The sequence below is a fragment of the Barbus barbus genome (assembly GCF_936440315.1).
Source record: "Barbus barbus genome assembly, chromosome: 44".
Taxonomy (NCBI): domain Eukaryota; kingdom Metazoa; phylum Chordata; class Actinopteri; order Cypriniformes; family Cyprinidae; genus Barbus; species Barbus barbus.
The window spans coordinates 16,213,203-16,357,381 of NC_136722.1; the positions used below are offsets into that span (position 1 = coordinate 16,213,203).

General features: G+C 39.0%; 2 protein-coding genes across 2 annotated transcripts; one reads left to right on the forward strand and one right to left on the reverse strand.

Annotated features, from left to right (window-relative positions):
- Positions 1-16,006: 16,006 nt before the first annotated feature.
- Positions 16,007-16,960, forward strand: LOC306863301 (peroxisome biogenesis factor 2-like; the record flags this gene model as incomplete). Its single annotated transcript, XM_079406550.1, has 1 exon — positions 16,007-16,960. One exon carries the CDS (start codon positions 16,007-16,009, stop codon positions 16,958-16,960), a length of 954 nt encoding a protein of 317 aa, XP_079262676.1.
- Positions 16,961-32,653: 15,693 nt separating this feature from the next.
- Positions 32,654-107,977, reverse strand: LOC306863513 (zinc finger homeobox protein 4-like). Its single transcript, XM_079406890.1, has 10 exons — positions 107,613-107,977; positions 88,908-91,507; positions 87,351-87,853; positions 72,069-72,300; positions 47,679-47,795; positions 43,333-43,466; positions 42,620-42,820; positions 42,158-42,275; positions 36,782-42,010; positions 32,654-36,413 (listed from the first exon to the last, which is right to left on the reverse strand). Exons 2-10 carry the CDS (start codon positions 91,459-91,461, stop codon positions 34,924-34,926), a joined length of 10,578 nt encoding a protein of 3,525 aa, XP_079263016.1. The 5' UTR covers positions 91,462-91,507; positions 107,613-107,977; the 3' UTR covers positions 32,654-34,923.
- Positions 107,978-144,179: the final 36,202 nt, after the last annotated feature.

The following is a 144,179-nucleotide window of genomic DNA, read 5'->3' on the forward strand; positions in this document are numbered from 1 at the left end:
GGATCTTGTGCACTTAAAGAAAAAACACTCAGAAGGTATTACCAATTATGCAGCATTGCTACACAAGCAACAAATTTACCTCCACAAACAACCATGTTAAGGATTTCTCCACTATTCAATTTCATAAGGGAAAAAGATTAAGGTGAAACTAGCTTTGCTCAGTGCACCTTGCAATTGTAAGTAGATTAATGCTAACAACAAAATGGAAACTGAGGGGAAAATTAGGTGAGCTGTGTGTGTGTGTGTGTGTGTGTGTGTGTGTGTCATCATATTTTTTGCATCACCGAATGTGTGTGTGGTTGCATGTGAGGCTAATTAAGCAGAGAGACTGAGCCGTGGGACAGCTCGCTCATTGAAGGTGCACGCTTGATATTATTGTTGAGTAAAGCAGGATGGGGTGTCCACACCGGCATGCATTGAGGGGAATTAAACTGCGAGAGAGAAACAATAAAAGCAAGCTGGAGGAGCGAGGCATGAAACACTTGCTTAAAAGACTAAACGGAAGGGTGATCAGGAAGCTCAAGAGCCTCCCATTATGTGCTACGACTCAGACAGAAAATCTTACTGGCCACCGTGAAGAGACAATAACTGAAATTAAATTCCATACAGCCTCTCTCTTTGAGCCCCAGGAGGAATCGCTGCCTTATCGGTTGCTCGGAAAAGCCGGAGCTGCTTTTCACAAGCGTTCTTGTTTAATTGCGTTTAACTGTGCGATCTGACTAAGAAGATGCTTATCAAGCCCTTTTTATTTGCCATTATTGTTCTTCCTGTCATTGTTCTTCCAGACAGCAACACAATAAATGCAGTCAAAACAAGGATATTTGGAGATCGATTGCAATTATTAATTTCCCATTGACCCAGGACACAAGACGTATGACAATTTTTTTTAATTAACATCTTTACAGCTCCAAGCAGCAAATATTATTATTCTCATAAGTATATATGTCATGTGTTTGCGTCAGGTAGTAGAATTTACATTAGAGAGCAAGACAAACACAAAAATGATCAAATAAAAAAAATTACAATAACATTTTAAAATTTTTATTAATTTCAAGAATCAATTTAATACATATAAATGAATATAAATAAAACATTTAAATACATAGTGTTCAAATAAATTTGAATGATAATACTACTCAAATTCAGATAATAAATCAAATCAATTGCATTAATTACATTAAATAAATAGAAATGAAAATAAATTAGAATTAAATAAATGTACAGTAAATAAATAAATATATGAAATTGCATTATAAAATGATCTTAAATGTAAATATGAATAAATACTAAATAATGAAAATTAATTAAAAATGTTCAATTTAAATAATATTACAAAACCGAAATGAAAATAAAATATGTAAAATTTAAATAACAATAATAAATAAAAATAAACATTAAAAAATAAACCATTAATTAATAATTAATCAATTATACAAGTACACTTTAGATTTGAATAATAATAATAATAATAATAATATGATAAATCTATTTATTAATTTGTTACATTTAAATAATAATAAATAATACACTGAAAAAAATGAAAATATATACACTGAAATAAATGAATGAATAAAGTGTAAATAAATGAAATGTCATTTAATCTTTCTTTTAATAATAGTTATCTAAATTATAATAGTAATAATAATAATAAACTTTTATAAAGTGCTTTTAAAAGCAGCTTCTCAAAGCACTGAACACAATGTAATCAAATGCAATAAAAAGCTAATCAAAATCAACAAGCAAATGCAAGTTTAAAAAATATAATTGTTTAATATTTATTAATAATTTCAATTATTATTATTATTATTATTACTAAGAAGGTGCTTATCAATCTTCCTGTCATTGTTCTTCCAGACAGCAATACAATAAATGCAGTCAAAACAAGGATATTTGGAGATCGATTGCAATTATTAATTTCTCTTTGACCCAGGACATGAGAAGTATGACAGTTTTTTTTAGAATTACAGCAAATACTATTATTATAGTCGTATCGAAAGCAACCGCAGGCAAATAAATACAAAAGATGTGCTCTTTTCGTGAATACAAATAATGAAAAGCATCTTAATTACAACCAAGGTCTTCTTTTAACCTTAAATAAAAAAGACTATGAATAAACAGTCTTTTCACACTTAAGCGCAAAAGAATAGTAAAAATCAAAAGGATTTACAAAGGCAGCATGCCACAGACGTCATTTCCTGAACAAGCAACATACACACCGCATTTCCTAGACATGACAAAAAAAAACTAAATATAAATGTGTCTGTTTTAGTTATTCAGATAAATCAGAAGCAGCTGAAATTAAGAGAATAAAAAACATTAGCTGATTAAGAAACGCTGGGGGGGAAGCGGTGGGTCTAATTTAGCAGCAGGACTGAGTGTCCTGAGAAAGGTCCTATTTGCGATTCGTCAATGCAGCTCTCAGCCTTTATGAAAAGCCATGCAATTTATGGTAATGAGCTTTTTGAAGGTTATGACCACAGTAAACTAATTTGTTAGAGGAATGGCAAAAGCTGGCACAAACACTACTCAATCATTAAAGCCTGTGTGGGAAAAAAAAAAAACTATTAAAGTAATGGTCAACTACCCTGCAGAGAAAAAAAAAAAAAGTGCACAACACAAGCCCAATAAGTCCATACTGATATATAACAGGGCAAAACATGGATGTCGCATCACACAAATTACTTCTCAGGACCATTTTGAACATTAATACAGCTGAAATAAGGGCAGAAAGGAGCGGGAAAAGGCGTCAGATCCCAGACCAACGCCCAAAGCGGCGACGGAAAGAAAAATAACCAGGCTGACTGGCTCAAAATGGACCATCAAGGTTGCACCACTGACATCTTAGATTAATGCACGAATTTAGGTCAGCGGTGGCCCTTCCCATACACACTGGCTTGGCCTGCCTCTGTCAGAAATAGTCAGGATACATAATTCTCTACCTTCTTATTAGTGATTTCAGACTGTCGCACATGGGGTGGGGTGGAGGGGGATGTATCTGCCCTAAATGTGGCTTCCAAGAGCCAATAAAATTAAAATCCCATGGCGATCACAGAGGAAAACAGATAACTAATGAAAGAGCAATAAGCCGTCGCTCAGTCTGATGCAATCACAACATATTGTTTGTGACCTTGCTTCAAGAAGGTCTTTAATAATTGGCGACACGGCTGTCTCAATAAAGATCAAAGAACACCTTTATAATATGCCGTTATTTGAATCTCATTCAACGTAGTGTCTGTACTAGCGCAGCTAATCTCCGTGTGCAAAGATAGGCGATGCCATCCGACGCCGTTCTGACCTGATATATTAACAAAGGTTTACAAGGGCATTCAACTACATATGTAGGTTTGCCCTTATTGCTGACCTTACAATGCACTTAGTATCCTGTACTTGAATAATGCTGTCTTGGCTCCTCGGCGCAATTTATTCTGACTAATGACCATAAAGAGCCCATAAATCAGCATTAGGTTCCTTTAAACTGAGCTGGTGACTCGGGCAGAGCACAGATAGAGACCGCCGTCTGATGCCTAACCTTGTATTGGCACCTCTATTGATTTTAATTAGTCTAATTAGTTCATTATTTCAGAAATCAAACGGAGCATTCATTAGGCAGAGCTTTACCCTAGTGATATAGCATAACAGAGGAATATGGTAAAGAAGCTGATCAATTATCACTCAAAAGGAAGTCATTAACAACCGAATTAACATAACCTCCGATAGTGACCTGGGAGACCCTTCCCCGAGCAGCCAGTCATCACTCCTGCCGATGTTGCTCAACGGGCTCGGGTTTGCTGCGGCTGTTGCCTGAAGGAGCTTCAATTAGTGCACACACCAGGAAACTGCACCTTCTTCTGTACTGTGATTTCACAAACTCACCTCTTCGAGCCTGAGCTCCTCTGCCGGTCCTTTCTCCCCTGTGTTTATCATCCAGCAAAACACACTGACAAAAGGAAGCAGAGTGTTATTATAACACCACAATGAGGTTGCGCTGAAGTGGGCACACTGACTCTTGTTACGACCGATGACGCCCCATGGGCACAGCTGGCGCACAGGCCGACTTGTCATGGCTAAAGGTACAGCAGCAGGATCTTGGCACGGGCACGTTGTACACAGGAGACTATGGCGAACCTGTCAAGAGCAAACCCCACACAGCAAACGCATTTTAGATCAGCAGTTCCCAACTGTTTTTGTTTTTTTCTGGTAGCAGAATTTACATTGGACATCAAGAAAATTAAATAAATTGAATAATTAATATACGTTAATTAAATGATAAAATTATGAATACAATACTACTAATAATAAATAATACATTAAATAAATATAATTTATAATAAAATTGTGATTAATTAAATGTAAATTAATTAATTAATTAACAATGTCCTTAAATTTAAATATTGATTAAAAAATTAAATAATGAAAATAAATGTAAAAATGTTCAATTTAAATCAAACAAAAATAAACAATAATAGAATAAATGTTAAATATATTCATATATATTTAATATAATTTAAATACATGTAAATGAAAAAATTACAGTTAAATTTAAATAATAATAATAATAATACAATAAATAAATATAAATGTATTAATTTGTTAAATTGAAATAATAATAAATGTGACCCTGGACCACAAAATCAGTCATAAGGGTACTTTTTTTTTTTTATTGAGATTTATACATCAGTATTTATACTGAATAAATAAGCTTTCCATTGATGTATGGTTTGTCAGGATATGACACTATTTGGCCGAGATACAACTATTTGAAAATCTGGAATCTGAGCGTGCAAAAAAATCTAAATACTGAGAAAATTGCCTTTAAAGTTGTCCAAATTAAGTCCTTAGCAATACATATTACTAGTCAAAAATTAAGTTTTGATATTTTTAAGGTAGATCATGGAAGATGATCTTTACTTAATATCCTAATTATTTTTGGCATAAAACAAAAATAGAAAATTTTGATCCATATAATGTATTTTTGGCTATTGCTACAAATATACCCATGTGACTTATGACTGGTTTTGTGGTCCAGGGTCACAAATATTAGATTAAATAAATAAAAATAAATAAAAATATATACATTGAAATTAATTTCTAAAATGTAAAGAAATAAAAAAAATATATAAAATTACATTTCATTTTCTATTAATAATAATTTAGCTAAATTAGTAGTAGTAGTACTAGTAGTAGTATTAAATGAATTAATGAATTATATTATGGTTATATCATAATGTTTTTTTTTCTTTTATACTGTGTTAACATTACCAAGAACTGCAAGCTGTCTGTCAAGTATTACTGGACGCACAGCCTTAAAAACAATAAAACAATGTTTTGTCTGTCTGTTAAAAATAATATGCTAAATATGTACAAGCATCTGGTCAGTTGCATTTTGCTATTTGAATTATTATATTTTTTTATGTGTGTGCAATCTGCAATCAGAACAGACCTTCAACCGATTTTCACTAGACCTGCTGTATGTGAACATTTATACTAACCTTCAACCACATTTCACTGATGTTCTGCATTCACACATGATGTGATAAACGGAGAAGGGAGATGAAGAGGAGGAGGAGGCATATTATGCCGATCAAAGGCAGGGCTGCGGAGAGCAGAGCGGTTTGATTAGAACGAGGTATTGGAGGTGTTCAGGATGGAGAGGAGGAGGGAGCCGGGTCTCGTCGACTGTGGCCGGAGGGGCCCAGAGGAGCCGCGAGGTCAAGTCAAACCCACTGAGTCGCATCAGTGTGGCAGAGCTAGAAATGAGTCCCATGCCGGCGTGCTGGATCAAAGCCCGGCTCCGTTGATCCCTCATGCCCAAAGGCCACCAGTCAAGGTGAAGCCAGAATTAAAAATCTTGAGCTCAAGGGCGGAAAATGAGTTTTGAAAAATGAATGAGGGACCGTCCCATGACTTTGGGGTGAGGGAGAAAATGGAGAGTGAGTGAGCGAGAGAACGAGGCAAGGGAATATAGGCATGTGACTCACATCCAGGCCGAGCCTGTGTTGAGCGCGATGGATCATTTATGTGAGGGGTCTAATGCCGGTTTTCAGCTCCTGGATCTCAGCTCGCAGACATCTACTGTCCTCCTCCAGGCAAGTCCGCTGATGGTCCAAATCCTGCCGAAATCATAAAGCCAACATCTCCAACCCCTCCACACTGCTGCAAATCCAATCTGTCTAAATGAACACTTTAGCTTGAGCTTTGATATAAGCTTTGGAACATCTGCTCCAGGTGGGAGACCTTTTGGCCATAAGCTAAGCTTATCACAAGGTTGCTGGGGTTGATTAGGCTTATGTTGCATGCTGATTAAACACAACAACATGGCTATAAGTTCACATAATTACAAGTGAATATATTCAAAGCAATATTTTAAAAAAAAACAACGCACACTATGTGCGTTTCAAACTACGACTGTTTGGAACATTGCTTTTAATCATGTCTACGCATAAAGTGATAGCAATAAGCAGCCGTACTTTGAAAAGCCCATTATTTTAAAACAATTACAAACCTACGAAATGGGTTTATAAATCTGGTTATATATTGCAACCATTCAATCAGTGCATTTGGAGCTCATATTACCAGGTTCAAAGCATTCTTTACATTGCAAGAGGCAAATAAGTAGCTTTTAATGCTCTGAATCTATTCAATTGCCAATTATGTACATTAGAACAATGGTTACTGCAGTCAAGGGACAACAGCATAATATGCCTCTGGGACAGCAGAGATGCAGTCTTCAATCTAATTCTGCTGATTCTTGAAAACATAGACGAATAGAAATGGAGTTCATATGCTACTCCAGCATCAATATTGTGTGGTGTAGCTAATGAACTCCTCTGTAAACTGAGTGGCGTTTACTGTTCTCTGCATTTTAGGGGTCATTTGCAGTGATAAAAGCATATATTGACTTTAGTCTAAATATAAGCCAAATGCATGTTATTTGTTGCATGACAGACTTATAACCCACCTACATTTAACCTAAATGATCAATCTTACTTCTGTCAGGATGAATGGCTTTAAACTAGGTTAGGTTCAATGGCACCAATGACCATACAGGGAGGTGAATAATTTACAATACATACTGATGAATTATTAAAATATCTATTAGCGGCGCACATACTAAATAGCAGTTAGTGCATATTGAGGAAGGTAATGTGAATGTTCACCTAGAGAGCTACAGATCATGTTGTCCCTATTATCGCAGAAATTATTAATAATCTTAATGTGTCTCTTCTGGGAAAAGGCCAGCTGTCCTTATTTCCTACATACTGTACATATATAACATACGTGCAGAGATTAATTGTTGAATTCACATTCTTTAACATTCTTTCAGCAATAAACACAATATCCATAAATGGTGAAGAATCCATAAGAGGTTTCAAGTAATTATCTTCCTGAAACCTAAACCTTGAGGACTTTGACAAGGTCATATGAGAGTGTGAATACTGTCCTATACACAATATTCAACAATCTTGTGTACAAAAAAAAAAAAAACTTTTGAAAAGCTGATGAAAACAGTCTACATTTCCAGATGAACAGATAGTCTCTGTGTGTGCCAGACTATTGTAGTTCAAGTTCCTCTCTTGTAAACCCCAGTTTTGTTAACAAGGACATCATACAAAAGGGGAATTGAAAAAACTCTAACATTTAAAGCTGGGGACACACTACACAACTAGAGGAAACATTCTAAGACTGACCTCAACACACTTAAAGAACCTTACCATCGTCTGGAGCAGATTCTAGTCTTTGACAGTCAGAGAGGAGCACAAACCTAATGACTGAGTCACTCCACTACACAACACAATTAACGACTGCAGGTCACGATTGGACAAATTCTGCCGAACCAAAAAAAAGCACTCACAAAAACCACAGTGTCTACCCGTTTTCCCGCAGCCGCTCCCGCCCCACCACAGACAACTCTGCGGAAAACACCGGCGCTTTTCCCTATTGACATGTTAAGGTTTGTTTGACTTTTCTAAGTTTGTGCTCAATATAACAGAAAACATTAGCTTTCCTGCTATGTTGGTTTTCCAAATAAACGCCATAGCAATGTGTCTTGAATATATTTGCATTATAAGTCTGATGCCTCTTTCTTTTTGGAATTAGGCCTATTGCTTTGAGTAGACGCATTTGTCTTTTCAGTTCCCTTAATTATAACATATCTAGCGCTATTAGAATGAAATAAAAGGCTACTTAGGCTAATAAATTCATGGCAATGTAATTGCCTCATCCATTTGACAAAACTATTATATATAATTAATATATAATAATTTAATTTTGTCATATGGATTTTTAATGATTTTTTTTAATGAAAACTTCGTTTTGAAGAATAGAATAAATAGACAAGCCTATTCGTTGTTCCTACATTGGTTATGAAAAAAATTATCCTAGCATATTTGTTGATTTAAAAATCTTCATAACAAAATTTAAGAACTTCAAAGTTAAGAAAAAAAACTTTTATTGGACTGCAGATCGAAATAAAAGAATTCTTGATATTCTTTAAAATGAGAGAAATCACTGACATAATTTAGGCTACTTTCATCGACTGCAAAAGAAAAAAAAAAGAAACCATTTCATTTGCAGTGTTCACTTATGAATTAAAAGAAAGACAAGAAATAAATCACAATCAAATTTTGTTCTTGTAATCAAGAAAAAAAATTACAAAATGAATGCTGAATGATGTTTGACAGTGAACAACACATCTCCATTGCATACAATCGCAGGTGTCATCAAATATTAAACATGTTTAAAAAAATATTTGTAAAAATGACTGGTTCTTGAATTCTAAGATTATAATCTTTAGACACCACACACTATGTGATTTTTCTGCTGACTGCAAACAGCGACTGAGCCCAACTGGAACAGACCCGGTCCGACTGGGCACGATCAGCTGCCAGTAATAAATTCCATTCATAATCGGCCTCACAATCGTGTAGTGTGTTCTCGGCTTAAGGGATAGTTCACCCAAAAGTAAAAGTCTGTCATCATTTACTCACCGTCACGTTGTTCCAAACCGGTCTTTCTTTCTTCTGCGAAACACAAAAAGAAATACTAAAAAGAAACATTTCAAATGAAACTGTAAATGTGAAGGGTGATAAGGCCTGTCAGTGCATATCTGTGTCACAAAAATACAGCAGGTTGAAAGCAAATCTTCAAAGGCTATTGTTTGCTATAGCTATGAAGATCTTTATTAGATGAGTGTGCTGTTCCACAGGTATAGATAGGCTAAATTCGTTTACAGTACACGATACCACTATGACATTGCCAGTTTGTTGTACATGTACCTTATGCATTAAAAACAATGTATAATTTATACATTAAATAAGCTGTCACAGAGTATGAAATGAACACCCGCCAAACCAGTGTTAGCTCTGTGCAGCAGCGCGCGACCTGTTCCAGGAGGAATGCCTTTTTGCCTAGACACAATTATATTACAATATATAACAATATAACAATTAACAATTATAACAATATTTACGCATACAGAAATATACATTTGTTTACATTTTGCAGAACAGACGGAAGAAGATGTGCATTTGTTTCGTTATGTTCAAATGTTCTGTAGCGTTCATGTGAGTTTTCACTCTTCTCCGTGTCAGAGGTTATATAGGGCTACATATAGGCTATAATACATAATACACCGGTACTTTAATTCAGTGATGAAAATCTAAATGTTTATCAGCTGTTACTCCAGTTTTCAGAGTCATATGATCCTTCAGAAATCATTCTAATATATTGATTTATTACCAGTGTTGTTGAAAAAACCAGCATATAGGTATGTTTTGAAGCTGTGATGCTGGTTTGGGCTGGTTTATGCTGGTTTATGTTGGTCCAAACCAGCTTCCCATGCTTCAAAACATACCTAACCAGCATATGCTGGGTTTTTTTTCAAAAGGGAACAGTTTTGCTGCTTAATATTTTTTGGAACCTGTGACATTTTGTTCAGGATTCTTTTATGAATAGAAAGCTAAAAAGAACAGCATTGATAATAAATCAACATATTGGATGATTTCTGAAGGATTATGTGACACTGAAGACTGGCGTAAACGCTGATAAATAAATCATATATGCATCACTGAAATAAATTACATTAAAAATCATTTGAACGGCAGTGTGTGTATATATATATCTAAATATGTAAATAAAAATAGACTATAGATATTCAGTAGGCTATATGATCCAAAGTAACTAGTAACTAACTACTTGAGTAGTTTTTTTATCCAATACTTTTTTACTCTTACTCCAGTAACTATTCAGACTATCACTTTTACTTTTGTATATATTTCTACAAGTACTTTTACTTGAGTACAGTTTTGGGGTACTCTACCCACCTCTGGGAATAACATAATTTTGGGGTGAACGATTCCTTTAAAGTTCTATAATCTGCCTGATAATATAATTGATTTAAAAAAAATTAAAATTAAAAACCTGCTTTAGGCTATATGTGACTGAGAATATGCCACTGTCTTTACTGGGAGAAAGAAATAACCACTCATTATAACTACTATATAAATATAAACACACATACAAACAATAAATAAATATACACACAAAATATATAAAGTATTAATTTCACTAAAATGCAAAAAAAAAATGTCCTCTCTTAGCTGATGATATATTACGTAAACTCTGCAGGTGCGGAGAGCATTTAACAGAACAGTTGCTCATTCGACACGACGTTTACCAGGGAAAACTGAAGCAGATGCTTTACAAATTACATTTTAGTTAATGTTACTATGGCGTCTGAACGCTCACTTCTTTTCTCCCCTTATCCCTCTGTTACAAACAATCTCCGTGCATGAACGCATGCTGTTCATTAGAACCCGCCCCTGCTTGATAGCGATTGGTTAAAACATGCAGTAGAACAACGCTAAAGATTTTGATTGAGCGGTTTTATTGTCAGACGCCAGCGCATGAAGACTTGCATGAAGCAACGCCTCTCCCACATGCACAGCGCGATGCGATTCATGTTTGCCTCGCTCAATCAGATATTGCGATTGGATGCATGTGATCAAGGGTGCAGAGAAAATGCAATTTGCAATTGGCTCATCTGCGGAAAAAGAGGAAGAATAGTGTCTCAGTTCCGTGTCCGATCGAGGACTGTCAGTCTTATCATGGGGAATTATACTAAATTTATTTGCTCTTGTCAAATGTCAGTTAACCAGACATTGTGAGAAAACATTCTGTATCAAGTTGCATTTAGTTTTGTGCAGGACAGAGCATGGCTTCCTCACCAGTCAACCTAACATTCAATTTGTGCGTCTTATCAATGCATAATACACGAATTCAATGAACGTGGTCGACAAGAAACTATTTTCATATTTTGTTGTGTATTTTTATTGTTTATATTAACATTAGCAACCATGTTATTAACCAGGTTGCATTAGAACTCATCACGTTTATGTTTTACGTAAATAATAATATTAATATTTATAATATAATACAGTAACAATATTGAGTATATTTATTTTTAATCTATTTATTACCAACTGTGATTATAATATTATAATTGTCACCTTTATCATATATTATTAGGATATAATACCGGTCACCTTTTCAGATCAGATCAATAATTGTAATTATTAATAATTATTACACACTATTTGAATGCGATACATTTATAGGAATTATAGCAGCATTAGTAGATAATAGTAACTTTAACTAGAGTATATAACTGAAAATTATAGCGGTAGCAGTTTATTTTACAGTCCTGTTCCTCGTCTACATACTATGTACTTATTATAATAATTCAATAACTAGGTAATAAATAGCTACTAACCCTGAACCTAATCTTAACCCATGTAGTTACCCTATATTACCAGTACTTTCTTAGGTAAGTACACTGCAAATACACACAAGTGTATGTACTGTAAAATAAAGCGCAACCATTAAAGCACAAAACAGATAATGTCCTAGCAGAAATTTACTGGTTCAGTTTAAGTTTACAGGCATTTCCTTCAACCCTACTATGCAAAAACACCTGTGAAAAATCAATAAGGAAAGTTCACCCATATTAACACAGTAGTACATTATACGATGTGTTTTTACTGACTGCAAATTTTTGTATGAAGTTTTAGAGTGATCCGAAATGCCGTCATTGTACAGAATTAGGACAGCTGATTGCTGTGGATTTGATTGAGCTCTAAGTGGCGCATAGCACACTTAACATAATGAATGAAGTTAAAGTCAGACTGCAGTATGATCTCAGCCCAGGTCAAAAGGTTGCCTATAGATTTGTGCCAGTGTTGCATTTAAATGGATTAAAATTTAAAAAGCAGACTATATTGTTGGGTTGTTTTGCAGATGTGTTTGAAACTGAGTCTTTCTTCCATTTGTGGGTAAAATGTTTACCAAGCTGCTGCTTCCCTATAAACAGGGAGGCTTTTATTATTACATTACATGGCCTTGCTAAGCCAAATCTGGATGAGGGCGAGAAGAAAAACAATTCTCGTTCATAAACATGATTTTAAGGGCAGTGGTTTGTGATGTAGTGTCATGGAATAAGGATGGTGTGTTTCCTGTAGCTGCTTCTAATCTGCTTTTTTTTATAGAAAATGGTTAACGTAAAAAGATGAAATGCTGTTTTTATGCAAATACATCATCTCATAAAGGTGATGAAAATTTTAAAGACAAATGTATTGAAGCTGAGATCCTTTATGTGGACACAGCAAAGCCTGACTGCCCTCTGTACACCATAATATGCATCTTCACAATTTTCTCATTTATTAACTGTTCTCTTCAGTCGTTCCTGCTGCCTCAGCCTTTAAATGTTTCATGAGTCTTTAAGCTGTTTTTTCTGCCTAACTCTGTACTTAAGGCTTTAAATCTTCCACCTTCATACTCACAAAATCAATTAATTCTTTTAAATAATTTACATTTTGTGCAAACAAGATTTAGCAAAGCATATCTTTGTGTCAGACCTAGCTGCTATTTCTCAGACGTTAAGTTTTGTTAGACCGGGGCTCTTGCGAGTCATTGGTAATTAGAGAAATGGGGCAGTCTGATGAGACATTAGGACCAGACCTTGAACCCCAAGTGCTTTTGCAGACATTCATATTTTATGATACAGACGTAGAACAATTAGAACGGTCACAGGACGGGTATTTTAGCAGTCCTGTAATCCCATTTCAGGATGACATCACCTTTAAAACTGAGAAATTGACAGACCCATCAGTGTTCATAATAAAACAGATACTTCTGGGACGGAGTAAAAAAGTTGAATGCAAAACAAGGAGACTTGCTAATTCTTCTGCCGGCTGAAAATGGTGCTGAAGCTCTGAAACCTTAATCACTCAAATGATTAAAGCAAGCGAAGGTTTAAGACAGGATTTTTTGACTGAGTGACACCTCGCCTGCCTCTGGAAATACAAAGTGACACGTTTAAGCGAAGGATAATAAAACCCCTCTGCCATGTGATTTCATTTTTATAAAAGGCACTGAAATATTCTGCAAATACATATATTTTTATTTTAAATATTTGTATTCGTCAAATATAATGAAATATACACATTTCAAATGTTTTTTTTTTTTGTTTTTTTTTTCTTAATACTTTTAAGGTTGCATTAAATTGATCAAAATTGACAGAAAAGACATTTATAATTTTGTAATTTCAAATGTTGTTCTTTAGCTTTTTATTTACCAAAGAATTCAAAAACATTATGTACCATGGTTTCAATAAAAATATTAAGTGGCAAAACTATCAATTTTGATAATAACAATATTTTTGAGCTCCAAATCACAATATTAGATTGATTTCTGAAGAATCATGTGACATGGAAGACTGGAGTTATGGCTGCTGAAAATTCAGTGTTACCATCACAGGGTAATACTGTAATATTAATACTGTGAAATAATAATATTTCACAGTATTACTATTTACTGTATTTTGACTTCTTTCAAAACATTATTAAAATTCTTACTGACTCCAAACTTATAATGTAACACACATATATTTTATATATACTGTGTGTATATATATATATATATATATATATATATATATACACACACACACACACACACACATGTACTGTATATGTGTGTGTGTGTGTGTGTGTGTGTGTGTGTGTGTGTGTGTGTGTGTGTGTGTGTGAGTTCATTTGCAAAAGCTAACTCATAATTCTCAGAAATCATGTTTTTTCATTGTGCATTCAAATTAATCTCAATCAAACTGCAGTTTATTGTAATTTTGACTAGGTTAACAATAACAACAACAAAAAAGCTAACTGTTAAACAGTTATCTGTTTTTGCAAATAAACTTTTCATATATAAATATAATATAGCAAAAACAATGTAAAAATATGTTGTTGTTTAAATAAACAAATAAGGTCTTCTCCAACTTGCCCCAAAGATGCAAAGGCTGACAGAATGTCAAAAGCAAGGTCACGTAACCACAGGCTTCCTAAAAATCTCCTGATTCCAAATTGTCCAGTCGCTGCAGGAATATCATGGCCTGCCGCCTTGTAATGCTAAGCCCAAGGTGACTCTGTGACCCAGCTTATCAGTTGCAGAACTGCAGGCCTGAGCCTCCAGTGGGCTGCCTCAGGAGAACATGTTTTATAGCCCGTGCCGGTGTCAGGCATTTGTCATTTAAGGCTGCTTGTCAGGACCTTGACTTGGCTGATATAACCTTATATGCGTGTTCCCCATCCATTTTGCAGCCCGAAGATGGGCTCCATTTCCAAGAAAATTCAACTGTAAATTGAAGTAGGGTTATAAATAACAGAGCAGTCATATTGTTGAAATATATACTGTAGCTAATGAGAAAATCAGTTTACAAATATACTTATTGTGTCCAGTTGTTTATTCACACTACTATTGTTTTAGCTAGGCCACGGTTTCATTGGCTATTTGTTACTGTTTTTTTGGGGGGGTTTTTTAGTGCACTGTAAACGTGTATGAATCACTGCGCTCCATGTAGGCCAGGTCTTCTGATTACAATAGAGGTAAACACAGCCATTGATTACGAATTTGGCCGATTATATAAGACGCATGAATTTTCAGCTTTCCGGTTAAAGCCCTGTACATTCAAGTGCTTAATTTTTATAGGCAGTGCACATTGACAAAAGTGTCTAGTTGTTATATTTGGCAAGTACTTTGAGTCTGAGAGAACATGTCAATAGTAATCCTGATATTGATAGCAGTCCTATAAGAGATGTTACTTGCCCGAGCTAACATCTATGTGATCCTCTAAATCATAATTACATTACTATTGACAGGCCCTTGACAATAGTCACATTACTATTGATAGGTTGCTGCCAATATTATGTTCTCAAATAAAACATATTCATTCATAACTTGTAAACTGCTCAATAAAAACCTATGACGAGAACATGGAAAAACCGTATCCCCAGAGTGGCCTGCCGCAATGATTTGTCTCACCTGGCCAAGTCCTGCCGTGCAGTGATAAAGCCTAAAAGGGGATGTTTTGACTGATTATACAATGAGCGTAACTTCAGTTTCCAATGTGTTTAAAGCAGATAATTTTTCAACTGATTCATGAACAACTTGCATCCTTTTTTATTGTCCATTTAAGTTTTATTCTTAAATGGGTGAAGGTTTTAGGCACAGATGAACCTGAAGTATTGAAAAAATACTTCTTAAAGATTTGGAGATGCTTCCTGCAATTTTCATAAGCCAATTTATTTCAGATATTGTCCAAATCCAGTCCTGAGCTAAGAGGTGGTCACCGCAGCTTCTGGCTCTCATTTTTTAGCCATCACATTTAAAGAGATAAACTCAGCCCGATACAAACGCATTCCATGAAAAATTGCCAAACGTCACAGTTCTTAGATCCCTTATAAAAAGCCGTCAAAGTAAAGTAGTTCCGCATAGCGGATGTTTACTGCCTTTCCAAGCCTGTGCTGTTGGGATAATCTCCTGTGATGTGATTTGTCCTCAGACTGAATCTCGAGAGGGAACAGCGTAAGACCTCCTGTGCCTCTGCCCTGCACAGCTAAAAGGGAATTTAGGACGGGTTTTACATGTGAAAAGTGATTTCAACTCAAATGCAAAAATGCATAACCATTTGCTTCTTCTGCTTGTAGCTGGAGCTGGAGGTGACAAGCCGTTCGCCAAGGCCGGCCCAAGCCCTTTACCTCGGGTTTTGAGAATCAGTCAGCTGGATGCTTTTGAACTGGATGGTGCACTGGAACAGCTTGTTTGGTCACAGTTCGCCCACTGTTTCCAGCATTTCAAGACTGGGCTTTTAACCCCTTTGGAACCAGAACCCAAGGCTCTTCTCCAGCTCCTCCTGTGGAGGTTCACCATCTACTCTAACAGTGCCACAGTGGGCCAATCACTGCTCAGTATTCGGTACAAGAACGCTCTGATCCCAGGACAGAAGTACTGGCCCATGAGCCGGCCACAGAAGTTCTGGTTCGCTCTGCTGACTGTTGGTGAAAAGTGGCTAAGAGAACGCTCCCATAGCTTGTTCCTCAACCACCCTGCAGAATCCAACGGACGCAAGGCCCGCAAGGTACTCAGCATCTTGACAGGCCTTACCAAAGTCAATTTCCTACTGTTCCTCCAAAGAGGAACCTATCCAACACTAACCGAAAGGTTGCTGGGACTGCAGCCAGTCTTCAGTCGACCCCAGGGACCACGAGACATCAACTTCCAGTTCTTGAACCGGGAGCTGTTGTGGCACGGCTTTGCCGAGTTCCTCATCTTCCTGCTGCCTCTCATAAACGTGTGGAAGCTGAAGGCCAGTGTCGCCGCTCTGTTCTCCCCTCTGAAGAAACTGAGAGGAACGGAAGGCTCAGAGGAGACCCTCTGCACAGAGTGCGCCGTCTGCGGGGAGTGGCCCACAATGCCCCATTCAGCCGGCTGCAAACATGTGTTCTGCTACTACTGCCTCAAGAGTAACACGATCGCTGACATCTGCTTTACCTGCCCAAAATGTGGCATAGAGACTGGAACGATAGAGCCAGTCAGGCTTCATGTAGGAACAGAGTTGCATAAGAGTTGAGATTTTGCCTCAGATAGCCTTCTGATTGACTTGGGATACACATACGGCAGGAGAACTTGTTACATACACCAAGCTGAACAGGAGTCTATCACAGAGATTGGTTGATGAAAGCATGTGCCTTCTTCTGAAACGAGAGCATTTGTTGCCATTAAATATGTAGAATTTTGTACAAAGAGACAAAGTTAATGTAAAATTCTAAAACAACATCATTTGTGTCACTAATTTATTCAGCCTCATTAAAGTTTGATAGAAACTGTGTATCAGAGGTCCACTTTTCTGCATTCTTGGATTGAGCGCTGAGCAAATGAATAAACATCAAAACAAGCCTTTGCTCAACTGCCTGCACGATCCAATTCCCCTCATCCCCCATGAAGGGAGAAATTTGCACAAGATCAAGGAGAGGCCATGATAGCACCAGGGGGTAGTTGGGTTGGATGCAGATTGACAGACATCCCATCATCTCCATGGCCCTTCTTAATACACCAGTAAACCGTAACAAAACAGAACAGTACCGATGCAAGTTTCGGGCATATTATGCTCTAAGCCTAATAATGACTGCAAAGATGGGTATTTATTCTGCTGTTAACTCTCTCCAGTGAGCCATGCCTCAGGCCAAACACATCCAAATGGACTCAGACCTGCTGGAAACTCCCACTTCAGGTTTTTTTTTTTACCCCCAGACTACATTGCTTTAATTGCCCATTGTGAAGGCAATCAGTCGCCTCTCTGGGCATGAGGGTTCTAGTGGTTTGCAAGATTGTCATTTTTTGTAATCGTTGCTCTCAGGTTCACCATGACAAAGAACTGAAAACTGGGAACATGGCACATCGGTCTGCCCTCATGGGTTCATTGACGATATAATGCATATGGTCAAATAAAAGGGACCACCAAGAAGAGTTGCTCTCACTATATGCAGAACTATTCAAGTTTACTTGTGCACTATAGGGTAACAATGTTCAAAAGATATTTAATGTGCAACAGCATATGTTTATACTCTTTGTTTTGTTTCATAGGATTAAAGGAATTTGCCACCACTGTTCTGGAAATGTTGGGTAATGGTTGCCAATTTACAATATACACAACAAATGGTTCTGGTGTTTTTCACATAGATCAGGTCCAGGGAACATCTGTCCTTCAAAATACATTTGTTTAATGACTTGAAAGCGTCCAAATATAATCTTGTAAAACACTCTACCAGACACAATGGACTATTGTATTATATATTTATGTAGTTGCAACAAATACAAATAAGAATAGATTTTGACATTTGTTTTCTGTTAAACTATATTAATGTATTTTCTGAAAGTATTATTATTGTTATTATTAATTATCCATAATGTTGATACATTTTTTCATAGTTTATTCTTCTCCTACTGATTTATTGATAGTAACTTGTTTTAAGCTTTAATTTAAAGTTTTAAAATAAAAGGAAGATCTATATCTCTATATAGGCTCTATATTTTTGCATATAATATTTAACAAAGCTTCAAACACACGAACATCACAGTAAGTTACATGCAAAGAATTTTTATAATTTGTAACAGTTCATCTGAAGAGTTGGCAGTCATTTTGCTCTTCATCTTCTGCAATCAGCTATAAAATCTGCAGACTTTGACACCATTTACCTTGCCAATTGCCCACATGCCTTTTTTTTTTTTTTTTAAACATACATGCTGGGTGTTACAGTGGACAAAGCCAGATTCACACTTTGATAAGTGATCCTGCTCATTACAATCGACACATTCTTGATCCTTTGATGTCAGGCGTTGAGTTCTCTGATTAACAGGTTTGGAATTAAAGAGCTCTATTTTAGTCTACTAGTACTTACCCTTTGCAGCTATTCTTTGCTTAATTAAATAGCTTATAGCGTACTGAAAGACATACTCTATTTCATAAGATTTAATACAAGTGTCTGTTTGGGATTTTGTTTGTGTGTGTGCTTGTCTGAGCAAGGCAAAAGTCGTTAAAATCAAATAAGACTTCTGAGATAAAATATTTCAAGCAGACTCCTAACTAAATGTTCATGGTTAAAAAGCAAATCTAACACCACTACTGGACAAACTTGTCAACAGTGGCCAATTATCTGTGTTTCTTCACTGTTGCAAGGGCATTTGCACTCTAAACCGGGAATGTGGGGAATCAATGAGACCAAAAAAAAAAAGATACATTTCCTGACACCCGCTGATTTCCCAACATAAGTGGTTCACTTTTGACCAGCGGAACAAACATCCATCTGTATCTCTTGCCGTAATTGACCCAGTTTCTCACTTCAGTCAAACTTCCAAACATATTGCAGCATACCTCTGAAATACTTAATTGCGTTGATATATTCTAAAATTGCATAATTGCATTGATGTATTACCATAAATTCTGCACAATAAAGTGTTTTCTTCAACTATAGGCACTTTTGGGCTTATGGACTATGAAAAATTGATCTCCCTTAAAATATACTTTTAAACAATTAAACAACTAACAAAAACATGCTCTGAGAATGTTTTGCTAACAGTTTTTAAAACGTTTTATCTGGTTATATACAAACATTAAGGGGACATTCATTTTATAATTTTGCAACAAAATGCAAACATTAAGGGAATGTTATTTTCGAACACACACACACACACACACATCTCAAAATATTAGAATATTTACATTTGAGTTTCAATAAATGACCATCCATACAGTATAAATTCTGGGTATCTCTTGTTCTTTGAAACCACAATAATGGGTAATGCTGCTGACTTGGCAATGATCCAGACGACGATCATTGACACCCTCCACAAAGAGGGTGAGTCACAGAGGGTCATTACTGAAAGGGGTGGCTGTTCACAGAGTGCTGTATCAAAGCATATTAAATGCAAAGTTGACTGGACGGAAGAAATTGAGTAGGAAAATGTGCACAAGCAACAGGGATGACCACAAGCTTGAGAATACTGTCAAGCAAAGCTGATTCAAACACATGGAGGGCTTCACAAAGAGTGAACTGAAGCTGGAGTCAGTGCATCAAGAGTCACCAGCTCAGATGTCTTCAGGAAAAGGGCTACAAGCCACTTCTGAACCAGAGACAACGTCAGAAACATCTTACCTGGGCTAAGGAGAAAAAGAACTGGACTGTTGCTCAGTGCTCCAAAGTCCTCTTTTCAGAAGAAAGTAAATTTTGCATTTAATTTGTAAATCAAGGTCTGGAGTCTGGAGGAAGACTGGAGAGGCACAGAACCCAAGCTGCTTGAAGTCCAGTATGAAGTTTCCGAAGTCAGTGATGATTTGGGGTGCCGTGACGTCTGCTGGTGTTGGTCCATTTTAGCCGTCTACCAGGAGATTTTAAAGCACTGTATGCTTCCATCTGCTGACAAGCTTTATGGAGATGCTGATTTCCTTTTCCAGCAGGACTTTAGCACCTGCCCAAAATGCCAAAACCACTTCCAAGTGCTTTGCTGACCATGATATTACTGTGCTTGATTGGCCAGCCAACATGCCTGACCTGAACCCCATATGGAATCTATGGGATATTTCAATCCAACAATCCAGACGAGCTGAATGCTCAATAGTGCCGCAGAGCCACAGGCTGATCACTTCCATGCCATTACTCACTGATGCTGGAATTTATGCTAAAGGAGCCCCGGCCAAGTATTGAGTGCGTAAATGAACATACTTTAAAGAACTTGAACATTTCTGTTTTGAAAATCCTTTTTTTGATTCTAATATTTTGAGATACTGAATTTTTGACTTTCATGAGCTGTAAGCTCTAATCATCAACATTAAAACAAAAAAATGTTTTGAAGTGTTTTACTTTACATGTAATGAATCTAAAATACATGAAAGCTTCACATTTTGAAATAAGTTGCAAGAAAAAAATTAACTTTTTCACCATATTCTAATTTTCTGAGATGCACCTGTATATATGCGAACAATGCTGAAACTCCAGAAAAAAAGGGTAGGGCAATACAGTTTATACATAAAAGGCATTTGAAAACTAGTAAAAATAAATGAAGCATGGCATGGTTTCCAAGATAAAACTTTTTCATAAAAACCATTCCTTGGGACATTAAATTGCCTATAGTTGAAGAAACCCCCTTTTAACGGACAAGCTGAACGCCATGTCTTCCCGCTCTTTCTCCCAGGGCCTCTCAATTCCAGGCCGATGCTAATGAATGCAAGTCTAGCACTGACATTATCTGCTGGTAACGTCTGAGGTGCAGGGAATGAGTTTGGCACGGTAAGTGATAGCCTCGCTGACTCCTGTGGAGAACTACAAAGACAGACTGCATGCCTGGAAGGAAAAGCCAATACCTGTGTGCCTCCACAGGCCCTCCGTTCATTGGCTGTGCCAGACTAGAGTGGCTTGAAGAGAAAATGAACGACAACGAGGAATTAAGGGGGATTATGGGCCAGTCTGCGCTGTAATGAGCCCGAGGTGAGGTGGGTTCCAGCCAAAGTCTGAGCAGGCCTCTCATTGATGTCTACTACACACAAAATTGCAAATAATCTGCAGACATCCTTCCAGATGTCCCCTTGAATTTCCTGTGGCTTAAGACAAATCGAAAGTGCTTTGAAAGTTTTGATAATCAAATAGCAAGTTTGATTGAAACCTTGCACATTGAAGAATGTATCGTGCAGCCATCTAAAGAAGCTTAACTTGTGCCCTAATGACAGTCATCCCATCTCAAGGGAATTTTACAGGGATTCAGGAGAGAATGATACCTTCTCTTCTCAGAAAGTGTTATCTGGTGACATAAAGAGACTGAATTGCAGCATCTTAGATTTGAAATATTTTATATTTTTAATTTAAAAACTGTAACATTGTGAAATATTATTACAATAAAAAAACACTTCTATTATAATATCTTTTAGAATTTAAAATTTATTCATGTGATGGCAAAGCTGAATTTTCAACCACTATTACATCCTTCAGAATTCAGTCTAATATGCTAATATGGTGCTCAAGAAACGTTGTTGTTGTTGTTATTATTATTATTAATAATAATAAAGCAACTTTATGTATATAGCACATTTCATACACAATGGTAATTCAAAGTATTTTACTTAAAATTGAGTTAAAATAATTATAAAATAAAAACAACATCCATAAAAAATAAAATGTCAATTAACAGCAAAGAATAAAAAAATATTTAAAATGATTTAAAATGTATTAAAACAGTTCAGAATAAACTACATAAAATACAGTGCAATTATTATTATTATTGCTGAAAACAGTTGGACTGGTTTATATTTTAATAAAGTTTTTCATGAATCCTTTATCAATAGAAAGTTTGAAAGAAAAGCATTTATTTAAAATAGTTGTTTTTTTGTCTTTAATCTCACTTTTGATTGATTTTATGCCAATAAAATATTAATACAACTCAAAACTCATTCAAAAAAATAGTATACATTAATGTTTCAAATGTAATAGAATAATATTGACAACAAAAGGTTGAAAGGTTGTGGTTGTGTGTGTGTGTGTGTGTGTGTGTGTGTGTGTATATACACACAAAGAATAAAGCATATTCAAATAAAACATGACAGCGTTAGAGAAAAAAAGAAGGGCGAATTATAGTTTAGAAGATGCTTGCTGAAAATAAGCTGAAATCTCTGAAGTGCAAATCACCTGAGAGGTAATGACAACATACAGCATACAGATGTACATATCAATGCAGCTGGCCAAGAAAATCATTTCCTCCCGTTCCCATAGAAACCATACTGCAAAAGGTATCTGTCTGTGAACTTCAGCTGGAAATCACAGAACCAGACGTGTCTGTGAAGATTAACCTGAGCAACTGAATTTGTTCTGTTTGCAAATTCCCCACCAAACATGGAAATTTTGAGCATGAGAAGAAGGGAAATTGATATTCATGCATGCTATCTTTCATTTTTACAGTGGTACAGATAGGCGGTGTGAACTTTCTCCTTTTCACCTGTTGTCTCTGTATCCTGTTTGCCTCCATTATTTACTTTTTCTGAAAGAGGTACGAGGAAGTTGTGTGAAACAAAGCTTGTATGCGTGATCTGATGTTAGAAAATTCCTCTTATTTTGAGGCTGGGGACCAGGACACTTCTATTCACCAATGAAAGACATACCTTTGCTTTTACCTCCACCAAAGCCTGTTTTTCCAGAGGTCATTGTTAACACACCCAAATGAAAGTCAACTCTAAGATATCTTTCAATCTGAAAGCAGTGACTTGTCCTTAACAGACTGGTGGTACTGCACTTGTATGAGGACGGGCTGCCCTCTATATGCCCCAGCTGATTGCTTTGCATTCACAACAGCTGTGGCTCTGAAGCAATTTAGAATTGCGCATTATCTTTTCTGCTCAAACATTTGAAAAGGCAAAATTATTCCTGCTGAAATGCATTTTATTTTGTTAAAAACAGATGCTCCGCTTTTAGGCATCTGTGTGGGATTTGCTCAGTTTGAATAAACATCATACACAAATTTACAGCAGGACCATCTGTGAGCCGCACCATCTTGAACAAATTACAAATATGTAGATTTAAAATTATGGAAAATAGTAATATATAGCAATTTTCAAATGTTGTTGACACACACACACACCCACACACACACACACACAAATAATTTATTTCCCTTGTGAGGACCGGCCAAATGTCCTCACAAAGTCAAAAATCTCAGGCTTTACTATCCTTGTGGGGACATCTGGTCCTCACAAGTATAGCTAAACATGTACACACACCCACACACACACACACACACACACACACATACACATATACTGTGTATATATATATATATATATATATATGGGGTGAATTCAGGTTATCTGGGACAAAAATTAAAATAGTAAAAAGTGTCCCAATCAACCTGAATTCACTGTTTATGTGTGTGTGTGTAAACCAGCATTTAAAATTTACTTTGTATAAAACTTTTATTAATCCATCACAAAGCTGTACATGAACTAATTTACTAATTAATTTCTGTACACTAATTTGTAACTGAACCATTTGTTAATGCATACAAACATTTGCATAATTAAAAAAAATAACATTTTTGTAAGTTCTTATCTACTAAAGCTACGAATTTTATAGATGTGTTAAACTACATATATAAAAATAAATATACTATATATATATATATATAATGCTGCATGTAACTTTTTTATTTTAAATGATTTTAAATGGTATTTTAGTCACACACAAACATTCAAAATATTTACTTTATCGTTTATAAATATGTGAAATGAGGTTTCAGTCATCACAAAGCCTCTCAATATTATTTCCTTGATATCATACAGGGTTGATGGTAGCTCAAAAATCTAACCGTACTGAAACCTATTTTTGTGGATGCATTTCTATTTCACAGCGGTGTTTATGCCTAGTGTTGCATCGCTGCATGTATTTATGTATTTATCCATTGAGAGGCACACAGTATGACCTACAGCTCGGCTCAGAGCATCTTGGGGGCTGGTATTCCCCCCGGGCCTCTCATCTTTTACTGTGCTGTGACAGAAAATGGAGGCAGCGAGCGCAGAGTGCTGCATTAAAAACCCTTTACCCATTGGTGATTTATAAGCGTCCGCCCAGCCAAGCTCACAACGCCACACCATCTTTCCAGCGAGAGGCCATTTGTGAATTTCAGCTATGGGGGGTCGGGTGCTTCATCACAAAGACCAACTTCCCTATGAGAAGGTTGCACGTCTAGTAATTTTGCATTTTAATGGTTATTCTCACCTATTCAGTCGTGATGCAGTGTTGGTGAAGTAGTTGAGCAAGACGAAGTACTACAATTATATGATATCCTCTCGTTGACACCAGGTAGTCCTGACAATGAATATTTGAATATGGCATAAGCAGAGACGAGGAAAGAACCAGGCATGTTTTTTTATTGAATATCTGCGTCAGGCAAAGTCTCGGGTCACCAGAAATCAAAAATACCTCTCTAGAGACAGACTGGAATCTGTGTCCTTGAGATGAGCCAAAATATAAAGGAAAAATTCATTCATTCTAATTCTGAATTGTTTCTGCTTGTGTCTGTGCAAGTTACTACATGAATGATAAACGGACCTGGAAATGTTATAAAGCAAAAAGCACAACGTCATTTCATTTATATTCATTCATTTTAATGACTGAAAAGAATGAGTGAATGAATGAATCAGAAGATGAATAGGAAACTCACAGTGAATTTATGATTTAGGCTCATGACTAACAAACTACTTCAGAATCAGAATCAGAATGAGCTTTATTGGTCAGGTATGTTTACACATACAAGGAATTTGTTGTAGTGACAGAAGCTCCACAGTGCAACAGAAAGACAGCAACAGGACAGGACACAGATAATAAAAGAATAATATACAAATATCCAAACAGGCAATGCACAAAGCAGCAAAAACACAATATATAATATAGACAATTATGTGTGTACAGGTCTGATATGTGCAAATTTTAAATGAAAAAATTTGATAAATAAAAAAGTAAGCAAGTGTGGTGAATAAATAATAGAGTTGTGTGTTCTGCGTGTGTTCCAGACATAGAAACTGTTCCTGTGTCTGGTCGTTCTGGTGCTCAGGGCTCTGTAGCGTCGACCAGACGGTAACAGTTCAAAGAGGGAGTGTGCTGGATGTGAGGGGTCCAGAGTGATTTTACTTGCGGTTATAAAATACTTTTTTTTTAAAATCATTGTATTGAAATAACTGATTAACAGAAGTTAAGTTGTTAGTGTTTCACAAAGATTATGACAATAACCAAATATACATATTATTATTTTGCAAATACTCTCTGTATTTATGCTGGAAATGTTGTACAGCAGAAAGCACATCATTATATAGTCATTTCAAGGTAAAAAAAACAGAATAATAAAAAATATAAAATAAAAAATCAATAAATAAATATCAAAAGGTACATACAAGGACATTAATAATGTTACAAAATATTTTTTATTTCAAGTGAATGCTGTTCTTTTAAACTATTTTAAACTTTTTTTAACTCAATTCATCAAATATATTTATATTTTATATAAAAAATATGTTTTTAACATTCATCTACATCTTGGATTAGCACACAAACAGACACACACACACACACACACACACACACACATACATATACATATACATATATATATATATATATATATATATATATATATATATATATATATATATATATATATATATATATATATATATAAATAAACACAAGCAATGTGTTTTTTGTTTACTCTTTTTATGTAAGATTTTTTGTCATATCCAGAGCTGTAATGAAAGTCCTGACACACACACACAGAAAAATGAAAGCTGGAGATGACTTTAAGGTTTGCGAAGGGTTATTATGGCGATCAGTGGCAAATGTGCTGGCTTGATGTCTGCATGATCAGGTCGGGCCACAGACAGACTAACGAGTGTACGCATTACCCATGATTCCCTGAATTCCACAGCAAGCCCAGCAGAGGTGTTGACAAGCATCTGTTTTATCATGAATAAATGTCCATTTAATGATTAAGATGCGATTCAGGAGTAAAAATGTAGGAAATAAAGAGTTGTCACAGGACATGGACACGCACAGGAAGAACAAATGACCATGAAACTTCAGTTTATTCTAATGCTTTGCAGACAAAATAATGACTCATATACTGACACAGATCAAAGGTGACAAAAGGCTTAATATCATCACTTGAGCTCTGACCTGTGATTTCCCCATCTTACACATATGAGAGAAGCCTCTCAGAGCGGGACAGGTTAGAGGGGAAAATGCTTGTAATCCAAGTCCCATGTTTGGAAATGGTTGTGTAGCTCAGGCAAGTGTGATGCACTGCTTTGTAATTTACATATGGCTGTGCTCTTTGTAAATATGCAGGGAGGACTCAGACAGGCACTGCCAAAACCCACAAGCGCTCTCTGAGTATACAATGGCTGGCCTCTTGTTCAACATCTTTGCAATGAATAAATGAATAATGTTGCACCAGAAGAAGTCCGTAACAGGCATGTGGGACTGTGATATTCAGAGTCTGAATATGCATAACACGGAAATGTTTTGTGTTGTACAATGAATGGAGGAGATAGAATGTTGACCTCGGAACACCTACTGTGAACATATTTCACTAATTCATTTCAACTGTTAAAACAGCTGTAAACTGATGCACATCAACTGACACATACTATACGGTTAAGAAAATACAAAAATATTTTAAACCGGTGTGTGTGTGTGTGTGTGTATTATTAGATAATGTGTGATATTTTTTATATATACATTAGAAAAACAACAAAATTACTAAACTTTTTTTACAATGAAAACAGCCAATATGTGTAATTCTAATAAATTCTAATAAAATATATATAGAAAACAGAAATTGCAGGTAAAAAATACATTGTAAGACATTAGAATATATATATTCTAATTTCTTAAAATGTAATTTTACTTATAATTTCGGCTTTACAGAACAAAGCAAAAGTGTACAGAATCTACTCTCTTAGATTCGACAGCAGCGGGGCTACGGTTAAACCAGGACCCCTGATCACCTTTACATCATTCACTCATAATGCCAGCTCTATTTCTGAAAGCGTCCAAGCACTCGTAAAAATTCAGGCCTCTGCTTAAATGCTTTTCAAATGTGTTTAAAGAGTTATGAAACATGACATGTTTACTGCGGTTGCCATAGTGTTGTTTCCAGTGTAAGAAACAATTAAATACAAATATTGTATTATGCAGAGTCTCAACCTCAATTTGCGGCGGTCCCAGTGGAACGTGCGCTGGAAGTAAATTAAGAGAAGGATTTAGGTTTTGGCCTTGCTTCCCTCGAGTAGACATTGTGAAGAAAAGCAAATACAAACTGCTTTACATGAATATTTACAGTAATGCTCTTAGCAGACACTTTCTGACCAAAAAGACTTTCAAGAAGTTTCTCCTCTTCCCTAGAAGTAAAGACAGATTTCAAAAGTCAATAAATCAGTGGCAGAAGTGACATTTTAATGTCTTCAGAACTGCTCACTAGTACTTCACACTTGGTTTACTTACAAAAATAAATAAATAAATAAAAAAACTTCACATTTATTCATATTTATTTGCTTAAAGCACATATATATATACTGCTGTATTTTGGTGCATTTAAAGGAATAGCTCACCAAAAAAAACGAAAACTTACTGAAAATGTACTCACCCTCGGCCATCCAAGATGTAGATGAATTGGTTTCTTCATCAGAACAGATTTGGAGAAATTTAGCATTACATCACTTGCTCATTAATGGATCCTCTGCAGTGAATGGGCGCCGTCAAGATGGGAGTTCAAACAGCTGATAAAAACAGTACAATAATCCAAAAGTAAATGACTCCAGTCCATCAATTAACACCTTTTGAAGAAAAATCTGCAGTGTGTGTATTAAACAAAATCATTTGTTTTTAATGTCAAACCATTGCTATCGTATTACTATCGTAATATTGCTTTCTCAAGTGAAAAGGCGTCTTGTTTGAATCAGGAGAGAAATATGCACAGATCAGACACTATTTACAAGCAAAAACAATCCAGAACAGTTCTAAACTAATATATTGGTTGATTTTGATGTGAGAGGACAACAGGGACTTTTTCACTGGAGGAAGCTTTATTGTGAATTATGGACTCATATTTTTGCTAGAAGTGATGGTTTAAAATGAAAACGCCTTACTGATGGTTTAGTTTCTTACAAACATGCAACTTTTCACTCACGAGATGTCAATTGATGGACTGGAGTCGTGTGGATTACTTGTATATTATTGTGATGTTTTGAATTTTTGTTCTGACGGCACCCATTCACTCACATCGGTGAGCAATTGATGTAATGCTAAATTTCTCCAGATCTGTTTCGACAAAATAATTCACATTCTGGCCGGCCTTAGGGTGCGTATATTTTCAGCAAATTTTCATTTTTGGGTGAACTATTTCTTTAAACTTTGATCTGTCCATCTAAATAATGAAAGCAGAAAAAAGAGCAAATCTAAAAATCTGATTGTAATATTTTGCTTTAGTTACCATCCAGACCTTTATGACATCATAAACGTCACACGCAAGGTTTGTAAACAAAATGCTCAAAATAAGATTAGCAAGCACTCATCTGTTTACATTGCTATTGTTATGATTATATAAAAATGGACATTTGTTTTTGCATCTCACTGTCTCTGTATGCCAAGCAGATTTTGCTTAATTCAAACAGACTTTATGTTTGACGGCTTTGACAAAGCATCTGCTATTTCAGCCTGCCCTCCCTTACACAGCTGAAATATCACAGGAACATAAAAGCTGGAAGTTATAAAAGCCGCTTTCCTATTCAGCAATCTCAAGAGTTCAACTTTAAGTAAGAAAATACATGCAGTCTGAAGCATAACACAGGCATTTTATGTAACAAAACCTGGAACTTTATGCACAATTCAGAAAGCTAACAAAGATTTTTAGTTTTATTTTGTCTTATCAAATCTACAAAACATCTCACTGTGCTTTAAACGCCGTCAATGCCTCAGGTGTTCAAAAATTCACCACAGATGTATGGCCTCAACTAGAATTCATTGAACATCAGCAGAGAAGTATCGTTTTGTTTGGGAGAAAGAAATAAGACATTTCTCTGTGAGGGATGGTATCATACAACTAGTTTTATCTGTCTTAAGCAATAGTGTCTCCCAACCTTCATCTCAAGCCATTTGGGAGGTGTGGTTTCAGAAAACATAACAGAACAATCTGCTTGGGAAGTCCCAGCGGGTTCGAAACAGCATCTTTTTTGCAAGTATTTGTTTCAGAGGTGTAGCTCTCTGGCTTATTTAGATATCTCTCAGGTCTCCTTACTCTCCCATTCCTTAGATATTTGTGTTTGTTGAGCACATTGCCTACATGGATATTGGCAATATTAGGAGCTTATTTCACTCTCAGAATGGAATAATTCTTTTATCCCTTCAGTTTTCCTCCATATTTGTCTGCTGCAGGGAACATTATGTATCGTATTTAAGTTTAAGTCTCGATGAGGTCTCTTTTATCACCTGTAATCCTGTTTTTATCTGGCCTTTTTTGCATTAATGCAACAGGACAGTTTAGAGTGGTAAGAACGTATTGGGAGAGTGGAAGCGAATTGGATTCGGACGGACTCAAACCTGCAACCTTGTGAGAACTCGGTAACTCTATATTGTTGCAAACATGCTGCTTACCAGCAAACCATGCGGATAAGCTCCTTTGTGATGTATTATAATTAGAAGATACATATATTTTGAATTTAACGCTGCTTGAGTCAGAAAGATATGAAGTACTGATATATGCAAATAGGAATTAGAGAACTGATCTATGTCTGTGTCACAAATGCAGAAATGTTCTATTAATACAAGGCCTCTACAGTCAGGCCAGCATAAATTATTAGCAATTTTGTCTCGAACACATCTGGTGGAACTGCTCAGGTGCACAAGGTAAATGAAGCACAGGTGTGGGGAACAGAGCAAGTTTATGAATCAAAGAACAAACTAAAATAGCTCTTGTGATCACCGGTGAGAGGAGGAGATTAAAAAAAGAGGAAAGATTAAAGGAGGACATAAAATAGAAATCTATGGGGGGGGGGAAAGCAAGGAAATTAATAGTGGATAAAATAAATAAATGTATGTATGTATATGTATGTGTGTGTGTGTATATATATATATATATATATATATATATATATACATACATGGACTGATGCATTTTTGTTTGGGATAATATAATATTTGCCACAGTAAATTAGGGATCGTGCAGAAATGATATATTCCCATGTGCAGAATTTAATTAGAATTTAATCTGTTTAAAATGAAAGACCTGAGTTCAGGGACCAAATACAGGAATTAGTATTCTACACTTGGGATTTCAGTGGCAAGAGAGACAAAGATCCAATCACTTTTTATTCAGTTTACTGTCCCCAGATCCAACAAATGGCTTGAGAAAATATCAACCATAAATGTGTCAATAAACATTAGCATACGACACATCAGCTGTATCTCTTTGACTGTATAAGTACTGTCATTAAATGACAAGCATCCCATATGGACAGATTTACTTGATGCAATAATCAATTCCCAAGTATTTGAAGTCATTTCGATCATCTTCAAATATCTAAAAATACCGTATTTTAGAGACAATTATGTGCGCCAAATATCGAGGGCAGATGGACTCTTTAGTGTAAATCTGTGGATTAACATCAGTCCTCTCTCACTCCACAGCAAAACAATAGAACAATTCACCAAGATCACATGGCATAAGATACGTACAGAGCTACTGGGATCGGTCCCTGAATCTTAAATGTCAGCAAACAACTGTGGAAAGATAGAGAGAATGTGTGGGGAGAGGGCAGAACCGAAATGCCTTCTGCTATTGTTCTTCCAAAGGTCAAACCCTATCCAATCACAGAATAGTGTGACCCTCAAGATACAGGAAAAATAACAGGAATGACATCCAAGTGGAAGCTGCAGAACAGATTTGTGGGAAACATCTGTTAGAATAAAAGATATATGAACAAATATGCAAAAAGCTATTTGGATGTGCTGAGTAAAGTTTTTCAGCTGATCAAAGATGTCCAAACTGGGATAAATACCTCGGAGAATCATTTTCTAGTCACTAATGGGAATGGGAAAAGTTAGCCACAGATGGACCATAAAGAGGAACTGCTGTATGGGATGTGATAGACCTTACTGAGTTGCGTCTGGTTTGTTTTAAAAGCAAGCGATTTACCACAATTATGTACAGCCTTTAGTGTGCGAGTTTTAAAAAGGACAAGCGATTAGACGCAAAGTCCTTTTTTCTCTGCCGAATAGCAGTTAAAACTCGCGGCTGGATGATCTGCTTGGTAGATTGATGAATAATCCATTATCTCTTCCAGGGGAGAAGCTTAGACAAATACCTGCAGAAAGGCTCTTGAGATTGACACTTCTACAGATAATCCATTGCATCTGGATAAAGCCAGATTACAACCAAATAACATGTAAAGGCATACCATGTGAAATTAAAAATGTTCCCAGTGTGGATTTAGGGATAATGTGACCTCTTCTCTAGCTCATTGGCAGCATGAGCTCAGGGTAAGAATGGGCTCCTCCAATTTGTCTTTTCCTTGTGATTTTATTCAATAGCTGGCTAAAATGCACAAAGCATGTGAAAGCATAAAGAAACATAGACAGTGATGCCAGGCGCTGAAGTGGTTTGCAGATACAGTTTTTAATGTATCACAACAATGAGCAACAAACATACTTGATGAACTATTTCCAGAAGAAGTTGTTCAAATACCATCTACAATAAACGTCATTTCAACTATGACAACAGGTCTGTGACAAAATAAAAAAGTTTCAAAACCATGTTATTACCGTAATACGGTACAGCTGAGACCTCAAACATTACAGTAACAAAAACTAATGAGACTACTCTCTATATATAAAACATCAATAACATTTTTGGTTTAGTTTATTTAAAGTTTTCGCCATAGGGGCATCTTTTTTTATTAAAACCTTGGGGTGCATTTCCTATGTTACCCAGGCGTTGAAATTACGTATTGTGTAGAATATGATTACGCCTTGATCATCCCTTTGATATCCAGAAGAACAATCCTAATATCAACCTTTAGAAGGTTGTCCTCCTATGCGTGACACTATCCATCCGTAGAAAGGTTTTTTGGCTGCTGTGCAGTTGCAACATTTATGTACAATTACATTATTGGACCATCCTTTGTTTTTTGTATTTTTGTTTTTTAGTTTTTTTTTTTTGTTTTGTTTTTTTCTTTGCTTTACCAGTCCTTTGTGTGGGAAGCATTCTGGTCCAGGCTAACACCTTAGCGCACGGTGCTAGCTGACAGCTCAGTCTCTAAATGCTGTTCCACATTCAGGGAAAGGCAGAAGCCGAGTTCTAAAAGCCTTTGGAATCAGGACAGTCGCTCATGTTTTGGACAGAGGCAGGATTGCACCTTAGGAGGCAAAGATGTCTCTTGTGAAACACAATCAAAAAGTGTCTTCAGGATTAAAATAAGCGTTAAAATATTAAAATCCAAATAAGAACATTAAAAAGTCCACAAAAAAGAGAATTAAAAACTGTGACATTTTACCTTAAACAGAAAAAAACACCTGTACAGCAATATAAAGTAAAATGAAATGTTACTTAATTTCATCGTTTGAAACAATTTTTTAAGCATGATTTGATTTAACCTGTCAAACAGTTGCATTACATGCTACTTGTTCATCTCAGAATAGGAATACCAAAAGCAATACATTTTTGCATTTCTTCATATTAATAAATTTGTACCATGCACAGCCAACTACGAATATGTACAACAGCTTAGCTTTCTTTGTTCACGAGCCTTTTACTTTCATACATTAAGCCTTCTGTTACTTTGGAATGAATCACATTGTCCAACTGTATCAAAGCAGAAAGTGATTCATAAAAATTAAACACCCTTGACAGCGTTCACATTCTTTAAGTTACACAGACAAAAATGAAAGAAAATGAAATAAAACAATAAAGCAATGTAATTCGTGATGAATCTGTATTCTGTCTAGTAGGAAGCTGAAAATGTATGGCAAGCGATTTAGAAAAACCAAAACAAAAACAAAGTTCAAACAAAAACATTACACAGTAGCAGCATAACGTCATAAGATAATACTTTGTAATCCAAGTATCACTAAATATGATGGAAAATGGTCTATGTTCATGACATTAACAGAAGTGCCCAGAGTAGAATGGAAGAAACAGCCTATCCACTATATGGCAGTGTATAGGGGTAACACTGTGTTCAGTCCTACAGAAGTACAGAAAAAGAAAAAAAAAGAAAAAAAATATTTTTCTAAAACAAATGCTTTTGTCCCCCTTTTAAAAAGCAGCTTTCTTGTTTAAAAGAAGCAAATGTTCATACCATTTTTCAACACAATTTGTCCAACTTGCACTTTTTCAAGTATACAGTACTACTTTCATGGATGCACCAATTGTTAAATGTCTCTGGATTGTTAGGTGTGAAACGTCTAACAAATGTGGACCAATCTGCTGCTGAACTACACACAAATAATAATTCAAACAAATGAACAAACAAACAAACACCGAAAAATGATATCTATTAAATTAAGACATGGCCTACCTCAAATAATAATAATTAAAAGAAAGAAAGTAAAAAAAAAAAACTGAAATCAAATAAGTGCACTATAGTCCAGACACAAGCAAGTACTGTAACAGTATAGCAATTCACAAATGAAAAAAATGTCCTATTCACATAATGTTCAAGAGTCTATCAAAACTAGAATTATTACCTCTTCAGAAAAGGGTGTGATGATAGGTAAAAGAAAGAAGGTAAGAGTTGGCACAGATTATTAGTATATTCTACAAGAAAAAAGGGTGTTGTATATAAATACAGCTTGTGGCAATACAAACTGGCAAACACAGGGGCATACACATGACTTCACCATTCTAAATTCCCTCAGTGGTAAAAGCATACTCTCTTGTAGGGCAAACTAAAAGGATATGCGCGTTGTCCTGTAACAGTTATATTGTCTCTTGGTACACTACACACATCAAGGAAATGCCTCCAATAAAGCTTGACATGTTTTGGTAAAAGCCATTTATAAGCAGGCTTCGTTGCTGTTTCAACAAATGAGAAATGTTATGTTCTGACCTGAGAATTTAAAGCTACTGAATTACACCTAAACTAAACTAAGAGAAATTCTCTTTGAAAGTTCTGGATCATTATCCCATACAGTACATGCTAGCATTTGGAAATCAATCCAGCTGAGGTGCAATTTGCTATCGTGAGAATTTTTGGCTTGAATCAAGCTCCAAAAGAACTTGTGAGAGTTTTCCTATTCCATGTTTTTTTTTTTGTATACAATATAAGCTCAGTCAAGCATCTGCAACAGTTCTGTCCATAACAAAAATCAATCATTTTCTTGCCAGCATATCAATATGGGAAAAACAATCCTGAGTCAATCTTTTGGTACTGTAATTTTTTTGGGTTAGAGAAACTTTGGAACTGCAGTTAAAAGTCTTTTTTCGTTTAAGCAAGGGATCCGTTTTTCACACCTACACACTGAACATATCCATTCTGATACTACTGAAATTACCATCTAGGCCAGATGCCGCCTTAGCCTTGACTTCCAACGCGTTATCTAAGTCATCCAGCTTCTGGCTTAACTCACTGTCAGACTCGTCTGAACAACTTTCGGTGGGTAGTGAGGTTTGAACCCCTGAGGTGCTGCACGAAGTTGAGGTAACCGTTGAAGGCAAGGAAAGGGGAGGAGGAGAAGCAGATGGGCAGGAAGCAGCTTTCCTGGCTGAGGCCTGGAAAAGAACATTTGGCCAGGACTTCATGGACAAGTGAGAGAGATGAGGCAAGGTGTTATTAGAAGAAGCTGCAGACTGCGAGGTAGATGTGGTGTTAGGACAAGGGGAGCAGACTGAGTGAGGTAATAATCTAGCATGCTCTTTGGCATTTCTCATTGCTTGTTTGATTGTTTTCTCTTTGTGCAAGCTCGACTGAAGGTGTTGGCCAAGTGCTTCGTTCCCGCTGACGGATACGTTGCAGGCTATGCAATTGTACTTGCTCACAGCCTTGCGAAGCACTGTCTCTTGCGGATCAATAAACGGGTGACCAAAGTAACAGAAGGACTTCTGGTGGCGAGCTGCTGAGTCTTCATCAGCAAAAATCATCTGGCACTTTCTGCATATAAACTCGTGTTTGATGGACGGAACGATAAACGCATCTGGAAAGCTTGAAGTTTTGGTATTCGTTTGGGGTTCTTCATTTGTGCTTTCTGTTGAAGAGCCTTTATCATCCTTAGTTTCAATAGCCTCTTTTGGTTTGAGAGAGTTGCTCTGTGCACTCGTTGACTTCATAGGGGGCGCTTTCTGCTGTGGTTCACTTTGCTTCTGCTGCTGCTGATGCTGCTTCTGTAAGGAATCCTGGAGGGACTGCTGGTACTGTTGGTACTGCTGCAGCAGGGCAGTTGGAGAAAGTCCAGCGATAGCCTGCGGCATTGCAGGGCCGTAGGGGAACAGGCTCTCCATTCCACACAGAGGAGGGAAGTATCCCCCCTGCACTCCACCAGGAAGTTGGGGTGAGAAGCAAGATGCAAAGCCAGGGATGAAATAAGGCAAGAACTGTCCCCCTAGGAAGGAGCCTGGGTCACCAGCAATGGCATTCTGAAGTGCTTGCAGTTGTGCTGGGTCCATCTGTGCCTCACTTCCCAATTTTCCTAGCATTGAAAGTGGCGGCGAGGGCTTTTCCCTTTTCTTCACAATTGGGGTCTCGGGACGGGCAGTGTCGGCTTCTCTTTCTTTCACCTTGGGCTTCTCTAACTTCTTGTCTTTCTCAGATTCTTTTATGTGCTGCTCAGTCTGATTTGCTGCCAAAGGAGTGGGAGGAAGAGGAAGTGCGGTGGGTTGGGGTTGAGGAGGAGGAGGAGGAGGTGTCTGAAGAAGAGTCTTGGTTGGGGTACTGCTGAGAGACATGGCAGGAGAAGGGGTGGCTGGAGTAGGGAACCCAAGCATGCCAGCACCAGGAGACGCTAAAGCTGAAATACAGTGGTATAGATAATATTGAAATATTTGACTGCAAAATCACTCCTCAAACTTTGTAAGACATTATTTTGGGGCTATCCCTCTGTTATGGGTCCAAACTGTTACAAGCATTTATCAAAAGAAGGATACAACAAAAAGAAGAAAGATGAAACCATTAAAACAAGCACAGGCATGAAATCAACTGAACTTAAGAGGTCACAGTCAAACTCAAAGTATTCCACATTGTTAGTGAATGCATGCATTAAAAGTCTTTATGAAACAGTGAATGTCACAGTCCTTCAAAGGAAGCAAATGGGGCAGTAGTATTTAATGCATTAACTGTTCATTAAGCTACTGCACTGTTTGTGTCATACTAACTCACCAGGTGTATTTGGTGGAAAACCTGGAAGGGAGGATGGCCCATTGACTCCAGGAAGAAGCACTGGTGGGAGACCAGATATTCCTGGGTAGGCAGTTGGCAGACTAAGGCCATGAAGTGCATTATTGTCCACTGAAGGTTGCTGCTGGGCTGGCAAGTTGAGTACATCGGTTACCTTCTTCAAACGGTCAAGTTCTTGTTGAGCCATAAGCTGGCGGACAGTGGTAGGTGCAAGATAGTCTTTTTCTCGATCAACCTGGTTGCCCAGGGTTTCTTGCACTTTTGCAATGTGCTGCTTTGAGAAGATATGATCACGAATCGAAAGTCTGGCTGTATACTTCACGCCACATAATGTACATTCTGGCCTCGGCCCATCTGGGGAGCCCTGGCTTATCATGAATGGCTTTCCAATGTTTATTTTGAACTTCTTTTCTTTTGCGCGGGCATTTTGGAACCAGACTTGCACAACACGTTTTGGAAGTCCTATTTCATTGCCCAGCATTTCACACTCTTGCATAGTAGGTGTGCGGTAATCACTGAAGCAAGCCTTTAGGACTTTAAGCTGTTGGTTACTCATTTGGGTTCTAAAACGTTTGTGGCCTAGTCTCTCTCCACCAGCTTTTGCAGACTTGAAGGGATTAGTACCTCCAAATGGACTGGGTGAACTTGGATCAGCCAAACTTGAAGTCTCGCTCTGGTCTGCATTATCATCTAATTCATCATCTCTGGAATAGAAGTAGTCACTGTCTTTGCCAGATAAACTTAATGCTGGGCTAACCATGTTGAAAGGGGTTCTGTCCTCATTTATGTCAGAGATTTGTGCTTGGTTCATTTTGTTCTCAAACATTTTTTCACTTCCATTTAATGTGAGATTCTCAACTTCATTATTGGTCTCATCTCCAGTTGTAGCATCACTCACAGCTGTGTTAATTGAGGAGGTTTCATCAAAGTCAATTTTGTTGCCATCAAAAGAGGCCTCTGCAGAGCTCATGTTGAGCCCCTCAAGTTCATCAATATGTTCTGCTTTTATGAATGATAAGCTCAATAAATTTTTTAGTGGCATCTCGGGAGGTTTAACTGGAGTGGATGATGCAGTTGGAAGCTCACTGTCATTCATCTCTGTCTTTGTGTGCATCTGTAGGTAGTCAGCAAAATAATACTTATTGGGACTTTGACCTCCTTCATCTTGAGGCATCATTGGACTTGGGGGCAAACTAAAGCCTGCCTGTTTTGCCTCATGCCAGTGTCTTGAGCGAATGTGGCTATCAAGAGCTGATTTGGCCTTGAACAGTGCCCTGCAGAAGGGACACTTTTTGTGAGTTTGAGAGGGCCCAACTGTTCTAAACTGTCCCTTCCTCTCTCTGGCTCGGGTGTTCTGAAACCATACTTGGACAACTCTTTTCTTCAGGCCAACTTCACGAGCAATATGATCTAACATCTTTCTTGTTGGGTTTGAATCAAGTAAGTATTTATCATACAGGATCTCAAGTTGCTCTGGAGTAATGGTAGTCCTAAGACGTTTATCTCTGTGCTGATCTTCTGCACTGTTAGCACCATCTTTTTCATGAGATCCATCCTCTTTTTCATCTAATTTACGTTTCACAGAGGTACAGTTCACAGCAGGGCCAGAGTTGCTTGGAGTTGGCATCTGGGATAGGGCTCCAGACAGGAGTTGCCCAGTCATAAGAGGGTTATTTGGATCAAAGATCATATAGGGCATATCCAGTGGCCTTTCTAAAAACTGCGAGTGTAGGAATTGGTTCTGGGCAGCCAGAAAATGCATGTGCTGGTGCTCCTGCCACAGCTCTACTGTTGGGAAAGCAATTTTGCACTGATCGCAGTGATACTGTAACATTTGAGGTGGTAGGCTACTGTTAAGAGAGGACAGTGCAATTGAAAGAGGACTTGATGGGACAGTCGTAGACTGGGGCTGGGAATGGGAATGGGGTCTTGACATTTGTGGCTGAGGTACTTTTTGTGGTGGAGGCTGTGGGGTTGAAGCCTTGGAATATTTGAACTCATTTGGGTTCTTGGGGGTTTGTAAAGGGGCATTTTCTCCGAATTTAGTTTTTTCATGGAGGAGCTCAGGTTTGGGTGAGGTTTTCCCTAAATCAGGTCGAGGTGAAGGCATTAAGGGAGAGCTGGAGCCAGAGCTGCTTGCTGTTACAACAGGGTTTTTTGCTGACTCCGTTAGCTTTACTGAACTTTGCTCATTGTTCTCTGTGAATTCCTCTGAGTGGTTTTCATCTCCAGCTTCATCATCCTCATCTTTGTAGCACTGCTTCTTCTGGTGAGTAATGAGGTCAAAAATTCGGGGGAAAATGACACTGCATTTCTTACATTGGTACTGCATGTTGTTGGTCCTAATATATCGTTCATTTGTCAGTTCTTTCTTTTCACTGTCTTTTGTATCTGTTTGGTTCTCATAGCTCTTGCGGGCTTTCTGACGGGCATTTTGGAACCACACCACAATCACTCGCGTTGGCAGGTTGAGTACCGTTGAGAGCTGCTCAATTTCATCATCCTTGGGGTAAGCATTGGTATCAAAGAAATCTTGGAGTACTTGCAGTTGATAATCTGTGAAACGTGTTCTTGATGACCTTTTGTTTGTCGTAGCATCAGTTCTGTAGTACTCTAACATGTTCATTTGGGATTCAAGTCTAATATCTTCCAGTGTGGTCATGGGTGGAATGTTGAAATTGTAAGGGGAATCTTTGCTTCTTTGACGTTCTTTGAAGAGTGTATTGCGGAACCAGTGCTTTATGACTTTCTGTGGAAGGCCAGATTTTTCTGCCATTTCTTGAATCTGTTCTTCGTTGGGAGAGTTATTTATGTCAAAATGAGCACGGAGGATTTTTAGCTGATCGTCTGTGATTCTGGTGCGAGGACGCTTGAACTGAGACTGCTGCAGGAAGTTTGGATCCAGTCCCAGTTGTTGTTGACATAACTGTGTGAGGTCAGAAGATAAAGAGTCCATTGTTGGAAGTTGCAGCGCAAGCTGTGGGGGTAGCCCAGGGTGCTGCAATGATTGCATCATCAGTGGTGGGAAAATTGGCAGGTCAAGAGAAACAGGGAGCTGCACTTGAGGAGGTGCAGTGGGTGGTGGAGGTGGTGGTGGAGGAGGCGGTGGTGGTGGCGCTTGCTGAGGAGTTTGTAGAGGTGCAGGAGATGGTGTCTGCGATTTTCCTAAAGATGTAGGGGCAGGGAGAGCAGTCACTGGGGCTGGAGGAGGAGGTGGGGGTGGAGGTGGTGGGGGTGTTTCTGGAGATGCTGGATTTATGGGATACAACTTGTCATATGCCTCCCTGTACTGCTGTGCAAACTTTTCCAGCTCCACATATGGAAAGAACTGCCCATGCACATGTTCCTGATGACTTTTGAGAATAAGCATGTTGGAGAAGAACTTTCCACACAGCCCACACTCCAGTTTGTCAGTCAACTCTACCTCTCTATTCTTTTTCTGGGTTTTCTGTCTATTCTCATTGTACTGAATAACCAATTCAAAGCCAAAGTTCTCAAGTAATGCTTTAGCAGCATTACCTCTAGCTCCTGAGATGATGCGTGGTGGAGGAATTAGTGGTTCTGAAAATTTAGGCTTCCTTGAATCTTTAGTGTCTTTTGCACTGTCAATATCATTAGCTATATCCTGCTTCGCTTTGCTCTCCTGCTTTTCTAGGTGCTCTTCAGCATCTCTGGACATTTGAATCTCAGACAGAGCAATGTGGTTGGACTCAGTTTTTAGCTTGTGACTCTGCTGCTGTGTTTTCTGCTGCTGCATTTGAGACTGGGAGGCTTGCTGCTGAGCTTGCTGCTGAGAAAGTTGAAGCTGTTGCTGTTGGCCCAGCTGATGTTGTTGCTGCATCTGCTGCTTCAGATCTTCCAGGAATGATCCAGTCATACCAGGCATCCCAAATGCAGCTGAATGCAATGCAAGCTCAGGGCTAATATTAAATTCAGCACCAGGGATGTAGAATGGGAAGAGGAACTGGGGCTGCTGAAATTGCAGTAGGGCCTCTGGTGTCATTGGGAAGTGTGGGAAGAAAGCTGGATTCAGAAACTGTGGCTGAAAGAATGCAGCTTGCTGCTGGAGCTCGTGCTGCAGTTGCATCTGAAGCTGTGCTGGTGACTGGGTTGGTGGGTGGGTAGGCTGCACATGCATGTAATCAGTAGTTTGTTTCATGGTAACTTCTTTGGCATCTACAGTGTTTTCTTTGTTAGAGGGTATTGGTGCATTTGCAGAATCTGCATTTCCCTGATTGAGTGGAACAGGGCTTTTAGATGTAGTACTTCCACTGTTACCACCCCCAGTACTAGTACTACTCTCCATTTTGGCGGTTCGCGCTTTTGTCTGATGAAGTACAGACCTCATGTGAATCTCCAGGGTTGAGCTTTGGCTATAAGCAACGTTACATATATTGCATTTGTATGGTTTGTTGTCAACATTGTTGCTAGTCTCCTGGGGAACTGGGCTTGAGGCCTCTTGGATTACTTTCTTTAGTTTATGCAAATGTGAGACAGAATTGTAGTGAACAAGGAGAATGTTCTTTTGGGTGAATGACTCCTTGCATACTGTGCATTTGTATGGACGTGAGGGGTCTAAAAACTTTTCCATGGTGAAATTTGTACCTTTCCTAAAAGGCAAGGTGCGCTTTGGCTCTGAGCCCATGTCATCAAGCAAGGAGCTGCTGTCACTTCCAGTTGGACTGGCCTTCCCTTCTTGGTCAAGTTCCTCATCTTTGTCCAGCTCATGCTCAAAGGCTTGTGCCTCTTCCAGAGCCCGCATCTCACTTTCAGCAATGTCTCCGTTTAGGGGCAGGTTCCCACAGAGTTGCTGTACTTCTGCTTCAGTCAGCTCAGGGTGACCAGTCTCCAAATGCTTTCGAAGGGCAAGGAATGTCCTGAAGCTGCGCTGGCACAGACTGCACATAGTGGCTGCACGGATGGCATGGTACTGGGAATGTATCTCAAGCTTCTGCATAGTCTTGAAAGCCAGGCTGCAATGGTTGCAGCGGTATTTGTAGACGTGGCGATCAGAGACTGAGAGCTGCTGCCGCTTCTGCAGATCGCTTAGATGCTCCTGCAGGGAGTCTGGGCTCTTCCTGTCTTGACCACTTGCTTTCTTCCAGTCAGGGGCCTCAGCAGCCTCCTTTGGTGGTTTGAGTTCCTCATTGGTAAGTTCAACCTCACTTTTGTCTTGGCCTATGCTGTTTTTCAAATCCTTAGAGCTGTTTCCTGTTGAAATTCAGAAAAAGGAAAGATTTTAGAAGTCTTCCATAAACATTTCATTATAAAAGACTATTACTATGACTTTTCTAAAGAATCCTCTGAAATGCCATTCATACATTTCAGATGACACTGTGGCTGCACAAATGTGCTTACCCATGGGTTTTCCAGATCCCTCAGGGATAACAGTTGAAGAATCCATCAAAGATGGGACTTTGTCTTGTAATGATGTAGACAGCAAGGAATTGGGCACTGTAACATCTGGGCCCGCAACCTGAAGAAAAAAAATACATCAGTCCCTTGACAGATTCCAATGAACATAAGATAAATAATAAACACAAATATTTACCAAAATAACAGATTTGTTCAAAAAATTGTAAGCTTTAAATCAAATAGAGTTAGAAGGACTTTCTAAAGATATTTTTCAAAACTGCTCTTTTGTGATTTTATAGGAGGAGAACTTTCAAGTTTGTAACATATTCTTTGGAGAATATGCTAGGCCTGGGAAATGCTTATTCAAGTTATTCCCTGCCAGCCCTGGCAGAGTATAATCTAGATAGTAAGGCTGACATTTTAGGCATTTTTTTTGTATTTAAAGGAAATGAATGCTGCACATACTGTCATAATTAACTTCTCTACACAGTCTGGAGCCACGCTATGGAGGTGGGTGAGATGCAGCTGCAAGTGAATTTTGTTGCTGAGGACATCCTGACACAAGGGGCAGCTGATGACCGGCTGCATGGAATGCTGGGACATGATGTGCAGCTGTAAACGGTTTGCATCCTTGTTACTGTAATTACAGTATGGGCACTGCTGCACCTGAAAAAACAGAATTCATCATAGCATTGCCATGCAATACAGCACTGCTCCGACTGACTATATATGAATGACATTGCAACACGATGCCTTAAGGACATCAAATTCCAAACAAAACAAGACTACAAATGTCTATAAAATCGAATTTCCTCCAATTCACTTTAGTTTTCATTTCATATAACTTAATTAAAAAGCTAATGAAGTAAATAAGTAAATGAACTAACGTGAATGTCTGGAATTTCTAATCAGAAAATTACAAAGGATGTTGACATTAACCATTTCAGACTATGCCTGGTCCTCATTACATGAAGTACGTTTATAATACAACTTCTCACTGCCTGTTTTAATATTGCCCTTTCAGAAATGGTTCAGTAATTCCTATACCACTCAGACAATGCTTTTTATATAATTTTTAAAAAGTGAATGAATATAATCTAATCCAAGAATTTAATTTATACACAAATCTCAGTCTTGTTATTAAGTCCCATTTTTGCAAACAGATCAAAGTAACTAACCTGCTCATTGGACAGCGTCTTCTCTTCAGCTGATTTGGGCCTCTTGGGTGGAGTGTCATTTTCTTTCTCCTGCTGAAGCAACCGCTTCCCTGCTGTAGCAGTCCCCAGGGTTTCCTTAGCAAGAGTATTAATTCCTGTGAATAAACAGATAGGATATCTTCTGTCACAAGCTTATTCTGGACTTCTGATGCTGAAAATCTCCTGACAGAGGTACAATGACCCTCACTTTAATAAGATTGCACATTTGGGTAACATAAGCTTATTGTTAAGATCTGATAAAAGGTTATTGGGGCGACTCACATTATGCGAGACTGAGATTATGTAGCAAATGAAATGGACATCATATATTTAATAAAAAAAAAATCTTCAAAAAGCAGAAATTAAAGAAGAATTTAAATTGAATTACACCACAGACAAATTGTGTGTATTGATTTTCAGCATGAATACTAGAGGATCCAGCAAAAAAAAAAAAAAAAAAATCTATATTCACAAAAGCAACCAAATGAAGATATTCGCAAATAAATAGAGGTTTGAATTCATTGTTATTGCTTTGCAGGTCACGGTACCATTATGCAGTTCATTTGGGGGATATAGACAGCTAAATCACCATTCCCAGCATCCCCCTGAATATCCATGCCTCACACTCTGTATTAGAGGGGGTTGCCATGTTATTTCCATTTCAGCTGAGCTCAATTCAGCAAATCAGCCCCCAGTTGTATTTAGAGTATGCTGCACAGAGTGATAAATCTTTCATTACCCCTGTATCCTCAGATACAGAAAGTGTCCCAGCCTCCTCAGTCAATGTAATTTATCCTTTCACTGCATATGCAGTGCACAAAGAAAGCCCTGCTCGCTGTTCTTCGCTCTAATCTGGTCACTCTAGGCTAAATGTGTGTATTACTCTTATGAATCAAATCTTAGCAAAGCAGTCATCGAAAATGGATGGTGAAAATAAGTTTTTTTTCTGCTCTGTATTTATTTAAAGTATATTTCAATATCTGCTAGGTCTTCATGCATTTTAATTCTTGGCATTACAAGGCATTCTGCTTATTTTATTGTGGTCTTACATATCAGGAGCCTGACATATTAGCCTGCCAAAGAAAGTGACACAAGAAGGGGAAAAACCACAAGGGCACAATACAAATTTCCAAGAGTATCAAGAGTATGGTCTGCAGTCTCAAACAGCTAGGTAATCTTTTTTTCTCTTCTGGCCTTGATATCCCTGCTGTGTTGGGGGGGTGGGGAATGTCACATGCATTTCATGACAAACAGAAAACCTAATTTGCGAGGCTCCCCAATCTCATTGCTGTACCGCATCATCTGACCTTTTTTCTCCCCTCTCTGTTTATTACGAGGATTTCTAATTTTAACTTTCAATTTTCGCCATCTTCCAGTCAATCTGCAACTAAATTATTTCCCGGGTGAGGAGACGACTCCTGGACAGCCGGGTGCAAATACATTTCACAATGCAATGAGGTCCCTTCCATTGATTGCCATCATATTGAATGTAAATGTATGGTCTGGGGGTTAATCTACTCTACATGAGGATTCATCTATATGATTTATTTTCTTAATCAACACATTTTCTGCTGTGCACAAGGTTTGCTAAGTTGTCAACTAAATTAACTATTAAAAAATTATATATATATAAAATATCTAAACATAACAGTCTTTATATTCATGTTATATTGTGTCAAGACTCAATGGCTAGACTCTTTGTGTAGTCTGTACCTCACATTAAATGAGAATGCCCTTTTTCTTTGTCTACAGACACACACACAGTGCAATGAAGCAATAGAGAAAATAATTGTGACACCACAGCCCCCCTTCTCATCCAAATGACAAATGTCTTTGAGAAGCAGGACCTTGCTTGATTAGATAAATCAAACAGTGATTTATGACAGTCAATCTGTTTGCATTACAGGGACCAGAGCCGCAAACTGGCCACCCATCTTTATTTACAACTGTCAATGGGATTTTGAAAATCATGCATCCTATGCAAGGTTTCTTTAAACACCTCTGATAATTCAACCAAACAACAAAAACCTTGCTAATGTTATTTATCTGATGTTCCTCACTAAGAGAGGCCATTTTTAGTCCTGTTAATTTTCAATGATAGATTTTCTCCATTTTATGTCTCAAAGTGCAGTCTAACGCGACTAAAATTTCATATACACAAAAACAGCAGTAGCTCAGCCTACCTTCGAAAGATCTGCAAAATAGTACTGTGCTTGTATATGACAAGCTATTTTATTTAAAAATGTATTTCCCCTGCAAATGCCAATTACACAGGACTTGCTTGATAAAGGCGTCGTAAATTTACTATTCAATTTACTGGTCTTCAGTCCAGCCAGTCTGGTTGAGGTGACAGGGCAATAAATAAAGCAGGACCCTGGGACACTCCGAGAACTTTAATGATTTACAAGGACAAGAGGTTAAGGTTACGCATTAGTGTGACCTACAGTTCAGCAGATAACATTTGAATAACACACTCTAAATTCTCGGCTTGCACAGAGCAGCCCTGCTTTCTCTGTGTTCTCGCAAAAAATAAGGCATCAGAGTCCATCAGCTTTGCCAACGCACTTCAGACGAGGCGTAAACAGACGGATGTCATATTTGGCAAATCCTACAGGACTCTCTGAATTGATTAAGTCAGTAACATAAATCATAGCTTTAGGGCTTCAATGAAATATGCAAATACTTTTAATTTATTTTAATCAAATATCTAGAAAGACAAATAAATGCTCATTTCCAAGCTGGAAACATGCAAATGCTAATGGTAAATATGCAGAATTTGATCTGTCTTGCATTTTATTTCATTCAGAGGCATTATTTTAAATTTCATAAGGAGCTGATTTGAAAACAATATTTAATTTCTCTGCTAATTTACAGCAGGTATGCAGAAAATGTTCTTAGCTATAATGACAGCTAATTTTCATCTTTGCTTGTGTTTGCTGAATTATCCCTTTACCCTAAAGCCAACACACTGACATGCTTCCATGCTACATCTAAACAGAGCACAAAGTAATCTGGAGTTGATCCAGATTAAGACATTTGCATGGAAAATGCTATTTGGATTATAATTAATCCACAGTGACACTAGATTAAAACGACAAAGTAAATGGGCTGTTTTGAGAGATGCTGCCTGTGAAGATGAATATTGTGAATATCTCTACATATAATCTTTAATATGCAGGAGTCTGGTGTTTTATATTCAAACCCACATTAGGGATTTATTCCTTTGGTCCAAAAACACATTTAACATATGGGTTAAACAGAGCAACCCATTCTGACCGCTCCTCAAAGTAATGGATTAGAAAAAAACAACAACAGCCATTTGGGGACGGATATTTTCTAATTTCAATTTAAATACTGCAGCCTTGAAAAAACAAAACAAACCATTGCAATGCAAAAGTTAGCATGCATATATTCACATTAAGGTTTAAAAACGCTAGTTTAAGTATAGGATCTGCATCTCGACCGCAGCGTTAAATGACGCCGCATGCAATAGGTCATGTAAATGCATTGAGTACGAGCTGCCTCAGACAAGCCTGTCATGGCTATATGGATAAAAGATAAACGACTGGCTAAACTAATAGGCTCTGTTCTGTTTCAGCATTTCCTCTGCTCCACTGAACCCAACATTATGTAGCTAGGTATGGTATGCATGAAAAGATGCCTAATGTAATATTCATTTCGACCATATATTTCCATCTCATACATAAAAAAGCACATATGAATTCTTATTTGGCAAATCAAATATAACGGAGCCTTAGGTAGTGATGCCAGATGCTAGCTCCAGGGGCTGTTTCCTGATCTCAACACAACGCTGTTTTGTAAGGATTGTTGCCCTGGCTAATGTGCTACCAGTCAGACATGTACGCAGATCTGTAGTTCGAGGACGATGAGCTCTGATAGGTGGTGCATTGCTCGAATTAAAAAGAAAGGTTACAAAACTATACTCTTGAGCACTATCTAATCCTATGCTTATTCAAAATTAATGTCATCAGAGGAATCGCAAGAACAGCAAAGATTAATGAAAGGCGCTTAAAAATTACAAGCGCACAAACTGATTTGATTAAAAAAAATAATCTGGGTGGTCACTGCGGAATATTCTTTGCCTTTATCCACATCTCTGCCATCAGATTGCTATGATTAAAATGGGTCAGCGGGAGGCTACTGATAGCATTCACATGCAACCCACACATGCAGCTGTTATTAGCAGGAAAAGCCCCATTGGAAGAGAACAGAAGAGCAAAACAGGTAGGAGCAGTGTGTGTTAGTGACTAAGCGACACCGGAGAGAGGGTACCAGGGAAAAAAAAAGACCAAAGCTAAAGGTCTTACTGGAGTCCTTCTCTGTTGTGTTGCCTTCTATGGCGTCCCTCTTGCTCGCGTCTTTGTCCTTGGCCGCGGCCAATGAGGAGGCTCGTGGGGATTCCTCGCTGTCTTCACCTGGTTCTTCTACAATTGAACACAGGAAGGGCACTTGGTTACCCACTAGAGGTTAGGGCGACTGCTTTTGAATCATGTGCTGTGTATGTGTCTGTGTGTGTGTTTGTGTGCGTGTAAATATACAAAATATACCACAAGACACTGGTGCAGGGGGGTCCGTCTGGTTTCATTAAACCCAGGACACTCTGAAATATGAATGTTCTTCACACACCTCTCCAGACTGTTAGCACTGGGCAGATTACATGGAAATTTTTCTGTAGGCTCAACCACCCCCGCCGCCCCCCCTCGTGTTTAATAATTCTGTGTATCTTTGCAGCACTGCCAGTGGATTAATCTGTTTATGCTGTTAGGTGATAGGTCGAGGCCGTGCACCTCTAATCCCTGAAAGGCCTACTGTTCCCTTTCATCCAGAGAGCATTTGTCTCTCACTGCGCTGATGTCACATTTTAATGAATTTTTAGCAGGCTGAGTAATGCCAGATAACCACTCCTGTCTTTCCCCCTCCACCCCATGCAGCTTCCATCACACGGCACATGATGGGGGAAGAAAGAAAGAGAGAGAGACACAGAGAGAGACAGAAAGCGAGAGCGAGGGGGAGAAATAAACATATTTCAGAAGACCCTGCGAGAAATTAAATAAATTAGGACAACATGAGGCAGGAAAATGGCGTTCAAAGTGCTGCACTCATCCATTTGATAAAACCTTAATAACCATATAAATTGACCACGGGGAGGCAAAAAGGTCACCGGTATATTTGCATACAATCACTCAAGTCATTGTTTGGTAAGCAGAGGGGCCCTGACTCTGCAGATACATGATATAATTAACCCTTTAAAACTCCCCACACGGCGCTGGCACCGACGTTTTAAGTGCAATACATTAAGTGGAAATTATATACAGCATGAAATTTTCATGGCAGATGCTAGGAGTGATTGAAAGGAAAAATTGTGCTGCACTCTAGTCCTGATGTTTTATTAATAATATTCTGACAACAGGATGAAATATCTCCTGTCACTGCTGGCAGCCGGCTGCAAAAATTGCTATTTTGGCGCACATGCGGTGACGGTGTGCTCTAATACATCCTGCAACAAAGGCACTGTCTGTGTGTGTGTGTGTGTGTGTGTGTATGCGTGCGTGTGTGTGTGTGTATGTAAGACAGTTGGGGACATCTTTAGATGTACATGCCGCATTTCTACAAAAATAAATGAAATAAATTGCAGCGTTTGTGATTTAGGATAGAAAACACTGTGGTGTCTTTTCCATGAATATACAGACTTTTTTTCATATTTATTTATTTTTTTAAATGTATATACTTCTACTAATAATAATAATAATAATAATATTGTAAATAATTATAATAAATTATAAAATATTATATTATATATATATATATATATATAAATGACTATGCAGAAATGTTTCCTCAAAGAGGATGACATGAAAACTAGATTACATATTGTAGTCTATTCAATGACACAATATAATATAATGTAATTTTGTTTTTAGAAAATATTGAATATAATTACAAAACACAATTAATTAGCTAATCATACAGTGAATTTGATTGCAATTTGAATCAACTGATAGCACCAATACTGTAGGCAATAGACATATTTATTTAGCCACAATTTTCTTGATGTGTAATTAAAAAATTACAAGTAAATAAAATAATATTAAAAATACTGCCATTAAAAACAATTTAACTTAACATACCGCTAAGCTACACTTCAAATGTATACATTTCATTGCAGTATGTCTCTCGCTCACTGTGCCTCACTTCCTTTCTTTTGCAGTCGAGGCAGGACTGGGGTTGAGTGTTGAGGGGGAAGGTGGCATTGTGGGGCAAAGGGGCTCTGGACGGAGCTTAAGCCAGTGTCAGGACAGAGGGCTAATCAGAGAGAGAGAGTGCTCTGCCTCAGTAGGCAGATGGGGGTTAGGACCAGCTGGATGTCTGTGATCATGACCAGATTTCAGGTCGGTTAATAAAAGAGAAACACAAACACACACACACGCTCATACACAAACACCACAGCACAATGTCACACCCTAAGGGTACAGGGGCCAGGCTGTGGCACCTCCCCCTTCTCTCGCCCCCTCTCCTCCTCCCTTCTGCAGCACTCGTCCTCAGCGTGAGGCGCTCTCCTCAGTCGGCTAGATTTACTGACCCAGTCCCCCTAGCTGGGAAATGAAGTGTCAAAGTGCTAGTGAGTGTCTCTACCTCGAGGGGGCATCAAATTTTTAAGCCGATTGTGGAATGCATTAATAAAACATGGAGTGTCACAAAAAAGAAAAGGGCGAATTATGAAGGTAGTAACAGAAGGAATAAGGGAAGAAAAGGATGGGTCGCTATCATCTGGGTCTCATCAGTCAGCATTTTTTTCTCTCTTTCCTTCCACTGTCCTTCTCTCTCTCCCTCGTCTTTTAGCAGGGTGTTCTGCAGTTTTTCTGGTATGCATTTCAAGAGCGAGAGAAACTCCCAGACATGCTTTCCTATACATCATAGCGGTGTCTGCCCCGCGCCTGACCCTGGCAACAGTTTGAGTAATCTGAATGCTTTACAGAGGCAGCGTGTCAGCAGCATTGGAGGGGTGCGAGGGGGGTTCGGCAGACTTTCTGCCCATCAAACTTAATCGCAAACAGCAGAGCCCATAGACAACTTTTACTGCCCCCGCCATCCCTTTCAAGCAAAACCCGCAAACACATCAACCACACATCTCCGACGGCTCTCTGCTCGCCAGTCTCCCGTGAGACCTGCTCTGATGTGGGATGATCGGCACGCTGGAGGGAGACCGGGGTCAAGAAGGCATCGCAATTAAAGCAATGCTGTGTTTTGGCCTCATCAAAATGCATCAGTTCTCTTTGCACAACTACCATACCTACGAAAAGAAAAGAAAAAAACATGAAAAGGAACCCATGGAAATTTATAAATATGACGGCCGACACTTTCTTTTCATTAAAGCGTTGGGCCTGTCCGGTATTAGAGAGAGCGTAATGACGGACGTGGAGGGTCCCTCTCTCTCCTCTTGGGGACTATAACACCTCAGTCCAGTCATTATCCGGCCAGTAAAAGAGACACCCACAGTACACAACCGTGGATACCTCCAAAAATGACTGTGCTCATTAAAATGTGTCCCCCACCTCCACCTTAGACTCACCATATATTTATAGTTCTCAACAAAGAATAACAAACAACTTATTGAAGCTAGGCTATCATAAATGGTAGCATTACTTTAAATACAATATTTAAAACTAATTACAACCAGATTACATTTTTGCAAACATATATATATATTATTTTTTTATTTATTTTTTTATTATTAATACTATTAAACTATTAATTTTAAACTATGAAACTATTATTATTCATAATAATAATAAAAACAGTTCTTCATATGATTCTTATAATTTGACTGATCTCAGCATTTGTGAAAAAGCAATGTGGTTGTAATTATGATTTCTGGACTGTCTTGTCTTGTTGAGGTGTAAGGAACACTAATTTCCCAGCACACCACAGGTTGGCTCTGAGCTGCCCACGGTTTTCATGATGTCACATTCTTTCCCCCCATGGTTTTCATTTGAGCCGCTCTGTTTTAAAGGAATCTTTGAAACTCGAAACCCTGTACTACTTTGTTAAGGGCCAGTTGTAATACTTTCAGGATAATAAGCTTTACCGACTTGTTGATCCACCGTCCCCCCTACTCAAATCTTTTTTCTTGCTCCCTTCTTTTTCCAAATTTCAGTGTATTTAACAAGCATTTAGATCTTAACCAGATGCCGTTAATGTACCATGTCTAAAATACTAAACATCCACGCGGAGAGCGGGCCGGTTTCCCTTCACGGCGCTGCTGCTGCTGCTGGGAGACACAAGAAAGCTGCTCTGCACATTCACACAGTTGCTGCAGGGACCTGTGGAGACGTCCATGTAGATTGCGTATTAACCGAAAGGTTTTGTGATAATTGATGAAAAATGTTCGTCTAATATTTTACAGTATTTCATTTTTTCAAAATCCTGATTCCTTTACCATTTTTTTCTTGAATTTCAGTGCAACATCAAGCAACAATGTATAAAAGTGGTCCTTTGGCACATGTTTGCTAATAATGTAAAGAATATTTCATATAGAATTTTTGACTAAATACTTAAACTTCATAGCACTATCAATGGCTTTTCTCTGAGACAAGCACACTTCCACTGTAGTACACCTTATGCATCAGCAATCAGAAAATGTCTTTTGTTGCTGTCAGTTACTTACATCCAAGAAAGTTTTCCTATGCAACCAGCTCCTCTCTGATGTATGATGCACTCAAAACCATTAATCACCTCCATCAAATGAATAAACATGATGAAGATTAAAGCTTCTGCTTTTGCTGCACCAACACAAATTTCCCCCTTCATTTCTGCACTCACCTGCATAAGGGATATTAATGGTTCCAAATAACTAGCATTAAATCTTTTAAAGAATGCATCTTCAAAGGTTTCTACAAACAAACCCCAAACACCTACATCGTACACAAAAAGGCTTTTTGTGTCCGTGCCATTCGGATCACCTGAGGCATCCGGAAAAAGGAGGCACCGCGGCCTGGTTACTTTAATATTTGAAAATAATATAAAAAGATTCCTCCTCATTTCGTTCTCCCCCCTCTCTCCTTGCTCCTTTCTCTCTCACTCTCTCTCCTTTTTTTATTATTCTCCATCCAATATTTATTCAAGACATGATTATAAACATCTGCCCGGGTAGCCGTTTCATCTACACAGGAGCCAAAAGGGCTGGAAATTTCACACACGGCCGCCAACATGACCTCGGCTCAGACGGAGCATGGCGCTTTTTTTCTCCTCCTGCGCACCGCATGGTTTCCTGTCTGTGACGTCTGAAAAGCACTGGGGGCCAGGGTTAATGGCCTTTCCAATCTCTGTGATAAGAATTCATTTTGTTCTATTACCAGCAGTTATCAGAGGAGGCTGCAGCATCACTTCAGCAGGAGGTTCAATCAATGAGAAAACCTAATGAAGTAACCAGCTCTAGATCTATTTTCTTGCTCAACTCTATCAGACAAATAAGACCTATCTGTCACCCCTGTGCAGGTCTGCTCTGGAAACCCAGAAAGCCTCAGCCAAACCCCTGACCGCATAGCGAGGAGACACAGACGACTGAAAAAGCGGTCTGGCACGCATGCAGATTTTTCAAATATACACAGAAAGCTGCATCATCCTTCGAAAAGAAAAGACAGAGGGAAAAACGTGGACTGGAAAGTACCAAAACTGACTACAATGGCAAATTCCATAAGCAAGTTATTATGATCGATCAAAACAGGGGTCATTTACGGGTTACAGTGGCCATGCTAACGTTTGGCGAATTCCTACAGGATAGAAACGAAGGTCTCCGTGGCCACATCTAATTAGACAAAATCTCAAGCCAAATTTCTGAATGGAAACAGGCCAGACAATAGCCATGCAACTCGATCTGTGGCGATGGCATCCATCGAGGGAAATGAATGAGTCCGTGCGCTCCCTTCCAACTCTATAAAAACATGCAAAAAATGTCCATTTCATTACTTGCTAAACAATGTCATATGGGCTGCACTGCCCCCTAATAGACCCTGACAAAGGAGTACCAGCAGACATATGCTTTAAATAAATAAGATTACCCTGATAGACAGAGGCCTCTGACAATGTTCCCTGTTCTCTCTCTCTCTCCCTATTTTTTTCCCCCTTCCAGTGCCTGTCGTTCATGCCTCCATTTGTCTGATACAGAGAAAATCAGAAGTACAGCAGATGCCCTGCTTTCGGGGGCCCATAAGTCTCTTTAATAGCCTTGAACCTAAAATGAAAGGACAGGAAGGCATTCGAACATGAAGTTTTTTCATTAGAGAGATCTTCTGTTTGATTTTACGATGACCCAACACAATTAAAATGCCATAAACGTACTTTGTAATTAAGGAGACACTGTTTCTGCGTCAGAAAAGACAATGAAATTGCCTGTGGGCCTTTAGGAAGTGTCAATGGCAGTTTCACAACATACTAATTGTACCTTATTGATTGAATTTGAACAAAGTTGTTTTAAAAAAAGAGGAACGATGGGCGAATTATGCCGGGCCCGGTCGGTCCGAATACAATTTGAGTCAAAAGAGCGCAATCAATATTTAAATGACTTTTTGCATTGATTTAAAATTAACTTTCAATTAAGACATCTGTTGGACTTTTAACTACAACACTTAGCCATTGAGAAGGAAATAAGGGAACATTTATTGATACTCTTAAACAGCAGTGGCCATTCTGCCATCGATTCGGTCATTTGCGCAGGAATTGGTATGCAGGAGGTTCTAACTCTTTCCTCCCAGGCTCCACGCTAACAGCCCCTGGCCCTGGCCTTAGCGAAGGACTTAAATAAATATATAAAGCCCAGACCCATCTCGCCGGACAGACAGAGGGAGATTAACCTTTATCCGGAGCTAAGTCAAAGGCATGTTATCTGCGGAACTGTTTGGCGCTGTAATTACATGGGTTCCATGTTTGTAGCCGATCGAATGGAACTCCTCGTGCTGCGTCGGCAGTCCGGAGGGGGAGAGACTTTCTGGCCGGCCTAATCAGGTAACAGACACCTTTTGTTTTGGGAGCTCATTGATGGATGAAATCTTTATCTGTAATATTGATCAGCCGGGACTCTAAACTGTCTATCTTGGCTACTGGAAGCTCTAACAAGATTGCCAACTGGAGTATATCAGTTAACATTTAATCAATGACAGTTTAAGACACAGATGCTTTAAAAAGGCAGTGTGTTTTCCTCCTGCTCTGAACGATTAGGGGAGGGATTGCTCAGAATTTATCATCCACCATCCAAGACGAAGGCCTGCATCCTTGAATGTCAGAATGTCAAAAAAGTAAAGGATATATGAATAATGAAAAAGAAACAAAACGTTCAAGACGATACCTCCATCCATTTCTATTACACAAACACGCGTCCGATTTCGTCGCCATACATCAAACTATGGGGTGGCTAACCACAACCCGCACCCTGTCTGAGAGAAAAATACATGCATGCGTCATCTTAGTAAATGTATCATTTTTGCCACCCTTGCAAAATATAGCAATGTTAGGTGCAATGAGGTGTCAGCAAGCCGAGCATGCAATCCATTAGAATTTCTATTTAGCTTGTCTGCTGTTTGTGCCGTTAACCCCCCCAGTCCCTCCCTTTCCGATTCTTCCATTTTCCTTCTCCAACAGACTCCGGCCCAATTAGGGTCTGAGCTCGTCACAATGGCTACGGCAGCTGTCACTCACACTTGGACTTCACCGCCCCTGGCCTATACGATCATTAGCTATTCATCTTCTTGCCTTAGCTGTCCCTTAAAGGAAAATGTGAGTAGACTAATTATGTAAAACATCAGTGTCAGACAAGACTGAAATTTCTCAGAGAAGGTCTTTTCCATCTTCTGCCTTCTTTAATAACTAGTTTTGCCTGGAAATACACAAGCAAGATTATATTGTGTAATGCAGTGTTTCCCAAACTTTTTTTAGTCATGGCACAAATTTGTGTCACCCAACAAAATTCATTTTGTCACACTTGAATTTCTAACTTCGATATGATGCCTTAAAAAGTATAGATATTCGATACAGCAGGGAAGAACTGCAGAATATATGGACATACAGATATTTTTTATATTATTACATTTTTTTGTCCATCAACGGTGGCAATCAGTAGGCTAATTTCTAATGAAGAGACCAATTTATATGACAAATTTTAATGTAGGCTTATATTCATATATAAACATTGTTTAATTACCATTATAGCTATCTCACAAATTTTTGCTCACTCTGTGTATTTTTTATTTTCCAGTGGGGTAATTTTAGCTTGATTTCAAACTTTAATTTGAAAAATGACAAGTAGTCATAATAATAAGATAAGAACAAATAAACAAATGACTAATGATAGCACAAATAAATAACGATACAAATTAAATATATTGCCTTTTAGTTATTCAGGTAGGTCTAACAGTAGGGCTATTAAGAGATTTCGTTTTTTTTTTTTTTTTAACAATTATCCAAATAATGTTTAGTCCTAGAAAGCTTTTATTATCAGATCACGTGAGCATAACATAGCTGTTAGCAGATCAATGAATGAGAGGGCAGAGCTACCAGAGTTGCCCATATACCACACCATGTTACAGCACAGTAGGGCTATTGCAAACAGAAAAAAATACTGTACTACATAGATGTTTCCTGTCAGCTCGATTTTTAAGTGGACTTTGCTGTTCCGATGAGCATGAACGGTATATGAGTGGAACTAATTTTTGGCAGCCGGAATTTCGGTGCATCTATAATTATTGGCGACATCAGAAATGGATACTATATAATAGATGCTTTAACATTTTAGCAATTTAAAAAATCTTAAAAAAGGATTTTTTACACAGCACCACGGTTGGGAAACACTGGTGTAATATATAGAGCACAAATCCAGCATGTGCATGTTTACAGTTTTAATAATCCCAGTGATTAAAACCCATAACCTTCTTTGATGCAAAAAGCAGCCGTGGTTACCTCTGATTTGCATCTGATAAGGTGCTTCCGAGTGACTAAAAGAGGGATGTCCCTCCTGGGCTTCAGATCAAAGGCACTTCAGTGTGAATGTGGCACCAGAGATCTTTGCTTCCCTCCATGTTGAGTCAGGAAACACAATCGTCAGGCACATATTATGACAGCAGCAATTACACAGAGGTGCATGACACTATTATTGCCATTTTCCGGAGAGTGATTATGCTAATGGAGAGATGTATAGCAGGTGGCACGCATGCTGGCAGCTGCCAGCCAGAAACGCGCACATAAACGTGGAGCCCTCCCCTTACACACACTCCCGCTGCCGCCCGTCTTTCTAACAGTATGAACAATGCCTTACAACCAGCCGGTCCCAAGATATGTAATTAGGACTCACTTTGATTTAACACTTCCTTATCACATCAAAGGCACAGGAATTAATACTGAAGGAGAAGGAGAAGGAGACAAAAAGAGAGGGAGAACAAGGGAGAATGAAGGAAATTATGAAAGTCTGTTTCCACCTCAGAGGGAAAAAAAACAGATAGACTTAATTGTGAGATAACGTTTTTAAGAAATAATATTCTGAGATATTTTGAATACACAGTGCAACTGTGAGATACAAAATCACAATTATGAGTAAAAGTCACAACTGTGAAATATTATGACATATTGTGAGATATAGTCGATATATAAACAAATTGTAAGGTATTACGCCAGATTGAGAGATATAAATTCAAATTGTTACATATACATTCAAATCACAAGATATAAAGCCAGATTGCGAGACAAAATTTTAATTGTGAGATATAAAGTCACAAAAATGAAGAAGAAGTCACACTTGTAAGATATTACGACATATTGTTTTAAAGGTGCCATAGAATGCATTGATACAGTATTTTAAATTGTTCTCTGATATCTACACAGAAGGTATGTGGCTTAAGTAAGGGCAAAAAATCTCCAGAAACGATTTTACATGTCCATTTACAACCCTAGGATTTCTCCCTAGAATGAAACGGTCTGTTATTGGCTTATTTGGCAGGGTCATGAATAATAATGAGCTCTGCTCTGATTGGCTGTTTCACAGTGCTGCTCAATGTTGAGCCCTGCTCTGATTGGCTGTTTCACAGTACGGCTCATCAGCAAGAAGGAAGCACAGGGAGGAAAATATATATTTAAATACTTTCTCTCGCAGTTATATCATCGGGTAATTATACTGTATTATAAAACGCGGGCATCAGGGAGCCGTTATTAATATGCGAGGCATTGAAACTGCTTTTGAACGATCCATCGATCGCGTTATAGTTACACGATCACACAAACTATGTTTACATTATGGAGCAACAGTACTTACCACACATTTTACAAGATCAGATGCTTGTCAGTGGTGCTCAGGATCTGTAAGTCATTCGCCATCATCCTCATCTCTCCTTACTGAGAGTGAAATCGTATGTACTGTAACAGGCTACCGCTAGCAAGGAGGTAACCATGTCCCTTTAGTGGCTCGCGTTATTTGCTTTCTGTGCCTTTCTGAATACAGACACCAACCCATCCCTGCACTTCACACCCCCTGCACGGCCTGGAACATAACATTTATTTTGTTATTTTCGCTGTTGTCCGCGCTTGTTTATTAACAATACCTGCAGAGCTTCTGATGGTTCGGCCGGCTTAGAACAAGGGCAGGTTTATGCAAATGTTGGGGGCGTAGTGATCCCGACTGTTGCGTCACAGTCGGTGTTATGTTCTGATTCGCCTGTTTTTCAGTGGTCTTTTTTAATCACGAGATTTACATATGAAGGAGGAAACTATGGTGTTTGAGGCTCACTGTATGTCATTTCCATGTACAGAACTGTTATTATTTAAATATGCCAGGGTAAAGACAGTTTTTCATTCTATGGCACCTTTAACTCTGGGGTGGAAACAAACTTCCATAGGAAACAGATCTGCTTAGATGTTAACAGGAAGTAGAGGAGTGGCCTTGCATTTGTCCAAAAACAGGTTTACACAGAACAGTTAATTTTTTGTTTCTCTTCTTCTCTCCAATCTTGCAAGCTTTTTACAATAGTTACTACAGTACTGTATATGCAATATTTAGATATAAATGGTGTTGAAGTGTGTGTGTTTAGCTGGCTTCAGCATAACAGGGTGCTGTGGCTCTAGTAGCCCTGTGTGTTTTTAATTCCTTCGGCCGGGTTATTGAAACGGAATCCCCCCGCTATGCCAGCACACTCTGGTGAAGGGGGAAGCCCTCTCCTCATCCCTGCATGGATCCTGCATCTACATGAAAGCCCGGAGATCCCCGCCAACAAAAATCAATGTATGGATGTTCAGAGCAGTTTTCAAGGTTTTGTAAGACAAATCTTCGGAGCATGAGCTGGTTTAATGCTATCGAGCTGAGCTTCGATCAGCCTGCCCCAGTGAATAATACGAGAGGGCCTTGCTCACTTTACCAGCCTGTGAAATGAAGACAGGGTGCCAGCCGGCCAGCCACTTCCCTTAAAGGAATGTAACCTGAGCAACTCCCCCTCCACAAATAACCTCCCTTAATCTAATGTCAGATACCGCCTCCAAAAGCCGATCCCAGATCAGGCTGCGGCGAGGCATGGGAGTTATCGCTTGCTCGGGGCTGCATCCTCACAGAGCCCTTTGTATCTAGTGCACATTCTTCCCCTAATTAGAAGAGATGGGTGATTATACCTTTAAAAGGAGGCTACTGTTTGCAATTGTCATTGGAGGCAGGAAGTCGGTCATCACATGGCTCGCTTGACGAGCAAATAAATTAGATTAATAATGAGCACCCATATAACATTTTATAACCTGGGGTAAAAAAAACAAACAAAACAAGTTTAAGCAAAATTACACTGACAAACAGTAATTAAAATAATACAACATGACATACTTCATAAGGAGCTTTCTTAGCAGCTTTGTTGACATAGCTACAGGGAAGACGGCACTGCATATGTTTGTCTTTTTCTCTCATTTTTAGGTAATTAACTCTGCCACTGTTTTAAGGCAATTAAACAGCAGTTTCTATTAGTGTGTCTTAATGTTTTGGTCTTGCAAGGACTATATAGTGTGCAGTAACCGAGTATAGGTTGCATATATTGGGAATTGGGTAGTCTAAAACGGTTTTGGGAGTTTACAAAGCGCTATTCATTGAGAAACACATATGAACGCAAAGGCAGACTGGTTTGAGATTTGCGTGTGTGCATGTGGTGTTGGGGTAAAGGACAGCATCGCTAGCCGACAGGTTTCAATTTCACATCCTCGATTATCTCACCCCCAATTCCATGCATGCCTTAATCTAAAAAATCTCATCCAGTGACTCCATACAAACTCGTTCCCCTCCAAACGCCTCGACACACACACACACACACACACACATACACACGCTTCCCAAGGAGCGCCATCTCTCCAAGCTTAAATAGCAGAAAATTGCTCTGCTTTTCCGTGGTCTACCTCCTTATTCCTATCAGTCCAAGTGGGAACAAAAGGCTCGAATTCACTGGCATGTGAGACCTGCTGATGGGCCGGGAGATGGGTTGCAGTTTGGTGCCGTTGATGCCCTGCTGACGGACAAGCCGGATGATGGAAGACAGGGATTTGTGAGCCTACCAGGTTGCCATTTTGTCCCCAATGCACAAATCAGAGACACCACACTTGCACCCGCTGAGGCTATTAGGCTCAAAATAACATGTGAGGCAGGAAACAATGCTTGATTTCATTATGGAAAACAGAACAATGGCTATAAATGTCTTGGTGGAATATATCTGGGTTTAAGACCAGGCCAGAGACAAGACCGCTAATATAAGAGGAACTGCTCCAGTGACAGCAAAGGGGCCTTGTGTAAATTTACAGTGATGGCAGAGAAAGAACAGGCCTCTCTTAGCTTCTTTTTCTTCCAATCTCCCTCCAGTTTTTTGCAGGAGAGTTATTATAGGATGATAAAAGCAACAACAATGTTGTGACATGAAACCGTTAGCATTAGGGTGGAAGAATGGAAGATGAAAGAATGTTCTTGGGAATTGATGATTGCTCACAAGGCCCTGATTTCAGCCTTTAATCTCATAGCACACTCAAATTTCCCTCTGTGCGCTGCTGGTTTTGGCAGCAAAGAGAGGGGGGCCAAATAAGTGAGGCTAGAGAGAAATTAGAGGTGTATTATATACTATAGTAATGGTATACATTCAGCTGTAATACACACTAGGTGGTAGTATACACCCGGCTGTAAAGTATATTCAGTTGCAATGTACTTAGAGCATTATCACAAGCTTTGCTGTAGTACATAAACATTATGCATTATACATTAAGACTGGAATTATAGTATATCTTGGGGTACATTATATCAGTTTATATATATATATATATATATATATATATATGTGTATGTGTGTATATATATATATATATATATATATACACACATATACACACTGATAATTTAATTATTTAAAAAAGTAGAATAAAATAATAATTAAAATCTGTTAAACTGAATTCTTAAATACTTTAATATTTTGTTTGCCTAAATACACCTTAAAAAAATGATTTTAATTATTTAATTTTTAATATATCTACACAAAATAGCAATGAATTTTAATATTAGCTATTTATCAGTTACTGCCATGCCATTCTATATTTCTATATAGATATTTCTATAACTCCTAGAATTCTATAATATATAAATATTAATAACACTAATAATATTTAATATTTCTATAGACTGATATATTTATATTGTCACAAAGCTGGCAATACCCAGCCCATTTTCATCTTTCTCTAATGGAAAATCGTAAAGTGGAGAGCAGTGTGTGCTTTGTAAACAATGCACTCCATTTTTATAAATTGGGTCCCTTTTATTAAGCATGAATTCCTCCAATGCCCGTGTTATTCATAACATGGCCTGGGCTGATGAAGATTGGCCTGTTAAGAACCTCCAGAAGCAATTAAAGTGACAAGGAGGCAAGGCCCTGATGTGTACATTTACTATGACGAGCGCTCTCCAAAGTGAATGCCCTTATTAAGAGCCACTGTTCACCTCTACAGCCTGCCATGATGAGACAGAGAGAGAGAGAGAGAGAGAGAGAGAGGGAGAGAAGAACAACATGTCAGAGGCAAACGCCTGGAGAAATACCTATTCCTGGAGTGAGGGCGATTTGGTAATGAACCTTTCAATTCACTCCTGGGGTAATACATTCTGACTAGTGCATTAATTACTCGATAACATCCCATCAAAATGCAAATGCAGCACTTGACCCACAAGAGTGTCTCATTGGCTCTGCACTCGCTGGATTTTCTGCACAAATCGTCTGTTTTCCTTTATCAAACAGAGTGGCGGTGTCATATCGGGGAGGGCAGGGTTGTTCGCTTCCAGCCATGTGTGTGTTCGGTCACACGGTCCTGACGACCCCCCCGTCCCCTCACAGTCAGACAGGACCGTGGCCGCATGCTGACACTCTTAATTGCAGCACTTGAAGACAGTGTGCCGCTCAGATGGAATATTTCCCCTCTGCCTGGCCATGATCTGACAAGCTTGAGACAACGCCTTAATGGCTTTTCCAGTAGGGTGGGGCAAGAGGAGAGGAGGAAGAAAGAAACATGTAGGAAATGAGGAAGATGGTCAGAATCTTTTAAAGACCTCATGAAAAAAAAAAAAGATTTCAAAAATAATGTTTCCAAACTCTTCAAGGAAAACAGATGCTATGTCATAATGTCAGCTTATCATAATAAATTGTTATAGCTTACCAAAAGTAGCCTTTTTTAGCCATTCTGTGTTATTATAAAGGTAGCAGGCTAAGCTATTAGCTTGCTAATCGAAGACTAACAAAAAACCTGAAACCGACTAGCAACTCGTAGTTCAAGGCTGTGATGTAAACATGTTATTATAAAAAAAATATAAGAAGTTATTCAATACCACATGTGCCACGCAAAATTCCTGTTTCAATAAGAAATACCTTAGTACAGGATGTCGCTGAGCAATTTCATGGGGCCTTTCGGACAGTTCTTCTTGAACATAGCCAGGGGGTCCGAGAGATGTCTTTCTATCAACAGGGCTGGATTACGAGCTTCAGCTGTTAGATGATCCTTTCACACAGGAATGTCAGACAGTCTCACGCCACATCAATCCACCCATTTTCTCATCCCTCCATCTCCTTTCTCGCCCCGATCACCTGACTCCTTGTTCATTCAAAATTATGACTAATTAAGTCATAAGGGAATAGTTTCTGAGAAGAATGGTGAGATTCTAAGAGCGGAGCTGTAGCTGTAAACAGTGGCGGTGGAGCGGAAGCCCTGATGAAGTAACTGTATTGTGCCGATCTCCAGAGCAGGTCATGGGAAAGCGAGCTGACAGAGGCATGAGGTATATTATAGCGGAGAGAATCAGTGTGTACGGTATGTGGCATTATCAGAAACACAAGCATGTGGACAATAAGAGAGAGAGATCAAAATGGCATGGATCCTTCATGCATACTGAAGGTTTGGAGGTGTCTGCGCTGTCCTACTTCGCTGTACATACTGGGATCTGGATCTTATTATCAGTTTGTTCCTTTTTGGACCACGGTCGCCCCTGAATGATGAATTATTCAGACTGAGTTAATTGGTTTGTGAGAGGGTGTCCACAGAAGAAGATATTCCTTAGCAGCAGCTAATGAAAGAAAAATACCCACATTTTTCTGCCGTTTTAACCCCTACGCTTACACATAAAGGAGCTGGTCGAGCCCCAGAGGGGATGCTTGTTTCAGGTATCCTTGGTTGTAATTGTGAGGGCTGAAGAGCTATAAATGAGCTCGAAATCATCAGGGTTTTTTGGCCCATGTATTATGCAAATGCCACAGAAGCACTCCAGCACACCTAGACACAGTCAATGAACAATAAACAGGCCTTCGCCTCAATGACAGTACTTAACGCTACGTATTGTCGCTTCTGCGAGTCTCCTAAGAGTGCGTACGGCATTAAATTCCCATCAGAAATAATAGCTGCTCCTCCTATTTAAAAGTAAACTTCACCGTTGATACGTTCGCTGACAGGTGCGTGCATAAAGTTTATGCACCGTAAAACATAATGGGGAACACACATGCTCATACACACCTGCCCTGGATGCCCCCCTTCACACAAACAAATTAAATGAAAATCCAGCATGACCGCGGAGTGGAGCACCCTACTTAAGCAAGCCCACTGTCTTCTGATTAAGGAAAAAAGCCTTTGCCCTAGAGAGTGAAATTTCATAAAATACTAGTGCCTGTGCTTGATGAATCATGTCTCTTTAATGCAGTGCAGTATGATGGAAGAGAGAGATACAGGCGAGGAATCATCAACCGCTGCTCCGGCTCCCTCTGATAACACCCCATCTGCAGATTGCCTTGATCAGATTCGCATTTTATTTAAAACAGGACCAATCCCGAGGCCCGACTCCTTTTAATTTGCATATATTAACAGGTTTCAAATGCAGCAATAGCTAGGAGCACTTCCCAGTCAACTTCCCAATCTGCCTGCATAATGGCAGCCTATTAAATAGAGTTACTCATCAGTGCAGGAAGCAGACATGGGGAAAAAAAGATGGGAAAAAGCAGCCTAATGTGAGCGTTTGCATTTATGCAATTGGATTGAAATGGACGTGTTTGAATATTTCTGTTGTGTTGCTGTGAACATATTAAGAAGTAACATTCAATACAACATGAAAAGATTGAGCCTATTTACATTCTTAATAAACAACTCGGTTATATTTCACATAATTCATTGCATTATTTTAAAAGAAAAAAAAAATTCTCTCCACCTTTTCTTTTACTGCCAATGTAACCAAAGCTGATGGAAGAAACAAAAATAATATTAACCAAGAAATCCAACCCTAACTCAAAATATTTCCCACCTGAATGTTCAGGGAATGTGTCACATTACAGGAGTTAAATGCATTGCGAATGGCATTTCGAGTCGTCCTTAAGTCATTTCCTTGGTCCGGAGGGGATGCTGTCTAACACGCGGTGGTCAGTCGCTGTAAGAGAACATGATGACAGCATTAAGTCTAAATTCCCAGCTGCATTATCACTGGCCCTGGCCGACACTGGCTAAATCTGCAAAGCTTCCTATGGTTAGCCACAATGAGGCACTGCTATGGATAATCAATACCGCCTATCAATTCCATACTTTGTTGTGATGGATGAGGTGGATGGGGAAAAGGAAAGGGGGAAACAAGGAAAGCAGTCTCTATCAGAGAACGAGACAGGGAGCAGAAGAGAGAGAAGATGATAAACCACGCTACAATCCAACCCTCTCCCTAAGGTCGCATAACTCTGGACTTTTGGTAGTACCTAGGATGGCAAAGCTCACTAAAGGAGGTAGAGCTTTTGCACATTTGGCTCACAAACTCTGGAATAGCCTTCCTGATAACGTGCGGTGTTCAGATACACTCTATCTGTTTAAATCTAGATTAAAGACATCTCTTTAGCCAATCTCTTTACACTTGATTGGCTCAATGACTCTCTCTCCTCTCCACCTGTAGCTGGTGTGTGGTGAGCGCACTGGCGCCGTTGTAATGCGGCTGCCGTCGCATCATCCAAGTGGATGCTGCACACTTGTGGCGGTTGAGGAGAGACCCCCCGTCATGATTGTAACGCGCTTTGGGTGTACAGCAATACACAATAAAGCGCTTTATAAATGCATCATTCATACATTCATTCACATAATGCATCTTATAATCTTGTACTGCAGTTATATCTGATCAAATGTACATTATTATTATTCTTTAGCTTGGGTTGAACAAATAATTTTTGCTTAGATGGAACAGAAGCTACGCTAATTATGTCTCTATTTGTTTCTCCGTTTCTGCCATGGGATTAACATCCCGTGGTAACTAGGAATTACAGAAGCTTCAGTCTGGATCCAACCCTTAAATGATCTGAGATGACCGAACACCTGAGAAAAGATGATGCCAACCCCTCAGAGGACCTCAGAGGATGCCAAAGCTCCGACAACTTACAGAATTACCAAATTTTAAATTTTAAAAAAAGTTAAATATATTAAGGTTCTGCGATATATAAATATATTGTGGAAACTTAATTTCCTGTAGAGCTGCTTTGCAACGATGTGTATCGTAAAAAGCGCTATACAAATAAACTTGAAACTTGATAAACAGACCAATGCACAATCTACACTAAACCCAAGAGACTGAAAATGAATCTGTTAATAAAACAGTGAGTGTAAGTATATATATATGCACATTAGAGAATGCATTAGGCACCATGACCTAAAAATGAACAACATTATTTACTGCATTCATTAATCTAGGTTCGTTTAAAAATAAAGCACGCTCAGAGATAATAAATGCTTGTTCATTATACAGTGATTTATTTATTTATTTTTTTATTAAATTAATGTTGTATAATGAATTTATATTTGAAAATGTTTTAAATAAAATTATTGATGAATTCTGAAAATAACATTAACCAAAAATAAAAGCTGTATTATTCATTATATTCATGTTCATTATTATATATACTAGCATTCGAAACTTCGTGGTGAGTAAGATTTATTTTTTCTAATGCTACAAAATATCTGTATTTATAATAAACACTGTTCTATTAAATGTTTTATTGATCAAAGAATCCTGATAAAAATGTATCACTGCTTCAAAAAAATTAAAATAAATAAATAAATAAGCTGCACAACTGTTTTTAACATTGATACAAAAAAAAAAAAAAGTTTATTGTGCACCAAATCAGCATATTGGAATGATTTCTGAAGAATCATGTGACACTGAAGACTGGAGTAAAGGCTGCTGAAAATTCAGCTTTGCCATCACAGGAATAAGTGTTTTTTTATATATATTACAATAGAAAGCTGTTATTTTAAATTGTAATTGTAATATTTCAAAATATTACTGTTTTAAATGCAACCTTGGTGAGACTTTTCAAATATGTAAAAAAAATTACTAAATGAATATATACATCTACACACACACATATTATATGATTATAATATACATAGACAAAATTAATGCATGTACTGTCATTTTTTACACGCATCCCACACAATTTTATCTCGAATGAATAAGAGAAAGGATACAAGGTCAGAGAGACAGCAAGAAATGGAGGGGGGAGGAGAGAGAGAGAGAGAGAGAGAGAGAGAGAGAAAAAGAGAGAGAGAGAGAGAGAGAGAGAGAGAGAGAGAAACAGAGGGCTGATGGTTGGAGGGGTGATGGTTGGAGTCAGGACTAATTACTTGCAGGCAAGATGCAGTGGGGAGGACAGGGTCACTAACTTTACCCTGACACCTGGACGCCTCAGTCATCAATGGCCTGCCGTCTAATCAGAAGTGAAGGGATTCAGGGCCCAACGCTCTCTCGGAGATGATAGCTAATGACAAGGGTGTTGGACGCGCAGCCACATACGTCACACTATTGCAGTCTCATCACAAGTGTAACCCAGTGGAAGTATCCGCGTGTGAGAGATTCATCCGTATTATCACACATTAATAATAACACTAGTCTGCTGTTGTACTGCTTGAGGCAATTAGTTAATTGCTGCTTTATCAGAGCTCTATGCTGCCTGTCTTTGTGACGTCTTCCAAGCTTTGACAATGCCTTGTTTCCCCTAATGCCCTGTGACAGAGAGCATTGTACTATCTCCTATGGTTAGTGTCAGTGGAGTCACCACACAATGAGGAAGCCGTGGAGCAATTTTCCTCTCCCTGTTTGAATTAAGACCAGATCAAGTCTCTGTAGGCTGTCAGCTAACACCTTTAGTGGTCATGTGTACTGTACATTTACTAAAACACGGCCCCTTTAGTCGCCTGCTCACTATGTGGGGCTTATTAGCATTGTTCGGCATGAACAAAAGAGGGCCTACTTTTTCAAGCGTATGTAAATCGAAACTGTCATGCTGTTCTAAAGGTATCACATTCCTGGATGTTTACTACCTGTCACGGCCACTAACGAAATAAATAAAAAAGTCCCTATGGTGTGAAATAATACATTGGTATGCAAAAAACACGTCCCTCACTTTAAATAAGCATAATGGTTTAAAGTCAGGTATGTTAATGCAAATAATCATTGCAATTTCTGCTAATTTTAACTGTCAGTGGCCACAACAGCCTGTGAAAACATGAGATAACAATTTAGCTTTTGTATCACTCCTTTCCGAAGGAGGATCTCGTTGAAAGAAAAACAACCGGGGACGCTAGTGCTAAAACATATATTTTCAAAAGCACTAACTGGCTATTTTCGAAAATAATTTTGGACTTTCTGCACGCAGAAACCGCAGAATAATTATGATAGCATTGGATGGAATTATTCAGAAATGACTCAATCTTGAGTGCCTGCCATCTGAAAAATGGTTTTGAGCTTTTCTGGTAAAATCACTGCTCTTTGCAAAAATAATAACACTCATACTCATAACTGACTTATTATGACATGAAAAAAAAAGGATTCGAGCATTGAGTATTGTCTCCATTTAATGATACAGCAATATAAACTCGGGGTCGGGCTATGGATCTCCCGAGACAATTTATGTCCATCAACGAAAAGCCTCTCTTGGTGAAGATCGTGTTTCACAAGGGATGGCCTATTTTCTGTGAAAAAGCATTTCTTTGCAATCACTGCGATGGCACTGAAATGATTTTTACACCAAAAACTTGGTAATTTTTACAAACATGACTGATAATCTCACTGATCTACTGTTGTTGTATCATTTGTAGGATTTGTTTTTTATAAAACTTTCCTCAGGTACGATAGCAGGAAAGAGAAAAAAACACTGCAGTCTTGTGTTCCTGCAGCCTGGCCCGTCTCCGTCTAATCACAGTGGAATGTGGCCGCCTCTGCGCCTCCTGCTTTGTGTAAGGAATCAAAGGGAAAATGGATGGCCTTGCATTAGTACATCACCCATGGCTAACAGAATGATGAGACCGATTTGGCTGTATGTCATATCTTTCACTTCACTGCTTTCCCATTTCAGTTTATGTAATGGCTACAAATTATGGCCACAAACCCTGGAAACACTGTCTAGGGATGCGATCTTGAAAAGTAACTGTTATAATTGCTTGTGTGCCCTCAAAGTAGAAAAAAAATAACCTAAACCGTTAAAATATCTTGTCATGGTGCTGAAATGCAGGCGGATGAGAATGCGACCACAGGGAAAAACAAAGAGCGGCTTTGAGGATCGCATTCGGAGTGTAACCGAACAAAGCATGCAGTCCTCTTCATATACACGCTTGCGTCAGGCTAAAACAAAACGCGTCTTTCTTTCTCTCTTTTTTTATGCCAATCTATACCAGAGAGAGACAGAGAGCATGTCCATTAGTGCATGTTGTTGGCCTACAGCTGCCATGAAAATGGTTCTCACTGCATTGGTGGTAATTTGGCCCTGGTTGCAAACCTCCTGAAGCATTATCACTCAGAAGAAACAAAAGAGTGGAACATGCGGGGCTCTCTCAGCTCCCATCCGGCAGCAGCATTTAAAGACGTGTTCATCTCCAAAGTCAGCAAGGCCTTTTGTTTAAGCCCCTGCCAGACAAAGGTCTCCTCTTCTTGCCTAGTTTTAATACACATGGAAGGAGGGGGGTAAGTGTGGTGGGGGAGACTCTCAGAAATAATTACCTCCATAAGATCCCATCTCCTCTCCAAGAGCCACGACAAAATGGAGAAGCAACCCAAGGATGCAAAAAAGCCCTTTATGCATCAACAAGCCCATCAGGCATTTTACAGGCCAAGCTACAAGGCAGAGAAATAGGTCCCACTCCACACGCACGCAATTATAGTGCTTTCTTCTTTTGTCTTTTTTTAAGGTCTAAAATATGTGCGCGTGTGCGCGCACGCACGCACGCACACACGCACGCACACACACACACACACACACACACACACACAAAGACATATTTGCTTTTATTTAACCTTTTTATCACAAATATGAGTGTTAAATTTAATATTTATATAGAAATATCACTTAATATAAGTCAAAAGAGAGTCATACAACAGATAAAATATTAATACAAATAACCTTACTTAAGCTATCGATTTGGCTTTATGAGAAAATTCCAAGCAGTAGAAATTCCAGAACGGAAATCATCTATGTAAATATCATTTAGAAGCTAATAAACAAACCCTGCCGCGTTTTGCACGTTCTTACGTATTGCACATCTGTGTAAAATATGAGTTTGCAGGGGCCACATATACGCCGCGCTGTGATTTACAAATGAGGGGCGCCACTTCAAAAACATGCTTAACCACACAAACCCACTGCCTTTCCAAATTCTCAGCTTCATGATGTTTACCTTGTGTAAATGATGAGCCTTCTGGGTCCCGAGCGCAGGGAATTACAGTCGCCCTGGGAGACTTGGCAGTCTGATTCTCAGGGAGGATGGGCTCATATAGTCTCTTCAGGAGGGTATATTACTGTTAGTGCACTGCGAGAGACATGCCATACTTGTTCTCGTTTGGCTAATTTAGCATGTTGGGCCCGTAGAGGTCGGATTCATTAGCACACACCACAGCAATCGCGCCACTAAGACCGGAATATACGACTCCCTGACGTACGAAACGCAAGTCTAAACTGTGTGCAAGGCCATGTTTTAATGCTTTGCGTTTATCAACAAAAACAACGCTGGTGAATTTCTGCAGCGCAAACCTTTTTCGGCATGCTTTTGTAGTCTAATTAAACAATAAGCAGTCGGATATATGGTCCTCGTGCTACGGCATGGAGGTAGTTTGCTGAGTGTGGCTTTTGGCACTAATGCATTTCTCCTTTATTTAACCACCGTAAGCGCCACAAAATCTCCCCTTAATTACGTCTTAAAAATGGCATCAAAATTGTTTAATCCATTCACATGTACATGAAGTCAATGACATTCTAACCTTTATTCCCAAATGGTTTTATAATTATTTGGCGAGTTTCCACAGAGCTGCTTTTAAAAGAAAGATACAGGTCAGCAGTTAAATAAATCTTTTTTTTCTTCTCTCCCTCTCTTCATGAAACTGACTAATGACCACAAAATGCTAAACTAAGGAGTTATACCCACGAAAACCTACCGGCCCCCTTTAACATAGAGCTGTAATTCAGCGAGGGCTGAAATGTTGCTTACTCCAGGACCTTTTCTCTGGAGCAGAGACAAATTATTACCATCACATACACACAGGCACCCGGCCCAGTCCTGAGAATGCAGTGGTCACTGTGTCATGGGGAGGGCAGACTCCCCCCGGCCCTGCCAATTTATCCTCCCCTCCCTCCTGCGCTGGCATTTGGATAACTTTTTTTTTTTGCGATTTAACCGGTGCCAGCGATCCATTTCCTTAACCTCGCCAGTGTTGGGCCTGTTTGAAAGCACTTCAAACATTAGCATTACGGGGTTAAACTACCTGAATAATCTCTCTCCTACTAAAATCTGGAGCTGTAAAAAAAAAAGTTCAACGGCACCCTCTAACACTCCCTACGTGCTGCGCTTGAGGCTCGAACCTATTAAAGATAGTTACTCTTTAACTGAACCAAGCTTAGTTGTGTATAATCAAAACATTAGCTGCTCTAAAGTCCTAGAGCACCAAAAAAACAACGACAAAGGGTTTATCTTTTCTGTAATGTACTCTGTCTGCAGTCCGCCCACCTCGTCTGCTTGGTCTGACGTTCGTACAAGTGGAAAAAAAACTATGGTCGTTAAACGGCAAGCATAAATTCTGAATGAGTCTGTTAGTTTATACACATTAGCGCCGTTCTGAAGGACTGGGGTAAATATAAAAGCCATGAGCTACAGCTAGAAACGCTAGGAGGGAAAGGTGAGACTTGGGAATAACCTTTGAATTTGAATATGCTGTAAAGAAATACACATGATGTGTTTACTAGCAGCGGTCCAAAAAAAAGCAGTCTGTGGGATACAAATGTTGTTTTTCTGGTTCTTTAAGCACAAATAATGTTAAAATCAATATATTTACATGCAAAGATAGAAGGTTAGAAAAGTGAGGCTATGCATGTGTGTGTGCAACTGAGGTAGGTTGTCTTTCTAAAAGCAAAATAATGATTTATCTTAATGGTCCTCTTAGTGCACCCCGACTCCGAAGCACCTTTGATCCAGATATAATTAATGCCAAATGTAAAACACACTCGTTTATTCCCAATATGGGTAGTTTTGGAGTTGAAGTTTCACATATGGTCCTCTGCTTAATCCCATCTGGTTCTGGAGTTCATATATAAACAGGACACTTTGGGGAACAGAGATTAATTCAGCTTTGGAATGCCATTGAAAACGTGTTAGTCGTTTCCCTCGGCCAGGTCAGGCAAAGCAAAAACAAGTTAAGCGTTCATTTGGTCGTGCGGCATTAACGTGGGCATTATTATACATTGGACCCTGACTCGCTTTTATGTTTTAAATTACAGGTCCCTCTCAAATAAAACTATTAATCTTTTTTTTTTTTTTTGGTGTGCGTCTCTGAACGTTTTACAGTCCTGTTACACTTATTAGCTTCTGGCAGCTCCAAAACTTTTAAATGAAAGCCAAATTGCTTTGGTCATGAGAAAGGAAATTAAAGCTCACTCCAGGGGGAAGCATTTCACTGTGAGATCCTCCCAAGGTAGAGTTTCATAACCTTTTGCATGCCTGCTAAAGATGTCACTGTGTACGGGCCGAGTGTGGTACTGATATAAAAAGACGGTCCGTAATGGGAACAACATGTTCATTTTAGGGAGATTTGGCAGCTGGCATGTTTTACATCGGGAGAAGAGGTGCTCCAGGTTTGGGATTGAAGGAGGAGGTAGGCTCTATGGGAGTGGGCTAAATGGTGCACTCACCGGATTCGTTCAGAGGGCAGTCCTTGACGAAGAAAATATCGGCGAGGTTGTCTTCGTCGGGAGGAAGGCCCTGCTGGTGCAGCTGCAGCTGGCGGAGGCCTTCGCTCTGCTGGTGCTTGACCGACCGGAGGTGCTGCAGCAGGTTCAGCTTGGCTCGGCTGGAGTAGTCACACAATGCGCAATAGTAGTAGCAGGACTCTGAGTTACACGCACTCTCTTGTTTTTGCAAGTGCTGCAGGAGGGGAGGCGGTGCGAGCACAGATGGAAAGAGAGAGAGAGAGAGAGAGAGGGGAAAAAGTCATTAGGGGCTATACACTTCACATGAAATTACAGCCATCGTTTGTTTCACGGGCTGAGACAGCACCTACATGAAACAGATACTTCCTTTCCCCTGTAATAATCTCCTGACATGAAATGCATTCCTTCCAGCTTTGTCCCAAACATAAATACTGATAACAAAGAGAGATTGTCAAAGCCGAGTGCTTTAGAGGGGCTGCCCGATGAGGAAAGACAGACGAGGGAGAGCGAGCGAGGTGCAGAGGGAGAGACGAGCCAACGCGTCTCCGCCTGGCATCACGTAATCCGGGACATACGAGTAATTTACCGCGACAAAAAGTCATCTTAACTTTAAGTCTGGACTGTGCAACTTTAGAAAGGGATAAGGGGATGAAAGAAGATGGGATCTGATGGGGGTAATTTACTATCTGTGCAGCGATAAAGATAAGAAAACAAATCTACCAGGCCCTGGCCATAAAACTACCACAGGTCTGCAGCTTCATTCGGTAGGAGAGAAGCACCTCGGCTTCCGTCCTGCTCATAAAGACCTATGAAGGGCTGTGAAACAGTTTAAACACACATACACACACAAGTTCAGGTTTATGTAGTCTAAATATTCACATGCTGCTTTGTGTGTGTGTGTATAGAGAGGCGTATGAAGGCCTGTGGTGCATTAGCGGACGAGAGTGGAAGCTAAACCCCCGCATGGCCTCTCTCTCTTCTCCACTGACACAAAGACCCCTGTAACTCAGGTCCCACTGTATGTGTGTGTGAGAATCACACAGTGGTTTTACTGCCACCATGTTGTTAATGTTTTGAAGGCAGATTCTAACATTTTAAAAACGTTTCAAATTTCAATGGCAAAAATTTGCTAAATTCTAATAATCCATAAATATGTTACAGATTAGCGATTTTGAATAATAACAGTATTTTAGTTCTATCACCCAAGCTTTAATATGCACACACACAAAAGTGTTAAACTTTTCCTAAAGATTAAGAGGAAATCCTGGCTACATTCTCATGCTAATTCCGCCACTATTTACAGCTATTAAACTGCACCTAAATGCTTTATTTCTCTTGGCGTTCTGGCTTCTAGTGGGTCAACTGGTACGAATAAGGTGAACTGCCTCTTTCCCCATCTGCCTCTAACAAAACCCAAACTGGATTGGTCTTTTTAGGGACAAGCACGCACGCACACACACTGAGCTGGTGGGGTTTCCTAAGCTTGTTAATTCTGACAAGAGACTCCAAGCGGAGGCTAGACACAGAAGGAGAGAGAAAGTATTTAAAACAGTGCTTTGTAGGAGAAATCCGAACTGTCCAGCTTTGCGTATTGTTCTATTCAACTCTAATGTGTTTCAAACAGCAGGGCTCCTGCATTCAGCCCTGCCTGACAATTATGCACTTTAAAGTTTTGCATTAAAATTGTGCAGCAGTGCACCATGCAAGGCCATAGTAGGCCTCCCCTCCACCTAACACACATACAAAGCCCCCAGTCCTGCAAACAGTCCCTCCTCCCGCCCCATTCCCCAGGCAAGCCAAGCATATCAAGTGTGCCTACAGTACTCCCAGACTAATGAACAATGCGTAAAAACAAAAGGCCGAGTGAGGCCTCCATTATCTGATCTTCCGCTAAAACACAAAACCGGCCCTCTACGAGCCTGAAGGAAGTACCGGCGTGCCTGCAGGTGTGAGCCGGCTAAAAGAAAACCCTTTTGACAAAACAGATTCTTGGACTGTCAGGGATTAGAGTCATGGCACCAGTGGTAACACACATCTTTTCTTTCATAAACTCGGCAGAATTTTCTCACGAGTCTGCAGGGCCGCGCTCCGTAAGGGGCTCTCTGTGGCCATTGAAACGTCTTAAGCTTTAATTAAGTTGAAGTTGTCAGAGGAAAGCCTTTTTGGCACAGATTCAGGGTCATTAATTACAGCTATCTTTGTTTCTTTCCAAAGGGAAGCCCTTCGAAGACATGCAGGGCTACTTGTATGAACTGCCTCCCTGTAAACAGATTCGAACCCAGCTGAACTGACACATAAACCTCTCGAAGGGTCCTGTGACTTTAGGACAACCATGTAGCGGTTTAGGCCTCTTCTGTGTGGAAATTAAGAGGAGAATGTGCTCAACCTTTCCCAAAAAACAAAATGAGATCAATCTAATTCCTCATTTAGAACCAGATGTCTATGGAACCTCTGCATCATAAATTCATCTTAGGTAGTCGTATGGTTAGTGAAAAAAAAGACACGATGTTCCATTTAGACTTAAGATGGTTTCTGGGAAAAACAGCAATATAATTAGTTTTCTCTGCATGATGACTAAACCTCATTAAGATGAATAACTATCGCTAATAAACAAGCATTTGCTCAAGGGCTATTGGCTAGCTATTGTCGCATTCATATCCTCATGTTGCATTTATATTCATCTTTTCCTGAGTTGTAGCCCCTTTTAGCAGCCTCTATTACTAATATTTTCATATTAATATGAAATAGATTTGTGTTGCATGTGAACGAGGCTGACCGCACATCTTAAATTATTCTGAATCACAATCGCAGCTGATTATCCATTTTTATGGTCCTAATAAAATACAATGCGAACAGACATGCCCTAACGTTTAAAGGCCGAAAGAGTGCGTAACTCTAGAAAATATTAATTTATTCACTATCAGCATTCCTGCTTTGTTTGCTCAAGACCTATATTGAAATTGAGTATTTTTCTTCCTTCTTTTATAGACCCCTGTGGCACCGGTGCAAGCTGTTCAGAGACTTGAGCCTGGGGTTTCTGATTTATGAGGTTTAAGCTTACCATTTTTAGTACTGCCAGACTCACAAAGCCGTTATATACTACCTGCAAAGTTCAAAATGTTTGTGGCATCCCGTAGCAGATTCTGCCCACCGGAAAGTCAGGATGCTGCTAGCAAAGAAAAGAAGGCCTATTTATTACTAAAATAAATAAATAAAAAGAATAAGACTTTGGTTTCTCTCACCTCGACTTGGTTTAGCAGAAAGCTGGAGGATAAATTGCACGATGGTTCTATCAAGCGCTAAGAAAATCTTTGAAACTGCTCCAAGTACTGTTGTTGTGGGTGGCGAAGAGGCTATCTATGACAATACAGAGGCGCGCTCTCGCCTTTGATGGGTAATTGTTCTAGATTAGCATTTGGCAAATAACCAAGAGTCGAAAACCCCACGGGGTCCAATCATTTTAGCTAACTTATTGTTCCCGGGTGCCCCTCGGCATGCCAAAGAGCACCTCCAGCCGAACAGGATCCCTGGCATGGGGGTCTGAGGAGGAACACCCACTTCTTGCTCTCTCTGGGCTCTCAGGACCTAATCAGGCATGAGCTGGGAGGCTCTAAAGCAAAGACGCCATCCTACCATGCTGCCAAACCAATGCAAATCAAAGCACCAGGGACTCCCCATCACCTGTCAAACTAGGCCCCAATTCCCAGGGAGCGTGTTTTTTCCCTAACCTGACGAGACTTATTTATTTATGCTGACTTCAATGATTACAAAACACCTCTCGTTGCCTTCCCCTCTGCCCGTCTGCTGTTGGCAGTTGGAGACTGGTTTCATTTGTACTGCCTGCAGTGACAAAACAGACTCATTAGTGGCATTCAGAATATGGATAAGGGCTGTTTGAGACTTGATGTTTATTCGTTCCATTCTACTTGGATGACACGACTCCTTCAGATAAGAAAAGAAAAAAATGAAGGGTTAAAAAATATGTAGTTCCTAAATGAAAACAAATGAGGGCATTCAAATGCTTTTTTTTTCAGGTCATTAGTGAAGGAAAAAAATCCGACAAAAATAAATCTAAATAATAATGTTTTTTGAGCATTTTTTAATAAATCCTATCAGCACAATATTTTTGTTTCTTCCCACCTTTTTTTTTATTCTTGTTTGTATGCTTTCGAAGAGGCACTGGTTTCCAGACCCCAAGCGGGAAAAAAATGAAAACAAAACAAAAGCTTGTTTTGTTCCTCAAAGCATTTTAAACACATTCCAGTCTTACTTGGAGGCCGGCCAGGTATACGATTCCATCAGTGCTGACACCGTCCAAACACATGTTACCAGTAACCGCTGGTAAGCCCGGAGACATAAATGTAATGTTATATCATGGGTGGCAACCTGAGCGAAATTCTTCTGCGAGAGGTATGCCCCCTACATTCCATTCAGAGATTGCGCACAAGGCCACCATCTTTTCCGCTACAGGCACAAAACAAGAGCGAAAAACCATCTCTTTTCTACTTTCCCTCTCCTCTACCTCAACAAATCCCAAGGAATGCATCAAAGAGCCCCAAATTACCTCCCCTATTTATTTTTTCCCTCCGAATCCGTCTGGTTCATCATATGTAATTATGGCTTAGGACATTCCGCCAGCGCATTGCTGTATGGTTAGCTGCTTAGGTCATATAATAATAATAATAATCATCCTTGCAAATGGATGCCAAGTTAAATAAGTGAATTAGCACAATGTGTCTTTCAGCAGCACACTCTCGTCTGAGATGGCTTGTGGAGATGCAGTAAAGAGAGCGGGACACACCCCGGGGTCCTTCCAAAATGACTGAACCCACAACTGCTGTGGCGTCCGTCCGTCCACAGCCTTTCATTTACTGTAATCACGCTCGGACCGGACAGCGCGACATACACCCCATTTTCCCAAGGACACTGGTTCTGCGAAGCTACAATGTACTGTGACTACTGCAGTTCGCAATCAGGCCTTCAATAAGTCAATGCAGTCTGCACTATGACTTTGGAACAGTTCATGTAAATGTTGGCCAGCCAAGCGTGGTCCAAACAGAAATCCACCAAAAACACATAAATCTGTGAATTGACAGCCGGTTTGCAGAAAGTCTTGAAATAACTTCTGAGTGTTTCTTTGGAAATATTGTTTTTCTTCTCATGTACATTTACATTCGTATTAATCATGTCAAAGTCTGAGTGCGTGTGTTTTACCAGCATTTTAATATGTGGATTGATCCGCGACGCAATATTTCATTGATAGCTGCAAGCACCAATTCCTGTCTTCTCACTATTAAAGCAAACAGCGCGCAGGGCTTTAGGAACCAATCATGCCACGGCTTCATATGTTTCTTGCTGAACGGTAAACAGATGAAGGAGGACGCGTGGAGAGAAATATTTCCATGTGGTGCTAATGTTGTTGATCTGGCATATATCTTTAGGCCTACAATAATGTTCCTTTGACAGAAGGAAATGAACAAGAAACTTTAAGACACTACAGGGTTCATGCAACGGTATTCCTAAATCAAATGCTCTTCCCACTGGTTCACTGGACTTTCAGACTCTGTCGAAGGTCAAACACAGGTCCTGATGCAGAAGAACAATGTAAGTTAACTGGCACCTTGAATACACAACTAAAGTCATAATGCTCATGTAGGGATGTAACGATTACCGGTTTGACGATAAATCATGATAAAATTCCCCACGGTTAGTATTACCGTTTCATATTTTAATTATCATTAAAACCGTATTTGATTACCGCGATCTGAACATCTCACGATAAATAAATACTGTCCAGCATAAAGCAGAGTGTAACAGTCTCACGAGCGCACAGCAGCAGAGTAGTTTCATTCTGAGTGAAAACAGGGCGGAAAAACTGGGAGGTTTTAAAAGAGTGCTGAGGGAATTATACAAATGAGTATATCAGTGAATTAATTATATGAATGTACCTCCGAAGGATCTGACTGTCTTCAGAAACGATTCGATGGCATTTTGTTTTCATCTCAGCTCCATGTAATACCTAAAGGAAGTGTTCTTAAACGCAATACTGCTTTGTTCGCGGAGTTCACGGGAATCAGCTGTAATTCAGCTTTTCCATATAAAGCGCCACCTGCTGTCAGAGAGTGGATTTACAGACACTTATTTACATTCAGCCTGTGTGCAGTTTCTGTCTGGCCAAAAAAACAGACCAAATTTGCATGCCCTGCTGTAAATTTTAACCGGTTGATGAAAAACAAGCTTATATGGATTCTACACATTTAAACAATTCAGATAAGCTATATAGAATTATTTATGGAGCAGATAAGTGGATAGAGAGTTGGACTTGTAACCTGAAGGTGGTGAGTTCGAGTCTCAGGTCCGGCAGGGATTGTAGGTGGGGGGATTAAATAACCAACACTCTCTCCACCCTCAATACCACGACTGAGGTGAGACCCTTGAGCAAGGCACCGAACCCCCAACTGCTCCCCGGGTGCCGCAGCATTGGCTGCCCACTGCTCCGGGTGTATGTTCACTACTGTGTGTACACTTGGATGGGTTAAATGCAGAGCACAAATTCTGAGTATGGGTCACCATACTTGGCCACACACCACTACCCCCCTCCCCTTCCCCTTATTAATCAATTATCATTTTGACTTAAAAAAGGCTGAAATGTGAGGTTTACCTTTATATGAAACTTTTTCAAAGCTTTATTTGAACATTTACATTATTTATTTGAGCATGCTATTAAACTGGTGTCAGTCAAGTTGTCATTTAAAATCCAGACCTCATTGGTAATGTTATTGTTTTAGTGATTATGCAAACAAAAAGTCATTTTATTTAAATTTTATTTTAAGTATAAAACTTGAAGTGATTTATGTATCGGTACTTTTTGAACATCTCCAGCACATTTTAGCAATACCGTGATAATACTGATAACCGTGATAATTTTGGTCACTATAATCGTGATGAGAAATTTTCATACCGTTACATCCCTATGCTCATGTTTTAAAGATTTTCAACATAGCGAGCTGCCTCTGTAGACAGGACTACACATTTATAATGTCCAAGAATGTTCTGGTGATGACATCCTGTTGTTGCTGATTGGTAGCCAGTTAAATGAACCTCTTGTCTATATAATAGAATCACTGGACTTAAACATGAAGCAGGAGCCATGGAAAATTCCATTTGCATATCACCTCTCACCTTTGTAGTTGATATGGAAGATTAAGAACTAGTCCTTAATCTTCACTCCTCTAATCCTTCCCACTGCTAAAACAGGCACGATTGTTCATCTGCTCCTCAAATTGCCTTAAAAGAAAGCAAACTCCCTATGAAAATGGAGGTGTATTTATATTATGGTGATTTAAAATCTGTCGCCTGGTCACTTCTCTCCCATTAAATCCACTGACCTTACCATTACCCTTAAAAGCTTTGCCTGTCTCCATCAGAAGGTGAAAAAGACCAGAGGCTCCACCATCATCTTCATGCCACACTATCACGAAAAATGTGCTTTTCTGCAATTGAGCATAGTGGTAAGCCTAAAATCAGGCTTCTCAATTATATGAGTCAAAATCTGGTCCAAGTCGCATAACTTTATTTTGAGTAAGACCTTTGTGACATGTCTCACTAGAGTCTGACTAAATACAACACATCATGTACAGCTAATAATAATAATAAAATAAAAAAATTAATAGTATACACACATTAAATAATTTCTGGATATCTTTAATTAAATAATTTACATGGCTTATATACAAGTGATATGTCTGTATGTATAATGTAATAATAATTATTTAATAATACATAATTAAAATAATAATAAATAAAATGTTTAGAAAACCCCTGGTATCAAATCCATGTGAATGTTTTGAAAATACAGTGCAGTCTGCCATATGTTTTGGGTTAAGCTGTGCCAGCGGCTCAGCTAATAGTGATAGCAAGTCTTGCCTTAAAACACAGGAAATAAATTTAGTGAAAACTATCACTAAATTTTGAAAATTATTAAACTATAATAAATGTATTCTGTATATTACACCTTTTCATGATTTGTTTGAAAAATATGAACAATGTGCAGCAAAATAAGTAAAAAATTTCACATATTGAAACCCTCCCCCTACATCTCAGCATATGTTTTTAATGCAAACAAAGAGTTATGAGCTCATAGTCTCAGGTGGGAAGTGCAGGAAAGGATGATCCATGCGTGTGACCCTCTGCCGGTACAGTACGAGACTGTGGCATTCCGACTAATTATGATGCATGGTCTACGGGCTGAAATCTTTCCTTTAAAACGAGCCCATGCAAAGATGAGACAATCTCCCACCTTGTGTATCTGATAAGAGTGGAATGAGCCCCGGCTCACTGCTGCGTGCTTTCCCTATTCATACTTTTAAACATTAAACCCTTTCATGTTCCATCTGCCTTCTCCCCTTCCACAACATCATAGAGGAGGGTCCTGATTTGCATCCTATTATAGGAGGGAGGGAAAGAGGGAGGGAGGAAGAGAGCGCAGGGATCACGAAGAGGAGCTTGTTTAAAGAGCCCTGCCTCTTGCTTTGCTGCTCTCACTCCTCAATGGGAGCACTTCTTAGCCCAACACTTTGCATATTGCCTACGAAGATCTTCAGGAGTTGAGCCTGTAGGGGTGAACGCTTTTAACCTGTGCTGTATCAAAAGAGTCTAAGTAAATAACACCTTACCCACCCACTAACCCACACATCAAGAGCCAGCAGGGATATATTAAGAACCTTAAATACATACAGACAAATAGAAATGTTCTAGTGATTCTAATGCACATAAACACATCAATTCAAACTGCGGTATTGTAAGCTGATACAACTGATACAGCTAATGCCACAACCACAGTTTATGCAGTTAAAACCCATAAAAGGAAAGCCATTGTTTTTTTCGCTGAAAAGCCCTAGCCATAGCTTGCATTCCACGGTCCACTCGACATACCACTGGCCACTTTGAAGATTACTGAAATGTTTGCCTTTGTTCTCTGAGAATCACAAAAACCAAGCAGCCTGCTTTTCAAACACACTGCACCTTTAGGTGAACCATTAGGCTTGGCGGCATTCAGTAAAGCATGATATTAAGGGGAAACTAAGGTGAGCATTCGAACACTGGAAAAATTGTAATCTCACTACACTGCATTAAACAAAAAGGCCATCCGGATCTCTCGGAAAGGTTTTTAACAATTATAAAAATGATAATTCGACGGGTTAATTTAAATGTGGAAAAAATCATGGGTGTAATCCAAACAAGTGAGTGGGACTTCTATCAGATCTATTTCAAAGCATTAAGGATTACTAGTAGCAGTCTAATCCTGCTGAACCTAAGGGGAGGTAAATCGTATAGTGTTGGAAATCCTGGCCAGGAAAGAACAGGAGGTTAAATGAGTTCTTTGCTCTGTAATCGAATATCCCACTCTACTTATCTATTCAGTGAGCACCTAATGTTTAAAATCAATTACTTGAGGAATGCTTTCTTGCATTCAAATCTGTTAATGTGAGCAAAAACTGCCACCCATGACTGCTGCTCTGTCTTCACTCGGGCATCCGTTCTGGGCCGCGGCTCTTATTAAACAACACACATCAATATTGATCTTAATTCCAATCTTTTCTGCAAACTCTCTCTCTCTTTGCCGTTAATTGTTGACCGACCTAATAATCTTTGGGACGATTCTTCTTTTTTTTTTTAAACATGCAGCCTGCGTGTAGCTACTTAAAGTAGCTACTTAAATAAAATAACTGGGAAAATAAAGGTTAGTGGTGAAAGAAAAATCTCTGCTGAGTTACAGAGGAGACCTCAGGGGAACGTGTGATGTTCAGGCATACATTTATTGTCCAATAATGCTTTCCAGACAAAGTCATATGTTTGCTCTCCGTCTGTGTCTGGAGAGTTAAAACAAAGCTAATTACCTTCAGCCAGCTATTTCACCAAGAATATCATATTATTGCAATTCAAGTCCTTCCACGGCTGGCCTTATCAGAGAACTGTGAGTCATCCTTTGTTAAGCTGGGCCCAAATCCCATGAGAAATGGACGGGTCGGAGGGGGCGAGTGAAAAAAGGAGGATGGAAAAAAAGAGAAAAGAACGAGGAAAGGAAAGGGCTAAAAATGACAAACTCCTGCCACTCATTGCTCCTGGGAGTGCCACGCTCCCCTTCAGGGCTCGGTAAGTCTTATTTCCCCTGCTATGGTTCCCATACCTGTCAGCCTCAATAGCCTTCACAGTGCCTGCACAGAGACAAATGGCCTGACCTGGCCGGCCTCTCTGACCCAGGGCCAACAGGAAGATCACATCTGGTTATTAATATCAGAGCATCCTCATATGGCGGCCCCCCACTCATCTCACAAGATGAAAAGAAAAGAAAACAGCAAAGCAGGAAAGAAAAAAAACAGAGAGGGGTGTCTGGGGCGCCACACTTTAACACAATGCTTTAAGTTGTCCGTCAGCAAACGTTAGTCTTGTGGGGCCGGTGTGGAGATGACCATCTGCTTATGAGTGGGGAGGGCATGATGGGAGAAATACCTATTAATATCTATGAGGATTAATGACAGCAGGGCCTAGCTGAAGCCTGGGCTTTGTGTTTGCACCCACACTCGTCTGTCTGTATGCTTTAATTATACCCCCTCCCCCTCGCACCCTCCCCTGAAAGATTCCCATTGTAATCCGCGTGCAGGTGAAAGACGAGAGCATCTGAATAATCTGGCCCCGCTGTTGGGTCAGAGCGGGAGGCTGAAAGAGTGCTGACATACTTTTATGCCTGCAGAGAGTAAGTGGATAAACGGACGCATTTGTGAGCCTGTGGTTTTGTTTGCGTTTGGAAAGTAAAGCAAGGGCTCGCGTAAGGCCGTTTGGACATGCACAAAGTCCCCTGGTACTGTGCCGCACCGGCTTTTATTGACAAACAGCTGAGACCGGGCAATGTCTGCTTTTCTTGGAGGGGGGTTTGTGTGTTCTCTCATATCTGCCCAGGTCTGGATGTTTTCTAGGGGCATTGTGTCTAATTATGAAGACAGCATGAGAATAAATGCAAAAAATACTTGTTAAAATCTATTAAAATGTAGTATTTTGAAGCACTTAAAGCAATAGTTCACCCAAAAATGTGTTGTTTTTTTTAAATCACCCTCATTTTGTTTCAAACCTATAGGAGTGTTCTTTAATGGAACACACACAAAACATTTTTGAGTGTTACAATGCTATTTTGGACCCCAATGACTTTTTCACTATATGAATAAAACCAGCTGACACATTCTTCAAAATATCTTGTTTTGCGTGTGTGTGTGTGTGTGTGTGTGTGTGTGTTTTCAAATGTTCTGCATACAGGTTTGAAATGACATGAGAATGAGTAAATGTCAGAATTTTTTGGTGCCCACTGGTCTGAATCCTGCCTGTATTTATTAATAAAATGTGGGTAAAAGCCCCAAAATAAAACACAATGTGTGCAAAGGGACAACAACAATGATGATGATGATGCTATATGAAGGCGTATTCAAAACAGATCCTCCTCGTTCCTCTATAGCACAATGGCTTTTTATGCAAATACCCTCAACTCAATCTCCTGTCCATTTTACCATCAGATCTGGGGAAGTGACAGACAATAATTTGAGCTGCATATATATGGGGCATTTGATTTTCAAATGAGAAGGAGTGAGGCTGACCTTCAGTAATGAATGTGCTGTAATATAATGTGCCCATCAACCGGTAGCCATCTTGGTTTAGAAAGATAGAGCAAAAGGCAGAGAGAAAAAAAGGGGGGAAATAAGGAGGAAATACTGACCTTCTGGATGAGAATAAAAGAAAAAAAAAATGTCAAAAAGGGGTTGGGAAAGGTCTTTGATAAATCTGAAATTCCAGTCTCCTCACTCTCGCATTCTCTCCTCCTCCCTCTTTTCTCTGCTCCCCTCTTTTAATTTCCCCTCTCATTTCCCTGCCCCGACCAATGGTGTTGCCATCCGTATCATGGATAATGAGATGGGCTATCTGCCTCTCCCTGGGGACAAGGCCACGGAAAGCCAGTCGCTGCGGCTCCATCTCCCTGCCTGCCTCCGCCAGAGAGAGGTGCATTATGTGTGCCACGGCCCCTGTGGCTCAAAACGGGGAGAAAGGAGATGAGGAGGGAAGAAAAGAGAGGAGGAGGAGGAAAATACAAATATGGAAATGGAGCCTTGGACTCCAGACAGACAGAAAATTCTGCTTGACTGATGACGGATGCTCTAGGAGGGGGGTGGCTGCTGTAATTAAGCAGTTCATAGCTCCTGACGCACAACTGGGGGATTCATACTGGATATCCTTATGTGCTGCACATAAGCCTCCGGAGAGAGGAAGTACAGAGAGGGAAGGGAATAGACATACAGAGGGGGAGGGAAAAAGAGTGGGAGATACAAGAGAAGAGCATGGCAAGGACCACCTGGTGAACAGGTGCGGGTCGGTATCTGGCTTTCCCCCGCTTCCAACACACTGACCATGAACATTCTTTGCTTCAAATGACCCAAGTGACCAGCGCAAATAGGCTCTTTGGAGCAACACACATTTCTCACCATTTCTTAATCAAGCGTTACGCCGCCTTTGAAAGGCCTTAACAGATTTACACTTGACTACATCTGCGTTTATTTGAGCGGTTATTAACGATAATTGTATAACGACAATATATCATTACTGTAAGCTAATGCCAAACACTAAGAGGTCAAGAATGTGCATTGTATTTATTTTAACAGCTGAATTACTTCATAACAGTGAAAATAAAAAATCCAAGGCTGTTTTAGGTGTGGGCTTGGGAGTTTTAAAACCACCTAGCCTTTCACAAAAAAAAAAAAAGAAACATTGCACTGCTAATGTAATTGATGTCTTTTTTTAATGTCTGGAAAGTCTGAACTCCCCTCCTAAAAAATAAAAAAAATCGTAGGTACAAAGCTGCAATAAAAATACTGAATATGCTTTTTGTTTGTATCCTCAATCATTTTGGGCTATAAAGATACTTTGTGTTCCGGGGCTCATATGGAAAGGTCATCAATACTTTGTTCTTTAGCGCGCTACCCTTTCACCTTTGAACATAAAAGACAAGGTGTTTTTCTGGTCAAATAAAGAAACCTCTTTTTCTTTTTTCCCAACATTTACTACCAAATATACATGAGTGAAACGGCCCGGTTCCTGCCAAAAGCATTAGGAGCCGCATCTGTAGAACAGATTTCCCTCTCCCGGGTAAAGGTGGGGGCGCAAAGAGATGAGAGAGCCAGAGCTCACCCCCTCACCCCCTGTGTGTCAAATGGACACCCTTCTCTCGCCATCAAAATTCAGCCCCATCACCTGTTCTGACACTTCTTAAAGTGTGAGCCAATAAAACTCAAAGGGGTGAGCGTCCATTTGAGTATTTTTCTTTAACCTCAACAAGTACTTCTAATTAAAACCATACAAACTAGAAATGTCATTAGATTATTTGTCTCTTGACTAGATCACTCACTTCCAAGCTTCAAAAGGAAAAACACAATTGTCACGCTGGTTCAACATTAAACTTGAAATATCGGAAGTATTTTAGATCTACATAGCCACCTGCTGCTCTAAAAAAGAAAGTGTAAATGTAAAAGATGCTCCTCAGTTGCAAAAAATACAGGTAAACTCTAATTAAACATTACAGAATAAATGCAACCTGTCATGTCAATAATCAGGCAGTGACCCAACCACACGTGCATGTGAAGAAACAAATCTACTGCTAGACTTACAAAGAGCATAGTTAAGCTAGGCCTTTCTCTTCCTCTAATCTCCAATCTATTTGTCTTTCGATGTGATCCGAAATGCTCTCTGTTGCCATGGAGCCTTTTTATTTGCTTAGAGAATTAGCCAAGCCCGCTGACCCCCCCACCCCTTTCTAAACTGCTAAGGATTTCAAAACATTCCCATGGACTGCGTCTTTAATGCCAGGCCTCCAAATACCACATGCGATTCTTTCAGCCCTTTATTTACCTCATGCTGACTTCACCCATTGGAGGATTTGCTCTTTGTTGTTTAGTTACTTACTCTGTATTTCTAACACTGTCTGAATATGTTAATAACACGAAGCAGCTCAAAGTCCCATTTCTTAATAATAAAAAAAAAGGACTAGAAACTCACCATTTCTTATTCTCAGAAGGCCTTTTTCAGTGTTCGGTTCTGACTTAACTCTTTTTCAGGATGTTCTCGGTGTGAAAGTGACAGTAGTTGTATTTTCCTTTTAAAAACCCTTTTTGAATGACTGTGTGTAATTGGGTCAGAGTAATGAATTGTTCGCATTATTGCTATCATTACAAGACTGCCAATTTTGTTTGCAGTCTAGCCATTGTCAGCTGCTAAATTCACTTTTCTAAATATACAGCTGAGTCCGGCTTACGAGCACACACAAGTCAAAAGTGACTAATGCTGGTCAATAGATCCTCATTAAGTTAATACAGTTTATCCAGAGGAGTCCACTAATGTGTCTGGGATGTGATGCTGGTCTATGATTTCAGGATGTTAGTATTATTGTTTCAGGCAATCACACAAGTCCAGTAAGTCAACACCCAAATGCACTTAAGAACAGGATGAGGCTGCAGTGGCCTCTGTTCAACCCCCACCGCTGTGGACCAGTTATCTGCCTTAGGCCTTGAGCAAAACAGTCAAATATGACCCACAAATCAGAAAGGGAACATCTGAAACATCAAAAGGTTATTTGTATGTTTAAAAAACTACTAAATCACAGGGCGATCTAAAAATAATCTTAATGTTTTCCCTTTCTTATGCATGCATGTGGATAAGCATACACAGTCACGTGTTCAAAATTCGTCAGCTGTTCACATGATGTTTGTTGTTATACACTGGCTGATGGGGCAGCTTTCCTCAGAGGTGAAAATTCAGTGAAGTGCTACAACAGTGGCCAACTGTTAAAAATATTGATATTTCTGGCATAAATTCAATTAGGTTTGATTTCTGAAAGACATTGTGTAAACAGGCTGACTGGCATATTCCTGTCTTTACAGGAAAGAGAGCAGAGGAAACTGGGAAAAGGGCGATCATGGAAGGCCAAATCAAATTTAAAGTTGGACTAATGACATCTGACATCATAAAAAAAAACAAGGTGCTAGAAAACAAATGTTCACTGTTTGTAGCCTCCTGACCATGGCCTGACTCTTTCAAATACAGTTATAAAACAGATATGATGCAATAAAAAGTTAAACAAAAAGTAAATATTAACCCATGTGACACCGAGAACACACAGAACTAGCACAGTGGGTCATGACACAGTTCAACACAAAGTAAAGCATGGCTGACCTTGTAGACCTTCAGCGCCGCTTCGTGCCTCTGGTTGGTCGCATGCAGTCTCAGCTTCTCCACGCTGTTGCTGTAGTAGTCACATGCGTTACACTTCAGGTGCACGGGGTTGCCAATGGCAATGCACTTGAGACGCCACTGGTTGGCTTTGCCACCTTCCTTGATGTGGGCCACAAGCTGATACTTCTGCATGTGCTTGTCGGTCTTGCAGTGTAGCTGGAAATTGGCCTTGAGCTGCGTGTTGTAGTTGCACAGCTTGCACTGGTAGACGTCTCCCATCACGGCCCTCCACTCCTCTTCCGGAAGCGATCGCTCCGCTGCCACGTGCCCGCTGAGGGCCTCCAGGCTGTCAGAGCTGAATTTGTTGCACACCGCGCACTGGAAGAGCTTCAGCAGCGGGTCGTTGATGCAAGGTGACAGCTCCCCAGCAGAGAGGACGGACAGGTCATCACCCATTAGCTGACCACTCGCAAGACGCAGCTCCGCAGGCAGCTCATTATTTACTGCAGGGAGAGGGAGAGGGAGAGAGAGAGAGAGAGAGAGAGAGAGAGAGAGAGAGAGAGAGAGAGAGAGAGAAGGAAAGGGAGAGAGAGGGGGGGTGGCACAGTCACAGGGAGGAGAAAGAGAGAGAAAAGATTTTTTTTTATCTTTTTTTATTAAATGAAATTTAAAAAGAGCTGAGAGACTGGTGTAGGGCACCCATACAAAATGATTTGATAAAATAAAGCCCCAGTAAGGAGTATGGCTTTTATAAAGCCTTAACTATAAAAAGCTATAATAGGATTGAATCAGGATCAATTACAATCATCCCTTTCAAGTTCTAAACTCCCTCATCAGATAGCTTTAATTACTCCTACCAGGCATTCCTGAGTTTGTACTCAGGCACGTTTATTTTCCCCTTCTGTCTTTAAAGACACGAAACTGATCAATATAAAACGAGCCTGCCTCAACAGTAGTCCTAAAAATTACAATTATAAAAAACAGATCATCTTACCTCTAATTATAATTTAGTTCTTTGATCTCTGCACTTTTAGACGCAAACTAGATCATTTCTCATACCCTCAACCCCCTGGAAAAAAAGCTTTGCATTTAATAATTACACAAGATCAAGACAAGGTACAAATATAGCATTTTGTTAGACAAGAGTTTCTTAGTTGCTGGATGAAAGACAATGTTTTTTGTGGAAACAATATTTCTTGACAGGCTAATGTATATGTGTCAGTCTATACTACGTATGAAGGTAAAGATCCATGAGTTTAATGCACAAGGGTATCGGTTTTCAGAAACAGATGCAGAAAGGCTGTGTTTGGTCTTGACTGACAAAGTGAAAGAATAAAACTGCTGCTGCATGTTGTGTGTAGGTAATCTGTTCACTACAGTCAATGTTAAGATGAGGGCTAAACTTAAGAAAATAAGGAAACAGATTCTCACATGGCAACTCAAATCACAGAGAGCAGGATACAATAATGACAAGAGTAATAAGACCAGAGTCAGTGAAGGAGACAGAGAACAAAAGAAAGCGAGTGACAAGCATATCCAAGGGGGAAAACTACTCACCGTGACCAGGAGCCAGGGCTGCGGCAGTGCTAGGGTCAAGCTGGAAGGGGTTGATCATCATCTGTGGGTCTGAAGGGTTCTCCAGTTTCATACCAGTGAGCCCGATGTTCTGGGCCAGGTAGTACTGGTAGAGCTCCGCCTCGGCCGGGGCCAAGCCCAGGTGCAAGTTGTGCTGGATCTGCTTCATGTTCTGCTGAAGAAGCATCATGTTGTGCATGTGTTTCTCACTTGTCATGTGGATGCGCAAATTGCGAGCCACATTGGTCTCATAGTCGCAGACCTCGCATCGCCACGTGGGTTTCTGTTTGGGCTTGGAGGGTGAGGGCGTGCCACACCCACTCAGGCTGGCGTTGGACACAGGAGCAGCGTGGTTGTAGATGGCTTCTGTTCCTCCATTCTGCAGCGTCTGCACATTGTTGAGGTGCTTGTCCGACTGCATGTGTATGCTAAGGTTGCCTTTGGTGGTTGTGGAGTAGTTGCACACCTCGCAGCGGAAAGGTTTGTAGCCGCACGTGTAGCTCTCACCCCGGGCGAGTCGAGGGTGAGGTTGGCCCGTGCGGCAATAGACACAAGAGCCTTCAGACTCTGGGTGCTTCTCCTTCATGTGAGCATCCAGGGTCTGCTGGTACTTGTAGTGCCAATTGCATTTGGGGCATTTCAGCGTCTTGCAGGAGTTCCGTGAGTGCATCATGGTCATGTGACCACCAAGTGAACGCGAGGAACCTAAGACAGTGTCACACTTGGGGCATTCGATTCCACTTCCAGGAGAGCCCTCTCCTGGGCCAGGGGTGCCAGGGGTGCTGGGCGTGGCAGCATGCTGGTGCAGTGGGCCTGGGCTTTCATCGTCTCGTCGTATCATGTCGAGAGGAAGAGATGGTGGACTGCTATCTCTGCCGCCGTTGGAGTCGCAGCCGTCTTTGCTGCCTCTGCTCGTGGAATCATTGCTGTAGTCCAAGCTGGCAGAAGCTTGCTTTGTCTTCTCTAGGTCATTGGCAACAGTCACAGAGGAAGTAGTACCCCTTTCAGAAAATTTTAGCACACTGGACGATAAAGGAGAAATGCTTTGGTTTAAGAGAGGGAAATCTTTGCTACTGGTACTATGCCCAAGTTCACAAACACCATCGTCGTCGAGCTCGTTCATATACATGTCTTCGTCCTCCGCAGCGTCGGCCATGTCTCTGGGCTCACTTTTGATGGGGAGCTCACCATTGGCATGCAAAGTGCTAATGTCCTTCTGCCGTTCACAGTTGCTCTCCTGATCCCTGCACCCAGCCCCTGGCGATGAGCGCTGGAGAGACACAGAGTCGACGGGGGACTTGAGCGCCGAGGTGGCCGCAACCCCGAGGTTCAGTTCAGCCTTTGGCATCTGGGCACTCCTGGGCGACTGGTCTGCAGAAGATGCCAAACTGGCACTTCCTTTCAGGAAGGCGAAACCAGCTTGCAGGGAATCACCGTTTTCCATGTGAAAGGTGTTCCACAGGCTGCGAATGCCTGGATCAGGGCCCATGAAGTTTGCAGTAGAAAATTGTGGTAACACAGAATTGTTTTTTTTTGGTTCCAGAAAGCTTATAAGAGGTTCTTTGTCTTTACCAATGCCCTGTATGATGGCAGAGACATATTTATTACTAAGGAGCTTTTGCTCCTGCTCATTGAGGGTCATCCGATGATCATGCACAGCATGGGTTACAAATGACCTACTATAACCAAAAGACAACTTGCACAAGAAACACATCAGAATAGGTTTCCTTTTCCCATCACTAATGCAACCATCAAATTTAGACAAGTCCACATTGTTTGGAACATCTTTGGACACACAGGAGTTTTTGGCTGCGCCATCAATGGTAAGATAGTCTTTATCACTCTTGTGTCGGAGATCGTAGACATGGAAACTGTGCAACACAGGACCATCTCCTGCTAATGCTGAGGTATTTGGGAAAGCCTGATCGGCCGTAAATGGTTTCCCGAGGGATGAAGCGATGTGAAAGGTATTGATCACTTGTGGATAAAAGGACATGGGGGCTGTGGCCAACTGCTCAGTCTTGTCCCCGGCAGCAGTTTGGGAGTTTGAAAACAGTGCTGGGGAGAAGAGGCTTTTGACCCCTGACTGGGCATTCTGGCCACCTTCTTTGGAGTCCTCAAGAATAAAAGCTGAGCCATCTGGCTGGTAAACTATCTCTCCTGTCATGTTCTCTACATCGCTGTCCTCAAGGTCGCTGACCTCACTCTCGTTCTCGTCCTTCAGAAGAGGAAGGCGAGCGTTCGGGCAGTGGTGCTCCATGTATTTTTGTAAACTCGAGAAGGAAGTGGCACATTCGTTGCAGGGGATGTCTTTAGTGGCCGCACCTATCGCATTCTCCGTGCTCAATCCCAACGCGATCTCTCGACGGCTCTCCTCCGTCCTCAGGTTGTCATCCGCAGGGCTGTTTTCCTTGTCAGGCTCCATCCCAGGGACTTTCTCTGGCACCTCATTATCAAGATGTGTCGTCTCACGTAGCTTTGAAATCTGCTGCCCATTTTCCTGCCTTGAGAAAGAAGGGGAATCACAAGTTTCCATGGTAATCGCTACATGGGGATCTCATTTCATCCAGCCTGTCAGGGACCTGCATAAATAAAAAAACAAAAGAGAGCAAAGACTTATTAGAACATGTATAATGATGGCGCACCTGATCTTCAGCATGTGCTGTCCTTGATGATATAGAGAGCATTCCTGTGCTGCAATTACTTGTGAATTAGCACAAAAATGAGCAGCAGAGACCTATCTAGAAAAAAAGCTGTATGATTTTTAAATGCACAGACTCCATTGATTTTAGCAGAGGTTAAAAGAGGTTTCAACTGTTAAAAAAGAGGTTTAAGTATGAGACACGTGCAGCACTCTCCTTAAAATCAGACCACTCCCACACAAAAGTTTCTGTAAGCCCCTTTATCACTGCAACATAATTACAATAAGCAAAGAACACGGGGGTGGACCACCACATTCAAATCATGGCCACTTTGGCAGAGAGAGGCCGTATCTCTTTGGTTCCTATGTTACTCAGTAAATCAGCTTACACCAAATCTTCCCTCTGAGAGATCCCCCCAGCAGGTATCTAACAAGCCCTGATTAAACAGCCACCCAAATTCTAACCCACGCTTTGGCCTCTCCGACAATCACCTCAAACTCAAATTAATATTTAGCACACCCAGTCCAGTCACCCCGGGAGGGCCATCTCGCAATTTCTTTTCCCTTTTTTTGTTTTTCATTTTTCATCCTTGGCAGCCCACAAAAACCCAAGCACATATAGCACACCATTTGAAATACCATTGCGATGTTATCTATCCTGGATGGCTGCCCATCTCCCAACCGTCACTGCCTCAATCAGGGTCTCTCCTGGCTTTCACAAATCATACGCGCACCTTGCTGATGAAAACCCTTCAATCATTTTTTTTTTTTCTTGGACCACAGACAATTTATTCTCAAGGCTGGCAATGCAGATTCAAAGACTGGGACTAAGCTTGGACGCTGAATTAGAGTTGGATCCAAACCGTATGTGCCTACCATGCCCAGGCACGGCGAATGAGGCCCAGAGAGCAAAGAGAAACCCAGCTGCTCCAAATTTTCAGGGTGATATCAGTGTGTGCAGAAGAGGTAGAAATTTGTGGTGAAGGCCAACAATGACGGGCTTGCAACTGCTGTGCTTTCAATTAAAATGATATACACTCAAGACAGACACAGAATCTTAAAACAGCAGCCCTGTCTACTGCGACAGGCTTTATTTTCTAATTATTCTCAAGAATATAGGAAATCTGATAATAGCTTATTGAACACAATGCAATTTGGAAAAGCACTTTTTTTCCCCAAATGGAAACGAGGTTAAAAGATGATGCAAAATTAAACAACAATTACAGCCATGCCCTCTCCACAAAGCTATGTGCAAATCACTTTTTTTCAAGATACCTATTTTGATACAAAGCAATTCGGGGATTCATTTAAATGAAGCCTTGGATAAATACGTTTGGGATATCATATGAATATTATGCACAGAAAATATACATTTTACTATTCAAATCAAGTATAATCTCAACACGAGGAAATGCACAGAAGTAAAGAATTAGGATACTTCTGCTAGAAAATGAAGATAAGCTATCACATTAATGAAGTGAAAATGAAATTGTATAATAAACAAATGGTGCGGGTGATCTGCACGATGCACTGCTGTGAAAATAAAAACCTGAGATTGCTCCCAAATGCCCTGAGAGCAAAACTGTGCAGCAATTAGTGCAAAATTAGCACCTATTAGAATTAGCTTCACACAAGAAAAGAAAAAGGTGTGTCTGTGTATGTGTGTAGTGGCGAAGTGGGACGGGGGGTCATTTATGCAAGCCGAGAGGAATGTATGTCTCCAAAAACACACGTTTGGCAGGGAAGCGAGGGCTAGATTACAGTGTTCTCCTGTGATAATTTCTGCATCTCCCGGTGTAAGATCACAGAGCCAGCAGCTGTGCCTCCAGAGCCTGTGGGCGCTGGGTGAGTGTGTGAGCCGCACACAACATTCCAACGACATTAACACAAAACCCACTGCACATCATAAAACAAGCAACCTTCACAAAACACACACTCTCCCTCATGTGTCTACCTTGTCAGCGGCTGCCTGTGATTTGTTTCTGTTTGAATTCTGCCTTTAAAAGGTATCAAATACAATATGGAAGCTGTAATTATACAAGCGGCTTCCTCATTCTCTTTTTTCTTTCTTTCAGGTAGCAGAAAAATAGAATTTATGCAGAGATTTTGTGTGCAACTATGCGTGTTTGTTGCTTTCCTTGGGATCCTAACACACAACATCAGTTAATGCGGGTCTGGACATAAAACGCGCAGTTTGAGATGAATTATGCATTTCTTGACACTTGAAGTGCTGAGAGAGATGCCTCCTCTGGATTTGCCTGTGTCTCTACATTTTTGGCTATGCATGTGAATCATTACATGCCTATGAATTATAAAGCAAGGCACAAAAGAGCTAAACAGCTCAGAGCTACGCTTGTTTTGATACAAGGCAAGTATCCGGGGATGCTGAGAGCACCTCTAGCTTTCATATTGATATTTCGCATCAGAAGACGTTTCATTGACAATCAGCCCAGTAAGTTAAGTGTGCCCATCAATTTCTTCTCACAAAAATAAATATATAAATCACTGTTTGTTACAGCAAGTCACTGCATATTATCCAGACATCCTCAAGCGCTCAAGATGCCTGACAAGAACGACTTTAAAAGAATCACATGCAGGCGTCTTTCTTCAAACCAGCTCAATTGTTAACATACTCTCTTTTCCACCCAAAAGACAGAAACTAGTCTTAAGTACGTACTTTACTATTAAAAGGGGCTCTATGTTCTTTTTGACTGCATTTTTCCTCTGCTAACACCTTTTTCTAAGCACCATTCTACAATTCCTCCAACGTGTTGTAACTTAACTGTGAAACAGCTTTTCTCTCGTCTTACTTTCCCTCCTTCTATTGGGTCTAAAAAGCAAAGGCTACAAAAAAAGAAAAAAGAAAAAAAACATTAAGCTCTTTTTCTTGGAACTGAAAGAACGCTCTCTCAAAACAATGAGGACAGATCTCATTGCATGGAAATGGCTCCCGTTCCCATTAGAAGAAAAAGATGGCAAATAGTGTTTCTACCTCTGTATTTTAATTAAGACTGTCTCGGCTTCTCTCTCGGTTCTCTGTGGAAACGCTGCCTGTGAAGTGATTAAAAAGAATGTGATCTGATCAAGAGACGGGAATAATGGAGTAGGAATGCTAGGTTTACCCGAGTGCTAAGACTCCCCCTGATCCAACCCCCCCAAAGAAAAGAAAAAGGATTTCACTCACCCTTTCTTCCCTAAATAGTTTTTCAGGTCGTCCTTTTTTTTTTGAGACATAGACAAACGTTAAACGTTACCGTGCACATATGTGTCACGCGTTACTGAAGTGGAACTGCAATACGAGTGCGAAAGAAAAAACAGGAAAAATAGGTAAAACGCCTCTGAATTATATCCGATTTAGGAAAGGTCACCCCAGCCTCTGCTGGGGCTTTTCTCAACACCAAATCCTCTATCAAAATGTCATAGTGAGTTAGGGAAAGACAAAGGAGAGCCACAGCATGCAAACTGCACATATATCTAATCCTAACAAAGGCATGAATGGGCCTTCACAAGTCTAATTATACTTGTTTATTTGTTGCCATGCAGAAAGAACTGATGAAAAATCCATCAAAGTGGTATTATCCAAACATCAAGAGCTTCTCTGGCCTCCAAGGACACCGGGAGGCTTAATTCTTTCTTGTTTAAGTCCAAAAAAAGAGAGAGAATTGCAAAGGGGAGAGAGAAAAGGAGTGGGGAGAAAAAAAGCGGTTTTGCATGACCCTTTTTTCACAAAGGCTTTTCCCGACCCCGTCGATGCCCAGAGGTGTAACAGTAGAAGCAGGATATCTCCCCTGTGCCATAACCACATTTAAGGGCCTCATTTTCAATACGCAACATATCATTACTGTCGGGTGTGGCAAATCCACATCAGCAAAAAGACGTCTATTTAGCTGTTGTACAAATTACCTTCCTGTGGCTGGCGCTTAACAAAAGAGTCAAACAATTTGAAGCACAAAACAAGTTAAGTATGAAAAAAGTTCCAGTTTTTAAAACTTTAAAATCTTGTAATACTAAAAAAGAAAAAAGAAAAACGTATCACGTGACATGAGTTTTACAAACAAAATTACTTTAAAAAGACCCTTTAAATGAGGGGGGAAAAGAGTGCCTGGGTTTATACGACTCCCTCTCCCATTCCAGGGCTCGCAAAATTTCAAAATCCCTGGTAGCCAGGTACTCTTCCGAAAATTAATTTAACTAGCCCAAATAATTTTTTTTTTTTAATTTAAATATAGAAAATCAGATAGGAGTCTAATTGTCAATCAAAAATATTTTCAATACACAAATATCAACAGCAAGTATCTGCAGAATTTAAACAAATACATTTAAGGCAATTTATGACCCATTTTAAGAGTTGCACAAGAAAAATGAACACTGTATGACGGGGTTGGACAACCTCTATGGTAACATACAGTATTAAGCCATAAAATTACATGATTTACAGTTCAGATACAGGTTTTCACAAAAAACTAAAATCTTATACAACAGCATTTCAGCCTTAGACCATTTTTATGAAAAGGGATAAATCAAGCATATCAATTATTATATTAAATTAAAACAAATAAATATTACTGTCTAATGGTTTAGATTTTTAGAAGGCACATTATCTGCTTTCTCATTTACAACTCTGTGTTTGCTGCTTAAAAACAATGGTCGATATTTGCATTGATCTGACCATAAACCGCAAGAAAGGCTTATTGGAAATGCAAACTCATCCTCTGCCACGAGGTGGCGCTTTAGGAGCGGCTTGATATAGCGGTTTCCAGAACACAATGCAGCACCGTCCGCGCTCATAAACACTGCTTTATCAGGCGTTATAGGTAAGATGAAATGAAGATGCCACCAACACGTTTCTGAGGACAGTCGGTTCCCTTCAGATACGTTCACATAAAGACATCCGTGTTGTGTTTTGATTTGAAACGTGCAGCGCTCATATTTATTCAATGACATCATTGCCTTTTTAAGTTTATCCATCCGTATCGCCATTCTTGTCTTTCCGTCCCGAACTGTATGACCTCTTGAAATTATAATTAAGACATTTCTTATACCATTTAACGTTTTAAAAACTTTTTATGGCCTTAAGTTTGATACAACTAAATTTAAGAGTTTTTAAGGACCTGCGGGAGCCCTGTATTTTAAGGTACCCCGTCGGTCAGGGCAGTGATACATTTTGGTAGCCCGACTGGAAACGCAATAGCCCCGGGATGTCGGGCTAGCGATTTTGTGAGCCCTGCATTCTAAAACTTTTAACAGCAGAGGCCGGTATAAAAGGGAAACATAACCTACATAGCTAATGTATTTTCTCAATTCAAAGCAGAGAAGGCTGCAATTTCTCCTTGCTGGCAATCTGGAAACACTCTGGAGTTAATTATGCCTGATTCGAAATGAACCGCACAAACAAAGGCCAGTCTATGTCCAGACTATTATACTGCATTAACCGGCTTTAAGCTTCCTGCGGATCGTTCCGAGGCTCTTCCATTTCCCACCCCTACCGTCCCGACACGGAGAGAAAATGCCTGCACACTATTGCACTAATGCACACGATTAATGAGAAGGAGCGTAAAAAGAATGTGTGACGACCTCTCCCGACACAGTGCAAACTTTCAGTCCAAGTCACCGAAAAAAGGGGAGAAGGTAATTAAGTTTGAAAGAAAAGGTCCTCGCGACAAACAATGAGGCTGTGTCTCTGGAGGAGCGCAGGAGGGCGAAAAAAATCATTAACATTCTTTTTCAACTGAGAAAAAGAGAAGGAGGGGAAAGGGCATGCTGGCAGGTTCCCCACTAGTCTTCCTCTTTAGCCTTTTTTTCACCCCACATCTGGTTTCACATCTTCTCTGGTGCCCATGTCCACATGACACAGCAGATCATCTCTTTAACCCCACCTCTCTCTCTCTCTCTCTCTCTCTCTCGCTCTCTCTCACTTCAGCTCTGCAAAGTTAACTTTGACAGTTAACTTAGAGAGCGTCGCAGAGACAACCATGCACACTTGCCCACCTGAGACCCATCAGGCATATTTGCTGTGTGTGTTTTGCTAAGAGAAATAAGCCAGATGCAAATCAATGCGTCGCCCCTGGTGAGTCTTACAGCTTAATTAGTAAAGCAGATATGCTGTTTCCTCTTTATAGTAATGGCACACAAACAAATACAAACATGCACAGGCACTGACAGAGAATATGACTAAACACACACCGACTCACTAGAAATGCACATTTCTCAGAGGAGGCACTGACTAAAATTAGAGTTGCTTTCTCTGATTCACTGGCTTGACGTGAATTCATCTCGTGATCTTTCTGCTGTCCGCACAAGCACGAGTGATGAATATGTTTGCTTTCTGCTTTGCTTTTTTTTTTCTCTTCGCAGGAGGGAGAAAAAAAGTTCAGAGCATTTTCCCTTTGTGTGTATGTGTTGTGAATGAGTGTTTTTTTCCCGTTCTTGACAAGAAAAGCAGAGAATCTAATTGTAGCTTTGCCAGTCCGTGTTCAGTAATCACCCTCTTTGTCTAGTTTTTGCTGAGCAGGATTAGAGTTAAAATGATGACTGACTAATCCTTTGATTTCCCTGTGCTAAATAAATATTAATCTACTGGTCAAACATGTTCTTGTGAAGAACAATACATACAATATGAAAGCGCTTACCAGTTACATAAATCGTAGTTTTATGCACATCTGTTTGAAAGCACTACATACATAAAAATACATTTATGAAATTTATACATAAAAATAAATAAAGCAGAATTTAAAAAGACGTCAGTCCTGCAATCAAAGTTGTCCGAATGAGTGTTCGCTAGTTAAAATAAGGCCTACAAACATGGCTAACATAGCAAAGACGGGGGTGAGGACCAAACAGACACACAAAGTCAAACACAGGCCACATATTTCCCCTCCAAAAAAACACATGGGAGGGGGTGAATTCACCGTTTAACAAGCCATCTAAAAATATACCCCGTTAAGCCTGTCAGACAGGTGTTATATTTCTACGGTCCTCCTCTGTTAACTAACTTTAACCTGATGAATGTTTTGACACGCTACCGAGTGGGCCAGGAGCGTTAAACTGGCGCCATTTGGAATGAGAGCCCGTTTTTCGTTCGCAGATTTTGATCTTTCCGTGCTGTCATTTTCCCCAAGAAACAATAAAAGTTTAAAGTTCAAGCTGCTCAGTAAAGACGGAGCATCCAGCCTGCCGGTCCTGTAATTATCTAGTATTATAAACATAATCACAGGCCAGGTATCCCTGCATGCATTCCAGCACCGCTAGCTATGCGCTAACCCGAGCGTTCTTCACGCAAGAATTTCACAAAACATGTCAAACAATCTATTAAAGCTTGAATTACTGCTAACTAAGTTCTCCCGTGCAGGCCCTAATGCCTTTATATGGCAGCATGAGAAATCGTGAGAGATTTCCCTAATTTCTGGAGCCAGAGAATTACTAATTAACTTAAGGTTTGGGCCTATATTTAATTAGAGAGCTCTCCAAATGAACTTTAGACCAAAGGCATTTGCTTTTTAAACAAACTCTGTTCTGACAGCTGTTGCAAGTTTACCCTTGTATGCCCACAAAAAAACATTTATTTTCAGAGCCATCATGGGGTCATTATTTCTTTAAGGAGGAACCGGAGTATTCCGCTTGAAAAGTGTACATTTTAATTGGATTTCACTCCAAACAAACAACTGTCAGATGTAATTAGAATGAGCTGAAATTAGGGCCACAATATTCCATTATCAAATAAACGGAATGTCACGCAAACTACCGATTCAATTTTCAAAGTTAATTTCAACGAGTCTGGCAGTCACGTCGCTCTGTCTGCTTCCTACAATCACCAGACAAAATGACGCGCGTAGTAAAATGATTAATCCTTTTTTTGAATCATTAAAAAAATCATTAATTTAATGGCATATTATAAGGGAGCCAAAAATTGTTTCCTTCTCAGATGAAAAGGGCAAGAGACCGAAAAAACATCCGTGAGCACTGCTAATGAAGAGAAACATTAAAAGAGTCTGTGGTTATTGCCACTTACGCCATTTGAAAGCCTATATGGGCCGCGTTGGTCCAGCCGTAACAGTATCAGCGCTCTGCAGCGGGGAAGGCCACATTGTGTTATGCTTTTCAGATCGCTAAGGCCTCAACAAGACACTGGGGGTATTTTAAGGTCAATGACAATCTAGAAGAAAAAACAAGCTCTGGATCAGCATAACCGCCAACTAATTAAAGCAAAGAAAACACATTATACCTACAGCTCTGAATGGTAATAGTCAGGGGGAAGAATGATTTGTTTTGCTATGAAATGCCATGCAGTAATAAGCATAAAGCTGCGGTGAGGGAGTGTTTTGAAATGCAAAGCTCAGATGCGAGCGCATGAAATGGCACATATACATTTGTTTCAACAAATCTCACAGACTCGCAGGCATTAAATGGAAAATAATCTGTGCTTTCTCAAATATTCATCTAGCCACCATCCATTGTCAGATTTAATAGCGCGCCGGTCCACCGTTCATATGCATCGCTTGATCTTCGCAAAGGACTCTGATTTGATTTTATATGAAACACCCCAAAGGACCTCAATTTTCCTTAATGGTTTTTTCATACGCTTTCCATAGGTCTTTTTTATTACACTTTCTTTGATTGTTCATAACTTAAATGGTTATGGGCACGGCAAGCAGGGCTCCCTATTGTCTCCATATAAAACTAAAAGAAATCTCCCTCCAAAAAAAAAAAAAAAAACGAAGACAAGGTGAGGCATAAAATCGTTGTTTCTTCAAAAGCCAAAAATACAGACGACACCATTATCTTTGTTTGCTCGGATCAATGCGATACTTTTTTTTTTTCTATTTTGTGACCACGATTCTCTAACGTGAGTTTCGCTAGCTTTGCATTTAATCTCGTCCTGTCGCTACACGTCATTAAAACTAAAAAAGACGACGACCCACCTCAAGCGCCCAGACAAAACCCGCCTTCAATCCTTGCCACTCATCTGCACTGATGGAAAGTCTAACCCCCTTTAAAGCAAATAATTAAAGATGATTCCAACGCACATGCCAGACCAGAGCGAGACAGGATATGAGAAGTCTAGCATTAACCAAATACTTCTCCGGGGACTTCTGTAGCTCAGCCTCTGGACTAACACAAACACTGGGCCAGTGTCATGTCTGGAAAACTGCTCTTTTTCTTCATACACATACACACAGGTGGAACAGCCATGTTAATATCCTCATCACAGGACCAGATGAACTAAGCGGCATGAATATTCATGAGGGCAGGCTCTCATTTATCTGTTTACATAAGGCACTACCGGTCATACATATTCAATTATGGTCTCATCCCTCTCTTGATGACTAATAATGGGCTTGTTATCCAGCTGAGATCGGCAATGAGGGTGCGTACCATTTTTGAGTGTACATTTTTTTGAATGGAGCTCCTATAAAGTTTTATCTACATATGGAGGGAGAAACAGGAAGAGGATGTCACAGTTAAGCTCAACCTTTCCCCAAATAATTGTACTTGGACATGAAATAAGGTGCTTCACAACAGCTGTGGCAATATGACAATCCCTCTGTATGATATTTAATGCACACTTGGTTGCTGTGATCTAAAGAGACATAAATCTTCACATGAGATTATCTCGTCACACGGCATCTCAGCTGCTTTGAAAAACGAGACAGACAGTCAAATGCTAAAATATAATTTTACAATAGATTCAAAATATTTTTATGTAAAACTCCTAAGTCTCATTGAAAAGAACAGCTCATTTTTAGATGCCACCTGATCAAAAATTATCACATAGCGGGGGCCATTCAATCTTTAGCTGCTAATAGTCTCTGCAACAATGACTACATATGTACCTGAAAACTTGTGAAGTCAAAACACAACAGTGCGTTCACCGGCTTAGGAATAGCTATATGGACACAGCTGCGTTTACATAAGCTAAATGCCCTGCTCTTCTTCTTCTTTAACCTGAATTGTTGCTTAAAAAAAGACTCTATGGACTTTGTACACAATATTTGGTCTATTCTGTTGATTTCCTTACATGACTGCTTTTTCCAGTGAAATGCCTAAACGTTGCTTTAGTTAGATTTGTTTTTTTCCCCCTTTTTTAATATCCTGTAGCAAAGGCGTCACAAAAAACCAAAGAAGGCCTGAGAATACGAAGGGGAAAAATCCCCTTCTCCGATGAGACGCAAGCTGACAGTAAAAGTAATGTAATCCTGACTGGCAGAGGACCAAGAGCAACAAAAACATTTAGATAACTGCGCTCAAAAATGAAAGTTCTCAATGAGGACAAAAATTACATTTCCTCACGATAACAAGTCCTTCTCATAACAACCCTTACGATTGTTTGAAATGTCCATGTCCTCATCAGTCATGTGTTCTCACACATCGGGGGGAACGGCATGTAAGTCGCGGAAGAGGAAGAGATGTTTTAACTACATCCAAGCTGCGGAGTAAGGAGAGCACATCTCAAGGGCCGGTGGGGGTGGAAAGGGGGACAATCCACAGCATACAAGTTTCACTTGGCAACCGGGCCCACATCAACATCTGGTTGAGCTTGTCAGTACATGCCTGATTCAACCAGACACTAAAGCCTGACTTGTCTAACTGCGAGCCTTGTTTGAAATGAACAGACTTGAAGCGTCATCCACGGTGTATCCTTTTCTTTGGTGCCGGGGTTAAAAAGACTGACATCGCCACCTTTCACAATCGACTCAAAGCTACTTGGTTTTCACCCCTGGAATGGTCGGAAAAAGAAACAGAGAAAAGAATAATAATCGTTTTGTTCGTGATAACCTGTGAGCACTTATCCCGGCTACAATTCCTTTCCCTTAATGATTTGCATATGAAAGGATAGCTCTAGTCTATAAAAGGTCAGTGAAAGATGATCAAGGCCTCACAGAACAACAAAACATGGAAAAAAACGTCTCTGGTGGCAGCTCGCGTTCACTTAACAGGCCACGATGTCAGTGACGCTGAGATCACGGAAGCTGTGCTCACGTCACACCGGCACCTTCCCCCCAAAACAAAAAACTAGAGCTAGAATCAGACCATCCTCCAAAACGCCTCATCTATAATATATGAGTGCCATATTAAGCATTTTATTTTCACACATGCACAAGCACACACACACACACAAATTCAGGCTTGGAATGTTTTAACAAAAGGATTACAAACATATTCCTAGTGTTCTCGATCGAAACCGCTCCTGTTTATATTGAGGACTGTAAAAGAACAAAAAGAAATAAAAAGTAAGAAGTACACACATTTCTAACGTTCAATCAAAACCTTTCGTGTTTAAATTGAGGACACCGGAGGAAAAAATAAATCCCATCTCTGCAGAATCCACTCCCTAACTCTGCTATTGTGCCTGAACGCTACTGAATAAAGCATACATTTACCAGCTAATGCTATTTACCAGTTGAGAGACACCATTATCATACATATTACTTCACATGATGACAAAAATCTGCAGGCATCTTGGGAGGCTTCAGGAATATGAAGCCTGTGCCTGTTGTCTCAAGTCCTCGACAAACATCTTTGGGGACAAGCGGGGCCTGGAAAGAAAGGACAAGAAGGCACCGTTTCCATCTCGCTTTCATCTAAGTCACTCAGTCAACCATTCAGTGCCCCATTCAAAGCCTGCTGTGCATTATGCAAAAAAATGCTAATCCTTTTCCGATGCTTTTTACACTTGTACAAACGCTGCATTCCCTTTCCTGAAAAGCAATTATATCAGTTATACCAAAAAAAAACAGGATTACTTCAGGAAAACTAGCACTGCACCAGGCTTCCCCCATCTATAGCTGAAGGAAACTAGAGATTATCTGCTAACCGTATTTTTTTTCCTCCTCTTCCACTCTCCTCAAAAAAAGTGGAGAGGCCTTAAGAATGTGATTTAATTAGCCAAAGGGAAAAGAATAGATCTTTAGTTGCTGTGGAAACTCTTTCTGACCTGACCTTCTCTTTGCAAAAAGCCCCGAACAGAACGAGCCTCAGTCTGGTCTATTAATCAGAAACAAATTATGAAGGAATGTTGTCGGCCTGAATAATGCTGCCCATTCTGTGGTGAGATCAGCAACAGCCTTCGCTCTAGCTTTCATTGTCTTTCTGTGCGTTTGACAGCCCGACATGACGAATGAGATCAGGAAGACCCCGGATTTGCATATGCAAATTCCCACATGAGGGAAACGTGTCTAAACAAGTGTTATCGTGAGGCAGATTAAGTAAGCCATCGTGCTTTTGCCGTTTTTTGGGGGGACACCGCCGTAGTCGGGGCCATTAGTCAGCACAATTAACCCCATCTCCATGGCTACTAATGAAATTTCGCCATGGTACGTCTTAAATTACATAGCTGGTTATGCGTTGCCACCGTCCGACTCCAAATCCATTATTTGCCCCAGGAACAATGAGCCGTTTGTGCTCAGCTGATCTCCACCAGCTGAACAAACCTCTGAGTTAACAATTTGCATATGTTAATAAAATTAAGTCCTAATTACATGAAACTTGTACATATTCAAATGCACTTTCCCTAGGCGCTATGGAGCTTGAACCCCATCCAAGTGTTTAACCCTTCAGAAAGCCTCTAAGCAGGGGAGGCTCTTTCTGCCTCAGAAATGCCTCGGGGCTGACACAAAAAGGCCCCCCCTTAATACATTAAGCCAGATCCTGACTTCTCAGCTTTCCACCCACTGCTCTACGGACCGGGGCAAGTACTGCATCCTCCGAACCAAATTCAATTGGGCCCACAACAAAAGCCCTATAGTTCCTCTAACAACAATGTGACAGTCTCAATGCTATCTATGAGGAGTGCACGCACAAACACACACACAGAGGTTATTAAACAGTTAATGTGCTCAGGAAACCACAACAAGCACTGGCAAATGAGTATATAAAATACAGAGCTAAAATAAATTGTTCTTGATGTAAAATTCAGAAGCACTTCAAGAAAATGACTGCGGAAAAAAATTGACAATATCTTATCGCAACGACATTAAGCTTTTGAAATCGTGATAGACAGGGAATCTTAAAGGAAATCATACAGTCGCAGCCAGATTAAAAAGGCCTTTGTCCTGACCATGTACATTTTTTTTTTCCTTCAGTGCCGGCAAAATTAAATTGGTCTGTTCAAAGGTTTAAGATGAGACCAAATGGAAAAAAAAAATGTTCTATCACATATGAAATTCATGCCGCTCTGTGAAGCGTAGCCCAGATGGTGTGAGATGAATAAAAAACAAACACATAATGATAGACAGCAGAAAGCTCAGAGGACTATGATAATGTCAGGGTAAAAAAAAAAAAAAAAAAACAGAAATAAAAATCTTTCCTGCTTCTTCTCAGTATTGCTGACCAACAACAAATTTCCACGACTGCAATGAAATAAGCCGTGCTCCGGTGAATTGAAGCTCTTGGTGCTCTAAATGGTTCATATCACCACAATCGAAAATAGAAACCGTATTTCCCTGTCTAACCCCGTACAAGGCCTTCACTGAAAAAAAAGGTATATTTCAGCATTTTGGGGAGAAACTGATACCAGCAGTGTTCACTGGTCTTTTTTATTTAAATGGATGCTGTCAAATTTGTGCATATATTATGAGTGTGTGTGTTCTGCATGCATGTGTATGCAAATATCAGCTTGTGTGTGTGTGTGTGTGTTTGAATGGGGCTTCTCTTTTACAACTATCAATACCGGGATAACCACGTATTAGCATTCAACTGAACACGCAGTCATCTCTCAGCCTTTTAGCCAAATTGGGTGTCTTAATGTCACAAAGCAGTGGCAGTCAACCTCTGCGCGTTGCCATAGGAGTTTCGGTACTGAACAGCAGAACGCTGTGATAGGCTTGTAGCAAGCCACTCCGCAGAGGCGGATTTTAAATCATCCAGCCTCTTCTATTAGACTTGAGATTTATTGAGGTAGAAATCATAAAAAATGAAGAAGGGAAATTTAATCCCTGAAATATTGATTTGCACATTAATATCATATAGGCAGTGGGCAATTTGGCTTCATGGAAATGACACATTGTCGACCCTAGGAGAAGCCTCAGCCAATCTTACTGCATGCAGAACATGTCTCAAGACTTATTAAAGGCTCCTCGCGCTGGCTTCACAATATTCCGTGCTGCCTCAAATCAATCTGTACACTGTATGAAATTATGTGGGCACAAAAACGCAAAACATCTGATATTAAATCAAAGCACGCTTAATAGATCCAGATGCCTTGTGGTGCCATAACACGACTCCATTTAAATGAACATTTCTAATTACATTAATGCAACCGAATGCACTGAACCACATCTTTTCTAAACCTTTTGTGTCTTTCTGTGACAGGAGATCTCAGACACAACCTCTTTAAATAAGATTTGTACATCTAACAATTGCTGTCATACAGCAGCAAAATTGCTGAATTAAACACAGCCTTTTATCCTTCAATAGAAATACAAATAATTCAAGCTGAAAATGTAAGTTTAATACGAAAATAGAGAAAACATTTTTACATACAAGACATGTGTACATAATAATAATAATAATAATAATAATCGTGTTATTACTGTAACAAAAAAAAATCTAAAAAAAAAAAAGAAAAGAAAAGAAAACTATATTAATTAAAAACGAATCCAATAAAAATTAGATGCAATTCCGGTGCAATTCCAATTTGCAAGCAAATCCAGGTATCCACAAAGGATCGTATTAATACAAAAATCGTACAAATCCACGATGTCTAACGTAGAAAAATCAAACGCAGCTCATTTAATACACAAGCAATCAAACATGCCGGCAACGCTAAAACAACTTTAAAATCCTACAAATACGCAGATCCAGGCAGTGAAAATCTGCTGGTTTGGAGAGCAGAGAGCGCAGACACACAGCGATACACACCGCGGCTCTGTGCTCTGCCTCCCCACTGCCTGTGTTTTTCTGTGTTCTCAATGGAAGCGATCGATGCCCTTGTCACTGTCGCGTTCCAATCGGAGCCAAGACTCTGTCTCACACTCACCATCAACCCAAAAACCAAGCGCTCACACACATGCCACGGTCTTCACTGCCAATGTTAACGTTTTACCACAAAAAACGAAAACTCTCAACTTTAAGAATCTACCGACCTTATTATAAACTCGGGGACAATTCTCTCAGGAAAAACGTAAAGGGAATGAAAGGAGAAGAGAAGGAAACTTACGGGCAAGACAGAAGACACGAGTAGTTTAAACACGGAATGGGCTTTCTGATGAAAATAGGAATGATTTCGGTCCTTTTATTCCGTTTTTTTACGTCTGCCACAGACACGAAGGAGTCCGGGATCTGGCAGAAGAGCTGCTGTTAAGAGTTCAATCCCTCCTATCGTTACCATCATCCGAGCCGCAGCGTGGAGAGACTCTTTTATACGTTGCAGGTAACAGAAATATACGAAGAAGCATCTTTTAGTTATCTGAGGTGAACTGTGCAGCTTTTGAGTCTATCTCAAGATACATGACGGAAAACACCGGTCCGGAGCGACTTGCGTCGTCGTGTCAAAACGTAGCCTTCGCGTTTCTTACTGTTAAAGGATATATTAGAGGTTCTCGACACGTTACCTTTTCGAACAGATGTTTTATAAAATGTTATGACTTGTATTGTTTGAGATGTAAGATACGCAATTTGGTCAAATGTAAGGAAGCACTGCTGTTTAGCGTTTGCTGTGATGAGGCGAGTCCAACTCCTGAGGCGAACACAACAGCCGCGAGCGTACAAATCTGTCCACTTTATACTCCGTATCAGCGAATAACGGTAGAAAATAGAGCGAAACTTTAACATTTACGGCGGTTTGCTTGCAAAAGAAACGAAATGGTGTCTGGAAACGGTTTACGGTAGGACAACATCGCCTGACAGTTCGCGGCTGTTCGGCAAAACGACTGTTTTACAAACTGAGAGGAAAATATTTAGGCTGACATTTGTCGAAATTATATCACATAAAGCCGTGATCCGACAAATAGCGCAGATTCGGCAGAACTAGTCGCGAAAGAAAATCAATACTCGACCTAAATTTAACACCAACTACTCAATAAAAGTTGAAGAAAAAAAAAAAAACTTACTTTCTTCCCCCGCAGTTCCCTCCGCTTCTTCTCTTGATATTTGCTTTTTCTGAAGAAAATCACATCCAATGGTAGCGCAAGTAGGTAACAAAAAGGATAAAAAGAAAAAAATGTAACAATAATCCTCCAACTTTATTGGAAAAAACGTAAATACTACAGTAAGAGTCGATCCTTTGGGTCCGGTTGTGTAAAAGATGTGTCGACGACTGCCTAGCAGTTTCGGTTGTGGAGGGGTAAGGGAAAGGAGGTAAGGAAATGAAAATCCGATATGTCTTTATTCTGCTAATTATTATCGTTTTAGCCCTGTTTAAAAAAATGGCTGATTAAGTTGAGTGCGCATGTCTTTGTGTGTCTATTCTCGATATGCACTCTGGGAATGAGAGAGAGGGGGGAGGAGGGGGGCGCGAGGGAGGGAGAGAGAGAGCGCGAGGCAGAAAGAGAGAGACGTAATTAGTGAGGTGATCAACAGTCTCCACATTGCAAATGACGCGCTGTTTCAACTTGGAGAGCCGAAGGGCTGTACGAGCCAGATTCATAAAATGATCTAATAGGGGGGAAATCTTTTTCGGTGGGCAAGACGTTCTATAACGGCCTGGAACATTTTGTGGGACAATAAGAGATTTTTTGTACTTTTTGAGTCATACCTGTGATCAAAGCTGTTTATTTATTTATTTTAACCAAAAAAAAATATATAAATTCAGAAATGTTCAAGACAACGTGTTATAGTATGGCACTTTTAAAATACGTCTGCATGCTGTTATTAAAAAAATAACATTAGCCTAAATCTGATTTTGTTTGTAATGCAGTCGGCCTAAATATCATGTACTTTTAGCAATGCTTCCTCCTCGATATTTTTTGTTAAAGACAGAAATAATGAATCACTCAAGACGCTTCGATTTATGAAAATGTACAGAATTCAAAAGCAGAAATATGCATTTGGTTAGTGTTCCAGTACCATCCGTTTGCATTGCAGGGAATATATATATATATATATATTACAAAACAACACGACTGAAATGGCTTTTTTCTATTCTCATAGAACATAGGCTAGCTAATAAAAAGTAAGAATGAAATGCAACGCAAATGAAGAGAAAACATGAGAAAAACAAATACTGTACAGGTGTCGATTATTATGAACTGTTATCCGCGTAACATGCAAAATGGCAATATCTGAGCAGATTAAATGGACAAATCGTATCAGTTGCAAATGCTATGTATTTAAAATGATTTACAGTTACTGTATTGTAGCCTAGTGTGTTGTATTGTAAGAGAACATGCAGATGTGAATATCATTTTGCTTTTATAAGAGATATTTAATGGCACAATAACTGAATAACTGCGCATTTGTTTTGCAGACAAAAATTATATGTAACGCTAAATTAGATTCAAATAATAATTCGCAGAATATTTATCGACAGTGTTCAAAATAAACATCAAAAAGTACAGTACATGACAGTAAATGGGCCTCGGAATTAAAGCCCATAGTAATGGTTTGCATCCTTCTATTTCACTCATCAGGCGTTTAGCTCATATTCAAACACGCATGCAAATGCTCTGATTGATTAGCCAGTTTGCATCTCCTAAAATGTCGCCATTGAATGGAGACCCGACAAGATGTTAATCGTGAAGAAAATCAAAAGATCATCTCTCCTTTATGAAAAAATCGAAGGGGTTGAATTGAGCGAGGCTCTGTTTCCGGATCGCGCGATAAGGATGCTATACCGGAGCTGTGTTTGCAGTAAAACACGAGCATGTCTACTGTGGGTCTTTGGATGGGCGAGAGGTGGTCAACAGAGGCGTTACTTCTTCACCCCTGATTCACTGTTTCAAGTCCTCGGGGGACTCATGCCTGCCAGACCCAAGTGGTGTTTCGGCAGGATGAACCGGAGAACAGAAACAAGACCGAGACGAGCTTGCAATAGGACACAGAGAGCTTCAGATTTTACCTTCATATAAACGCAAAGCAAATGCGGCGGAGTAAAGGTTATTTATTTGCCACTGACGAATGCATTTCTGCTGCTCACCGCGGAGGACTTTAAAACTATTGATTTAAAGGTCTCACCTCTTATGCAAGTATACTTTGACAGATACATTTAGCGTAGTTATAAGAGTTGTGCTGTCTTTTGAACTGTTTTGGGCTGTGAAATGGAGAAAGTGGAAACTGCGTGGCTGATATAATGCTTATCTTAGTCTGTAACGTTAGCTCTTTACTCGTGTCCACCCTCGACTTTCTGCTCTTCTTTCTCTCAGGCTATCTAACGAACATCGCTTTGTGTGCGTATCATTTAATCTGAGATTAATTAAAGATTGTATTTTGTTGCAGTATGTTTTTGAAATGAACAAATATTGAGATTTTTCCTTTTATTTTTGTTGTTTTGTAAAAGCTAGCGTGTAGTGTACCATGACTAGCATTTATCATTGGCGATTAGCCTGTTTGTTTATGGTCATATTTCAATATATTTTCCTCATTTCCAGCTATATAGCTTTGTTCACTTTTTGTGACATTTTGAAGTGTTGTCTATGAGACGTATCAAAAACTGCATGAATATTGATTTAAGTGAAATGTCAATAAAGCAATCATCATACAATTCGCGACCTGTGATTTCTTATAATTGTCTTTCTAAAACGTACGATGTCTAACAATGACTTCAGGGTTTCTTTTCGGTTCTTTGCTCGTGCTGAATGAGTGAATGACTGTCCTGCCCCAAAAATGAAAGGTTTGTCCAAACCGCCTGGCGCCCTCTGGGGTCTGAGAGGTCACGTTTTGACAGTAGCTGACCCTTTGTAGCCGCATAAAACACTGTCCAAAATGCTTTGCTAACGGAGGATTAAGTCCCATTAAAAAAATCTTAACTCTCTCACACACACACTTTAAGAAAGTTTTCACTATTTGTGGAAGACGGGAAAACCTCCGTGCACTATCACATGCATTATCAGAACGAAAACATCTAGCTTAAATGTATTTAAAACACAATTGATTAGCTATAAAATTGCTTTTCATGGCACTATTTGGTAAAGTCGGCAAGGCAAGAGTTCACAAAATTGATCATATAGAGTAAACAACAACAACTACAAAACAGCCATAAAAGTAGGCTACAAACTACGCCACAAGATTATTTATTCCAAAGTCAAAAGATAGGCTATGTAATTTCCCCTAAAAGTCAAATCGTTTTAAACATGTGGAATCTCACAGTTCTCTCTTAAAAACAAGAAGAAAATGCTTAACATCCACCACAAAAATAAGAAAAAAAACCCTCCGTCATCTGTCTCCGATCAGCTCTCTCTGTCTTTTAAAAATGACAATTACACTAAAACGATATAGGCTATTTCACGTGCTATCGGTTTAAAACATATTTTCTTTAGCATTATATATTCCCATCTCGTTTATAAACGCCAGCTAAAAAGAAAATAAATCGCTTGTACCTTTGGTATAAAAGGGCATCCCGGTGTCCTCTGTCTCTCTGATGCTCCGCTTATAGCATATGGAAACTCTTTTGAAAATGCCTAGATTTGGCACATTGTCATTGAAAAGAGCGGAGCGCGGTGATGCTGGAACACAAAATGGGAAATAAGTTGGGGATTGGGTGCAGCCCCCCTCAATGCGGACTTATCTATAACTTTAATTTCATATAGCCTACCGCAATGACATGTCATTCAGAATGATTCGAACAATTAGAACGTTCTTGCGATTTTCAAACAGAGTAAGAAGTGCCTCGCACAATGCTTTTGCGCGTTCGTATATATAGGCTAGTTAATATTTTATTAATTTGCTTTTATAACACAAACAAATACAACATTGCGTGAACAATCTGTAGCCTAAACAACGTCGTGGCAAAATCACTGGCAACGTAAAATCGAGATTCACAAATGCTTGTTTGTAAAACACTGGACTTTCGATCAATGTATTGGGACATTTCGATCGATTATATAAACGAAAATCCATATACGACATGAGACCGGTATCAGCACGACTTTCACCTTTCATGAGAAACAAAACGAAGTGGCAGAGAGCAGTAAGAACATAAATAAGCGATTAAACTGTATTTATTATATTATAAAAATACAAAACAAAATAATATGCAGTGTATCAAAAATAAAAAATAAGGTTTAGTGTTAAAGATATGTGAAGTAAATTGAATATTTTCGCCTATTGAAATAGATATAAAATAAATAATTGGCATGCTAAATGATGCACTGCGCTGAGAGTTTTAATGACAGCCATCAATATGATCATTCTATAACGTTACTGTTTAGATGTGGTAAATTCACACGAGCTCCCAGCTGCTGGGTCCCGGGATCACGGATGAGGGAGGCGGCCAGGCACGCGGTGCCATTCTGTTTATTTGATAAAGAAAATCAATGAGAGTGACTGTGGACTATTTAGCGAGACGTTTGAGAGGGGAAAATGGTTGGTTGAAAAGTGGCTTCAGTTGACTGGTCGATCTCATCGGGAAATGTACACTAAACTACACTCTCAGAGACACACTTGGTCCTCTCTTTGAGTCCATTCACCCCCACTGCCCCCTCCCACTTGGCCCTTTGCTCCTCGTGGTGCGGAGGTTTTCATTGTTGATCCCTCTTTAATAGACAAACGGGCAGGAGTTGCATCTCCGGCCATCTATCCTAAAGCAAGAGATTCTCCATCTGCTGAGCCCCTGAATGTATAGCCGTCTGTTTTGTTTATTAATTAGGCTACGTTATATCATTTGAATATGAGTTTTATCTTTTCAAGTATCATTTTCTGTGTAAAACAAATAAATAGTAATAAATGAAAACGTCAATGATGATTTAAATAATTTAAAATAATTTATCACTTTAATAATAATAATAATGAGTATTATTATTAATGAATGTTATCATTATTGAATAAATGTAAATAAAATAATTTATTTCAAAGTAATTATTGCTATTAATATATATATATATATATTTAATCTGTGGATTAAGATGATTAAGCATGCAAAATAATTTCAATGATCTAATCAATGACACAATCAATAATGAGCTAATTAATTATAATTACAAATGAGCCTGCTTTTTGTAACTGAAAAGCCACTGAGACCCTCCCTATTCTGTGGTTTTAAGCCCCCAGGACCAGAGCACCTACTGAGCGAGCTGCACTTAAACACTAAAACCAGAATCATTCAGAACACATATCATTTCGAGCCATCGCCCCTGTTCAGGAGAGTGTATATTTCACTGGGTTATGGCTAATGCTCTAAAGCAGAGAAGAAACTGTGCTTTTCTTCTTATGAACTTTATTAAATTATTTGTCTTTTTGTGTGCTAGATAATTGCATTTCCAGCTTTCCCTGTTCAAATGAGTCTTTAACATGGCTAGATGTTTTCTTCTGCCTCTCCAGGGGTTAGAAGCTGCCCTCTCCCCCATACGTGGTGCATTCTATTTAACAGATTACCTGGTTACCATTGGTCAGCACAGGAAAGGCAAGAGACCAAAACCATGGCAACATGACAGATTCTAAACCCATCAGCCAAACTGGATGATAACGCAGTCAACTTGGTCAAGCAGCTTGAATTTTGCCTATGAGAAAAAGGAGAAACATGGTATTGTTTCATGTCAGAATAGTGTATGCATTATGCACGGAAATACATTTGTGAATAAAATATCACTATTAAATATTAATGACTCATTTATTAAATGAGTACACGTATCAATTACTGTACATTTTAGGGAATGCTTGAGTGAGATGGTAAATGATTTTCAATCCGTGTTTTAATAAACAAAAATACAAATTATGATATCAAAAGTCACAAGGCACAACATAAATTGAAATAATTAATGCATAAAGCTGCATACAACGATTCTTGATATTTGTATGTGATATTTTCATCCTAGGGAAAGATCAGAGAAAGTGTGTATCAAATGCTTTGTGTAGATCTACATAATTAATCAGCATTCTTAAGTGAATTACATTCCAATTAGCCAAACAAATGAACTAATCTTTCAAAACACAGACTCATTTGAATAATTAGACAATGTTTTTGATTGTTGTGTAACATCCGTTTCACACTCTCAAATTAAATGCACTCAGTCAAAAAACTAAATGTCAGGACGCATCAGACACGAACGGCTAAATGGTGAAGCAATTTTTCTTATTCCTATATAAATAAGATCAACAGCAAATTATTAAGCAAGAGGAAAGCGATTCAATTCCATAATGAAACAAAGAGATCAGTGAAAATATAGTCATTTAAAAACAATCTGCATATGTCTAAGTGTCAGATAAACTGATTAGCCAGACAGATTGCTTATTGATCATAATAATCAGTAAGGCTTGCTGATTGATTTATAGATCATGGTCTATTACATAATATTTAACAGGTCTGAATCTTGTTCTACTAGGAAAAAAACTCACCTAAAACATCAATTAACCAAATTATTCATGTGTTTATGGAAAATCTCTGCTATGTTTGGTGGTTATGGCAGGATCGTGTGTAGCAGTGCTGGTTTGTGGACAGTCAGTTGGCGGCTCTGAACCCCATGGACGAGAATCTCAGGCTTTTTCACATTTAAAATGCACCCGTGGGCCAGACAGCTGAGAACGACTCCTTGGTGTCTCAGAAAAAGGCTGGAGTCTGTTTGCACTGATATTTCACTAGTGGCAGCACTAAGGACACTTGGAAAAAGGGGTGGAGGGGGGGGTTAATAAAATCTGCGTGTCTCCTCTTCGCGCTGGAGGTGTATGAAGGTGATTGTGGATTGGTTAAAGGGAGTCGATGGATTGTCATGCATAAGGTAAGCGCCCGTCCGTGAGCTTTGTTTGAAAGCGCTGATGTTGAGGAGGTGCTGACAGCCCTTCGCTGGGGTTTCTAAAGCGAGCAATTTCTGTGCTTTGATTTCTTCCTATGATATGTCAGATGCACAAAACACATTGTGCGATTTGAATTCATTTGCGATATGTCTCTCCTGTCAGCGCTGTCTTTCATGCGCACGTTTTGAGAATAATTTTCAAGCAATGCATTTATTAGCAGAGTTGCAACTAGCCTGTACAGTGAATGAGAGTTAGAAATAAAAATAATAAAATATATTGTTGTATAAAATAACATTATATTCTTAAAATATATATGTGTATATAATAAAAAAAATATATATCTTTTTTAAATGCATTAAGGTACTAAATAACAGAAAAGGCATTTAAATAGCGAGTGTCTGTTTTGTATCGTCCTGCTCATCGGCCATAAGATTACATTCATACTCCATATGCATGCAAGCAGTCATTCGTGCACTATGAGGGGCTTCTCTCTCTCGCCGCCAGGGCTGCAGAGGAGATAATTTGAGTCTAATCTGCTGGTGCAGAAGTGTGAGGAGTGAGACTGGACAATGAGACTCCCTCTCCTCTCACCAGAAAGAGGTTTCCGCTTAAATCACACCTGTCTCACTGGCCACAGACCTAGATCCCCAACTTTAATGGGAAGACAGTTAATAACCTTCTTCTCCTTCTTCTTCTTTTTTATTCCCTGTGCACTATCAATCTGACCTGTCAGGGCACTGCTGAATCAAAGCAAAAGTCCTCTTCACAGATGACTGATTAGAAACGCAAAATCACAAAATCCATCTTCATGGTCACTTTTATTACAGTCATTTTTAAACTGACAGCAACCTGCTCGGGCTCAGAACAGAGCTTGTGGTGCAGATTGTGTCTCTGAGAGAGAGAGATGAGAGGATGCAGAGAGGTGGGGAGGGAGCCTATTGTCTGTGGGAATTGGGGAGCATCATATAGGTTGCACATATACACTTAAATGCACGCATACAATGCATATACACAGAAAATCCACATAAATCTGATATGCACGTTCAGCTGAGCTTGACTTTTACTGTTGCTATGTATGGGGTCACAGAGTATACATGTAAAAACAATAATAATTACTCAAAAAATTAACCTAATTTCATTTAAAATATTTTAATACGTTACACATACTGTAGTCCAATATCACAATTATCCAATATATTAGTGTTGCTGTAGAAAAATACAATGAAAGAAATCAAAATGATTGGCAGGAGTGCACCTGAACAATTACAAAATCGTAGCATATGAAAAAATACTGCATTTATCCCTGTAATTATTAAATGATTGCCTTTATAGTAATTTATTAATTATTTATTATTATTATGGTAATTTATTCATTTTAATCAATCTTTTCATCAGACTAGAAAAAAATCACAACATATTAAGCTGTCAAGCTATTAAAATGTCTTTGAATATGAGGTATAGTATATAAATATATCTATAGTCATGCAATAAACAGAAAAAAATCAAAACACATATACCAAAAGAATAAATAAAATAAAATAAAAACTTTCAAAAAATATAAAAACTTCACACCTAGAAACTAATATTCGTGCATTGAATAAAGATTGATTTATGTGTGCAAAGAAGTAGGTTCACTTATAGTTTGCATTTAATAAGGCAGTATAGTATATATATTTGTGTTGTCAAACGATTAATCGCATCCAAACTAAAAGTTGTTTACATAATATGTGCATGTATATAAATGTTATATTTATATATTAAATATATTTGTATATGATAGAATTTATATGAATATACATATGTACATATTTTCAAAATATATGCTGTATGTGTGTGTCTTTATATATACACATAATAAATATACACAGTACACACACATATATTATGTAAACAAAAACTTTTATTTTGGATGCGATTAATCTCGATTAATCATTTGACAGCACATACATACATATACATTGTATATTGGTAATCAAAATAATCAACTGTGTGTCAAACTATTTGAGAATACAGGAGTGGAAAGGGAAGGCATTTTGTCGAATAGATGACTTTTACTGTTCCATGAGCATGTTTGTCAGGGCCCAGTCCTGGTCTAATCCTTCTCGACATCATTCAGGAGGGGTTACGTGTGTCTTGGTTACGTTTATACACAGAACAAAGGAAAATGGGTCACGAAAGACAGAAAACACACCATTTCACAGAAACCAGGGGAACAGACAGTCTGCCACATTTAATGTTCTTAAAACATCTGATTGAACAGCTTGTCAAAATATTAAAGCTCACTTATGAAGGCCTAAGAGTCGTCTCTGGAAGGAGGGGGGATTATTCTATTTAACAAATGATTTTCTGTATTAACCTGCATTTGGTACGCATTCAAAAAGGCAGGGGCAAATGATTAAAATGTTTTTTGTGCATTTTATTTTTAGGTATCTACGTTTACCGTTGATCCATTTATTTAATACATGTCCTGTAAGATGCATTTAGTGAAATAAATAATTTTAAAGAAGAAAAAAGCCATCTGTCAGATCATAAACTTTATAACGTCACACAGTCCGACTTAGCCTAAAAATATATGAACCACATTAAAATATGTTTGGACAAGTCTTTAAAGACGCAGGGTTTAGACTAACACAGTCATGTCAGAGTCTGGAAGCAGCTGCGCTCTGGAAATGAATGCCCCTGACTGTAGGCCTGTCAGTGGACTGAGACCCGACTGACCTGATGGGTTTGATTACTTCCCTGACATTCAATGGCAATAAAAAACATGGCAAAAAGAGACCTGGGGAAATTTCTGCAGAAATTCCACCGCGCACATCCGCACGTCCACACGTATACACCCACACACATCGAACGCACATGTAAACAACACTCACCCACACACGCTAACACATATGGTCTGAATAAACATAACAGATACAAGGCACAAAAGCCTTAAAATCTTCAACTTCAAGTCTCCCAAAAGAGCCAAAGCTGTTTCATCTTCTGAACGGGGAGATAACATGTTACGCCGTTCGGAAATCTGGCCTCGGATATGTATGAAACACTCATAGAGCTACACCAGTATTTTACATCTGACTCCATCGATGACAAGCACTAACTACCATGAAATTCCCTAAAGATTAAATGTCCCGGGACCGTATTCCGTCTGCTCTGCCTTTCCTCGACAGGAGGGAACAGAGGAAAGGCAGATAAATCCAAAAGAACCACCCCACAACACTCAGCGAGAGGCAAACCAAGACAAACAGCACATCAAACCTTAGTCTGCAAAGCCTCCTTTTTATCCTGCTGGCATTAAACCCCAGACGCACACACACACACACTCGGTGGGAGACTGTAGAGAGAGAGAGAGAGAGAGAGAGACAGAGGCACTCACATACACACACCCTCACAGTACAGGGACTGAGAAACCCAGACAAACAGAAACGGCACAGAAAGCAAACCGCAGTATTCGAACACAAACACACGAGCCGTTCGCCTACCACACCTGCCTTTGTGTGTCTGCAGCGTCGACTAGCAGTCCTGTCTTTTCTGCAGGGCAACGCCGAGTCCTTTCAAGACAGCATGGACAGGTTTTACTAGGGGTAAATCAGCAGGTCAGGGGCTTTCAGGTGGGTTCGGACAGGAGCGGCGTTTGAGAAGGCCGGAGCGGGTAACTTTTAGCAAGTCTGCGATTCCAGGGGTTCACATCCTGACTCCCCCATTTGTGCTCTTCAAAAGAGAAAAAAATAGAGGAGAGAGAGAGCAGGAGAGAGGAGTAGGAAGCACAGGTCATGTAAAATGTATAAGCTGCATTTAAAAATAATTTAATTCTGGAAGCGAGCAGCTCATCTCCTGCCACCGAGGATCCGGGTGAGGGGATTCTTCTCCTTTTTTTTCTTTTTTTTCCCATGAATGCACCTTTTGTGACAGTCTACATTTCGGCTCAGGAGAAAGCAAGAAATGAGAAAGTTGTTTATGAGCACTAGAGCAAATATGTTTTAGCAAAAAGGTAGACCAGCCGAGCGTACGACAGTTATCACTGGCATTCGTGAATTACAAGTCGTCCTCTGCTATTTGTTTGTGGTTTCCGCTTATTTCGCTCATGTCACACGGGTTGATTTTAAACTCACCATCGACTGAGAGGTATTTAAGCTAGTTGAACTACAGCTTTTAGTCGTGGTGCAAGGCGTAGGCTGCTCCTCACAGGTGGGCTTGTGTGTTTTGCACTCGCTGACTCACTTGTAAGCAAAACTCTCCTCGGGAGGCAGCTCAAACAAACCCAAATTACAGGCTTAATGAAAGCTGAATAAATTAAACAAACTCTCTGCTGCCTATTTGACGTCCGTTTAACAAGATATACATTTATTTTTTCCATAAAAACAGCTTTGACCCAAAAAACAAGCACAGTTTTGCTGCTGCTGAAGGCGGTGTGTTTTGAAGCAAATGTTTCCTATAGCTCCGTTATGCAGTATAATTATGTTATACTTTTGACCTTTGTAAAAAAAAAAAATTCTTTGAAGGTTTTAATGTGAACCATTTTAAACCCCACAGAAAGGGGGGAAAAGACACAAAATGCCATATTTGGAATGTTAAACGTTATACTGTGCCGGCCGAAATGTTTTCTGCCTTTTATTTTCACTTCATATTCTTAAAATTAAAGTTTCTTTGTTGTCTGTCGCCTGATTGAGCGTAATCGAAAACATTCCCCGGCGCAGAACGTTTTTTTGCTTACGGATTACTTCGGAAACCTTGTTCGGATTATATTTAGCACATCACAAACGATCCTTTTGCACATGTACACGCAGAAACGTCTTATGTAAACAGACCACAACAGTGCTCTGTTATAATAACATGTAAGGGGTACAGCCTGTCTGCGCCACCATCATTTTATGAGAGACATATTGCTGAAATGTCGATTTCTGTTGCTTTTAATAACAAGCACATGACAGGGCACAAAACACTGCATTGTGGGATATTGACCTGGTCGGGGGAAGGAGGGGGCAACGATTTTGGATTGAGGATAATATTCTCTTTAAAGCGCACCATGTAAATTGTGCGTATAAAGTCATTGGAAGTGATTCCTCAGGACAGCCTGAGAGGACAGCTACCTGCTGGCTAGAAGAAGCCAATCAATAGCAGGAAATAGAGCCGTGCATGAGGCTGGGAGGCTAGCGAGCGGTTAGCGCTAATAAAAACGGCCGATGTCAATATTTGGGAATTACAGACGAGAAGGATAATAGACAAAAGACAGCATATGCCGTGGCGTACTCAAACAGGGGCTCCGAATTAATGCGCAGAGTCCAGCTGCTCCCGAAGGGTAGACCCCCACGCATTAGTTACCGCAGGTAATGCCAAACTATAGTAAAATCAATGTGCTCAGAACCGCTATAAAGAGAGACAACACTTCACAGGAGGCACGACTGAGTGTGCCTCTCTTTCTCTCGCTCCATCGCAGGGTCACAGAGCTGTTGAATGTTTAGTGCCTTAACAGACGTCCTCAAAAAAGACTAAATGAATTATGTATATCGCAAGGTGTGCGCTTCATACAAACAGAAGCAATCACGACTGACAGCAATGATCCAATTTCATCTGCGTTGCCTTAATGGCGATTTAATACTTCTAGAATGTCCATGAACTAACTGATGGACGTATTTTGTGTTCGCTTGCCGTGCCGCTCTCTAAAATTACTCTAATTTTCTGTTTGTTTGGCTAAATAGGACATTATACTTGAAAAGCTAATCTCATCAGATTTATATTTTCCTTTTATGGAACCTTTAAATGCTATTGTTTGTCCTTCGTATACCATCAACCCTGTTACCACAAACCCCTAGACAAGAGCCAATGTCTAACTACCTCAAAAATGGCATAATATTTTTGTAGAGAATAGTTCAGTGCTTTTTATTACATCTGAACATTACCAAAAAAAATTACAATAGAGCATAAGGCAAAATTCAGCAGTCACGGCCCTTCATGAAAGATGGGATTCTGGAAATAATGGCCGGATGAAATTGTCTCAGTCTTTCTCAGACGAACTGAATGTACTTGTACAAAATGGCATGTAAGAACAGAGAACGGCATCTGAGACGCCGCTATTTAGAGACTCTCTCACCGCATTGCGGTCGTGTCCTCTCACCCATTTGGACTGGATGGATTCTGAACAATTGAGGCCGAAAGATTAGTTCACTCACAATAAAAAATTCTGTCATTTCCAAATCACATGACTTTGTACAAATTGCGAATAATGTCCTGGTGGCTCTTTTCCATTGAATCACAATGAATGAGCACTAGAGTTATAGGCTTAAAAAAAAATCATAAATGTAAGCCATACAACTTGTGCGCTATATTCAACATCTTCCGAAGCCATACGGCAGAAGAATGGAGGTTAATTTTATAAACAAATCACTTTTAGAAGAATCAGTTGATCCTATTCACAAAATCATGTTGTTTCACTCAAGAATCAAATTCAGCTGACTCAATGATCTGGTCGCAGATTACTGGAGAGGAAGATTATCAGTCAACAACAGTTTACAGTAAATTTCAGTGTTTCTTAATCTATTCTTCAGAAGTCTTGATATTTACTGCCACAAATTGTAGGGACAACGTTTATTTGACTTGTGTCCTTTCTGAAGTTTAAATTTGCATGGAAAAAGAACAACATTATCACAAATTCCTCCTGTAAGAAAGAAAGTCGTCCAAATTTGGAATGATATGAGGATGACAGAATTTCTAATTTTGGTTTCATTGACTTTTTAGACTTCTTTGACAGCAGCTGAAATGAGGTCAGATAGTTTTCTTTGACACATGTCATAAACACACTTCTGGTACCTGTCTGATCCCAACATGCCATTGTACAGGTTGATGTTGTACGTGGGTGACATGTTGTCTATATGCATAAGAACATATTCATCACTGGTGTGAGAGGTGGACGTACTTGGGGCTGAAGGGGGCAGGATGACCTCCCAACAGTCCGACAACCTGACCTAGACCGCTCGTACAAAACAACACTGAACAGGAAACAGGAAAACTGCCACTGGACACAGGTAGAAGCTGGATGACACATTACTTGGACTGAAAAAGACACAAAACTACAGTGTTTAGAGTAGCTAAGAATTTAATGGACACGTTATATCAAAATATTGAAATTGTACCTATTATATACAAATCCTTGTGACTAAAACACAAACAGAAAATTGCTTTAGGCTCATTACGGAATTGTGCGAAATGCATTTGGGCATCTATAATGGCTGGCTTCATTCCCAACACAATGCATAGCTGAGAAGTGCAGAAGTCTGTCATGTGAATTTTCCATCCACTCTTTAACACACTGTAATTTGGGTTGAATTCAAAATGGACACCTTTTTTCTTTTTTTTGCTGTGCGTCCATCCATTACCTCCTTATGATGCCCAGAAAACATTTCAATTGGATTGTGATGGCCTGTTTGGGCCCTTTGATCCTTCTCCCTTTTAAGACCTCCATTGTTCAAGATTCACCATTCTGTGTCTGACCCAAGGCAAATTTTCATAATGAGCTTCTTGTCTGATCCATTATGGATTCTTGGATGTGCCCATATCACACATGCCTCTGGTGCGTATTTCTGTTTTCCCCATCCTCAAAATGCTCATAAATGTATAAAGGAGGATCAAAATCCAGCAAAGCACACTCAAAGTCCTCAAGTTAGCAATTGATTTAGCTCGTGTGAATTTAGACATTGTGCAGCATTAATGAAAGCTTAAAAACTAGTTGGGAGAATTACAATTTAAAACAAATAACTCAAGATGGTTTTCGTTTCATCTCCTCTCATGCACAAATGAACAATACGCTGTTCCTCGCCTACATCAGCTAGTCCGGTAGTATAGTTCACGTTCTGCTTTTAAGTTTTACAGCATGTGTGGGTGCACATATATAGGGGAGACCAGGGATGGTTGTAACATGGGTGAAGTGTAAGACCCTTATTTTAACCACTTCGGTACAGGGATGAAATCTTCAATGAAATTATAGGTGACAATAGAAGTCATGTGTATAAATATAAAGGATTTAGAGCTCAAAAAACTATTTTGAGGAGAAAAAAAAAACATGTTTCACTATAGGTTTTTAATTTGAACTCAATTGAATGGATTTTAAATGAACTGGAATGATTTTAATCAGTGTTTTCTCTTGTTTTGTTGTTGACTAAATTTTGGCTTAAAACTATCACCTAAATATTAAAAAAAGAGAGAAATATCATGGTTGAGCAGATGGGAATGTTGTAACACTACTTTTCCCATTTACTTCTACTGGACTGACAAAAATGTAACAAAATGAGTGTATAAGCGAACAATACAGTCTGACATGTTATACATACATTACCATAAACTAAAGTTTGAGGTAGGTAAGAATTATTTATTTATTTAATTGTTTTTAAAGGAAATTAATACTTGTATTCAGCAAAGATGCATTAAATTGATCAAAAGTGTCAGTAAAGACATTCATAATGTTACAAAAGATTCCTATTTTAAATACAGTATATTGTTCTTTTAAATTTCAATCATGGAAAACAATCCTGGTGGTAAAATAGTCTATAACAAAAGTGCTTTGTAATTGATAATTCACACAGTTTAGGTATAAGTTGTAGATTTCAAAACAAACAATCCTGAGCTTTCCTATATACGTTGCATGTGTTCAAAGCTTCATTTCGAATACTTTAGACACCTGTGCAAGAACACCTTGAAGGTTAAATTGATAAATCACTAAACCTGCTGTACAAGACCAACGGAAAATGGAATTGCAGAGCGATTTGCATGGGTAAAAAGACTTCTGTTTGTTTTAGACAAATGCATCAAGTCAATTAATTGATATTAGCAAGGCCTACACCAGACTCTAAGGGCAAATCCATTCACTTATTTATATTTATGCATGTACAAACAAAACCAAATAGAATAAGTACGGTAATATGAGATAAATAGATTTCCACATTGTTTTCTGAAGTACAGCAGGAGCTGAGAACCATCCAAAATGCTTTTTCACGATTGCCTCGAGAGTAAACTTTCCAGAAAAAAAAAAAAAAAGTTCTTCGAAAACAAACAACACATAGACAGAAAAAAGCAAGGGGAGGAAAAAAAGGAAAACATCAATTGTCCTTCTTGAGAATGACATGCTTTGTAGCTCTTCTGTCATATCTCATGGAGTCGAATGGACAGCAGGATTCCTGGCTTGACTGACTATCAGACATCCCCAGAGACAGCGTTCTCTTTCCGGCACCTCTCGAGAGATGGCTGGACTTTATGAATTAGTTACAAGCTTTGTCCTTTTCTTATTGCATGGCAGATGAAACCCACACCAGATAAGACAGAGGTGCAGGAAAAGGAAGAATGTCAATTGGAGTGAATTGTGAATTCTGGGGGGAAAAAAGGCAAATGAAAGAAAAAGTTTTGCTCGCATTTGCAAATGAAATGCAGCTGTGTGTCATTTTTGGCCTCCGCCCGTTCTAAGATTGGAAAGATGGAGTGCGTGTGTGTGACGGTGGAAGAGTTCTGTCTCCTTTGTGACCATTTGCTTTGACCTAAAACGCGGCTGGGGGGAAACAGCACTTTTTACAGTGTGTGGCTCAATGTCGAACTTATATTTAATATATGACATTTCACACAAATCATCCGACCAAAGACACGACCCTGGGGTATTTTTGCAGATTGCTTTTTCAGTACCTCAGCAACTGTGGAATTACTCTTCCTCAAGAAAGCCTTTGAGTTGGACGAGGTGATCACCTGATCTGGAACAGCTCAGAGAAAGTGATATCATGATCGTAGAGCCACGCTAAATTGAAAACATCTTGGTGGCCATATATTACATATTGTATAACACTCAATTGGCCGGCCGGACAATTATTCTGTTGTGGCATCTCAGATGGTCTGTTTTTAAACTTACCTTCATATCTGCAAGCATTCATTTTTAATAGGGCGAATGTAATAGGGGAAAACATTTTAATATGATGATCCAAAAACAACATTGGACCCCACTGAAAAAACATTTAGACAGTCTTCAAAATAACTTCTTTAATGTTCCTCAAAAGAAAGAATATAATACATATTTGGAATGACAGAATTATTATTTTTAGGTGATCTGTTTAAGTGAGAAGTAACATTGCATTCAAAATATCAAACAAAGTGGCAAAGCTGTTTTGCAATGACTACCATCTGGTCCCTAAACTTGTTTTACTGAATTATACGAAGTACCAAAACATCTAATATTGTCTTAATTTTGAACGATATATTTATTTTTATTGTTATTATTTATTTTTCTATTTTAGTATAATGAAAATCCAACTTATTTCCCCACTGTCCAAGAAATCTGACTCATTTCAGTCATATGTTTTACTTATTTATTTTTTTCTTCCAAATCGATACCACCTGTTTTGAGATTTTGTTTTCTAACTCCATGACATTCATACAATTTTAAGTGTGGCTTGAGTGTCCAAATACTTTATGAGATCTTTGTATATCGCTATATAGAGGACTTCACCGGAGGAAAAAAGACCAATCCAAATATAATCCACACAACACAACCAAATCCCACCATTCCCAGAAGAAAGGCGAAAGAGCGTTCCACATTCTCAAGGTTAATGTCAGGCCTGGGCTGTATTAAATCCACAGAGCCTGTTCTACAGTTCCAGGTTTCTCCTCAGAGACAGCAGCATCCCCATTCTGTCTCTACCCACTTACTCTAATTAAGCAATTATTTTGAGCTAACACTATTAAAATTGAATAAAGAACACAAAAGATGAAAGTGTACTGTATATTAGCTGTGTACAGCTAATATACCCCCCTCCGCCACAACAGAATAATTAGCCGTTCTCCCTCAGGGCAGAGGAAAACCTGTTTTTAATTGGAATCCAGCCGGGACTCTACCAGTATTAAAATACATGAGGCTTCAACAACAATAAAACACACAGAATTTGATATGTTTACTGAAATTGTTTACCTTGAATCTGCTGGGTTCCCACTCGTTGTATTAAGAAACACGGGTGGCAGTTAACCTGTTAACCTGCGCCCCTATTTTTGAGCATTTTGTGAAAAACGATATAACCAAATAAAAATGTCTGTAGCTCTTGAACCCTAAGGTCTATATTTAAAAATCTGGTGTTGTTTGAAACTAGACACTTGAACCTTTGTTACTCTAGAGTCATAATAACTCAAAATTAGTATAGCAATAGAGTAAAACAAGGTAAAATATACATGAAATTGACTCGCGATATGTTTTAATGAAGCTCACTAAGGGAAAAATGGATGAGACTTTCATGCCAAAGGCCTGAAAACACCATAAAGATAAAGCTGAACATCTGACCATGTTTTGATTCAAATTTGAGGATGATACTCCCAAAAATGTAGTTTCTGTAAGCTTTTATTTAAAAAAAATCTAGGCGTTCTTTCAAAAAAGCCATTTGGAGACCCCAAATAGACACTTTGTAAACAAATGTCCAAATGAGTCAAAACTACATAATACATATATGTATATCAATTCAGAACTGCTCTGCCCACCAAAACACACAATAAAAAACTATTTCTGAACAGCATTTGTAGTGCTGACTCATTTAGTCATTTGGTTACTGTCTACAAATGGCATTTTTGGAAAAAAAACGCCTAAATATTTCCTGAAATAAAATATGAAATAATACATTTTTTATAGGTAAAGACTTACAGAAAGTACATCTTTATGGTATTTCATTTCAAGAAAAGCTTTGGAAAAGTCATCTGGATATTTTATTTCAAGAAAAGTCTAGGAATCCTTTCAAAAATGCTATTTAGAGACTCCATAAGACACTGCATACTACATATGTATATCAATTCAGAACTGCTCTAGCAATGAAACCACAAAAAAAAACACAAAACTATTTCAGAATTTGAACATAACTAAACAGTCTTTATTCTGAACAATTCCAATAATGAAAACAGTGAACCAAAACAGATTTGATCATTTTTGAACTAGTGAAAACACAAAACATGCAAAATACATTTTTTTACAACATTTGTAATTTTTTTTAATTTTATATGGTAAATATTATGAATATTACTATTTTACTAATATAGTAATAGATTACTATTACTAATATTACTAAATAACAAAAAACAAACTATTTACAGTATTTACAGTGGAGGAAGACGCTCAAGCAGCCACTAAAATGTTTTTTTTTCTGACCATCTGGATTCACCAGACCTCTGAAAGACAGGAAAGAGTGAGAGAAAAAGAGTGAGAAAGTGTGTAAGCAAAACAAATCAAACTTGCAACACTGTTTACATTTTGAACACACACACAGACACACACACACACACACACACACACACACACACACACACACACACACACACACACGAACAAAACTCATGTAATCCCCTCATATTATCCCTCTCCGTTGTCATTTTTAGAATCTAAAACAGCTAACATGAAACAAAAGCTGCAAATACATGATAAACACACATAAACATTCAAGAGAAGGGTGGAGACACTTACGTGCTAATGCTATCCACGCTTCCCAGCGATCTCCAGCGATCTCCCGTGCGTATTCGGTTATTAAATTAGCTATTTTGTCTCCACACGTCCTCCAAAACACCACCAAACGCCACAGAAACACTTCTCAAGTCGAAGATCCATGATGGAGAGATTCAGATGTGAGCTTTGGACAACATCTGTTCGCTGATAACCAGTCTGTGTAGCGCCGCGACGCCATTATCTGTACGCTTCATGCGTAACCCGAGAGCGCACGAAAACACACGGACAATACGCCGAGCTATTCTCTAAACAATCTTACGTAAACTATTCAAACTGTCAATCACTGTAAACGTCCTTGTGGTTGGCTAACACTTCCATCCATCAAAACTGTGCTGGCGAGGCATTGGCTGGCTTCAAACACCCCTATTGTGATGTGTCCGGATTGACACCTCGCTGACCCATTCACGGACGCGCTTACTGTCCCGGGTTATAACAGCTCCTGCGATTGAAGGAGAGAGACGAGGGAGGGCTATTCTTACTCGGAAGAGACGATTCTGCTGGAAATAGATGGCGTTTCAAAGCTGGAATACGAATTATAATCGATATTTATTGGAAAATGGACGCTATCGATAACTATAACTCGAATCGCTTATGTAAACAAAGGAGGATCTATCGTGTTTTCCCCTATTTTTTCGTTGTTTTGGATTAAAAAGTGGATGCATTTTGAAGAGTGGACCCTTCTCTTGAAATGTATGCTGGTGTGTCTTGGAAAAGTCTGAGCTGACCAGCGCTATTGGCGATCAAACGTGAGTACTGCGTTTCGCTTTGTTCATTTTAAATGGCCGGTCTTTCAGCATTTCTGTTAACCCTTTCCTCTCTGGTGTATTGATTTCAAAAACAAGCTCAGATCGTCAATCTTGAGTGTTTTAGCTTTCAAATGATATATAGTTAATGATAATTGATTGAATATTGTTCTAAAACAAAGGTAATAAAAAGCGCAGACACGCCCGACCACGCCCTTCCGGCCCGCCCACGGGCCGATGCGGGTTAACAGGTTAAACTCAGTCACAATTACACACACATTTTGTGTCTATAGCTTAAGCTTTTGTATAATAGACACAAGTGTGACTAAGGGGATCCTATCAAATTCAGGGCAGATGCTTTTCTGCCAATTTGCAACAAAGACCTTTGGTTTTCTTACATGGGCAATTAGCCGCTGGTCTGACTGTCTTTTTCTCTGGCTATTAAAAGCAAATTTGGCTGGTCTGGGTCGGATGGGTGGGGTTTAAAAGTATGTGTTTTGGTCAGAAGGTCTTACGTAGCCGCAACCCCCCTGGTTTAACCTATGAGATTCCCCAGCCGTTTCCCGCGGGACTCGCCCCCGACCCTGCGGAGGGAGGCCAGTGCTGAGGCTGTGGGTAGATGCGGCCCGGTCGCCTTTGTTTTCCTCCAGCCCTGTCATTTCCCTCCCTCTCTCTGCCTCTGTCAAGTTCAAGGATATCCTCAATTGGCTGACTGCGGGTCATTTCCTAGGACCTTTGAGCACTGTGATGCTAGTTCACCCACAAACCTCCACTCCACCACCGGCCTTTAAACATTTGGTAAAGGGATTAAGTCACGTGCGCACCTTATGAAAATAAATCCTGAGCATTACATTTGGTTATAGAAGGGGGTTCTGCCGTGTTGCAAATTTAATCTCTGCTTAAATGGAGAAAAGGTGATTCTTTTACGCATCTTGCTGACGGTGGGCAAAAAAGATCCCACACATTTTCTGTCGACTGTAATGTTGATGGATCAACATCATGTGTCTTACTTGAGTGGAAATGGAGGACAGACAATTGGCTAGCTGTGACTCACAACCCGAATCAGTCTGCTTGGAAACGAAAAACCACCGGGAAAAAAATAAATAAATAAATAACAGAAATATTTCCCACTCCAAGCAAAAATATTAAATTAAACTAGTTTATTCTAGATGTGTCTGGAATGAACACAAAGCTCAAAGAACACGCAAGGAAGAAAATATAAGCTTTTTGATCCTGCACATTCAAAAACATGCCATTTCTCAAAACAACTTTTATTAAGAAAATAAAACAGTTTTGAATGAATAAAGGCAGGACTGATTTTTTTCCATTTTAGAGCGGATAAAATTCCTACAACATGTTATCATATAAAACTAAACAATTCTGATTTCAAATGATTAATTTGAGATGTTAATGCAATATCTCTCTCGCAATATAGTTCCTATTAATTCACCAGAAACATATTTCCGGCTTTAGCCGGTAAACGATATTTGCAATTTATGCCAATATCTGCATAAAATCAAATAAACATGTTTGATCTCTGAATTTCCCTAATGGTTGAATGGATTTTAATTACAAACCCCAAATTAACTTTCCACAAATCATTAGCATTCTGTTTTTCTTTCCTACAATTTATATTTTTTAAATGAAGCATCAAACCCTTAAAAACAAATTCCACACCTGCAATGATAAAGTGAAAAAACACAAAATCTGTGCTTTTTCACCCCATTAAACAGCAGTTTTTCCTCTATATACACATAGATATGGAAGAAAACTTCTGTTTATATTTTTATAGGTCTACTATATATATAGTAGACCTATTAAAGGTGTATGTGTGTATATATATATATATATAGAGGTGAGGTTTGTATATATAAATATATGTGTGTGTGTGTGTACACGCTTATATATATATATATAAACATGTACACACACACACACACAAAATCTTATCTCAGAGGCACTGGGCAACAGCATTATGTAAAACTATGGGTTATATTAAGGTGATAGGGATGCTGCAGGACGACAGGGGGGCTCTATAGGGGATGTATGTGGTTTGCTGTCTGTTTGTCTCTATATGTACATGTCCATCTATCATGCCATCTGTGGGTCTATCAGTTCCTTCTCAAATGTGTAGGAGGAAATAAATTTAGCCCCCCATTTTAAAAATGCACATACATTTCCATACATTGGGGGTGAGTTAAAGGGGCTTAAACCTATTTCCCCAACAAACCCAAAACACCAACAGAGGGAAGATAAATGCGTCTGTCCCTTTTTTCCAGCCGCTGCTGAAAATCCCCCCATCGCAATATTTATCTTAATAAGGGGGCGCAGTGACAGGGACCGCTATTGCACGCGGCCTCACCTGCACATTTTTTAATCCCACTCTGCGTTATCATACAGGGTGGGAAACCCAAATGAAGCGGAGTCGTCACCCGCTCAGCTGTCACAACATGTTACCTCATTTGCAGATATTTTACCTGTACACACACTCTCTCTCTCCCTGTCTCTTTCTATACGCCTACCTTTGTTTATTTGTTGTTTTGTCCTAAAAAAGTATCGTGACATCTCTTCACCTAGAAAATTTGAAAAAAGGCGACTAGTTAGAATAAATCAGGAGACTCGCTTCCCGGATTCTGAAAATTGTTATAAAAGACTAACAGATTAAAGAAAGTTTTACTCACCAAAAAGTGTTTCACTTCAAAAAGTTCCATTTTGTTCTCCTCAGACACAAGACTGTTTGTGCGCTTTGTTTATGTTTATTATAGTATTTTGTTTATTAAAGTTGAGCCGACTGGTGTGTAACCCTCTCTGTCTGTCCCTCTTACGTTTGAAATGCAGGGATGGGTGAGGAGAGATATGCACATACTAAAAACAGGGTTTATATCTTTCAGCAGCATCTCTTCTACAGGCCAAAGCAGTCGAGAGAGAGAGAGAGAGAGAGAGAAATCAGAAGGAGAGAGAGCATGACAGAGTAGGTTGCCATTCTGTCACCTCGACCTCTAAACATGGAGTGTATCAAGCTCCACTGCCTCACTTTCACACATATACACACACAAACACACTCACAGACAGCGAGTACTGCATCTACATAACCACTGAAGCATTTCACATATTAAACTTTAGTTTCACATTCAAGTCTATACCAATTCAAAGTTTTGTTAGGCTTACTTTATTGTCACATTTGTGCAATTCTAAAACTTACTGGCTGTTACCCCGCAAAGGCAAGAGTGACATGAGTTCATTTGAGACTTATGAAGATGACGAAATGAGGAATGTATTTAAAAAAAACACACACACAGAAAATCCAGTGTTTTGCTACAGCTTCATGCAGAAATTAATTATATCCTCTGTCAACGTAAACAAACTATGATAATAAAATATTCCTACTGTATAGCATTTTCTAATATTCAGTTTTCTATTATTAATTACAACAATTCAGAATTATTATATCACAAGCTAATATGTTATTAAAAATATTATAAATATTATTAAATAATTAATAGAAGGATTAAATAAGAATTGATCAATTAATAAAAACCAAACTAAAAAAATTTAATTAAAAAAATAAAAAAATAATAATATTAATATAAGAATAATTAATATAATTTGTGGTCCAGGTTGCACGAAACAATAGTGTAAATCTAAAGTGGATTTAGGATTTAGACCAAAATGAAATTGTCCCCTTACACTGCTGAAAAATAAAATAAAATAAAATAATTCTAAGATGGTTTAAGATGGTCCATCCGGTCCTTCCAGTCTGATCAACTGCAAAAGTGCCCAAAAATCAATGTAACAGACCTGTTAAAACCAGCAAATCATCTTTTTTTTTGCCAGCATGGTAAACAAACTCTGGATAATATAATACTAATTTATGAGTTAGCATACCACACACAAATATGCAACACAATCACCACTTAATTTGAACAGAACACTCCATTGAAAATAAAAGATGACCTTATGTCTTTTGAACTGGTGCTGAAACTCAATCAGGCCTTGTAAGATGACTGCGGCCTAGAATTGACAGTGAGAGGAATACATTTTTTTAAAAAACACATAACCGCCCTCCTGGGGGTGTCCGCATGCAAACTCATCCTTTCTTTTTCTCACCATCATCCTTGTCTTTTTCTCTCACGCTTTGCCTCTCAGTCCCTCTCTCTGATTTCCCACAGCCCTCGGGGCAGACGGATTGTCAATCTGCTCCATGTGCTGATAAATTAGCACAAGTGTTTCTCTGATACACTGTACCGCATCCCAACACATCGGATAGAAATCTGCACAACGCAGACAGATAACTCTCAGTCTCTCAGGCCAAACCAAACACAAACACACTATTAGAGTACAGAGAACAGCGGAGGATCCAGAAAAATCCTCAAGATTTCATTCCACTGAGAAGCTAAGAGCAAAAATAGAAATTGCTTTTCCTTTTCTTTTTGTTTGAGGGAGCACTTTATGGTGGTGTGTTTGTGTGTGTGGATGGTACAGGGCCCTTTCATTACAAGTGGAGGCAGATCTTATTACCTGAAGTAGTATACAGACATATGTTTCTCATGAAAGGTCTTAGCGAGTCAAATGAATTCTCTGAAGTTACATGGCGACTGCTACTCTTCCCTTTGAAATTGGGCACACTGTGCTCCATAATCAATAAGTCAAGCTATCACACACACACACATAACAGACCCTGTGGCATTTTAGATGAAAAACTTCAATTTACTTTATAATAAATTCCGATTCACTTTGTAAATTAGGGACAAAACCGAAAAGCATTAAATTATGTAAAATATGAAAGTTTCCACACTGGACTTGTGGTGAAAAAAGAAAGGAAGTACACGAGGTCCCCGATATTTACATGTTCGGTGCTTTAGTGGAGGCGGCAGCTGGACATGCTCGATGAATCCTCTCTTCGGTCTGAAAATAATTACTTACATCATGGTTGTGTGCCAAGCTGTGCCACATCCCTTCTGAACTTTCAAAGCAAAGCTTGTAACTTTATAAGCAAACTCATTTTTAAGCCAAACTAGATGTGAGGCCTACTGGTTCTGTACATTTAATGATAATAATAATAATAATAATATTCTGATATACAATGTAATATTATTAACATTATTTATTCAGATTTGAATTATTTCACAAGCTATATATAAAATAGTATATCTACAATGGAATACATTTAAGTAAGAATTATTCAGTTATTTAAAATATGAAATAATATTAAAATTGTCTATTATATTTAGACCATATTAATATTGATCTAAAATAATCAAGCCAGGGTCATTGTGACTTTTTTTTGTTTTGTTATTATTAGTATTATTATTATTATTATTAAATCAATTTTTTTTACAAGCTATATGAAACAATATTTGTATAATATAAAAACAAATAATAATATAAATAATTAAAATAGAGACTGAATAAGGACTAATCAGTTACTTTCACAAATTATTTAGATAATAATAATAATAATAATAATAATAGCATACATTTCTAATGTTCAATGTATATTATTATTATTGTTGTTAAAAACAAATTAATTATTTCACAAGCTATTATTTTTATTTGTATAATATAATAAATTAATAATATAAAGAATTAAAATAAGGATTAAGAATTAATCAGATACTTAAATAATTTAGATTTTAAAAAATTATAATAATTAATAATATTGAGGCCCTTTTTCAGGGAACCAATAGTGTAAATTGGAAAGTGGACTGAGATTGGGTCTAAAATAGATAAATAAAAGAAATAAGATAATAGATAAATAATAGATAAATAGATAAATAATAATAATAATAAATCTTATCATCAACTATCAAATTCCATCAATTATCCTCAACAGCAAAAAATGCAATAGTAAGATAATTTGCTGTAATGATATAAAATTCATAAGGGAAAAATGTGTGTGTGTGTGTGTTAACATTGTGTTATTCATGGAAGTGGTTGCAACTCGTGTCGAACATGGCAGTGCAGATCCCAGCCGATACAAACTCCTGGCAGCAGAGACTTTGATTCACAAATCGTCTATTTTTGTTTGACATTTATATGCTCTCCATGAAAACTGACACATGTTTCCAAGACAACTGTGATGGCTCAGCACCATGACAACAAAGCAAAACTCTGACGGTGCCAAAGAAGAGTGGGAAAGGAATAAAATTTTTTAAAAATGCCAGAATTGTCAGCAAGAGGCTGAACGCTTGCATATGAAATACTAAACAAAGTGAAAAGCCATGGTAGGATGTATAAGGCTGAAGATTCATTAATTCTCAACCTGTTAACTACATTTAAGAGAAGAACCTTCCGGGTGCAATAATCTATAAGATCAAGCTAAGTGCGGCATCTGCGAGGGAACCCGATCTCCTGGATCAAATAACAGCAATTAAGATGTCAGAATGGTGGGCTAATTGTGTTCAGACTCATTAACAGAACTGAAACGCAGGGTAACAGGATACAAAAGAGGAGAAAATAGTTCAAAGAGAGCCTTAAGTGTTGCTATGAAGTTAATCTCTCATTATACCAGATTGTAATTAACTGTGGAATAAAGAAAGCGCAGTTAAGAAGGACCACCGCCAGGCCTTGGTAAACAATTCAGTGTTAAAAAAACATGCGCAATTGATTTTGCATAGTCTCAGAATTGTATATCGGAGTTCAATTTCGTCTGGGTAATTTACAAAAACAAATATCTCACATTCTATATTCATACATCCCAGATACAAGAGAAGACTGTTTATCTTGCTGCATTTCCTCATAAATTTCCCCAAAGTCCATTTAGGAAGTCTCTAACAATACAAAAGCACATGCTCTGGCTACACCGCAATGTCATTTTTGTCACCTTGTAAAATCCTGACATTTTTCAGAGCTTTTTTGCCATACGAGGTGGAGAAATGGCAGATGTGTCTAAAGGAAAGACCAGAGGAATAGTGTGAGCTGTCTGGCGGTGCCACTAATGCTACACAAAACTGTCTGCTTTTCAGTTCAGGGTTCCCGTTTCAATTTGAAAGCAATGCAGAGATTGTGCCTTAAAGTTAATGCTGCCATCGGAATGCTAATGGCACTGAATTTCTGAGCGTCAGAATCATTTCCTCAGCTGAACCGGTGCGCAATCCTGTTGATTTAGTCAAGTTTTTCAAGGGCATGGCAGGTTTTGAGCTGCAGTGGAACAGGGCTGTGCATCAGTGCTTCTTTAATTCACATGAAACAAAGATTTACTTCCACAGCTTCAGGACATGTTGCTGATGAATATATTAAGCATTTCTGAGAAAAATCGGAGGATCCTGCTTGTTGTAATGAAAAAATGCAATGACAGATCCAGCAATGAGGAAGTGGCACCTATGAGGTGGAGAGGGATTGACTGTCTATATAAAGCTCAGATCAAATGAGCATAAAATGCGGTTCATTAAACATGTTCCACCTATAGTGTGTGACATCTTTCTTTCTCTTAGTCGTTCCCTTTTTTTCATTTTATTTTTCTTCAAACACTTTGTTGCTTTCCAAAGCAGTTTTAAAGTAAAACACCCAAAAAATTATTTTATCATTTACTCACCCTCATATTGTTCCAAATGCACATTGTTTTTTTACATGTTTTATTCTATTTATTATGTGTTTTTTAAAGAATAAAAAAAAAATAACATTTATCCTGACCGCTCTTTCCATATAATGAAAGTGAATGCTATCAAACAACAATAACACCACCATAACATCATAAAAGTGTCCCATACAACTAATGCACTACATTCTAAGTCTTCTGAAGTCATATTTTTTGTGAGATCTAAGCGTCTGCTAAAACTACTTAAAAAATGTTTTTGCTATATGAAAGCTGAAATGAAAAATAAATAGCATAAAAAAAACTTAACTTAAAAAAATACATTTAAATGCCACTAACTGAAAAAGGAAAAAAAGGTAAGAAAAATTTTATATTTTTAAAAAAATTACAAAAGCAAAACTGAAAATAAAAACAAAAGCTAATTTAAAATATTAATAATTATATTATTTACATACTATTATAGAAGTATTAATAATTTTAATTCGTTTTCTTTAAATAATTCTATTATTTGTCACTTCGTAGGAGCAGGGAAACGAGGAGGCGAGGAACTTCATCAAATAACTGACTTTAATACAAACACTTTAGGGAAAGCTGCTCACAGCAAAATCCCCAGAGTTAAATCAACTCTGCTCAGAGTACATATTGTCCCAATCTACAGAGTAACACTGAAGCGAGTTAAAGTTAATGGGATAATTAAGCGATTCATTAAGTGATGAGTGGGGCCGGCACAGGACGACGCTCAAGAGGAGCAGGCATGGCATAGCGCTTTCGAGGGACTGGCACTGGGCTTGGGTGAGCAGCGGTCGGTGGGCTTGCCATACTCTCTGCCGGCGGGCTTGGGAGAGCCGCGGGCGGCTGACTTGCGTTGGCTGCGAACGGCTTGACTTCGGATCCGCGGACGGTGGTGGACATGACTTTGGAGCCGCGGATGGCAGCTCTCGGTGTTTGGGTTTTTTGTGTTTGGGCAGGCGGTAGGAGCTGTTGGAGAGGTATGCAGAGGTTCTCGGCGTGGGGTGAGCTGGGGAGACACGGCGCGTTCCAGCTGGAGCGGGATAACAAGGCTGGGGAATTTCCTCGACTTCTTCGTCGGAACCGTTAAGAAAGAGGATTAGGTTAATTAGCTAGGAAACAGTTAGGAATTAGTTAATTAGGAAACAGACCAAATATGGGCACAAGAGGAGGGGAAACAAGACACAGGAAGACAGGATTGACATTATTATAGGAGTCACGTGTTGTGCTCATGAACCTAGTCGCACTTGAGCAGAGCTCCGTACACGTTTGGCCCTTTTTTTTTTTCATTTTATTAAGTTCTTTACATTTACATTTATGCATTTAGCAGACGCTTTTATCCAAAGTGACTTACATTGCATTCAAGTTACAGTTTTTACATTTTATCAGCTCTTGCTTTCCCTGGGAATCGAACCCATGACCTTGGCGTTGCTAGCACCATGCTCTACAGCAGGAGTTGTCTCCGTCGGCTTCTCCGATTAAGAAGAAATCTAAGTTACCGACCGCGAGCGATATGATGGACAAGATGGCAAACACTGTTACACACTTTGAGGACATTCTAAGAACCGAGTTGATGGCGATGCTTCTCACATGTCAGTTGTTCAGTCACTAGGTTCTAAACTAGATCTTCTTACAGGGGAGATGAGAGAACAAAAGAAAGTCGTCGTAGATCACGATAGACGCGTCATCTTTAAACTGCTGCGGTACACGGACAGGGAGCTCATTCTGCGGGCCGCCAGACTTCATGGCCCAGTGAAAACATCCGACGGAGCAACGCTGTCTTTCTTTCCAGATTTTTCTCTAATCACCGCAAAAAGAAGAAGTGCATTTGCACCAATTAGGAAGGAAATGAGAGAAGCTGGCATCCAGAATTTTCTTCTCTATCCTGCAACGCTGAAGGTCATTCTCAATTAAGGTGAACCTAAAATGCTATACTTCCCAGAAGAAGCAAGAGTTTTTCTCAGATCCCATTCATCCACCATCTCTCAGTGAGCTTCAGCTGGACATTTGTCTAATCGGAGAAGAGATGCTCTAAATGGTTAGGTGACTGTCTCTTTCACCGTTCACTTTATGCTCACTTCTTAATTCATAGTTACTAGAAGCTTTCATTGTGCATACAGTATCGCTTACTGATTATGATGGGAAGGGTGGGGGGTGGTTTAATGGTAGACTCAACTGGTTTTATTCTCAAACTTGTATTTTGTCTTATTATGCAGTAATTCTGTTCGATACCTATGACTGAACTTAATATTCTGAGTTGTAATAGGCCTAAATGGCCCTCACAAACAAACAGGTTTTCTGGATCTTTTGCAAAGAAGAAAGACTGATATAGTGTTAGTTCAAGAATCCCATTTGAAAGAGGGGGATATACACAGGGCGTGTATATCCCCAAGGGCCAAGGGCGTCCTAATATTGGTGCAGAAGACTTTAAATATTACTATTTTAGACAAAGGTTGTGATACAGATGGCAGAATAACACATACAAACAATAGTGGAGAATAGGAATATTGTATTTCTTTCAGTTTATGCCCCTTGTACGCCTGACCTTACTTTTTGTCAAACTATCTCCTGAAATTCTCGGATTTTGAAATTGTATTGGGTGCAGATACGAATTCTGTAATGTCGCATATCCTAGATAGATCTAGACCAAAGGAATCACACTCTCAAGGTTGTTTTTTTTTCTGAATATGAATCTGTCATCTTCTCCTAAGTGTAATCTCTGTTCGCAAGGATCTTTAGGCACGTTTTCGCATAGTTTTATTTGGGGGGGACGTGCCCATCTCTCTAATTTTTTGGGATTCAGCTCTCACAGGACCTGTTATATTTGTTGGGTATTGAGATATGTTTTTTCATGAATGACTTTTGAGACTTCACCTTGTCCTTCCAGCAAAGATGTTTACTGTTAGCTGCTCTCACGGCAGCAAAAATTGGACGGTGTGTTTGTTGGACATTGTCTCGGTGGAACTCTCAATTTCTTGTGTGCATGGATCTAGTGTGGAAACTGTAAGTTTGTGTCATTCAGCGTTTGATGTTGTGACATCTTTTCTGGAATCCATGTGAAAATTATTTTATAGTGGGTTGGGGTGGGTTGTTTTTTGTTTGTTAATGCTGTTTTAGGAAGAAAATTCAATAAAAAGTTGTTAAAAAAATAATTCTATACTATTACAGAATTATTCATATTTTGAATTGGCTTTTCTTTTTAAAATGAAAACTAAGTTAAAATGAAAACTGAAAATAAAAACAATAAAAAGCTAATTCTAAATATTAACAACTCTATAATAGTATGTAAATACTTCTAAAATAATACTGTAAACAAAACAATAGCCAGAATATCCTTTTGGGTTCCATAGAAGAAAAAAAAAATCATACAAGTTTGGAACAACTTGGTGGACTTTAAATGATGATAGAATGTTATTTTTGTGTGAACTATCCCTTTAAGGTCTCTGAGGTCCCCGTCGGGGAAGTTCATGAGTCACATGTGAAAGAAAAGCTGCATTGAACTCTCGAAATATAATCAAACGCACACACATACACACATAAACACCCGATGCGGTAAACGTACTGCTGAATTAAAACAATTATACTTCCAGATTCTCGTAGCCTGACCCCTGATCAGATGAATCCCCTGCAATCGCTAGCAGATGTTGAAGTAGCCACACAGATACACCCAGCTCATAATTAAGCTCATTTAGCTCGTTTCATTTCCATGCCCGACTCACGGACGTTGATGTATGGCGAGGGTTTGGGGAAACCGATGTTAAGCCCATCATTAAGAGTGTTTAAGGCAGACTAAGTAAGGTGGAACAGCAATGACTAGTGTGACAGCTGACATGAGAAATAATAATACTGTCCAGGTGCTTGAGAAGGTTCCAATGATCAAAGTGTGTGAGTGACATGAGGAAGGGAAGAAGTTGGAGCATATCTAATATGTGAGTTCAGCTCAGACCAGGGCAATCAGCAATTACAGGGAAGGTTTTAGTGATGGCAAATTACATTACCATTTAAGAGCAGAGCGAGGAAAACATATCCAGCCAGAAGAGTTTCCAACGAGAGTGAGATTAGGTTTCACTTATTGATTTTTGTTTTAAACTGATACATTAGTGAACCTAATGCTTTAATAATTTCAAATAAACTGTCCTTCCGCAAAGTCTTAATGAGCACCACTGACTAAACGCCAAAGTTATGAGTAATATGTACATGTGTGTGTTATAAAAGACACTTAAATGAATTGATGAGTGAGAAAGAAAGAAAGAAAGAAAGAAAGAAAGAAAGAAAGAAAGAAAGAAAGAAAGAAAGAAAGAAAGAAAGAAAGGAGGTAAGTGTCTGTTTTTATTTGCTAGTGTAATCCCAATTAAAAATGTTTTATGCATTTATGAATAATTATCTGGATTTATTAAACCCAATATATCCAGATTTTTTTAAAATTTAGTTTAATAAACTTTTTACCCAAAGAGGAAAATTCACACTTTACAGCAGCACAATAATAATAAAAATCATGTCCTTTTGTCATAAAACAATTTAAAACATTGTTGTTGTTTTTTCCTTTTGAACTGCATTATGACATACGGACAAAAAATGCAATTTTAACACATAAAATCTTTTATATGTGTCTTATAGATCCTAGTGTAATGCAAAACATAAAAACAATTTTATGTGTTTATGAATTGATTTTCTAATTTTGCTAAATCAAATATATACTGAAATGTTTTTTTCTCATAAAATAATTTTAGGAAACAATATAAAGTGATTTTATCGTTGTGTTTTTTTCCTTTTCTTTTGAACTGCGTTGTTCATTTAATCTTTGCTTAAGTGGTAAAAAAATGGTAGATTTGTATAACAGACTGAAAAAGAGGGAAAAAATGAAATAAAATCACAGAGTTAAAAGAAAGAGGAAAAAACATTGACCATGAGCATTTCAAATGAGACAAAGTATGGACTCCTCTCTCTCTCTCTCTTTCTCTCTGTCTGTCTCTCACCACAAACCGCAGGCTGTTCAAGGCAACTTAGAAATCTCTTACATCTGGAAGAGTCATAATTCATAGGATTTCTCTTGACAGCCATGACAGGCATAGGGGCAGCCAGAAACAACTGTCTCCTATGTTGTGCTATTTGCACAGAGGCAGGAGAGGAGGAGCAGGCACAGGACCACATCCTTCTCCAGCAGATGCGAGCAGCGGAAGCCCTTTCATTCTTTGCCAGTTACTACATGAATAGGCCTTAAATATTATATAGACAGTAGCTATTGCTTCCAAACAGAAATTCCGGACTGTCTGCTAAGCTGGAAAGCACATGAGGGTCCATTGTTCTAGAGCAGAGGTCATGCCGCGCTCTCTGACTGGTTATTCATCTCTAGGATTTCTCACATGTTGGACGGAGATTAATGATTGGAGCTGCACCCCGCCGTGCATGAATACGATATCATCCTTTGGCCAGGGATTGGCTTTTTTTTCTTCTCTTTTTGGGGGGTGAAATTTATACCGAGACCAGGCTGTGTTGGTTTTGAAATGGCCAGGCAGGGAATGGTAGGAGAACTGCTGAAATCACAACAGCTGGTGGTGAAGTTCAAACCAGATCCAAACAAGGTGCTGCTACCTTTGAAATCATTTATAAAAACCTCATGTCATTTTAATGCCGTTTTCTTTCTTTCACCAAACACAAAAGGAAATGTTTTCGATCTCTAAGCTGCTTTCTTTTCCATACAATGAAAGGGAAGTGTGAGATTTAATGCTTCAAAAGTAATCTGTACAACATTTTCAGCAAATAATGACTTAAATATTAGTGTGTACACCAAACAAAGTAATCATATGCCTTCAAACAATCTGGAATACATTGCAACGGTCGTATTGACTTTTGGGGATGAAAGCATACAGAAAAGCATTTATATATATATATATATATATATATATATAATTATATTATTATAATAAATATTAAAACATTTACATTTTATATAAAAAAAATGGCAAATATTCCAAATAGCTTGATGATATACAATAATTTAATGAACAGACTAATATTTAACTCAATCAGTATTAGGTGAAATTATGCACACACACAATTCACTGAATGGAATAATAGAAAATTATGGAAAGCAGCAGTTCAGACATTCAACTAACATCTCTTTTTGTGTTTCACAAAAGAAAGAAATAGTAAGTAAATGATTTGTTTGTTTTTGTTTTGCGTTTTGGACTAAACATTTGTTAAAACTTTATGAACGCTATTCTTTATGTAATGAGAATGGGAAATCTCAAATGCAAGAACACAAAAGATTCCTCATCATGGGGAAGCCCTGCCTTAGAGTTTCCATGTTGGCCTGGCTGGTTGATGTGGAGCATATACTCCCTGATGGATGATCTTTTGGTAGTTGAGATAGTCTTTCCAAAAAACTACTTCACTCTCTCTCCCCCTCTTTCTCTCCTTCCAGACAGCCCAGCATCTGACCCTCAGGCCACAGGGGTTTAACAAAACTCCAGAGCTGCACTGGGTGAAACAAGGACGAAACAGCAGCATCACGGCACTAAAGAACTTACTGTTTTTTAAAGAATGCTTGCTACATTTTTTTTTTTTTTATATAGAAAATATAGTAAAACAGTAACATTGTGAAATATTATTACCATCTAAAATAACAATTTATCATTTATAATGTAGTTTATTCCTGTGATGCCAAAGCTGAATTTTTGGCGGTCTTTACTCTATATAACATTTCTTTCTATTACTAATAATGAAAACAGTTATGCTTCGTAATATTTTGTGGAAACCATGATATCATGGTATATATATATATATATATATATATATATATATATATATATGTGATCAATTTAACGCATCTTTGCTAAATAAATAAATAATCCCAAACTTGCACCATAGTCAAAATAGTCTAACATTTTGCTAAAGATTATCCATGAAATATTAAATCAAGTTTTCCCAGTATGGTAGTTGTTGTATGTTTTGACATAAGCTTTGATTCTAAATGTACAATATATGATTATGAATACCATAACAATTAGTATTATATGTTGAAAATTGGTTAAAATTGACTAAATATTAAACCTTTTTGCATTTTTTTCTTCTCCAGGGGACAGCTTAAGTAGTGGTACAGCTTAGCCCAGCCTCCTGTGAGGATGTGTATTTGTATTAGAGAGAGTGCTGTGAAACAAACTGAAAGGACTGGTATGTAGTAGAAAGGGAAAAATCCAAAGGGCCCTGTTCATTGTAAATTCCTTAGACCAATTCAACTATGACAACACAGTGAGTGCACACATCTTGATCTAGATCTCTAATCTTAGCAGTGCTTAACTGTGGTTTAACAACTGCAGGGACAAGTAGAGGTAAACTTAAATGTGCCATAGATACACATCCGATGAACAGACCAGACCAGAGCAAAGCTAAAGAAACAAAATGAATCGTAAAAATGAATTCAGAAATGTTGCCTGTTCTTCATTTTCCATTAAATAAACAGAGCAAATGCAAAGCTCATTGCTATGGTGGTTTGTTTACTTTTCTGTTTTCCTTGTTATGGTTTTGATGATGCACTTTCGGGAAGAAATGCCAGGCTTTTTTCCTTCCACCTGTTGACAAATGACAGATTTTATACTGCTAAGCTCTAAAAAAGAACAGCAACTTTCATAAAAGTACTTCATATGGGTCATTTATTATTGCCAGAGTCGTGACCTAGTGGTTAGCAGTACTTTCATTCATGTTAAGCCATGATGCTCACCTTTTGCAGGTTTTCACAGATCTTATCCTATTCCTATTTCTTCCCCCTCTCTCCAATCATTCCATGTCTCATCTTCACAGTCTCGATCCAATAAAATAGTGACAAACGGCCAATGATTAAATGTTGATGTGCTGTTGGGAAGCTACATATGTTATAAACAAAACTAGCTAATTACATTAAGCTATTTAAGATAGTCATTTAAATATATAAATCAGAGTTACACAAAACAATAATTTAAACAAAAACTATTTATGTATCCACTCGTTAAAAACAGAATGTTCAATGTTAGTCTAAGTTCTTGTTTGGTTATTATATCCTAACATTCTAGAAACATTCTTTATTTTTAGGTTTCAGTTTTTATATTCATAAACTAACATTCCCAAGATGTTGTACAAACCTAAAGCAAACTATTTCTATTAAAATAAATAAATAAAAATAAAGTGTCTGTTTTGGGAACAGTCTGACATCTAAAAACTGCTTCCAGAATGTTCTGTGAATATCAGCGAGTCAAAAAATAGCAAGAAATAACAGCATTTAAATAAAATTTCCTCTATAAACAAACATAAAATACCACTTAAGTGCTACTGTGCAAGTACTTTTTGAACAGATTAATTTAAACCTGCCTGAACTAAATAATCAGAATGTGTCATTTCACACAACTTTAAAACTGTGTGCATTAAATGTGAAATAAATACAAAGTAGTATTCTGTACTCTTAGAAAAAAAATGGCTTGTTAGTAAAAAAAAAAAATTAAAAACAGCTGAGGAATAGCAAAATATTGGTAATGTTGCTACTTTTAGTTAGTTTTTCTTCCCAACATTTCTCTACCCCCCACCAATTAGCACCATCTTTACAATTCATACTTTTGAATTTGGAAAGAAAAAGAGAAGGAATGAATTACATAAGAGTTTGCACCCTTCATTTCAGTGTTTCGGTGAGACAATGCTTTGCTGCACTCTAAGGAACTGTAGGTAAATTTGTGAAGACACATCTATTTCAAGATCAAACGCAAAACCAAATAATAAGAATGACGGCAAATTGACAAACACGCTCCCCCTCGAACGTTACCTATTGACTTCTGTTTTAAAACACAAGAGCGAGCGAGCCGTAAAATACGAGTGCACTTTTAAGATACATGACAGATTCAAAAACGGGCGTGCTGCGTTTTGTAGAAAAATGACATTACATTTGCCTACAAAAAACAGAAGGATCTTTTCATGGGAAAAGAAAAAAAAGAACGAAAACAAAAAACGGAAAGCCTGTGATCGCTGGGTTTTGACATCACTGAAG

Excerpts from the sequence above, each read along its gene's own strand:
- LOC306863513 (XM_079406890.1), bottom strand. The coding sequence starts at position 91,461 with ATGGAAACTTGTGATTCCCCTTCTTTCTCAAGGCAGGAAAATGGGCAG. Across the intron at positions 43,467-47,678 it reads CACAACAGAGAAGGACTCCA|GAATTAATACTCTTGCTAAG; the intron begins GTAAGACCTTTA and ends GTTTATTCACAG. Across the intron at positions 42,276-42,619 it reads TAGAGAAGTTAATTATGACA|GTTGCGGGCCCAGATGTTAC; the intron begins GTATGTGCAGCA and ends TTTTTTCTTCAG.